General features: G+C 54.7%; 21 protein-coding genes, 2 non-coding genes and 1 pseudogene across 23 annotated transcripts, besides 1 other annotated feature; 12 read left to right on the top strand and 12 right to left on the bottom strand.

Annotated features, from left to right (window-relative positions):
* Positions 1-3999: 3999 nt before the first annotated feature.
* NCLIV_007060 (putative ubiquinone biosynthesis protein COQ4) lies at positions 4000-8489 on the bottom strand (the record flags this gene model as incomplete). The annotated part of the gene is made up of 7 exons (XM_003880217.1): positions 4000-4071; positions 4715-4789; positions 4958-5272; positions 5759-5854; positions 6254-6365; positions 7196-7297; positions 7948-8489. The coding sequence occupies 7 exons, from the start codon at positions 8487-8489 to the stop codon at positions 4000-4002; spliced, it is 1314 nt and encodes a 437-aa protein (XP_003880266.1).
* Positions 8490-14827: 6338 nt separating this feature from the next.
* On the bottom strand, positions 14828-17821 carry NCLIV_007070 (putative tubulin epsilon chain; the record flags this gene model as incomplete). Its single annotated transcript, XM_003880218.1, has 5 exons — positions 14828-15087; positions 15598-15755; positions 15948-16063; positions 16484-16541; positions 17613-17821. 5 exons carry the CDS (start codon positions 17819-17821, stop codon positions 14828-14830), a joined length of 801 nt encoding a protein of 266 aa, XP_003880267.1.
* Positions 17822-21173: 3352 nt separating this feature from the next.
* On the top strand, positions 21174-23325 carry NCLIV_007080 (conserved hypothetical protein; the record flags this gene model as incomplete). The annotated part of the gene is made up of 3 exons (XM_003880219.1): positions 21174-21550; positions 21974-22465; positions 23001-23325. The coding sequence occupies 3 exons, from the start codon at positions 21174-21176 to the stop codon at positions 23323-23325; spliced, it is 1194 nt and encodes a 397-aa protein (XP_003880268.1).
* Positions 23326-25538: 2213 nt separating this feature from the next.
* NCLIV_007090 (conserved hypothetical protein) lies at positions 25539-32415 on the bottom strand (the record flags this gene model as incomplete). The annotated part of the gene is made up of 10 exons (XM_003880220.1): positions 25539-25639; positions 26071-26153; positions 26279-26369; positions 28050-28097; positions 29343-29391; positions 29823-29909; positions 30467-30538; positions 30839-31344; positions 31583-31672; positions 32034-32415. 10 exons carry the CDS (start codon positions 32413-32415, stop codon positions 25539-25541), a joined length of 1509 nt encoding a protein of 502 aa, XP_003880269.1.
* A 3537-nt stretch (positions 32416-35952) lies between these two features.
* On the top strand, positions 35953-41984 carry NCLIV_007100 (hypothetical protein; the record flags this gene model as incomplete). Its single annotated transcript, XM_003880221.1, has 8 exons — positions 35953-36041; positions 36307-36582; positions 36805-37254; positions 37687-38225; positions 38866-40258; positions 40598-40971; positions 41367-41591; positions 41761-41984. 8 exons carry the CDS (start codon positions 35953-35955, stop codon positions 41982-41984), a joined length of 3570 nt encoding a protein of 1189 aa, XP_003880270.1.
* Positions 41985-44693: 2709 nt separating this feature from the next.
* Positions 44694-44765, top strand: NCLIV_t040001. The gene has a single exon. It is a non-coding gene; the product is annotated as a tRNA-Gln (tRNA).
* A 1250-nt stretch (positions 44766-46015) lies between these two features.
* Positions 46016-46531, bottom strand: NCLIV_007105 (uncharacterized protein; the record flags this gene model as incomplete). Its single annotated transcript, XM_003880222.1, has 1 exon — positions 46016-46531. One exon carries the CDS (start codon positions 46529-46531, stop codon positions 46016-46018), a length of 516 nt encoding a protein of 171 aa, XP_003880271.1.
* Positions 46532-49986: 3455 nt separating this feature from the next.
* NCLIV_007110 (hypothetical protein) lies at positions 49987-51955 on the top strand (the record flags this gene model as incomplete). Its single annotated transcript, XM_003880223.1, has 3 exons — positions 49987-50062; positions 50894-51195; positions 51878-51955. The coding sequence occupies 3 exons, from the start codon at positions 49987-49989 to the stop codon at positions 51953-51955; spliced, it is 456 nt and encodes a 151-aa protein (XP_003880272.1).
* Positions 51956-53484: 1529 nt separating this feature from the next.
* NCLIV_t040002 lies at positions 53485-53566 on the top strand. Its single transcript has one exon. It is a non-coding gene; the product is annotated as a tRNA-Ser (tRNA).
* Positions 53567-55090: 1524 nt separating this feature from the next.
* On the bottom strand, positions 55091-62416 carry NCLIV_007120 (hypothetical protein; the record flags this gene model as incomplete). Its single annotated transcript, XM_003880224.1, has 12 exons — positions 55091-55130; positions 55707-55794; positions 56087-56160; positions 56851-57314; positions 57961-58290; positions 58689-58778; positions 59108-59158; positions 59576-60000; positions 60416-60656; positions 61063-61134; positions 61615-61895; positions 62284-62416. The coding sequence occupies 12 exons, from the start codon at positions 62414-62416 to the stop codon at positions 55091-55093; spliced, it is 2289 nt and encodes a 762-aa protein (XP_003880273.1).
* Positions 62417-65322: 2906 nt separating this feature from the next.
* On the bottom strand, positions 65323-66705 carry NCLIV_007130 (fibrillin-like protein, related; the record flags this gene model as incomplete). The annotated part of the gene is made up of 1 exon (XM_003880225.1): positions 65323-66705. The coding sequence occupies one exon, from the start codon at positions 66703-66705 to the stop codon at positions 65323-65325; it is 1383 nt and encodes a 460-aa protein (XP_003880274.1).
* Positions 66706-67378: 673 nt separating this feature from the next.
* NCLIV_007140 (uncharacterized protein) lies at positions 67379-70314 on the top strand (the record flags this gene model as incomplete). Its single annotated transcript, XM_003880226.1, has 2 exons — positions 67379-67806; positions 68457-70314. 2 exons carry the CDS (start codon positions 67379-67381, stop codon positions 70312-70314), a joined length of 2286 nt encoding a protein of 761 aa, XP_003880275.1.
* Positions 70315-71959: 1645 nt separating this feature from the next.
* Positions 71960-73924, bottom strand: NCLIV_007150 (putative F-box domain-containing protein; the record flags this gene model as incomplete). Its single annotated transcript, XM_003880227.1, has 1 exon — positions 71960-73924. One exon carries the CDS (start codon positions 73922-73924, stop codon positions 71960-71962), a length of 1965 nt encoding a protein of 654 aa, XP_003880276.1.
* A 3246-nt stretch (positions 73925-77170) lies between these two features.
* NCLIV_007160 (conserved hypothetical protein) lies at positions 77171-77860 on the top strand (the record flags this gene model as incomplete). Its single annotated transcript, XM_003880228.1, has 1 exon — positions 77171-77860. One exon carries the CDS (start codon positions 77171-77173, stop codon positions 77858-77860), a length of 690 nt encoding a protein of 229 aa, XP_003880277.1.
* A 3677-nt stretch (positions 77861-81537) lies between these two features.
* On the top strand, positions 81538-83098 carry NCLIV_007170 (conserved hypothetical protein; the record flags this gene model as incomplete). The annotated part of the gene is made up of 3 exons (XM_003880229.1): positions 81538-81551; positions 81930-82374; positions 82871-83098. The coding sequence occupies 3 exons, from the start codon at positions 81538-81540 to the stop codon at positions 83096-83098; spliced, it is 687 nt and encodes a 228-aa protein (XP_003880278.1).
* A 1467-nt stretch (positions 83099-84565) lies between these two features.
* Positions 84566-86133, bottom strand: NCLIV_007180 (hypothetical protein; the record flags this gene model as incomplete). Its single annotated transcript, XM_003880230.1, has 3 exons — positions 84566-84694; positions 84978-85067; positions 86077-86133. The coding sequence occupies 3 exons, from the start codon at positions 86131-86133 to the stop codon at positions 84566-84568; spliced, it is 276 nt and encodes a 91-aa protein (XP_003880279.1).
* Positions 86134-88378: 2245 nt separating this feature from the next.
* NCLIV_007190 (conserved hypothetical protein) lies at positions 88379-96335 on the top strand (the record flags this gene model as incomplete). Its single annotated transcript, XM_003880231.1, has 6 exons — positions 88379-90481; positions 91601-92124; positions 92888-93631; positions 94090-94374; positions 94859-95560; positions 96230-96335. 6 exons carry the CDS (start codon positions 88379-88381, stop codon positions 96333-96335), a joined length of 4464 nt encoding a protein of 1487 aa, XP_003880280.1.
* A 1328-nt stretch (positions 96336-97663) lies between these two features.
* On the bottom strand, positions 97664-99315 carry NCLIV_007200 (conserved hypothetical protein; the record flags this gene model as incomplete). Its single annotated transcript, XM_003880232.1, has 2 exons — positions 97664-97837; positions 98128-99315. 2 exons carry the CDS (start codon positions 99313-99315, stop codon positions 97664-97666), a joined length of 1362 nt encoding a protein of 453 aa, XP_003880281.1.
* A 1496-nt stretch (positions 99316-100811) lies between these two features.
* Positions 100812-101448, bottom strand: NCLIV_007210 (conserved hypothetical protein; the record flags this gene model as incomplete). The annotated part of the gene is made up of 5 exons (XM_003880233.1): positions 100812-100886; positions 100951-100982; positions 101040-101054; positions 101110-101177; positions 101231-101448. 5 exons carry the CDS (start codon positions 101446-101448, stop codon positions 100812-100814), a joined length of 408 nt encoding a protein of 135 aa, XP_003880282.1.
* A 1561-nt stretch (positions 101449-103009) lies between these two features.
* Positions 103010-111479, top strand: NCLIV_007220 (annotated as a pseudogene).
* Positions 103010-111479: a sequence feature.
* Positions 111480-116323: 4844 nt separating this feature from the next.
* Positions 116324-118120, top strand: NCLIV_007230 (hypothetical protein; the record flags this gene model as incomplete). The annotated part of the gene is made up of 1 exon (XM_003880234.1): positions 116324-118120. One exon carries the CDS (start codon positions 116324-116326, stop codon positions 118118-118120), a length of 1797 nt encoding a protein of 598 aa, XP_003880283.1.
* A 3003-nt stretch (positions 118121-121123) lies between these two features.
* Positions 121124-125029, bottom strand: NCLIV_007240 (conserved hypothetical protein; the record flags this gene model as incomplete). Its single annotated transcript, XM_003880235.1, has 8 exons — positions 121124-121149; positions 121913-122172; positions 122331-122443; positions 122938-123018; positions 123261-123458; positions 123831-124031; positions 124404-124622; positions 124904-125029. 8 exons carry the CDS (start codon positions 125027-125029, stop codon positions 121124-121126), a joined length of 1224 nt encoding a protein of 407 aa, XP_003880284.1.
* Positions 125030-128435: 3406 nt separating this feature from the next.
* NCLIV_007250 (conserved hypothetical protein) lies at positions 128436-129734 on the bottom strand (the record flags this gene model as incomplete). The annotated part of the gene is made up of 1 exon (XM_003880236.1): positions 128436-129734. One exon carries the CDS (start codon positions 129732-129734, stop codon positions 128436-128438), a length of 1299 nt encoding a protein of 432 aa, XP_003880285.1.
* Positions 129735-132797: 3063 nt separating this feature from the next.
* Positions 132798-135341, top strand: NCLIV_007260 (putative p97 protein; the record flags this gene model as incomplete). The annotated part of the gene is made up of 1 exon (XM_003880237.1): positions 132798-135341. The coding sequence occupies one exon, from the start codon at positions 132798-132800 to the stop codon at positions 135339-135341; it is 2544 nt and encodes an 847-aa protein (XP_003880286.1).
* Between the last annotated feature and the right edge of the window lie 1308 nt (positions 135342-136649).

Here is a 136649-nt window from a genome sequence, read left to right on the forward strand (position 1 = left end):
GTGCTCTTTTATCCCGCGAACGCCTGAGACCTGGAATCCTTTCGTTTTCGTCCCCCGTCTTTTTCTCCGTGTTCCACCTCGGCGCAGGCGTACCGCTTCCTGGGTCGCGCCCGCCGCCTCGGCCGTTTCCGCCAGGCTTCCCGGGCGCTCGGCCGCCTCCGAGCAACTTCCCCGACGGAGACAGCTCCAGTTCTCAGGGCTTCCCCGTCCACACCTTCCCTCACGCGCAGTCCTTTTTCCCGCGGGGGCCTCGCGGGGAAGGCGACGGCGCGGAGGGCGTCGTCCCCGTGTCCCTTTCGGACAACCGCGGAAAGAAAAACGCGCCTTTTTTCGCGTGCGAAAGAAACGAGTCTCCACACGGTCCCCCGGGGCTGCAGCCCCGCGACTTGAGTGAAGAGACTCCGCCGACCGGCGAGGGTCAGCCGGGGCGCGACGCAGGCGCGGGACCCGCGGCCTTTCCTGCAGCCTCGCCGGTGATTGTGAATCTGCAGGGGCCAGAAGGCCCAGACGCGAATCCCCCTCATGCGAATTTACCTCACGCGAATTTACCTCACGCGAATCCACATCATGTGAATCCACATCATGTGAATCCCCCTCACGCCAACCCCCCTCACGCTGCGTTTCCGTCTTCTGAGGCCGCGGGAGAACCTCCGGAGTGCTCCCCTGCGGTCCCGCCGCCACGCGTGATTAACCTCTCTTCTTCCTTTCCTCTGGGCTCTCCGCCGCCTCCGCCCCCGTCTTTTCCCCCGTCGTTCTCGACCTTTGCGCCCTTCGCGTCTTTCCCGCCGCCGCCGGGGACTGGGTCTCCGGGGCCCGCGGGGCCTCCTGCCCCCGGGATGGGGACTGCCCCCGGGATGGGGACTGCCCCCGGGATGGGGACTGCCCCGGGGGGTTCTGGGCCAGCCCCGGGGATGGGGACTGGGCCTGGTCCGTTCGCGCGAGGCGCCTTGCCGCTGCACGGGGCGGAGGGCGCGCATGCGCGGCCGCGTCCGGGCGCGTTTCATGGCCCGCATGCGATGGGCGAGGGCGACGAGGGCGAGAGGGGCCCTGGCTTCTTCGGCTCCGGCGCAGCTTCGGGCTACTCGGGCGCTGTTTTCTCGCGGGGACCCGCGCAGGTTTTGGGCGCGGACGAGCCGCGCTTTGGCCGCGAAAGTGAAGGCCGCGACGCCAGACTCTTGCCGAGGCAGTCCGAGGAGCGCTTCCAGCCGTTCGCAGACGGCGACGGTGCGGCGGGCCCGGGCGCGACTGGAGAAGAAGATCAACTGTTCCTCTGGCTAGAGACGGTAGGAGACACAGGGAAAGCAGAAAACGGCGACTCACAGAGAGAGAGGAGATAAAGGGGAGACAGAAACAAGGGAAGAGGAGAGAGAGGGGCTGAGAGGCGAACGCGTTTCACAGCGAGTCAACGGGGCGTTTCTGGCAAAGTGGCTAAAGGGGGTTCTACGTTTTTTCTGGGTTTCTCATTCACAGGAACTCGCGGCCGTCAACAACGACAAACTTCTCGCGGAAGTGAACGAGATGCTGTGCCTCGACCTCGTGAACGATTCGGCACTCGGTGAGAAAAAACAACCACGTTTTTCATGTCCTCTTCGTTTCGTGCTCTCGTCGTTTCGTGCTCTCGTCGTTTCATGTTCTGTTCTTTCCACGTTCTCTTCTTTTCATGCTCTCTTTTTTTCACTTCCCCTGTTCTCTTCTTGCACGCGCGTTCGGGTTTTCCATCGCTGGCCTCGCTTGCGCGTCTTTTTCTTTGCGTTTCCACTCTTCTCTCTCTCCTTGCCCCCGTCCCCCACTTTTGCGCATTTCGGTCCTCGGGGCACGGGCGGCCGTTCTGCGCTCCGGCTGTTTTCGGTTGCTGCTAGCACGCGCGTTTGTGGTTTCTCTGGGTGTGCGCAGCGGAGACGCTGGCGGAGAAAACGGGCCTTCCTCTCCCTCACGCCTCGCCCTTCCCGTCCCTCTCTTCTGCGGATCTCTCTCTCTCTTCCCCGCCGTCTTCTGCTCTGCCTTTGCTTTTCCAACTCGCCTCGCTCGACGAAACGCCCGACTTCGCTTCTCTTTCTTCTCTTTCTTCTGCGGGCGCGAGAGGCTTCGAAGGACTGCCGTTGCCTGCGGCGCTCGAGGGCAGTCCCCTGCTGTCCACGATTGCTGCGCGCGCCTCGGCAAAGCAGCGAGAACGAGAGAGAGAACAAGACGCGGAAGGCAGGGACGACTTGGCGCACTTTGGTCCGGTGAAGCGTCTCCACGTTGACGCAGGCGAGGCGCGTTTCTCTGGAGGAAAGCCTGCCGCCGAACCCCCTGCGACTTCCCGCTCGTGCCTTCCCCCGCTGGCCTTCTCTTCTCTCTCCCGAGCCGCCGCCGCAGCGGAAGGGAGCGACGAACAGAAGCGAGAGGAGAGAAAGGAGAGGCCGGCGTGTCTGGAGGATCTGGGATGGGAGATGGATTCGCTGGGCGTCTTGAGGAAAGCCGAAGCGAGCGTCTCGGGAGCTGTGGCCGACCCGAAAAGTGCAAAGGTGCGATCTCTGCTGTCTGCAGAGACAGCCGACAGCGCCAGACTCCAAGTCACCGCGTGCTCTGCGTTCCCGCCACTCGCGTTGTGGACTTCGTGAGGGGCGAGAGAGAGAAGGGCGAAAAGGCGCAGATTGAGAGGCGCTCGCCGTGGCGTGCGCGCCACGGCCCCGCATGCAGATGCAGAAAAAAACGCGCAAGAGACAAGAGCCAGGAGAGGAGACGCGAGGCCGGAGAGGGCCTTTCCTTGGCTTCTTTCGTTTATTAAGACTTCGTCCACGCTCGTTTCGTTCGCGTAAACGGCTGCCAGTGGCGCGTCGCCTTTTCTCTCCGCCGTCACAAGAAACAAAGACGAAACAGAGAGACCCAAGCACGGAGGAAAACGGGCCTTCGTCACTGATTTGATTCTAAACTTTTCGAAACAGATTTCACTTTGTGTTCCGACACGGCACTCTCTTCCTTTTTTGGTCTCAGAAACCCCTCTTTTTTCACACACATGCGTATATATCTGAATATGCCTATCCAGCGGTATATAATATATATATATATATAATATATATTATATATATGTGCAGAAAGTTGGTGTCCTGCCGATACTCCGATTTTTCGTGTCGGGTTCCCTTGCATCTCCCTCTGTGTCGGTTTCTTCCCTCTGTCTTCCTAAATGTTTTTTGCCCATTACCTCCGGGTATGCCGCCTTTGAGAGGCGCCTGTTTTAGAGTCGCGTTTTTGGTTCTTTTTGGTTCCGAAAACTTCTCGCTTCTCCAGGCTTTTCTTGGAAGCCCGCTTCCCTGGCCCTCACTCCAAACGCGAAACCAACTGCAACGGGTCTACACCGGTGAATACATATACTTATATATATATATATATCGGCATCTAGCACATGCATATATGTATATCTATATCGGCATCTAGCGCATATATATATATATATATATATGTATTCTACACGCCGGATACGGTAGCCATGTGTGATTTGAGTTTGTTCTCGGTGTGACAGAGAGGAAGAGAGTTTCCATAACTCAGTTTCAGAGACGAAACGTTTTGAAGAGAGAATCGGTTCCGAGTTTCCAAAGCGCGGAGGCTCTGGCGAGTGTCCGGGCCCTGTGCGGCGCGTGCGCTCTGTCGCGTTGGGGGTGTTGGGGGTGACGACTCCTCTTTCGCCTGTGGTGAGAGAAGGAGGCGACGCGCCGGCGAGGCCGTGTTTTTGAGAAGGACCGTCGCGTTTTGGAAATAACCAAAACAGGAAAGAGCGCGCGACGAGGTTCCAGAGAAATAAGTGTCCGCGGCTCATTCGTTTCGGAAAAGAAGAGCGACCGTGAGAGACAGCCAGATTGAGGGAGGAGACAGCTCTTCTCTGCAGTTCTTCGAAAAAGACGCAAGATGCAACGAGGGCCGAACAAGGCGTGAAGGGCCCAAATCGAAGCATTCTTTCCCTTGCAATAAAACACTGAAAACGGACGAAAACTGGAGAAAAAGAAACAGAATCTGGAGAACTTAGAAGCGAGCGACGTAGGGCGCGAGATGTGCAGGGGGGAGGAGGACGCCGCAGTGACTACGTAGGTCGTCCTGAAGAGAAAAGAGAAAAGCAAGAAAAGAAGATTGAGGATCGGTTTTTCGAGAAGGAAAAGAAAGCACAGAAAAGACAGATATACGTACACAGTAGTCTTCGTTTCTTCTTTCTGTCCCGTCAAACCCGGCGCTCGTCGACTGCTCTCTCTTCTTCGGCTCTGTCACGTCTTTGTCGACAAAAGGGAAACGCAAGAGAAAGAAACGAAGGAAACGAAAGAAGGGGGGGACCACACAGTCGGCTGGCACGCATGCATAAAGGCCAGAGCCCGAGCGTTCTCGTCTCCGTATCTCGTTTTTTCAAATTTTTGAAATTTAGGAGTCACAAGACTCGGACTGTTTCGAAGAGCTGTAAACGGTGCATCGCTGGAGAAACAAAGTATTTCTCTAAGTAATGAGACCAGTCAACAAGATAGATCGGAAGGCCGCGACGAGGGTCCATGCACTGCATTTGGGATATCTAACAACAAAGCAGGTGAGAGCGCTTACGCCTCAACTTTTGTAGATTGCAAAATATAGAATTGGACTGAATTTCCTCAGGTTGGAATTGCATCTTAAAGACAAGCGATCCTGAGTTGAAACGTGTATTTATTTGCAGGGTGGAAAACAGAAACTCTGCAAAGGAAGACACGAGACGACTTACCAGGGGCCGCCCCAGCCACTCCTCGACGTACACGCAGTGGAGAGGGACCTGCACGACTCGACTTGCATTCCACGCCTGCCGACAAAAGGAATTTGCCAAAGAAAAATAACGGGAGATTTTTAGAGAAACACAAGGCCCAGAGGAACGAGTGAAGGCGATCAAGAAAGAGATCAAGAAGAGGTCAAGACAGGGCATAGGGCGATTCGCCACCTGGGGAGAAGCCTGAGTGTTCCTCTGTCTCACCCAAGGGAGAAGTTCTTCCAGAAGCGTGCGACGAGGGTAGAGGACTTCTGGTTCGTCTGTGCTTTCCGCTTTTCCGACAACGTTCTTCTCTCGCTCCTCTTCGTCGCCAACCGTCTTTCTCTCTTCGCTCCCGTAGACAATGTGGAGAGGCGAGTTGACGAGGCGGAAGGAGTTGCATTCTTCGCCGCTTTCCTCCCGCCGCAGCTTTCCCGCCAGCGCCGCGCCCACCACGCGGGCGTCTGTTGCTCGAGGGGACATGTGCATGCGAATCAAAGGCGTGGCGAGAGGGCCGACAAGCGACGCGGCGAGAGTCATCTGCAACCGACGCGAAAAAGAGAGGACAAGGAGACAGCGGCGATCACCCCGCGGGAATCCGGAAAGGAGACGCGCCGCGGCCAAAACATACGCGAAGAAGGCGGGGGGCGAGATCTAGAGCGAAGGAGAACAAGAACAAGGCCTGCAGGCTAGCGAGAGATCTCGAAACAGGCGACAGACGAGGAAAGGACATATCATTCCTCACCGAGACGATAAAAGAAAAAGAAACGACACGAAGGAGGAAAGGAAAAGAGAGGAAACACGGACAAGACAGAAAGCAGGGGCAAGAAGGAGAGTTCGAAGAGAAGAAAAAGAAGACGAGAGTGGAAATGAGGGGAGGAGAGAGACACGAAAGCGTAGAAAAAAGAGAAGAAAGTGTAGAAGGAAGAGAAGAAAAAGGAGAAGAAAAAGGAAAAGAAAAAGGAGAAGAAGGAGAAGAGTGAGGAAAGAGAACCGTTCCTATTTGAGAGAAACTGTTGGACTCACGGGGAGGCCTGTTTGGCAAAACTCAATGAGTTTCAAGGCGACCTCGGCTTCGACGGAAACGCCCATTCCGTAGAGTGTGTGCATGAAGTCGTGCAACTGCAAAACGAATTGGAGAGCGCCAGAAAGAAACAAACTTTTCCAAAACGCGCCTGCTTCTTTTCGCTTTGCCGAGCCACACGCGCGGTATATGAGACGAGGCGATCTTTTCGTTAACCCAGATCTGCATGCACAACCCTTGCAAAACGTGGTGACACATGGAGTCGGTAACGATACAAAACACAGCTCCACGTTCAAGAACGAAAAAGTTGAAGGGAAGAGAAGGGATTGAGTTTCTCGTGGGACGCGACGCGGGGGCCGCGCTACGCGCGCGCGGAGTTACGACACTCACAAACAAGAAAAGGCCTTGAGAGAAGACGGTTTTTTCTCCGAATCGCGCAAAATACACAGAGAAGAGCTTCGTTGCTCCCGCAGTCCTGACCTTCAGGTGTCGCGAACCTGTCGATATCTCGTGAGAACGTAGGCGAGCTCTCGGTCCTCGACGAGGCGAACGGGCTGTCGAGCGCCTGCATGCAGTTCGTTTCTGTCCATGAACTGCATGTACGCCCACCTGAGTAAGAGACGAAACACAAATAAATCTGTACATGAATCTATATATGCTTCCGTCTACTTGTATACACACACCTCTCTCTGTATACATGTATATCTGCATATGTACAAATATATATACATCTCTGTACATCTCTATACATCTCTGTACATCTCTATACATAAATATACATCTCTATACATCTCTGTACATCTCTATACATAAATATACATCTCTATACATCTCTGTACATCTCTATACATAAATATACATCTCTATACATCTCTGTACATCTCTATACATAAATATACATCTCTATACATCTCTGTACATCTCTATACATAAATATACATCTCTATACATAAATATATGACTGGTGAGTTGTGTTAATTTCCTTTTTGGACGCGTTCGTGAATGCGTCGTGTGAAGGCGAGGAAAATGCATGCAAACCAAGAGATCGCGTTTGCGGGCGACTCTACACGGCTCCTCAGTTCAAGCAGAACTGCGCTGTTTAGTCGGAAGAAAGCCAGCCTACTCAATTGAAAGGTTCGTTAGTCAGTCCCTGCCTCGACTGCGCTGCCGAGTTCACACGACTGTGGAGGATCCGTTGCGGAAAAGCGGAGAAAAAACGAAACAGACATCGCGAGACGAGCGAGAGCGGATGGAGCTGGAAACAGTGGAACGGTCGTAGAGACGGCAGGCCTGTAGAGGGACTCCGAGCCGCCAGAGACGGCCAAGAATTGAACCCCCGCTGCAGAGACTTGTACGCAACGAGAGAACAAGAGAGCTAGGAAGAGACAAGATACAAAACCCGAGGACGAGAAGGGGGTGTGAAACAGACAAACATTTACCCGAGAGTGTTTTTTGGAAGTTTCCGTAGAGCTTCGTAGTCCACGAAACGGTCATCCAGCAGCGGCTTCTTCTCCAACACCCGCCGGCCATCAGGGTGTTCCCTGCGAAATTCGCAAAAAACGAGAAATTGCGAAAAGAAGTGGGGAAAAGAGAAAATGTTCTTCCTCCACGTGTGCCTGTTTATCTTTCGTTTTCTCATCTCCAGCATTTCTCTCGGAGACTCCCGGGAACTCCTGGGGCACTGCTTCTAACAAATGTGTTTCTTTTGTTCTCCGCAGCTTCCGTTCTTCTCTTCCTTTCCACACTTTCTTCTCTTCCTTTCCACACTTTCTTCTCTTCCTTTCCACACTTTCTTCTCTTCCTTTCCACACTTTCTTCTCTTCCTTTCCACACTTTCTTCTCTTCCTTTCCACACTTTCTTCTCTTCCTTTCCACACTTTCTTCTCTTCCTTTCCACACTTTCTTCTCTTCCTTTCCACACTTTCTTCTCTTCCTTTCCACACTTTCTTCTCTTCCTTTCCACACTTTCTTCTCTTCCTTTCCACACTTTCTTCTCTTCCTTTCCACACTTTCTTCTCTTCCTTTCCACACTTTCTTCTCTTCCTTTCCACACTTTCTTCTCTTCCTTTCCACACTTTCTTCTCTTCCTTTCCACACTTTCTTCTCTTCCTTTCCACACTTTCTTCTCTTCCTTTTCACACTTTCTTCTCTCTTTTCTTGTTCTTCACAGGCCGTTCCCGTTTTTGCGTACCACATTTGTCGGTGCATTGCTTCGAGCGCTCGGTCGCTGGTGATCTCGGAGAGTGTGGCGACATGTTCATCTTCAGTCGGCCGAGCGAGGGCGCCGTGAGCGGCCTTCGCGCCGAACTCGACTTTCCGCAAGAAGCGCAGCGTGCTCGACTTCAAATCGTTCAGCACCATGCGCGCCAGCCGCGCAAAAAGAGGCGCTTCACTGAGCGGCGAGGAAGAGACAGAAGACGGAGAAACAGAGGCAAACCCTCCCCTGTCGCTGCGGTCAATCGCCGAAGTGTAAGTGGGGACAAAGGAGCGCTCGAAATTCCACAAATGCAAAGAAGAAGAGGGAGAGTAAGGAGAAGAGGAGGGAGAGTTAGGAGAAGAAGAGAGAGAAGAAGAGGGAGAAGAAGAGGGAGAAGAAGAGGGAGAAGAAGAGAGAGAAGAAGGAGGTACAAGAGGCGCATGGTGCATAGAGAAATGCACGTCGAATGGAGACATGCGTCTGTGCCGGCAAGGACGCGAGAGGCGCAGGATGCGCCGAAAAGTTTGCAGCCTCATGTTGGTTCTGGGAAAGTTTGAAATTGGGGAGACAGGAAAGAAAAAAAGAGCGGTCTTGCTTTAGCACCTCGAGCCTGCACACTCCCTCTCGTGTCTATCGACATCGCCCCTTTCCGTCTCCCAGCGCGAAAACACGGAGAATTTTCCTCTCCTCGCAGGGCCTTTCGCTGGCGTTTTTCCCAGCTGGACCCTAACGAAAAAGAAGAAAGAAAGCAGAAAAGCGACGAAGCAGCGCACACCTCGAGTGTACGGACAGAGGAGAAAGACAGAAGCGAGCTGTGCCTTCCCTCACCATCCTTCTGCCGCCCCTGTCTCCATAAGAAGAAATACAAAGAAACAGAGCGGACAGAGAGATAGAGAGGAAAGAGAGAAAGAGAGGAAAGAGAGAGAGAGGAAAGAGAGGAAAGATACAAAGAGAGGAAAGATAGAAAGAGAGGAAAGATACAAAGAGAGGAAAGATAGAAAGAGAGGAAAGAGAGGAAAGAGGGAAGGAGAGAGAAGAGGCGAGGAAGAGAGACGGTCGCGTTCCACTTCCTCCTGCTACTCATTCCATGCACATAGGATGCGAAGGTGTTTTCGCTTTTGAAGTTCTTCGGTCGAGACAACAGAGAGATAGAGAACTAAAAACCAGGACAGCGCAGGAAAAAGTTCTTCGCTTGTCGGCGGCAAGTAGTCGCGCGCGAGAAAAGATGCGAACGTTCTCCTCTTGAAAAAGGAGAAAAAAGAAAAACGAGGAGAAAAGGAGGAGAAGAGAGGAAGTGGAAAAGGCCCGGGAGGACGAAGTCGAGTGTCTCTTCGCACGCAGAGAGAGGCACGAGGAACGGCTGTTCAAGACTTACGGTCGGAGATGAAAAAAAGGCAGAGAATGCGAGAGAAGCGTAAGCCTCCTCTCGAGGAGAGAAAACGTGTGTGATTGAGTGCATTGAAGGCTTTTTTCCGGAAATCTTTTAAAAAAGACAAACTCGCAGAATGGAGAGGCACACCCGCTCACCTCGCGCGCTTTTTCGTAAGGCCCTTGCATGCAACGCCTGTTTCTTCTTTATCCCATTCCCCGGGGCTTCAGCTTGTATAAGCAAATCGTTCCCTTCTCTGCGCGCTGAGGGAAATCCTTTCAAGCGTTTCTCGACTTTGGATGTACACCTCGCAGCAAGACAAGAGATTCCCCGAAAGCGCGAAACCTCTGCCGTCTTCACTTGATTCCACACGCACATGCTTGATTCTCACCCGCCAGCAAAAACATACAGAACTGCAGAATCGCACGCATCTACATATTTAGATGTACACTCACATATCTTTCTCCATCTACTCAGGTAGATATATATATTTATATATATTGATGTTTCTTTTCACGTATGCGGATGTAGACGCACCTCGCAGATTGACACACGTACGTGTATAAATGCATATATATATATATATATATATATATATATATATATATAATATACACGATTATCAATCTAAATATAAAATTGAGGAGATATGGATGTGGTTGTAGGTGTTTGTCCCTCGTGTAGATACATGTCTGTTTCTCTCTTTGAAACCTGCTTAATTTCCTTGGAATCTTAAAAGCAGTTGTTTTGGACGCAGAGGCTTTGATCCGGCTGCTGCAAGAGACCTTAGAATGGACCGGTCCCGCGGAACTGAAACTTTCGCGTTCTCGCAAATGCTCCTGAAATTCTCGACGAAGAGTTGATTCCGCTCGAGCGAAGCTGAGAGTTTCAGGAGGTGGTGTGCAGACGAAAAGAAACGTGTTGATTGTCCTTTGAAAACGAATAAGGGAAAAGGGAGACTCTCGATGCGCTCCTGCCTTCACTCCTGATATCTCCACGAAAAAACGCCTTCCAGAAAAAGCTGCACATGCGCAGATATCGAGCCGCTTCTAAATCGTCGCCGTTTCTGCCCATGCATCTGCAGTTGTGTCGACACTTCGGCTTCATTCTTCTCTCCGTACACTGCACATGGGCGTCTCTCTATTCACTTGTGTCTATTTTTGAGACATCTCTCTCTCTCCGTGCACGCACCTCTACGTCGATCCTACATGCATCCTAGTAATTATATTTACATATATACAGATGCATCCTTCTGTCCCTCTCTGTCTCTCCCCACAGATCTCTCTATGTATCTATCTGGATATGTGTATCAGACGCAAACGGTTATGGGGCGACGGAGAGAGAAGAGGTGGAGGAAATGGCCAAGTTTCCGCGTTTCTTTAAACGGAGCGTGGCGCTTCAGAAAACCCTCTAGACGAAAGGGGAAGATCCTCGAGAGACAAAAGAAAACAAGCGGGAGAACGAGAGAGAGGTAGAGGAGGGCGTACGACAGCAACGAGCCGAAAGAAATTCCACGGAAACGCGGGAGAGAAAGGACAGAAAAAAGGAGAGTTGGACTACTGGTTTAGATCTTGAATGTCTACGCAGACATTGAGAAGAAGGGACGAAAAGAGAGAGGAGGGAAAGGACCAGGAGATGTCAAGAGAGAGAGGCCGAGAGAGATGCTCGGTGCGAAACGAGCAGCGGAAACGAGGCAAACGAGAGAAAGCTTCTTCTGCACAATAACCTTCTCGCTGGTAATCTCTCTCTTCTCCCTCTCCCTTTCTGTTCTGCTCATCCTTCCGTTGTGCTCTGCCACCGTCTCCGTCCGTCCTTTCCCTTCTTCTCCCTCTTTCTCTCTTCTTCTCCATCTCCTCTCTCTTCTCCTCTATCTCCTCTCTCTTCTCCTCTATCTCCTCTCTCTTCTCCTCTATCTCCTCTCTCTTCTCCTCTTCATCTCTCTCTCCATTCGCTTCTTCTCCCTCCGCCCTCCTCTCGCTTCTTCTCATGCTTGCGGGCTGCATTCTTTGCGCGACGAACTGATGCTAAGGGCGTGCGTTGCAATCGCCGTGTCTCCGTTTTCCGCGTCTTCTCTGAGCGGGGCGAGGGGCGGGAGACAGAAGGCTAACAGAGGGAGGCCGACAACGCCGGGTGGGGCGAAGCAGAAACACCGACGAGAGAGGCATACGCGGCGTGAACGGGAGGCGAACACGACGACAAGTAAGAAGAAGGCGGGAAATTGTGGCGATCTAAGTAAGCATAATCCCTGGCGAGATCCAGCACACATTCCGAGGCTTCAATAAACGTGTCTGTGTCCATGTACTGCTCGTAGTGATGGAGGTGCGCCTGAGCGAGCACACACGTCGAGAGAGAGAAAAGAGAGGGAAAGGCGAAAGCTAAACGGCGGGACACACGGAACGACAGAAGTGAAAGAGCTTCGACAAACGTAGATTGATACATAATTCTCAAGACATACACAGGCTTATACACCAGCATAGCTACACACATATACATATATATATACATATATATGTTAAACGGGGCACGAGAGATTCACATTTCTAGTGGAGGAAAGCGAACACGAGCGAGGTTTTGGGAGCGCACGCGAATGAGAGAAAAAAGAAAAGACAGGCATCGTGGGAACGACGACGGCTAGGAAGGAGAAACGACCATGGAGCCAGGGCGGAAACAGACAACGCCGGCGGCGAGTCGAAAGAGTCAGCGCAAGCCGAAAAGAGACAAAGGGCGAGGAAAAGAGACAGGAAACAGTCACGCGTGCGTGAGAGGAGAAACAAACCTTCCTTTCGAAGAGTTTGCTGAAGCGAGAGTGAATTGTCGAGAAGAGATACGCCGCCTCGCACGAGTTGGACAAACCTAGAAGGCCGTAGGGCTGATAGAAGCGAAATGGGCAAAGGAAAAAAAGCTAGAAAAAACGAATCAGAACTGGAAACCTTCCCTCACACCTTTTGTTCCGTGCCTTCCTGTTTCCCCGGTGTCTCTGCTTCTGGACGCTTCGGGGCTCGTCCTCTTCCGTGAACCCGAAACCTTTGATCCTCTTTTCTTCTTTCTCGTTTTCTTCGGTTTCTTTCCTTTTCCCGCTTCTTTCGCCGATTCTCTTGTGTGTCTCCTCTCTCCAGGTTTCTTTTCTCTCACTTGGCCGACTGCAGCGACTTCGCAGAGACCGATTTTCGTCGCGTCCTCGTTGCAACTCAGCATCTTCAGGCTCCGACGCAGTCTGCCGGGAAAAAAAACGCTTTCCCTCTAAAGACTCTTCAAGAGGAGACATGTCCCTCCATACAACTACACTACATATATATTTCTAAATGTCGCTGTCTGTCTATATCTATATCTATATATATAGATGTATTGATATGCATATATAGATATATATGCACCTATACATATATGCATAAACATGGGTATGCATATACAAATACGTAGATATAGATTCACGGAAACGCATATGAAGGCATTTGTGCAAATCGCCCATCGCGCTCCATAAAAGGCTGTTCAAGGCTCTCTCACGGCCTATCGACGTAGAAACCCGAAAATGAATATGTGCGCACATGCATGTACCTACGTATATATATGTATATGTATGTATGTATGTATGTATGTATGTATGTATATATATATATATATATATATATGTATGTATGTATGTATGTATGTATGTATGTATGTATGTATATGTATACGGGAATGCATGTCTGATGATGCTGTGCACAAAGAATGTAAATACATAAATTTATACTCATGGTTTTGTCGAGGTACATCCGTGTCGAACGGCGACAACGCCAGAAACCAAGTCAGTGCTTCGGTTTGTCTCACCGCGTCACATTTTGCAGGAGGCCTGAAACGGGGATGTTGGCTCCACGAACGAGGAAGGCTGCGGCGAGGCATCTGCATGCGCGACGGAGCATGCATCGAAATTCCAGCACTTCATTTCTTTTCTTCGCCTTTTTTTAAGGACTCTCGTGCTCGTGAGCCGCATACATATCTTGATAGTTGCAAAAAAGTAACATACGTAAGAATTGCACATGCATCAACGGGTATATGCACACTTACTCATAAACACACCGACACACACATCTGTATACATATACGTACAGATATATGTATATATATATGCATATATATATATATATGTGCATATATATAAACATATACATATATGCATGCCCACCTGTGTGTATGTATATACATATATATATATATATATATACATATACGCGAATATATATGTACATCTCGCTCTCGAGACGCGTGTGCATGTCACTCTTGGAAGCAGGGTCACTTCTGTGTCGATCTCTTTGCGATTCGAGGCACGCATAAGTTTCTGTAGGGCGTTTCTAAATCCCTAGACATTTTCGGGAGAGAGCGGGTCGGGTGCGTTCTTTTTCTTCGCCTACAAACTGCGTGTCGGCTGACACGCGAAGAGCTGGTGAGCCGGCGCGAGGAGATCGTTGAAACTTTGCGAGAACGCGCGAGAGAGCGCGGTTGGATCTTCTCTTGGGAGATTTCCAGAAGGCAGAGAGGCGAGAAGGAAGTGGAGGCCTGGGAAGGGAACTAAGTTCGTGGCAATGTCTTCCAAGTCAACGTTCAGGCGGCCGTCGAAGCGCAGCGAGCTGAAACACCCACGCAGGTTGCGACTCACCTCCAGAAAAAGAGAGAAATCTAGGGACTCTCGTCCGGGGAAGAAACCCTCGGCCCTGCACTGGGAATTTGCGGGGTTTTTCTTCCTGCGGTCCCCCCTTTTTTGCCGCTTCTGTTTCGCCTCCTTGCTTGCCTGGTGAGATGGGAGAGAACTCGAGCGACGATGCCGTTCATCTCCGCGAAGGCGCATCGTCTCGTGCGGCGTCGCGCCGCTCTTTCGCCTTCTCTCGACCGCCTTTCTTCGCTCTCCACAACGCTTCGAGGCGAGCGAAAGGGGCGAGAGAGGCGCGAGAAAGAAGCAGAAACAGAGGACGAACAGCGGCCAGAGATCCTCGCGGCCTTCGTCTGCAGACAGGCACGCCGAGGAACAAGACGGCGGAACGCGAAAGAGAAAGAAATACAGAAAACATGGAACGGATGAAACGAGGAAAGACGCAAGGCCCTCCGGCGTCCCCTCAGAGACAGCGAAAGCCGCTTCAGGACTACACGCGAAACTGCATGCAAACACACGCATATGTATGTATATATATATATATATATATATGTATATATGAAAATATGTATGTACAGATGAATCAACTATGTAGGGAGAAAAATATTTATTTGTTTGTACCTGTGGACATATATATATATATATGTATATGTGTATATATATATATGTATATTTGCATGTAAATGCGTGTATATGTAGGCATGGCGTGAGAAGAAAGGAAAGCGAAAACCGGTTGGCAAGCGCCAGGCCTGCAGAGATCGGTCGAGAGGGAACCCCCGAGATCTGCGGCCCTAACTGTGCATGCATTCGCACACACCTTTGTACGCCCTCGTGCAGCCCTCCGTTTCTATAAGAGTAGCTACAGGTTTTCGCGGGTTTCACGGGAGATATGGAGGCGCGAGTCTGCAAACTGCATAGGTCGTGTGTTTCCCTTGTCGGACCTCGCTTTCGTGCATGCGCGCACACATTGTGCTGAGCGCATCATTGGAGACTGGAAGGACGCAGGACGCGTGGCGGTGAAGATGCAAGAGAGAAAGGAGATTGTTGTACGGCGCGGTGACCACGTCGTCCACGTGAATCGGAGACGGCACGACTGAGCAGCAGAAACGCGGAAGGTCGGGTAGCTCTTCTTCTAGCACTGAAATGCGCAGAAAGAGAAAGAAGACGAAGTCCAGAAAAAAGGGGAAGAGGGAGCGGCGACAAAAAGGTCTCCAGAGAGAAGAGAGAGATCCGAATGGATGTGCACGCTTCGTGGAGCGATCAGAGAGTATCTTGCGAAAATGCGCGAGAGACAGAGGATTCGATGTGCGCTTTCCGCAGAGGCCATACGGATTGGAAAGCTCTGTTTGGAGTCTCTCAGCAGCCATCGCGTAAAGACTTCGCGCAGACCTCGCGACCAGCGGGCACGTCCGCTTCAGATTCTTCGCCGGGTTCCAGCGTGGTCTCCTGTCTTTTCGACTGTGTCTAGACAGTGTTTGTGTCTCTGTGTAGTCAGGAACGCGAGTTTTGTCAAATAGCCTTCAAGGACACACGCGCATCCACCGATTCCAAAGCGCCTCAGCGTCTCTCCGCTCTCGATTTTCTAAACTGTTCCCGGCGCTGTAGAACCCAAACAGAGACCGGTTTTCGAGACGGCGAACGCGCTTACTCTGCACGACAAAGCTGCCTAGACCCGAGCCGGTCCCACCTCCGAGGGAATGGAGAAGGATGAAGCCTTGGGGAGACTCCGTGAGTTCCAGAGAGCGACGCAGGCCGTCGGCGATTCTCTCGCGATGCGCAGGTCCGTAGACGCAGTAGCCGTGCGCCCTGAGGCCGAAAAGGGAGGAACAAAAGAGAAACGGAGAGCGGACGAGACTGAGAGATAGAAAGGACGACCGCAGGGAGACGCCGAGAACGAGGCGAGGAGAAAGCAGCGAGGAAGCTGATTTCGGGGGGGAACAAGAACGTGAAGTAGGCTCGGAACAGCGCACGACGGATTTCGGAATGGCAAGAAGTTACCAGTTATTTCCGGCTCCAGAAACGTCGGAGATGAGAAGTCTTTCGTCGAAGAGGGAACCGAGGGCGCCTCTTCGAAGGTCGTTGAGGACGCCCTCTTCCATGTCAATCAACAGCGCCTGGGAGGACAACACGAGACGCAGAGACTGTCTCTTTTGGGCAAAAACGAGGCAGAACTGCCCCCATAGGTGCTCTATGTATTTAAAACGCCGGAAACGGGGAGACACACAACGCCCCATGTCCCCCGCCCTTTTTACGCATCTCCACATGCACGCGAAAGCAGTTTTCGGAGTGGCTCCAGGTGTGCATCCAAACACGGGAGTCCGATTAAAAAGAAACTGGGTCTCTGGGAGTGTAGGATGCATAGCGCCGCAGCGGCTTTTCGCATGTAAGCATCGGGTTGATTCAAATGCCTAGGACGCACAAAGGTGAACCCGAGGCGGGCGTGTGTGCTGCCGGGTAGTGTCTGCACAAAATGGTGTCCGGTTTTCGTTTTGGAATTGCAGAAAAGAAGAACGAAGTGCAGCCGAGCAGCTTACGCGAGCCTTCAGCGTCTTCAGGGGCTGGTCGCCCTCGAGGTTTTGGCAGTCGTGGTGCCTGCAGCCACAGGACAGAAAGTTTTCTTTGAACAACCGAGCGAGGAACCTTTGCGGACCGCCGTCAGAGAGCGCAGCCCGGCAGTTGGACTTTCCACTGAGTCACGCAACTGCAAAGGAGCAGTGTCTCCACGACACACTTTCAAACCTACCAGCAAGCACGAATCGCACTCTCTCCTTTTGTCTTGCTCGTGAAGGGCGCCAGCAAACAGCGCGGTGCCTGCTCTTATAGGTTCAACTTCACTCGTGTATATAGGGGTGTATCTCCTTGCAGATCCACACGCGTCACACATGCGTCGACACACGTCTCCCCTCTGCACATGTGTAGCTATCTATCGAGAGATGTCCATGGAAATCCGTGTTTCGAGAGCCAAAACGGAACGTGGATGTAGAACGGCACACCTATATAAATATATATATGCGTGTTGAAAGAGTGGAAGTTTCGTAAGAAGAACCACCGACGCGTCTCCGGATATATCGCTGCGTTGGGGTTTCCTCATGTCGACCTGTGTTGAGGGGAATTTTGGTAGGTGTGCGTTTCTGAACTCGACTGGAGACGGTTCACGTGTCCGTCGCGAGTTAACTTCCGTCTCGGCGTCTGGAGCCCCCAAGGCACACAAACGGCGGCTGTACAGACCCCTTGGAAGCGTGTGTATCCTCTCCGCACGCGCGTGTACATCTCCATGCGAAAATCTGCATATATAGTTAAGCCACTGGCGAGGCCGTTGCATGCTTAGATAGACAGCTACAAGCGTCGAGAAGAAGGCAGGGAGTGGAGAAGGCTTCCGCCTTCCGTCTGTATTCCTCAACCGTCACAGACGACAGGATGCGTCCATCCTGCATGTGTAACCCCGCACTCGGATACGTTTGTACATGTTTGCATATGGCAGATGTGCCAGGTTCAGTTGCACGGAGAGCGTCGGATTTCTGATGCTGCAGGGGGAGCTCTTTGCGCGCCAGAGTGGACAGAGATCGGGCAACCCGAGTTGACGCCCTTTGATTCACCAGGAGCCGATGCCACAGCCTTTCGTGTACGAGGGTGCGAGGCACACACCGAGACTTCCATGTTCACCTGGCGTCGACATTGCGGAAGAAAGTCGACATGGAAGCGTCGAACCGCGGAGCCCAAGTGGTGGTGTCGCCGCGTTGGCTGCAGTTCTGTGCGACACCGGCCTGCTTAGCCACTGCAGCCGCATGCTCTTCAAGGACCGTCTCCCAGAACTGCGCGCCGATTTGGTTTCCGCATTGTCCAATCTGGATGACAACAACTTCACGGGGCATCGTCTCCCAGTCAGCTGGTTGTCGCTCGTTTGGTGCACGAGACGCACCGGGGGAAAAGACAATTCCTCTACCCGACCGCGCTAGAAAGCCTCGACTCGGCAACTCGCGAAGGTTCCCCTGCCAGGAAAGAACTTCTCACGACGAGGACGTTCTCTGGCAAGACCCGCGGCCTTCTTTTGTGAAACCGAGCCGAGTGTGGATGCCAGGGAAAAACCCGCGATTTCGACTGTTAACGGAAGAAGTCCACCGAGAGTGCCGCCGCTTCTGTGCCGATCGAGACGCGTAGTGCGTGTGTACGTACACACATTTAAACGTGCCCACGTAGAGGTTTTTCTGCCTGCGTCGAAAAATCTATGGACATTCAGATGCATCTGCACTAGGTAGCCATATCTTTGCGGTGTGTCCTGTTGGCACGGCTCGATGCAGAAACATGCTGGGAAAGGCCTACGTGTAGAAAAATACGCTTTTGTGTTTGCTGAAACCCTGTCTCGCCGTTTCAGCCTTTTTTGAGCTCCGGGGTAACGAATTGAGACTGCGAGACACGAACAGTTGGCCAGAGCAATGTGCGCGGTGGCGGTTCGCGCGTGGAGAGTGCTTTTGGAAGGACAAGGGTAGCGATTTTGGACAAAAGCGTTTCAGATTCTTCGGCAGGCACTTTCTTCCACTAAAGAGCAAGCGATTTGCGTGGACTGTTCCTCGTGGGAGAGTTGGAAAGTCTCGAGCGGAGGGTTGGCAACAACGCCAAGAAGCGCGCCGCTGCCGTGCACCAGATTCTTGGAGACGAAAACCTGAAACCGAAAGGAAAGACCGCATGCGCAGAGTTCACCGAACGCTTGCAACAAGGGCTTCAACTTTAGGGCTTTTGAAAAGGAGCCTGTGTCATCGTGCCCGCCGAGAGAGTCAAGAACGCTGATATGTCCAGCAAACGCCGCCACAAGACACGGAATGTGCTCCCGCAAAGACACAATCGATCCCGCGTGTCGTACGCGGCACCTCGGGAAGAAAACACGAACTAACCATCGCGGGAAGAACCTGAGAGCAGCTGCTAGTTGCCACAGAGGGCGTTGTCCACCGAACGACTGAGAGAGGCCGAAGGTGAGGATTTCGTCTTGAGAACGGCATTTCGATACTCCCCCGTTAGGACGGTTGGTTGACACTGGGGAAGGCGGGAGAGCAAGCAAGGCCGCAAGAGTCTCACAACAGGTAGTTTTGATGCCTTTTCACGCGCATGAACGACATCCTTCAGGCGTAAAGCGTCCTTCGCAGTTGCCCGCGTGCTGGCGATGATCATAGCCACCGAACAGGCTACCCTGCCTGTGAGTGCGAGACGGCGTTCGTCCGATTTTTTGCCTGTTTTCCAAATGGGCTGAGTGATACGTAAAGCGCGCAACGGGGCAGGACCGGGCTTTGGAACAAATCTCTGATGGTTGCCTCCAAATGGTTGCTTGACTGGGGTTCTCTCCACAAGTTCCGGAAAAACACAGCTTCTACAGGCCGCCGCAAAACTCGGCGCCGAGAGAGAGCCGCGCGCAGTCGAGGATCACCCGATTCCATGCGCAGGACTAGCACACATGCATTAAGCAAACGGCGACGGATCCAGATTCGAATCGTCTGCAGAGAGCCTCGAGTATGGCTTTAACGTGGATGCGGACATTGTGGGGGCGACGAGGGGGGAGGGTTCGTGCCTACGGTGGAGGATAGGCTCCATGGAGCAAGCACGGAAAGAGGCGCTCAGCACAGCCAGTGTGGCGTGGGTCTTCAGCAACCAAGAACCACCTCAAGTGTGTCATCTCTTGGTAGGCAGAGAAAGGAAGGACGCAGGTAGACCGCTTTTTCCGCAATTCCCTGTTGCCTGTTCCCCTCGCGGAAGTATCGCGTCTGTTTCTCGACCTGCAGCGGCGGTTCAAAAGGTCGCGGTTGACGGTAGGGTCCTGGGCTCGGAAATCCGCCGTTCACTCAGTTCTGAAGGCGCTCTTCCCACCGAAAAAAAATCCACAGACAGTGCTTGGCTGACGACAAAGGCAAAACGCCAACATCCGGCACCCCCCGGAGGTTTGCGTGTCCGTTCTGTCGTGGCCGTGGCCGAACTGACGCGCGGTGCTCCGACTCTCGGTTTCTTTCGCTGGCGGTAGAAACATAGTTTGTCCACACCCGAAAATAGGCAGTGTGACCAGCTGTGCGGCCGTGACGTTTCGAGAATCGAGTTCCGTGCCAAACACGCGTTGCTTTGGCAAAGCATGGAGGGCTGTATCAGTCTTTATCATAGCATCTTCGCAGCTGAATACACACGGATGTCTGTCGGAACAGCGCCAACAGTGTATTACTGACTCCATCTGTCCAGTGTCTTCATCCTTCCTTGTGCGTATCGGTCTGTGGGCAATATTGGCGCGCCTCCTTTTAACTCGAAAAAAGCTCGAGAAGCAAGGTTGTGTGCGGCAGCGGTGTTCGCAGCCGTGTAGCAAGTCCTTGCCTCAGAAGATGACAGTTCACACGTAGGCGGCAACGCAGCGCCCCGGCGGTCCAGACAGATGAGCCCGCGCCCTGCCAAGGGAGAGAATCGCACCGAGCAAAACTGCATTGCAGAGACGCTGCCTCCGACATAACATGTGTGGATCCGAAGAGCGTTCCTGGCTGATGCGAAGACGCACTCGCTACCCGATTCTTTTGTGCTGACGGCCAAGGAGGGTTTCACACGCCAGTGTTGTACTGATTCCCTGGTACACGTATCCCGCCAGCGTGTGTCTGAGAGGCGTCTACCTCGCATGTTCGCCTCGGCAAGAGAGTTCTGCCGGTGCGAGAAGAGCCAGGCGCTATCGAGGCCGAAGGTTCCTGGCAGTGACGCCTCCTCGGTTGAACCAGTGACGGTGAGAGCCGTCGTCGCGTGTGTGCGGGTTTTCTCCACCGAGTAGCGTGTGCTGCTTTCGAGAGGCTCCCATAAAAACAAGTTCATACTCGCGAATGCCTCGGAAACCGGCATGCGATTTTGGCAGCGCGACACCCCGGGCACTTGCGACGAGACGAGATCGGCCAGCACCCACACCGCATGTTGAGCCGAAATGCAGTCCGCATGGGAGACACCAGGCACCTAATTCAGCGCAGCGACATGTGTACTGCGCTGCTGTGGAAATGAGAAAGCGATTCGCTGTCTGTGGCATGGGTGTGCGATCTTTGCGGCCGCTTTTGGTGCGGATCCCTCGTGTGTAGTCGCTTTGGTTGGAATATCTCTGTCCATGCCCGTCACAGCGGCTGAACGCCTAGTCTTCGCGACCTGTTCACGCGGACGTTCCCTTCGGTTACGGGGGGTAGCTCCCTCTACGATATATCCATGACTGTTTCCTCACCACCCGCGGAGATGGATTATCGCCGTCAGAATCGTGGAGCGGTTCCCCCCTTGCTACATCTCTTCCCCATGATAGTAGCCGAAGGAGTTGCAGCCGGGATTTTTTTGAGTATCATAGTTTCGGCAGAGGTCGGTCTTCGTTATGGAGGCATGTCTACGGAATTTGATGTTGAGTCTCATGGCCACAACTGGATCCTCGACTCAGGGGCTTGCTTCTTGGGCCTGCCGCGCAATCTTGTTGTGGACCCCATCCTTGACAGCGAGTTCATGAAGTCACAAAAGCTGGTCACCGACAATACAGGCCCGAGGCTCTGCAGGTGGTTGGAGGGGATTTATCGGATGCACATGAAGCAGAAGCCGGCGTGGGAAGCCTCGCACCAGAAGTTGCAGTAAGTAGATAGAAACCCGCACCAGAAGTTGCAGCAAGTAGATAAAAACCCGCACCAGAAGTTGCAGCAAGTAGATAAAAACCCGCACCAGAAGTTGCAGCAAGTAGAAAAAAACAGTCAAAGTGAGACTGCCATGCGGTAAACATTGTGAGGTCTGTCGCCTAGACGAGTAAGCGTCACCAGGGTTGGCGTCGTACTGTTGTCACCCGTGTCATCCATGACGTGGTTGATTCGTTTCTCAGGCGCCTCGTTCGGTGGTCGTCCGGGGTCAGGCATAGGTGGTTTTATGGTTCCTTTAGAAGCAGTCACACCTTATCTTTCGAGCCGGTGCTGCTCTAGAGGAAGTAAGTCATTCGCAGCCGGACTCAAGTGCTAAAACATTTGTTCCATGTTGGACTCATCCACCTGTCGCGGTGCGTACAGAGGAGCCTTTCCTCTTCTCCGTCTGATGGGCCTGGTGAAGAAGCCGATCATGGTTTTCCCCGAATTCAGACTAAGGATAACCGTGAAGCACTTCAGTTTGTGGGAAGACGATAGATGGGGGCAGTCGCTGCCTTGGATTTGCGCGACAGTGGCGTACGCTCTCCCCGACGGCAAGGGAGCAGAGTTGTTTGCACATATCGATCGAGTTTTCTCTATCCACCCCGAACGCCAGGAGGCGACTCCTGTTCACCTCCTCTTGAATCCCTCGCCAACCTTCAATCAATATGTGGACTTCCATAAGATAAGTCACATTTCCGCTCAACACGGTGCCAGAAAGATATGCCGGATTTTATTTGAGAGGGAGAGCAATGTCAGCATTTCGAAGGCCGCAGAAGCGAGTGAGATCAGTGACTACTTGCCCAGAGAAAGCCTCACGCTGAGGTTTTCCAAAAACAACTTTTGGACGAAAGACGAGAATTGCTACATCCTCTCGTAAGTGCAAGTTGAAGCAGTTCGAGGGGTGGCGTGCATTGTGTATCGCCATGGTATCGTCCCGAGAGGAAGCGTGCAACCTGTACACCGGCAAATTAGTTACCACTCGTGCCCTTTGCGTCAGAGCTTCGATAAACGTGTGTGATGTGTCCTTTTGCTTTTCTCTGACATGACCGCATCTTGGACATATTCGTGCCAAGTAAGATGAATTCTGACGGCTGAGCGGCATCATGCCTGCCATTTCAGGCTGTGTCGGAGCTTTAACATGTTAACAAGACCTCGATATTTATTGTCCGGCGTCTATTCTTTGGAACTGGTAGCTTGACACCCGGGAATCCTACAACCATGTAATGCTTTTAGGGGATGGTTTCGCTGTGGAGAGCTAACCATGCCGCATTCGCTGCTCGCCGTCGGTCTAAAGTTGCAGTCGATGGGACACAGGGCGGAAGCCCTCTGGTGTGTGCTCTGCCTTACCCGAATTACACCGAAGCTGAAACATTCATCTGAGCGTTGTGGATCCTGCCTTTCTGATCAGGAAGCTAACTATAACTTCTTCGATCAACGATATGTCTCTGTGCAAGGTTGTCGCTGGCAACGGTGCTCGAGGACTGTGGCCATCCTTGTGGAGGCGGAGGATCAAACCGATTGCTCTGACGGTAATTGGTGTCGATTTTTTCAATTTTCGCCGGCCCACTTTCGCAGCAGTTGTAAAGGAAGGAATACAGCTAAAAGGGATCAGTGATACTCCTGTCTTAATGGAGCTCGTCACAGACCCTACATTAGTCCCCGCCTACGTTGCTGTTGCTAGACAAGCATGCGGAAGCAGTTGGGGAAAGAACGTCTTCAGCCCATGTCGGTAGCCAAAGCAGCTGTCGTTCACCGGGAGGAGGTCGAGGACACGGGACCGAAAAGAGTTAGACGGAGCAGAGAGGTCAGCACAGCAGTAGGGCTATTACGTACAGGCCTCGCCCCAATCGGAGGTTGCAAACCGCTTTTATAGGATTCAGGACGTGCATTGATACCGTCAGTCCCTTTTGAGATGGGGAGTCGGTTGTGTGCTGGATCGCCACGTGGCGAAAGAACTTCGCGGACCCGAGCCATGCCGCCCGCACGTATCGTCGCAGGCGCCGGCAATGATGCAGGCTTTCTCTGCACTCTCAGTTCATTCCATGTGACAGCAGCAAACAAAAATATGTGTTAGGGGAATAGGGTACGGAATCGTACTTTCTTCGTAGTGCGTGCTTTGGTGTGATCTGAGTACAGTTCGTGAGAACATGTTATCTACCGGCATCGAAAATTTTTTCACTGCTCTGGCAAAAGACAACACCCCCCTGTGTACGTCTTCTGGCTTTATACATCAGGTTGCCTTGGTTTTTTCGTTCCTTAGTCTCTCAGCGTGGAACGAGCGAATTTGGTGTTCCCCTACAGATTGTACCGCGTTCGGCTTCCGATTCGATTCTCTCCTTTTCACCTTGAAAGAAGGGATTGCTCGCGCGAGTCCGTATCGCCTTCTTACGGACACCCATGGCCGTCCATCAGGCCGTATGGGAAGAGGTGCACTCACTTTTTCAGTCCGCTTAGAAACGATTCGACGCACATGCCTTGGTCGCCCAAAGCGTCGACGACAGCAGTCAGTCGAAAATCAAAGGCAGCTGTCGATGTCGCCGTCCGGGTTACTGTTTGACACATCCTCAGGGACAGCGCCTCGACAGTGGTACCTTTCACGCGATATGCTTCGGCTGGAACCGGCTCGCCGACAGCACCACAACCGAGAAAACATCACGGCAACTTCCCTTTCTAGACTGGCCAACTGCTTCAAATTTCATCACTGGCCTATTTGTTCCACTCTATTCTGCGAAGAAGAACCTCTGGAAAGGATCCACCCAGGCTTCCTCGCACCAAGCCGTCACACCATACACCGTGGATTCATGGCCTCATGCAGTTGCTGCAGAAAAGACCTTCACGGACCGCGAAGCTGTCCTCCCCGCCCACCGGCATGGGGGCCACAGGTGAGTTCCCGTCCCGTTCCGCTGGCCCCACACAACTGTTTGTGCTAATCGCAGTAGCCAGTCCGTGTTGCCTCCTCGCTTTGTGCATTTGGGTGCTCTGAAAGAGAGATTGAACCGCAAAACGGGGTTCTGTGCGGCGGCACTAAGACGCGCGGAAAGACCCCGCGGTTGGTGTGTGTACCGTGACTGAAAGCGACTTCTCTATTGGCCGAGTCAGAAGCCACTACCAGCACGCTCCTCTGCGACTGCGGCGAGAGGCGGCTTGAGGAGCTAGGCAAGGGCACCCTGCAGGTCACGATAGTGCCTGGTTCGTTTCCGCTCCTAGGCGAGCAAAACTGCATGCAAGAAACTTTGGGAGTCGTGTACCAAACCGCGCCGTTCGCCATCTCGTCTCACGAGACGCGCTCACTACAGCTCTTTAGAGGCGGGGTTGCCTCGGCCGTCGAAAGTTATTTTTCTGAGAGATTTCACTTTTATGCAGATTTCCATTCTCTCGGCTTTGCATTGCGGAGAAGCTTGTGAGGGTACGGCTGCTTCTTCGCGTGTGGTCCCAGGAGGTGCTCCACGCGGCAGTTTCCGTCCTCCGTTCGGCGACACAAGTGGACGTTGTAGGGTGCCACGTCGAACAGAGAGGCGAACGCACTGTGCGCGAAGCGCCTGAGGGAAAAAGAGTTTCGCCTGCAGAACTCGAAGCTACCGAAGCGAAAAACGGCCCCTGCGGAGTTCCGACGAATCACGTGACAGTTTTAGACGTGTACATCTGTTTCTAGAGACGTGAGAGTAGGCTTGAAGGTACAGACCACGCGAGAAGAACGCGCGCGGAGGCGGAAACCCGAGAAAGCATTTCTGTCAGTTTTTGCTCTCTCTAACGTGATAAGAGTCTTTGCTTCAACAGCCCTCCGAGGGGAGAGGAAAAAACACGAGCACACGAGAGACAAAAACTCCGAAGCATGTAGGTATGCAGGTGTGTGCATGCTTGTACACTTTGACACACGTTGGCGTCGTGTATCCATATATCTATACATGTGATTACCTATATGTGTAAATATTTGTCGGAGCCACGTTCACTGACTGATTTCGGGTTTTTCATTTTTCATCGGCCGGCACTCGGCCTCTCTCGGGCACGAACCGCTGTAGTCCCGGAGAACGACGCACACGGCGATATCTGCAAGCAGAAAAACGAAGCCGAAGGAGACGCGCGAAAATGCCTCCCGCTTCCATGGGGACGCCAGGCACCCACAAGGCTTCACAGTACTTCGTGGAACCTGTGGGTTCATATACGCTTTACCCTCGCTTCGACTTTTTTGTGCATGCAATGCTCCGTTTATAGATACATCTTTTATGAATTACCTAAACGCGTTTCTACGTCTACAATGTATCGGCATGCATGCTCGTATATATATATATATAGGGAAGTATATACGTATATTTGTGAACCCCTAAAGTTGGTAATCCGCAGCGTGCGACGGGGACCGAGAAATCCATCGAATCTCCGCACCTATGGAAGTGTTTGTGTCGGGGTGCGAAACGCCGTGGAGGCAACAGGTCGGTTCGTGGACTTCCTTTTTTCGGGGTTTCTATAGGCGTCATTCTCACCGCTGTTGAGGAGGCCGAGCCTCTCCACCGAGAGGCTGTCCAGTCTCGCGTCGTCCGACCGCCGGCCGTGCATGTCTTCCAATCTGGAAACAAAAGAAAACACACACCAGCCGTGGGAACACACGCAGAGAAAAAGCTGAAGAAAAGGAGGCGAAAGAGAGAGAAGAAAATATGAAAGAACCGACGAGAGGGGGTCTCTTCCACGCACTGTTTGATCATCTGGAGCTGAGCGTCGAAGTCCCCGAGCGTCGCCTGCCTCGACAGAACCATTTCCTTCACGTTGCCCCAGTGCGGCAGTCCTGCAGAGAAAGCCGGAAAAGAAACACAGAGAACCAGGAACATCAGAGCGAGCGAAGGCGAGAAAACCGACACTGCAGTCCACACAGCAGTCCAAGAACGATCGGAAAACACACGATAGATACGGAAACACAGGAAATGCTAGTGTGCCTTTTCTGTTCCTCCGTTTCTAAACATCGACTTTCGTTCTCACCGGCTGCTTCCATTGCTCGGTGCGAGGGACTGCGTGCCCGAATCAACCTCCTAAAAAAAAGAAAACGAACTTCCCAGCGCGAGAAAATAAGAAAACGCAATCACACAAAATAACGAAGCGCTGTGGAGCCTCAAGCTCGCCCCAGTTCCAGCGCCTTTCCACTTTCCACGGTTGATCTCCCGCAAGCGTGTACCTCTCGATCGCCTTCTGGTGATGCATCTTTATCCTTATATATATATCCTTATATACATTTATATATACGGAAAGAGACAGATATATATGCATATATAGAGACATACATGTATATGTGTCGGTATACACAGATAGATACAGATATGCAGCTACATTTATAGAGATGAGCACAATTAAAGCGAAATACAGACACTGAAATATAAATATATATATATATATATATATATATATCAGACACCAGATATGTAGAAAGCGAGCATGCAGAAACACAGGTATGAAGGCATCGATCTCGCTGTATATTTCGTTAGTGCCGGTCGGGTACGTCTCACCGGATAAAGAACTAGAAATGCAATCTTCACAATAAGTGAAACACGGAATGGTAAATGCGTATATGTATACATGTACATAGATACGTGTGCCTCTCTATGCATGTATATGAGGGAGACAGGTAGACGTGTGTGTGTGTGTGTCTGGGCACACATGCACATGTTCTGAAAGTCTACAGAGAAAACTTTTTTGGTGCGGAGAGAGTTTTCTTTGGAGCGAAGAAGGACGAGAAAGACTTGCTCGCGTTGGCAGGAAAGTTCGACGAGAGCGGCTCGAAGAAGAAAAGTGGCGGCGTCATCGTCCGCCTGAAAAGCGTTCAGGAAGAAGCCGGAATATCGAAGAAAACGTTCAACGACACGTGAATCTGCGGTTGCTGGATGCATGCGGACGTGCATGCTCATGCTCCAGAAAGCCATCGGTACACAAAAAACTGTGCAGACATCTTATCTATCAATGTGTACATGTGTTTACGCATTTGCAGATACAAAGAAAGACAAGAGAACGAGGAGAAATGCTTGCCCGTATCCATATGCTTGCATACAGAAGCGTATGCATGCACTACATGCATGCGTCGCGAGTTTGTGATGCTTCACCCTGGTTGAATTAAACCGGACGGCAAAACCAGTAAAGATCTCTCTCTAAAGATATATATTTTTATGTATGTGCATATAGTTACACTCGTTTGTATATAAGTAGATATATATATATATATATATATAAGACGACATAAGGACGCGCGTATGCATGCGCAAGTATGTTAACTTGTATATGTTTGTATGTCTATAAGACTATATCACATGCATATATATATATATACATATATATAAATAAGTCCGCGTGCACAAAGGCAAGATGAGAAACAGCACAGGAGTTAACGTATGACCAAGGTAAAGAGGGGAGCACAACGTGTCAGGTGGAATTTATTGAGAAAGTAAAAAGGGGGAAAAAGGAGACACACGACGCAGCCTACCGGCCCTAAGGCAGCAGTCGAGGACGTGTCTCCCTTTGCTTTCGCAAACTGCGCAGACAGCGAGGAGACACTCAACAGCCACGAGAAAAAAGTGGAACAAGAGACAGAAGTGGAAGGAGAGAGAAAAGCGCTGGACGGAGAGACGTTTTGGATGAGAGAAGGAAGGCAAACCTAAAGGGGAACAGAGAGAGAGGGAGGAGGTAGCAAAAGGAAAAGGACGAGGAACGGAGGGTGCGGAATCGCCAGAGAGGGAGGGAGCCGACCGAGAAGCATGGAAAGGCCAGAGGAAATTCAGGAAACGGCAACGGTCACCCCTACGCAGAAATCTCGTTGCATGCCACACAGAGACAAAGCGTGAGAACCTGCAGAGAGCAAACACATCTCATTGAAAACCTCGGCGTTCTCCCGATTCGCCATTTTCAAACGACAAACGGACGAGGAACTGCGATACCCCGCTTCGCGCAAGAGTCCACTGTTCGAGACGGGCGCCGGATCTGATTGTGTTTTTCCACTTTTTCAAAGAGTATCCGCGAAGCTTCCTTTGCGTCTCGGAGACGCGAAGACGTTTTTCTTGTCTTACAGCAGTGGTATGCTGACACGTAATGAAAACGTCCAGGAGCGACGCTGCCTCTTCGGGGGAAAGAAGTTTCCAAAACCCTGCGGAGCCTACGGCGAGCGAGAGAGTAAAGGTGAGGCAGACACAAGAGAGAGGCGCATGCTGACGATTTTCAGGGCATGCAGCAAGGCAAAAACGCCTGAAACAAACCGAGACGAACACTGCGAGAGCGAAAGTGGGAAAAGCGTCACGTGGGAACTCAGAACCCGAAAGCGAGAAGCTTCTTTCTTCGTGCAGACATGACTCCGGGAGACGTAGTCCAACCTCAAGACTCCTCAGACACTAGTTCTCCTCAAACGGAGACAATCACGCACCTATTACAAATACACTCTTTTACATATATCTATATTTATTGATAAAGATTGTACGTTTATATCTTCATGTATAGTCGTACATGTGTGTATGTGAGGTTACTTTTTTCTATCGAAAAGGAGACAGAGTCGGCACACATGAGTGCACACCTGTGTCTCAGCGATCGACACTAATCGGCATGCAACGATGAAGCCACGAGAAACCCGTACACATTTCCAGAGCCTTTTGTCTCCGTTGTGGATGAAACGGGGAAGAGGAAAGCACTTTGATTTTCCCGCAACCTGTCGCTGCGTGCGTTGAAACGGGATTGATTTCATAGGCACCTTGCCTTTCTCGCGCATGCGTTTTTTTTCGGGAAAGCTTACCGACGATGAGTCCCTCAACGTCCGGATGGAAAGGCTGCAGGGTGTAATCCTGCGCACGCACCAAAACAAATGCCCAGTCGCGATGGAAAGCAGTCCATTTCGCCCAACCAGGAACCTCATAAATATACATGTACATATGCATATATACATATATATGGGTAACTACCAATCAACAAGAATCTGTAGAAAGGTATGTGTCTATGTATGCATGTGCGGTTTGTACATGCACTCAATCAGGTATTTACATGCGTATACATGCATGTGTATATGCATGTAATTCAACATATGCACACCTATATCCGGACACATCACTGCATGTGCATGTTCATGAACCTATATACATGTATACATGCACATTTACAGAGAGACGCGCACTTGTGCATTTGTATGTGCATGCACGTGTGTGTATGGAGAAATGGCTATCGCTTGCGGCAGGAGAAATGCGTGTGTCTGTGCTCTTCTTCGCGTTTGTTTTCGTACAGGGCGATTAGACAACAAGGGAAGGTCATTGCGCCCGTAGTTGGCCACGCGGAGGCCTGCCGGCAACTCCGCATTCAGCTCGGGATCCTGCGCATGCACACAGGACTTAAAAACCAGAGAGCAGTCGAAAAACAAATAAAAGCATGCATGTATACATCGTGCAAAAGTAGATTTGCAGACACATCCATATAGGCAAGAAGAAGAAAGATACTTGTATTCATATATATGTTTAGATATACATTTATGGAGGTATATGTATGCATATTTATGTCGAGTGGCATATGCAGAGATAGGCGCATGCATCCATCTCCTCATATAACTACGGAACTACATCGAGTCGTGCAAGTAGACGTAAATATAGACATCTATACGTAGAGAGAGGCGCAAACAGATACATACACATGAACAGATGCATACATATACGATGGCATATGTAGATATATGTACATATGCATAGTTAGGTTACAGAAAGACACATATAGAAATAGACAGATATGGACAGATTAAATGTAGATGACACTAGATGGGTATAGATGCATATAGATATAGATGCAGATGGACAGGGAGCTGTGTCTGTAGATGCGTGTTTTAGGGTGAGAGTGAACAGCCTTGACAAAAGATTTTGCCCGTTTCCGTTTTCTTACTTTGAGGTGAAACGCGCCGATTGCCCGTGTGGCTGGAGAGACGCCCTTGATCAACTGTCCTTGGAGGAGGCTCTGAAAACAAAATCCTTTCCTTGTGAGGAGAAGCTATTCCTCACGCGAGACAGTGCGCATCTTTTCTTTCCTGTCCTTTGCTTCTCTCCTTTGTCTTCTCTCCCTTCTGTTTTGCTGCTTTTTCCCTCCCTCTTTTCTGTTTTTCCTCTGGTTTCCTTTTCTCGCTCTTGCTTGGTCCTTTGCTTCTCTCCTTTGTCTTCTCTCCCTTCTGTTTTGCTGCTTTTCCCCTCGCTCTTTTCTGTTTTTCCCCTGGTTTCCTTTTCTCGCTCTTGTTTGTGTCCGCAGCATTTCTCCTCTCACGTGTGATTTTGCGCGGGGATGCGCGTGAAGGCGCGTCATCTCTCCGGGGTTTTCGGCGTTGTGCGGATCTGCCAGCCGCCAGGCGACGAGAGGCAAGCACGTGTCGCTGCTCGAAGTTTGAGAGGAAACGGAGGTTCGAGACGAAGGAGGAGAAAACTCAGAAACAGGAGAGGAAGCGCCCGACACAGAACACGAACAGGAAGAACAGGAGCATGCCTTGGCGGGCGTTTCCTTCTTCCCGTCCGAGGAAGGCTCCTTGCTTGTCGTTGCGTGCGCCGGTGTCCATTCCCTTGGGCTCTTTTCAGGGCGCAGTTTGGCTGCGGAAGTTCCCGTTTCCTCCGGCTGCCTTTTCGCGCTCCCCGGCCCCCGCGCTCGGTCGTCAGAAGTCGCCCCGCCCTGCGGCGCTGCAACGCCTCGCCCCTCTTCGCGCTGCTTGCGCCGCGCGTGCTGTCCGTCTCGGACCACCAACACTGCGCCCACGTCCCCAAGGGTGCACACTAGGGCGCCTGTTGCAGAGTGAGAAACAGCGAAAGAAAGAGACAGAGAGGAAGAGAAGGTCAAAACAAGAAGAATATACCGAGGAGATAGACACAGAGAGAGGAGTCAACGAGGCGCTGTGAGCGAGTGGGGAGAACAGAGGGACGAGATGAACCCTGCCTGTGTGTGCCTTTCTTTGTTTCGCTCGAGTGTTGTCGCGCCTGTTTGTTGAGCCTCTCTTCTCTCTTCGCTCGCGTTTTCGCCTACCTAGAGGAGCCCCGAAGAAAGCTGCGCAGACGCTGGCGCCCTGGGTCATGCGTTGCACGTCACGGTTGCAGTAGTCCAAGTACGCCCGGTCTACGAAAGGTGAGGGAACCGACGACTCCAAACACACGCAAGGGAAGCGAATATCAGTGCGCACGCACAGACACAGATGCATATGCAGAGATGGATGTGTACTTGAAATCTGTGTCTCTAAACATAGTTCTGGACACGTAACTCTAGGTGCACACATCAGTGTATCTGCGTATGTATTTGTGCGTAAATCCACGTCCACACACGTGTCTCTCTCTACGTGTATATATATTTGAGGATGGACGTCGACAGAAGTCGCATCTGTGCAGGTGGATATCTGCACAGGTTGGATGCTGAGGAGGCAAGTTTCTGCATCGAGAGCGAAGCCGCTTTCAGAACCGGAGGCTGCCGGTTGCATGCGCACCGAGAGCCGCGAAGTGGCTGTCGAGGCCGCGAATCAGTGCAGAGTGTCCCTGGGTTCGCAAAAGCCAGTTGAGTGTGGGGAAGTCGCTGGCGAGAGTCTCTTCGCGCCTTGAGAGGCCCTGGCGCGTGCGGGGTTTCTCTCGGTCTCTGAGAGCGCCTCCCTGTCCTTTGTCGCCCTCGCGAAGGGAGGAAGCGGCGCCGTCAGGCGAATCGCGGTGCTCGTCGAGAAGAGAGAAGAAGTGCCGAGACGCAAACGTCGAGGCGCGGGGCCCCCCAAAGCCGTCGCAGAAAGCGAAGCCTTCTGGGCTGAAATCCACAAAGCTCTGGAGAAGAGGGACAGAAGAAAGCAAGAGAGACAGATGGCGGCAAGGGAGACGGAGCATTGCAGAGAGACACACGGAGATCCGAGACAGAGGGAAACAGTGAGATGGGGCTGAGCGCGGAAGAAATCGAGGCAAAAGCGCGGGGGAAAGAGACGGAAAGAGAAGAGGCGATGCGGACAAAGAGAAAGCGACGCAGACGCGGAGAAATGTGGAGGCAGAGTCAGAAGGAGCGAAGGAGAGAAAGAAGGGAAGAAGGGAGGGCCCAAAGAGAGAAGCGGAGAGGAAGAAAGAAGGCGAAAACGCCAGAGAGAAGGGAAGGGACACAGAGAGGGAGACAGAGAGAAAGAGAGACAGAGAGAAAGAGGGACAGAGAGAGAGAGGGAGACAGAGAGGGAGGAAGAGAGGGAGACAGAGAGGGAGGAAGAGAGAAAAAGAGAGAACGAGCGAACGAGAGAAAGAAGGGGATCTTCACTTACATGGCGGGTTTGGGTTGCAGGGAAAACGTTGAACGAAGCATTCCACAGGCCGACTGGCGACGAGATAGTCCCCCTGCGACGAAACTGTTTGAGCGTCAACGCCCCCACGCGCTCTTCACCCTCTGTCTCTTCTGCAGAAAACACGTGAGAGACGCGGCTCCTGTCCTGGTCTCGTTCACCCCCGGAAACAACGGGAGAGGAAGCAGACCAAGAGGAAGAAGAGAAGCCAGGAGGAGCAGAGAGGAGTTTCGTTGAGTCTGAAGGGGGGTACCCGGCGGAGGAATTCGTGAACGCAGGCGCCGCAGCCGCGAGAGTGTGGCAAGAGGCAACAGTCGGAGTTGGAGGCCCGAGGGGAGAGAAAAATCGGCAAAAACGCGGGGGCGGACGCACGGAGAGAGACGGCGCAGAGGGACAAGACGGGCGAGAGAGGAGGGGCGGCGCCCTGGGGGGAAACGCACGAGAACGTTCCGGTCGACTTCTGCACACGCTGCAGCCGCTTTCGGGTCGCGCTTCTCTTTCTCCTGGACCGACGGCGGTTCCCGTGGAGCCACGAGGCCCGGTGAGGCCTGCGTGAATCGCGGAGAGAGTCCGCTGCATTTTCGAATGTTTTTGAAAGTAGCAAAAGGCGACGACAGGAGGCCTCGCGCCGCAGTGGTTCTAGAGAAAAACACTCTGGAAATGCAGCAGCCTTCGACCGGAAGGAAAACGGAAAGAGGGCGCGGCGCGAAATGAGGTAGGCCCCCTCTGAGAGCCGACAGAACCGCGGAACCATACAGACTAGTGTGGAGAGAGACAAGAAAGTGTGTGTCTACGTACATATGTGAATATGCAGATACACACTTATATACACATACACAGATATATATATGTATATGTATATATGTGCATATATGCGTTTTTGGGTGTCTAAGGCGAGAAGAGACCTCGCCGTCGCAGGTTGAGAGGCAGAGCGCCACACAAAAATGTGAGAGGGTTATTTGGCCGGATGTGTGTGAATGTTCTAGAGAGAAGGGGGGTAGGGCGAGAGGACGGAGCGAGAGAGAAAACCAGGGACTCAGAGAAGCGTCAGAGGCTGTCTTCCCACGAAGTCGCCGCTTTCCCAGGGGAACAAGAGCCGCGAATGAGTAGAGCCACAAAGAGACAGGGAGGCCGCATGCTTGGAGGCGCTCGAGGAGAAGACCGACTTTCTTGACGAGTTGTGATTCAGGTGTATGGACACCTCAGCAGGTCAGTCGTCTCAGCTGAGGCGTACCTACAGCCGCTGCAGCAGTCGAAAAGCTGTCGACGCGGACACGCCGAACGGGGACAGAGACAGCCAGGCAACGACAGATGCGGTTTTTGAAAAGGCAGGCGAACGAGGCAGGACCAGAATCCTCGGTGGGCCGCGAGCAATCGTTTTCCTGCCGCAAGATCACCACGGGATTCAAAGAAATCGCGTTTTTCGACATTGCATGAAAACTACGAGGCTCGATGCAGATGCGCTCATGCGCAATTCGCACAGCGTTGCATTTTTTGCCTGCCAGACTCGAGTGGCTCGACGGCGTCAGCTGCGTCGGTTTCTGCCTTGTTTGTCTGACAGGCGTTTTCCCGCACCCCTCGAAAATCGACTCCGAGACTTTCTTGCGGAGAAGTGTCTGCCGCGGGCCTTCTCGACTTTGCGTCGTAGGCAACGCTTCGATTTCTCCTCGACCGCTGTTTCTCAAAATATCAGCCGGCGTGATACATGCATTCAACGGCGATGCATGCGCTGGTCTGATGTGCTGTTTAATTGAGCCGGCCACGTTTTTCTCGTTAGAGCGAGGTAAAGTCGGAGTACCGAAACAGTGTAGGGCATGACCCTGACGGAAAGGCGTGGCTCTTCGGCTCTATCTGCACGGCACTGGGGTGTATGTACACTGCCACCCAGTGCCTGTGCATGTCCGTAGGGCTCCAAATGCACGAAGAGATGAAGAAAGCCCGAAAATGGCGGCTCTACATGACTCCTGTTCTCTCTCTTCACTCCCTTTCGTCTTGGGGAGCTCTCTTTCCGCTCGGTGTTCTTCATCACTCGTAAACGGCTGAGACGGGCGGCTTGCGCAGTCCAGTTCTGGCCCTCGCAACTCCGCTGTACAGACAACCCCGCTCGCGGTAATGAGTTCGATTCACATGACCTATACGGTTGGAGAAACACGCAGCTCCCACTCACCAGAAGAGTTCGATGTCCTCAGAGAGATGTGAGCCGTAACCATGGAAGCATGGATGCTGTTCATACATATACAACTGTATACATATATATATATATATATATATAACATTGCATGCATAGAACGCTATATGTATAAGGAACTAGATAGCTGAGAAAAGTGTTTCACTGATAAATACGTGCGTATTTATACTTTGCGTATTGAAATGCGTCCACGTTTTTTCCTGAAGTTCATTGTGCATGTACATCCATCGAGCGTTTTTTTGCCTACAGTCCGTCGGCCGTGGTTTCGCAGCAATGAGGCCGTCGTCCTCTTTCTCGCCGTCCTCTCCGGCCTCTCCTTCTTTCTCCTCTTATCTTCCGCACGCGTCTCCTCTTTTTTCTACTCGCTTCACCTTCCCTTCTCCAGGTCAAACGTCGCCCCTTTTTCGTTTTCTGCCTTGTCTCTCCCAGTCTATTCTTTCGCGTTCGCGCGCGCCTCTCTCCTCGTGTCCTCGTCTCGCGACTTCTTCGACTTCACCTCCTCTGTTGGTTTCTCTCGCCTCCTTTTCCGCGCCTCTTTCCTCTTCTTCCTGGTTCTCGTCCTTCTCGTCCCTGCTGTCTCCGGTTTCCACACGTCTCCGCTTGAACGCCTCCTTGCCTGGACCTTCTCCAGTTGCATGCGCCCCGGGATGCGCCTCCCTCTCTGCGCCGTTCCGGCTCTTCGGCACTGCTTTCCTTCCTCCTGCAGTCTCTCCAGCTGCAGTCGCCGCTGAGGCTCGTGTCTCTTCCTCTCTTCTTCCCCCGGTCCCATCACCGCGAACACTCCCTTCTCACGTTCCATCGTCTTTCGCTTCTCCTTCTCCACAGGGCGTCGAGGTGACGGGATCTTTTCCTCTTCTTCCGCAGGCAGGGGTGGTCCCAGAAAATGCGCTGAGTTCCTCTTTTCTTCCGGCGGACATGTTGCCTGACTGTCGGGGTCTGGTGTATCCAATCCATCACGGCGAGCCGCTGCCACTGCTCGCGGTGCGCCTGTGCCGAGAACAAAAGTGAGTTTCTAGAAAACGAGACAGCTGGAAAGGAGAGCGAAGAAGACCCACCTCGACTCTGCTGACTCCACTTTTTGCCTCTCCGCGCTCCCCGCCGATGCGTCTGTTCGTTCTTCCCCTTCTCTATGTCTGTTCTGTGTCTGTTTTTCTCTCTCTTTCCCCCGCGTCTCCCTGTCCGCTCTTTCGACGCTTTCCCTGGCCCCGTTGCTTGTCCTTTTCTTCATCTCCGTTGCCTTCCTGCTCTTTCTGTTTCGGGTCCGCTCAGGGTTCAGGAGTTGGCCGCGAACATCGCGCAGCGTCTTTTGGATGCGCTGAAGGAAGCCGAAGAGAAGCGAAAAGGCGAAACTTGGGAAGAGGAGAGACGCGCCTTGCGCGCCGCGAACCGCCGCAGCGAGGAAGGGAACCTCAAAGCTCTCCTAGACTGCACAACGTTCAGAAAGGGAGAGAAACGAAGGAAGGGCGGCCTCGAGAAGGGAGACGCAGAACAGCGACACTCGCGCATTCGATGCTACTGGCCAACGATAGAAGACGACGCCTCAAAGTACGGAAAAGGGGGAATCTGCAAACATCCTGCTTGAGTTCGAATCGCGTTCGATATCCACATGCGAAACTGCGGGGGATGCTTCCTGCGGGTTTGCGCTGCCGTCTCTTTCTCAGGAATTCTTGTCTGGGCCTCTTCTCGCCGCAAGGGTGTCGCGTGAAACGTGGTTCGGTTTCTGCAGACTCCACTTTGCACCATGTTCTCTCTGTTTTGTGCTGTCAGGATGAGTGTCTTCTTTCGAGAGTTCCACGCCACTCTCTACCTCCTCTTCGAACCAAGGCTTTTCTCGTCTCCCCCCCTTTCTCCCTTCCTCGCTCCGTCCTCTTCTTCTCTTTCTCCTTCCTCTTGTTCCTCTTCCTCTTCTTCCTCTTCCTCTTCTTTTCTTTCTACTTCCTCTTCCTCCCCTTCCTCTTCTTCTCTTTCTCCTTCGTTTTCTCTTCCGGTTTCTGCTGTTTCTTCGTCGCTCGCGTCTGTTCAGGCGTCGACTGGCGGGGACTGGGACTCTGTGGAGGGCCGGGCGGCTCAAGGCGAAGCGCTCGCCATCGACGCTCGCTCAAACGGCGAGTTTGTCTTCGCGCTTCTGCATCCACACGTCTTGGAGATGGTCGTCCCTTCTCTCAAGCAAGGGAAGCGTCTCCACTTGCTGCTCGCCTTTCTCCACTGCGTCGAAAGGTAAGGCTTCTTCTTCGCTGTCGAATTCCTGGATATGGGGAGTCTCCAGAAAAAAGACAAACGGCGGAGGGTGGCGACAGAGCGAGGGATCGAGAAGGCGCAAAACGCAGGGAGGTGGACGCAGCGGTTGGGGCGGCTCTTCTTCCCCCCCTTTCACGGCAGAGAGGAAAAACCCCTGCACACGACACTGAAAGAAAACGTGCAACGCATGGGACGTCGGGCTCTCTCCCCCTGTATCTCCTCTCCACTGCCAAACACAGACTCACCACTTCCCTTCCCTCCCCTTTCTCTCTTCTCTCTTCCTCTGTCTTCCCTCCCGGGCTTCGACTTTCACCTCTGTGTGTGTGTGTGTCCCGCGGTGTCTGTGTTCTCTGGTTTTCTTGTCGCCGCACGCGCCTTCACGTGTGTCTCCTCTCTTCCTGCGTTTCCCAGCTACTTTGCGCTGCATCCGTGCAGCAAGGAGACCGTCGATCCGAATCGTCTCTTGTTTGCCGTGGGACCGGCTCGTGCACTTCTTCTTCTTTCGCGTCTCGGCTTTTTCCTCGCTGAGCCTTCGCAGTGCGCGGCGCTCCCGCAGCTTCTCTTTGCCAAGCTCGGTCCTTCCTCAGTCGACGCGATCCTCCTCGAGCTCCTGAAGGATCCTGGCGGGAACGTCTTTGAGGCGATAAAGTTCGTTTCTTTCCTCCGAGCTTTGGAGAAAACGAAGAGCCTCGACGCGCCTTTGAAAGGCTCGCGGTGGACGCTCCGAGATGTCACCGACAGCGTCAGCAGCCGCAGATCCGAGCACCTCCTCCTCGCCTTCCTTCGCTCCCTCGCTCCACCCGAAACGCAGGGAGACAGCGCCGAACGCGAGAGCGGCGAGAAGGCAGTGGTTGGAGAAGAAATAATCCGGAAGGAAGAAGAAAGAGAACGCGGGGAGACACTCGCAACGGAAGCCTGTGCGTGGCTGGCGAGGAAGACACCCGACACAGGTACAGAGAGACAGAAAATGAGAAAGAACGTGAATGAAATGGAAAGCGAATGAGAAAGAAAGAACAGCACATTTCACGTTTGCTGATCATGCGTGTCATGTGCAATCAAGAGAACCGGGTGTCTTGAGTGACGCTTCTTGGGAGAGAAGACTGGCTTGACTTTCTTCGCTTCCGACGCCTCTCCATGAAAACCCTTCGACATCTTCTCGGCCTGTTTTCGTCTCACACGGGTCGCTGAGACGTTTCACTCTTCTCGCGTGTGGAGCATCGAGCAGGACAAACGCCTAAAACCATGCGCATGCAGATATGTAGGTTTTTGCCAGGAGGTAGCTCTGCATGTGCTCACGCACTCTCATGCCATCCCAACATACACCTACACGTCTACATGTCTTTCTGTAGGCCACGTATATATATATATATATATATATATCTGTATATGTATGTATGTATGTATGTATGTATGTATGTATGCCTGCATGTATTGACGAGTAACTGCTGCAAGTGCGTGTGTTTGTACACGCGAAAAGTTCGTGTTTTTGAGGGCCCGTCTGGCGAGAAACTTTGAAGGAAAGCTGGAAAGCTGTCTTTCTGCTCCGGCTGTTTGAGAGACCGTCCCTGCGCGTGTCTCCATTTTGCGCAGGCGAGATCGCCGACTCTTGGGGATACTTGGTGAGTCGGGCATTCTTGCTCAGCCGCCTCCGTCGCCAGCAGGCAGCCCCTGCCGCTCCCGAGCTGGCGTCTCGGGCGGAGAACGAAAGCGACTCTCAGGAAGGGCGGAAAGGAACCTGCCGAGAGAGCGAAGAAGTGGAAGAAGACGGCGGGTGTGAGGAAGGAACGAAGCGTTTGGGAGGAAGGCCTCGCGGAAGCGAAGCTGCCGTCGAGACGGCGGTGAAGCCTCGCGGTGTACGGACACTCGACGGAGACTATGTCCCTCAATTGCACGCGTCGGATACCCAAGAAGAAACAGCCAAAGGAGACGAAACAGATTCAGAAGAAGAGGAACTCTTGAGTCTCCCTTGTGTGGCCGATAGCGCTGGTTCTCCCGGATGCCCATCTGCTTCCTTTTCCCCGTCCTGGACGCTGCCGCCAGAGGCCAGTCCTCAACGAGAAGAACACCCGACTGATGCCAGAAATTCCCCACTTCTGTCTCCTTCTTCTTCTCCGTCTTCTCCCTCTTCTTCTTCTCCTCCTTCTTCTCCTCCTCTTCCTCCTCTGTCTCTGCCTTTTGGCGTAGATCGCGTCGTTTTCTTAGACACGGTGGAGGGTCTGACTCGCCTGTTCGCGTTTCTTCGCGCGTCGCAGGAAGCCGCGTGTCGGGTGTTGACTCCTGCAGAGGCCGCGGGCGCCTCTCTCGCGCCGCCGAGGGTGCGGTGGAGAGACAGCCGGGGAGCGCCTCCCGCGGAAGGAGGTCCCTCCGCCCGTTCCTCGCCTTCTCCCTCTCTTTCTACAGGGGGAGACGCCGACCGTGCACAGGTCGGGGCGGCGGGAAGGGATGCCGTGCTCCACGCGAACAAAGACAGGAAAGAAGCCATCGAAAAGAAAGACAAGCGAGGAGAGAACGAAGAGGAAGGAATGAGAGGCGACGCAGCAGGCAAACACGGACAGAAAGCCATCAGACGCCCTGAAGCGTGTGAGGCGGTGTCGGGCTGCTGGGCTGAGGGTCAGTCTTCGCTTGTGCTCTCCCGCGAAGAGTCCGTTTCCGCGACGGCGCGAGAGACTGCCGTTTCGTTGCTGCCGCCTCTTCCCTCCGTCGTTCCTTTTCTGCCTTTCGTGGTGGCGTTGGACCTCGAATGGACCTTGCCGCATGCAGCCAGTGTGCTGTCTCTCGCGACCGAGAGCCGCGTGTTCCTGATTGATTTGGTCAACCAGAATCCGGTGTACAAGGCGACGCTTCTCCAGCTGCTGCGCTGGGTTTTTGCAAATCCCTTTATCGCCAAGTTGATGTACCAAGCCAGTGGAGACATCACCAAGTTGTTCTTCGCGCTTGGAGCCGTCGGCAGACCTGGGGTGCTCACGCACTGCATCGACCTCAGGTAACACAGCCGAGTCGGGCACAGATGCCACCGCGTTGACTCTCCACAAGGAAAGGGAAAGCAACAAACCGTTCCTTCCCGCTCCCTGTTCTGAAGACACATACGTATAGATGTGCGTATATGTGCACACACAAATGTGTATATCTATCTATCTATCTATCTATATATATATATATATATATGTACATAACTAGGGATGTACAGATACTGTTATAGGTATAGATAGGTGTAGGTGGTTTGTGAAGTGTGCCGTTTGGTTTCTGCCTCGATCAATGTCTCTGTCCGAGCGAGTGCGTGTTCGCAGTTTTCTGTTCTCGCTTCCTTTCTGTCTGTATGTAGACACCCGCGAGTTCGGCTTTCGCCAGGATCGACAGATCGAGTGGCGAGAAGAGTGCATGAGGCGCCAGCGGGTTTCCTGCCGCCTGCCGAAGTAGCGACTGCCGGCCGTGCTTCCGCTTTGGGCTGGAAGGCTGCAAGGACTCTGCCTGCGACAAACGGAGGGGAGAGAGAGACGGGGCGGAGACAGCCGGAAGAAGGCGGGTGCGACGCGACCGACGCAGAAGGGAAAGATGCCGGCGAGCAGACGGGGCCGGGGGCGAGGCGCGTTCGCTTGGGGGAAGACCGCTCGGCCGCCGCACAGAGAGAGGAGTGGGAAGACGCTGGCGGAAACGAAGACGAGACGCCTGGGAAGCGCGCGCGCCCCGTCAAACGACGTAAGGGCTGCGGCCGAAAAGGCGCGTGTCGCGGGAGAGAGAGCCCCGAAGCAGATCGCAGAAAACGAGGGTAGCTCAAAACATGGAAACGGAAAACGGGGGCGATCGCCCCCAGTGCATGCATGGGAATGGTCTGCGTGTCTCTGGTCTCGATATCGTCGCAGGAGAGATGCGTCGCGAGCAGTGTCGACGTTTTTCGTCCCTCTCTGTTTCGGCTGTCGGCCGATCTGCAGCTGGAGGTGTATCTGTTTCTCCGCGTCGGTCACATGCTGCGTCGTCGAGCCGATCGACTTCTGTGAGTGTTTCCCTCTGGCACGCGAGCGATGAGTCTGTACACCCGCCGTGTGGGGCGACCCGTCCCTCCGTCGCCGCTCCTCTTTCCTTTCTCTGTGCAGGCTTCCCGAGTCTCCAGGAGATGTGTCGACAGGTGCTGCATGCGGACTTGGATAAAGCCGAGCAGCGATCGAACTGGAACATGCGCCCTCTGACGGTCTCTCAGACCCGCTACGCAGCCTTGGACGCGTATGTCCTCATTCTGCTCGAGGCCGCTCTGAGGCGCCACGGATGGGTACCCGAGAACATCCTCGGCGGCCTCGGGGAATTCAGCGCGCTCGCCTTCCGTAAGTCAACCGTCTCATACGTGAAGAACGTGTTGTGCCGCACGTCGTCATTGTTAGATCCACGCAGGATACCTCCACATCTCTCCAAATACACATGTGCATGCACGTCTATATCCGGAACTTCTCGTAGGTGCCTCCCGCCCTTTTTCCCTGTTTTTTCTCTCCCAAGAGGGCGTCGGAATGCGCGGTGTGGGACGGAGCGGCTCTCCCGAGTATTTGGGTTCTCTGTCTCTTCCCTTCTCTAAGTGCAGGTGGACGGCCGGCGGATTTTCAGATCCACTACCAGAAGAACGCGAGTATGCAGGCGTCCAAGGTCGAGGCAGCCGAAAGACGGGAGTTCAGATGGCGGTGACGGTGGCCACGTCGCCCTCGCGCGGCCGGGCGGCGATTTGATGGGGCTCTGCGAAATCGGTTCGCCGATGGAGATTGACAAATCGAGAGGCGTATGGCAGTGTGTGTGTGTGTGTGTCAGCGACTGCGTCACTGAGGACTGTGGATAACTATTGTGGAAATAGAACCAACTGAACACGCTGTATATTAACATAGCAGGGACAATCGTGGTAATCGTTCGCTTGCAGGCACCCTCCGATCGGGAAACCGTCGAGTCACGAACCCAGGGAACACATGCTGACGTCCCGGCACAAAACGGATTTAGCCCAATACACGTAGCCGCTCAGTATCGCGTGCTGGCGCTGAGCGGGATCCGTCCGCCGCGTGGACTCCGGGGCCGGTATCTCAGGGCCTTGTCAGCCGAGTAGGCACAAGGTTAAACAGAGCTCCTTCCGTGCGGGGCGCCTAGAACAGATGTCTTCTTTTCGCATCGAGTTCGAGGCGCCACAGAAGGAAACAACTCAGTTTAGGCGGAAGAACTCTGACGGAAATCCACCTTCGAGCGCACCGGCGACGCGCCGGTGCGCTCTACGAACGCTGTGCCTCGCAATCGCCGTGAGTCCGAGGTCAGAGACCGCAGGTGATATTCAACCTAAAGGGGCGAACAGACGGAAGAATGCTTGAGTCTTCTGGAACGCCGCGAAAGTGCTGGCTGATGGGTTCTAACCGGTCCTCTGTGAAGATATTCCTTCGCGTCGTGCATGCATCGCCTCCAGTTGTGTTTGGTTCGCTGGTGATCTAGGAGTCACGTTATCTGAGAGCAGACACTGCTGTCTCACGGAATACTTCCCAAGGGTGCTCGCATGAGGCCGGTGTTTGTGCCGTGCAGAAAAATGCCTGCAAACAAAGCTGAGCGAACCCGCCGTTTCCGCCTCAGCGGCTGCTTCTGACCTGTAGACGGACCCCTGGTCGCATGCCGCCAGTCCCCGCAAACCGAATTTGGGAGTAACACGACAGCGTTGGAAAACCTCACGGTCGCTCTAAGGCACCAAACGCGATGGAAACGGGAACTGGCTTGCGCGTCTGCAATGTCTGAGGAACAGGAATAAGAGACGCAGTTTCTCGGGGAAGAATCGTGCAGCACTGTAGTGCCCTGGATCCTGGTCGACTACGCCAGGTGCGGTGTGCAAAAAAGTAATTTCTGAAACAGAAGTCTCGGCGTACAGAGACCGGGCGATGTGGGGGCTACGCAGCTCGGTCCAATCACTGCCCCGGTGGTACTACAAATGGTGTCTGACAGCATCCTTTTGTGCAATGAGTGGCCGAACGCTGCGCATCAGTCCGCCAGTCCATCCTATCTTTGCCGACACTCCCCCCTTTTCCACGGGCATCTTTAGCTTTTGAGCTGGAAATCCACACATCCCTGTACATCCGAAGCGTCAACAATGCCGTTCACCTTCCTGTGATGTTCACGCCAACAACGAATCAACCGAGTACACGCCCCGTTCCACGAAGATATTCCACATTACAACGTACAAAAACGTATTCGCATCTCCATTTCTACAGGAACTATGCGTAGCTGTCCATTAAACAGGCAAGCGGGTAAATACCTGTTGGCGGTCGTATTCGTATTTAAATGCTCGCACTCAGGGATATGAGGTCCTCGCTTCAAGCAGTTTTGTCGTGTCGGCTTACAGGTTTCCCTGGCAGTGGCTGCTTTGCTCTCGGGAGCACTCTCAGCCGTCAATAGCTGTCCAAACCTCAACAAGGCAGTTCAAACCTATCAAAGGGCTGCATCTGTGTGCATAAAAGTTTTTTTTTTTTCATCGGGAGTCAGGCTCTTCCGGAAGGCCGATTATCGAGACTCGCTACACCCGGGGCATTCCACGAATTATAGAGCGCGAGAGAGGCAGGTGCGTCGTGCGCGGTCAATTTCATGCCTCTTTTTGTTTCCGTCCCGCTCACAAAAATCGGCGTGCACCGCTGGCGTCCACTTTTGTGTCCATTCATGCCACTGGTTTGTAATGCGCAAGGCACCGCGCCTCCACTGGTGCATGGGCTCGGTTGAAGAGTGCGAAAGCTGTAGCTACTCTACCAACTGACCTCCGAGTCCACACGGAAATGGCGCCTCATTCCTATTCGAAGATCATGAAGAAAAACACAGGAGGGAATGGATGTGTGTGGTTAACATTTCCCAGCCGAGCCGGTGGCCAGCGCGATGACGGTAGCAGACCAGAAGGCCGGGAGGGGTGACCTTGGCAGGGGAACCCAGCAACTAACCGATGTCTCACCTTTTGACTGAACAGAAATAGGCTTGGCAGAATAGTTCCAGTTTCGCTGGTTTACCGCGCGACGGCCAGGGGACTATCCACGTGCCGTGTCTAGTGCGCCGCCAGAGCCCGACTACAATCTGCAGCGGCGGCAGGTCCATCGATTTCGCCCGCGGCAGCGAGACACACGACTCTGAAACATCCATTCAAAAAGGAAGCAGGTATTTCGAAATGTACCAAGCGCCAATGGCAGTTTCACATGAGGAGTGCCGTAGAAGCCGGTTATATCATCGTCGGCCGTTCAAACCGCTCCGGAAGATTCCGGGCCCCTAGGTCTCATTCACACTTTCCGCGTCCTTTCTCCACAACCCCGACCTTGGCATACCTACACGCTTTCTTCACTCAGTTCAGGTAAATTCAGGTGAGCAGTAAGCACGTTCTTCGTTTTTTGCTGGTGACAAGCTCTTGCAAGGGGAAGGCAACATGACGGAGCTGTACTATCGGTTCCATAGTGTAGTGGTTAGCACCCTGGACTTTGAATCCAGTAACCCGGGTTCGAGTCCCGGTGGGACCTGTTGGATTTTTGCTGAGCACGAAACTAGTGTTGTTGCGCTTATGCCCACGGCGTTCCATGCAGTTTTCTCACCCTAAAGCGACAGAGTCCACTGCGACTGCAATTTGAGATCCTAATAAAATCGTGTGGACAGGTACGTGCTGTGCTCACTTGCTAGTTTCATTACATTACCACTCAAACAGGGACGAGCAAGGCTCGTGTAGCACAGCGTCCGTGTTTCTCTGCACTTGGCACACACATCAAGCAAGATTGTGACGCAGCTGCTCACGGGTTTCGGAGATCCTCGTCTTCGACCCCGGGAGCGGTCTGTCGGCCTCGTCTGCACTGTGCACTTGCGGTTAGGTTTGTCCCAGTGGTACGTCGTTCTTTCGTCCTCCCTATTCCCGGCTGGACGACACTGGTGATTTATGCAGAACTAGGAATACGACTTCTCGTTTAATTCAGTGGGGGGAATGTGTAACGTGGTTGGTTTGGACTTGCTTTCTTCCACGCGTTTCCAGCTAACCATCTTCACGTGCCCACCGTAGAAGGGTGTGTATCTTGGCAGCTCACAGCCGTGGGAATCTAATTGCAACTGATTTGGACTGACACGCGATTCCGAATCGTATGGATCTCGATCCGGACCTAGGTGTGTGATGGATGTACTCCTCGACATCGACAAAGCTTATACGGAAAACAGAGAGTCGAAGGTTCTTTGTACGAGCAGCGGCAGAGTATCCTTGCCAATACGGGGCTTACAAACCACAAAACCTGCCGCCCGCTCACAAGACACTATCGGAGAGTCGCGATGTTGAGGCAACAGTCCGTGATGCCCCTGTCATTGAACCCCTGCATTTCGTCCACGCTCTCTACTCTTCTTTTTCCCTTCCAACCCCAGACCGCCTCCATCTTTGGTCGACTCCCTCCAGCTCCACCGCACACTTGCCGAATCCTGCTGCGTTCGTAGCTCCTGTGCAAATGATATGCTCAGTTTGCGGCGAGATCTGCTCACGTCTTGTTCAGCACCTGGGCTTTTACGCCGCCTCCCTCTCCCTCGCCCCCCTTTTTGGCTGGGGAAACGAGTGCTTTGTAAACCACTGACGGGGATCTCGGACCTCGGCGGCCTGTAGTCGAGTTCCTGTCCGAATGAATCCGAAGCAACCACCCCCAAAAGACCATTCAAATCACAAAGATCAACTTGTGTCTCCACCTCCACAGGGGGTAGGAGAACGCACCTGGGTATGTGTATGTGCATCTGAATGGCCGCAAATTCACGGGGACGCCCCTCTGCCGGATGGCCCCCTCTGCAATACCTCTTCCGCACGCGAAACGGTATCCTTCAGTGGCGTCAGATGGTCTGATGTTGCACCTTGCGTAGAGGCTGGGTCGGAATCTTGAAGCTCCGCGATCAGCCTTTTTAGGTCGACGAGGAGGCTCAAAAGCTTATCGAAGAGACTTCGTCGCTGCTCGTTTGCCTTTTTAATGTCCTCCCCGTGCTTCCAGAGTTCTTTCCTGGAACTCCCTCCGAGATTTATAAAGTATATGCGCGTTTCATTCTCTTCGTCTATGGTGCTGATTTGTTGAATTAAGGTCTCCATGTCTGCGGCTGTATGTTGCGCCACGCCGATCTTGTCTTCTTTCGGCGGCGCCCCGCCAGCCCCACCCACCTTTCGTGAGAGTCCTGTGGAGACTGCCAAGCGGACGGCAGTAACATGCCTCTGTGGGACAACAACGACAGTTGTCACCAGGACATAAAAGAAAAACGAACGTATCGGGACTGAAGGCATCGCTGATGACAAGTTGACAGACCACGGAGATGCCAGTGAGACACAACAGGCAGAAAGCTGCCGAATTTGGTTTCTTCACGTTCCTTGACCGAGGATTAAAGCTCACGGAATGCTCGAAAACGACGAAGAGTGCGAATAAGCTCGTGACTGTGCACGCTGCGACTGAATAGAGGTATTATTGCCAAAAAAAATGTACACGAAATCTTGACGGACCCCAGTGAAGACACGGGAGCTCACCGCACATGTGGTGGGCACCGTTCACACATGACAGACAGCGAGAGCGAGCGCGCCAGTCCGGCGTTGCTGCAACGAGACGCCAACCTCCCGATCTTTTTTTGACCAGTCCTGGCTGTTATAACTAGATCAAACGTGTGTGTGATAGCCGTTAGACGTGTGTGGTCGGCAATGGGGCCCCTCCACTCTGTTTGGAAGTTCATGAGTCTGTTCATTTGCAGCGCGTGTCCGCTAGCTCCTCTCAATGGCAGCAAAGAGTCTGGCTAGGCAGGTCGACGGGGCCCGTACAAATTTATTTTTCTTGCAGTCACTGCCGTGTTAATTGCAAACCGGGCGCAAAGCTGGCCACATGACAGCAATAGACCCCATTATCGTTCAGCAGTACTTGTAAATGTTGCCGATGTCCTTCACTCCTTGTCGTCTGGTTCCTGGTGGTTTGCGACACGTGCCTGCTGAGCCGTTTTGTGTTTGTGTGGTGCGAGTCGAGAGCTGGCTGTAGGATACTGAAATCCAACACGCTAAATGCAGCTGTCTGGCACTCCAATGGGCCGGTAATGTGCAGGACTCAAAAAGAACTTGTTGTTTGTATCTCATTACTGGAGCCATATTCAGTATCTTACGGGGCATTAGACCGAACTTGCGGAACATAAATATATCTTGGATGAGTGTATATTAGCGGCTAAACGTTAATCAAACATGCGACTTTTGGGTCTGCTGTGAAATCTATTGGGAAGAAGAGGGTTGGCAGTACTACCGGAAGTCCCGTACTTATACAGGCCCGACAGCAGCGGCTAAACCATGGGAAACTCGAGTTCAACTCGTGGTATATACTCCACAGAAAAAGCTTGTAAATAACTGTGTCTCGGATATTACCAGTCCCAGTACGAACAATTCTAGCATCTGAGTATTACTTTCGCTCGCTTAGAAGAGATTTCAAGAAGTATTCAGCCTGCGTCACTACCACAGACCGCAGGCGGGAGCCTTCCCCTACGAAACAAAACGCGGTCAAGGAAAAGCAATTAGATAACAATTCGTGTACTAACACTCCACAGTAAATGTTAAGAGAGCTGGAGTGTGACTGGGGGGGGGTGAGGCTACAAGACGACTCTCCCGTTAAACAGACAACACCTGGCGGCGCACCTATGCGGAAAGCCAGAGGTATCGTCACAATTTTGAAAAGACGGAACGTGTTCGGGTGGTAGCAGTGCAACGAGAGGATCCTGGCCTTTCAAGAACGGACCACGACTTGGCGCGTTTGCTCGTGCTACGACTTCGGTTTTGTCCTGCCTCGTGGAGGGAACAGTCCGCGATTGGGGTTGGTTTTTGCAGATAAAACCGCACATCTCATTAGCCTTCTGTTGGTGTGCTGGGGTTGTCTGTGAGGCTGCTGGCGAGTCTCGTGTGTCAGGCTGTGTTGCGAACTGATGTCAATTCACAGAACGGAGGGTTAACCCAGACGACGGCCACAGGAGACAACCCGTTGTAGTCACTCGAGCCCAGAGTACTGGAAACCATATCTGACGACGGGACAGCAGGACAGGAAGCTCTTTTGCAACACAAAACCGATTCCATTACCAAAGCTCGTCCGCGGGGTTGCTTTCGCGGTGCTGAGCATCGGGTATGTGGCCTCGCGCACTGCTTGTGACACAGGTAAACGCCTTCGAGACAGATGCGATCGTTGTGGACTCTTTTGCGGTCTTGCCATTACTATAACTAAATCCCCGTTGCGCGATACGTGGAATCACTTTCTGCGCGGAACGCAAACCCACAAGGGGCGCCGCGAGTGCTGAGGGGAGATCGTTTCTACTCACACAGCCTGCCTCTAAAGAAGGGACTTCAAGTGCCATCACCTGTCTGTGCACCGGATTTTTGGCACCGAAAAGGACCTCTTTTCTTCTTGAGATGTGAAGGTCTTTGTGCCGGTGTGCACTGTCCCTGACCGAAGAGGGAAAGTGTGCCCGCGAGGCGTGCTCACCGTCGCTGACCCGAAGAGAGGCCCATCAACGGGCCGTACGATGGAGCGTGGACTATCTCGAATGAAACAATGCGCTCTACCGCTAGTCTATGTCTCTGGCGTACCTTTTACCTACAGGTGTGTGCACGTAACAAACCTCCAGGGAAAGAACTTGATAATCCGTTCGAGTTCTCCGTGGTAAACTCAGTCACCGAATGGTGGAAAGAGCATTTATACGTTATGCAGTGTCATCGGGGATAATCCCTCCATTTAGCATGCATTCACAGATACGACCAGTCAGCGAGTGATGCCTATTGCAACGGGGACAGGAAGGAGGCGAGCCTCCCCCATGGGAGTTGATTACAAGAGTACATTCCGAGCGTGGGAGCAAGCTTTGTATCCCAGTCCTTCTTCACTCTCATTCCCGCCGTCCGCGCCCTTCCTTTCTGTGTGTTTTGACCCTCACAGCCTTTTGCCAGCGGCGCACCGTGTCTTGAGAAGAACCGACAGTTCGCTCGACGCGAGTCTCCCCTGGCTTCCTTCAGACAGCAGTGTGGTCCAGTAATGATGATACTATACACCTGACACCTAGTCGGGACTTGGTCTTTGTTTGGAAGCGCGTTCTCCGGTTCCACAGTCGGTGGAAGTCACGGTGAAGAGAAGAGGCACGAGTTGGTTTCGAGTACAGAGTGGGCGCCTCCTCATACGGGTCCACTCCCAGCACGACTCACGAGTTTGCAGTCCGTTCACCAGCACTTCGCCTTTTCCCCACAAGAAAAAACGGAGCAAGCGCATGTGTAGCGCTTGTACGCATGTACACATAAATAGATATCCCAGATGTACCATTCTTGTGATCTCGCGCACTCTCCGCGACCGTGAGTAACCGTGAAACACCTAAACCGCAGACTTGGGATTCGGTAGAGCAGGCACGGTTGAGTCTCGCCTTCTTCCGGCGTTCTGGGGGTGAGATTGAGGGGGGTGATTCGCATGCGAGAGAGTGGGGCTGTTCCACTAGTGCTCGACGCGCGTTTTTTCTCCGCAGCGTGCCGGAGATATCCCCGCGGCTTTTCTTCGAACCGCGGGGGTCTCTCTGACGTTGGGTTTCTTCCTGGCCTCTGTCTGGCGTTTACTTGCGAAAATGGCAGTTTCTTTGGTGTGAGAACTTGCTCATTCCCCTCGACTCGTATTTTCTGCCGGTGCTGCTTCTCTCTGGAGGGAATCTGAGCAGGAGAGTCCATCGCTGATTTCTTTCCCCCCGCCCGACAAGATGACGGTCCCTGGAATGAAATTCTCACTCATTCCCAAAGCCAACCGGAAGGCGATCTACGAATACCTCTTCAAAGGTACGCCTCTTTCCAACTTTTTTTTCTTGAAACGCCTGGAAAAATTGATCTGCGCTTCTCTCTGGCGCGAGGCAGGGACCACGCCCTGCCGTTTTGCGGCAACCGCCCCACGTCGGTCTGCTAAGCAAGGTCGAGCGCGTCCTACATGCTGCTCCGTTTTGCGGGGTTTGGAAAAAAGAGATGGCGAATAAAAAAAAACGGGCCTTGGTTTCTTCGCGTCTTGTTCTTTGCCGCGGAGGTTGGCGCCGGCATCTCGCCCGGCGGATGACACTCATGTGGCGTTCGACGGAGAAAAAGCAAGCACCCCAGGGTTTACTGAATGCAACTGTTTCTCCGTTTGTGCCTTCACCCGCATAATCGTCGAAACCGATTTCGCTGAAGTGTTTGTTACGTGTAACTTTGGTCACACTTGTTGGTGCGCGTCCGCACTGCGCTGTGTGCCGAACGGCGTTGTTCATGGCCAGGCACCGTCGTGCATGTTTTGTATTCTGAGGATATGCCAAGATATGCAGAACCGCGTGAGGGGACTGAGCACTCTTTCCGTGGCAGAACGGTTTCTCGACTTGCTCAGGCGTATGCGCTGTTCTACTTCGCCGGTGTGTGGGTTTTTATGTGGCGGCTTTTCTCTCTGTGTGCCACACGGCGCGGCGTTACCGCTGCGTGCTCTGCAACTGGGCGTTATTTGCCGTCGGCGACAACACCTTTTTCAGTCCATTTGGATGGTTCTCTCTTTTTTCGCATGGACTCCACGCTTTGGCCTCCAGATTTCGCGCAGTATCCGGCGCACGTTACCCACCTGTCCGGCCCATTTGTCTCTCCTTTCCTGCGCAGAGGGCGTGATCGTCGTCCAGAAGAATGGCAAGATTGAGCGACACCCCGAGGTCCCTGTTCCCAACCTCCACGTCATGATGACTCTCCGTTCTCTGCAGACCAAGAAATTCGTCGAAGAGAAGTTCAACTGGCAGCACAACTACTACTTCTTGACCAACGAGGGAATCGAGTATCTCCGAACCTACTTGCATCTCCCGCCCACAGTCTTCCCCTCCACCCTCACCAAGAAGGGTACAGGCAGACCCTCTCGCGGCGCTGAGGCCATGGGCGAAGGCGCCGACATGAACGGCGACTGGCGTCCGGTAAGCTTTTCAAACACATGAAAGCATTTGTGCCGTAGTTTTCCGCGGCGACAGACTGCCGAATATTTCCCCTCGTGACGCGTGCGACGCCTTCCGGTGTTGACGACAATGCGCAAACTTGTGCCTGCCGCTGACGCCACTTGTTCGGCAAAGTGCAGGTTGGAGTCCCAGTGGACTCGGAAACCAATCGCGTCCCCGCACTCACCGTGCCGCCTCAGACGTTTGCAAAGCGTACCATGTGGAGCTGTGTGCGCGAGTAGACCCAGCGTTTTGGTCGGGAAATTAAAATGTATACGGTGTGTGGAGAGAAGTCTTCGAGTTCGCGGGCCAAGGTGTTTCCCGGTTCTCGGAGTCAGAGAGTGGGAAGGGAACCGTGGAGAAATCCGCTGATTTAGAGGTACACGGCGATGTATGCAGTGAAATTCACTGCGGCAAAAGGTAACAGGCGTTCGCTGGCGCAATTCAGTGCGCGCACTCTAGGAAGTTCCGGACCTGAGCGGGAGTACGTGGCCCCTGGCTGTATACATAGACGGCGGCACTTCATGCTTGCGACTGAAATGGCGCGGCGTCTGACATCCTAACAGAAAGAGGGAAATGAGAGGAGCCGCCGCGATTTTCTTTCGAGCTTCTTTTTGGACGCAAAACGGAGTTTCTGTTTCTTTCGCTGTGTACTCTGTTGCAGCGCGGAGGCTTCGGACGTGGTCGTGGCCGGATGGGTGACCGCCCTGACAGGGCTGAAAGAGCGCCGCGCTACGCCTAAACAGCTTCTGTCGTTTCCTTCCCTTGTCTCGTTTCGTTTCCGAATACAGGGCGGGTGTACTCCTGTTTGACAGTCTGTTCGGGAGGTCAGACACATTTCTGTTTTGATGAGACACGTGTTGTGCCGTCCGGCAGCTCTTCATGGTCTCATGCGGAAGCAGATAAGAGAGCAGGTTGTCGCTTTTCTGCAACTCAAACGAGAACCTGCATGCAGTGAATTCTCTCGTCCGAAAAGGCACGAACTGTTGAGGCAAGTCGCAAGCGACGAAGCGCCTCGTGAATGGATCCCGGAAAAGGCGCGCGGGGTCCTCTCCGGGATTCGCGACGGAGTTCTTTCGTGGCAGCGAAAACGAAGTCGTCGCGCCATACCAATAGTCTATCGGTGGCTTTATGGTTGCGTGGGAGACAGGCACAACTGGCTGTCTTCTTGAGCTGGTGCCTACTCTTATCATGCCTGGCTATATAGGTTTCACGGCCCCTGACAAGCGCTGCTTTGCAAAGCACCACGACGCGTATACCCGGCTGACAAGTGTACGGCACACAGTTTAGGAAGCGTGTGTCGACGTCATTGAGCCCCCGAGTTAGGGAATTGTTAATCCCGTAGAACACTGCTCCGAGCCGAACACGTGTGGCGTAGCGTACCTTATTATGCAGTCCTGGATTGCTAGATAAAGGACAGCTGCTCAGATTTTGCCAGCGCACTCCGGCGAAGCAAAGTTGCGCCTGTATTCGAAGGCGAACAGAGATGTACTGGCTCTTCGCGGACACAGATGGCCGACAGAGGACGCATAACGGCTGGAATTCAACGGTCCCTCAGTTTCAGACAAGCAAACGCACTCTCCGCGTTCGGGGGGGAATGGTGAGCTTCTTCAGGGAATCTGTCAAAACCATCTCCGTTGCATAGACAGCGCGTTGGCGAGGCCTCCGCGACGGGCCTTTGATCGAAAAACGTGTTTGCTGTCCTTGCATTTCGGTGAAACGGAGAACTCAGCAGGTCTTTGACCCCGCGAGAATCTCGTCTGCTACAACGGCGATCGCAAACCTCCGAAAAAGCCATGTGGCAGGCGCCCCCGCATCGCAGGCTTGTTTCGAGGCGCTGGGGGAGAAGCCCCGTGGACGCGGAGGGGCAGTTCCTCGTTCGAACCTGTATTTACATGGAATAGATTTACAGTATCTCTCCGAACATATCTTTACTATAGAAGATAAATCCACATATAGTTGCTAAGACAGCCAAAAGCTCCCTTTGTTCCTGCACAGTCCAAGGAACCAAGACGGTCTACTGGCTGTGAGGCAGGCCGTGAAGAACGAACCGGCGAAACGCAGGCGGCAAGTGAGAGAAGCACGACTCACAAGCAGACCTCATTCAGGGAACAGCCTGGTTGGAGGAGAAGACCACCGATTCGAACCTTCGAGCCGCAAGTCGAGAAAGAGAAACACTGATTTCGTAAGGCCAAGCGTGCGTGGTTTTTGCTTTCAGAAATCTCACTTTTTCGACAGGCGACTGGGTGTCGGACAGCTCGGCCCCCGTCAGGCGGTTTGTCCGAGTGGTTAAGGAGTTGGACTTGAAATCCAATAGGCTCTGCCTGCGCAGGTTCGAACCCTGCAGCCGTCGGAAGTCTGAACTTCCATGCATGTGGGCTATCAAAGTGTTCCAGCTCCGCAAGAATGTGTCATTTGAAAAACCCCGCCAGTAGACTTCTTGCCAAAGGTCGTCGGTCCACACGTGCTAAATAGCATACATGCACGTACACCCGGATATATACCCAGATAGGTATAGAGTTTCGGCGGTCTACGTAGATAGACGGAATAGTCTGTCAGCGACCATTTCAACCCTCAACAGGATCCTGTTTTTTCATCATTGCTCTGGCCTTCCACAGACGGTGAAAAGAAACCTTCTGTCGGCCACCTGTGTCGCTCTCAGGTTTTCGCCAGGTAAAAGGCACGACTGTCTTGTGAGTCTGGTCTCGTGACACGGGGTTCGTTTTCCCCCCTTCACTCTGAGGAGCGTCTTGCGTCGTCTTCCGTCTCTCCTTTGGAAAAGGACGTGGCAGACTTGCTCGGTGACCGTTATCGCAGACGCCTTGTGTTCCGTACGAGACGGAAAAGGAATCGTGGAAGATCTGCCTCGTATGGAAAGTGAGTCCAGAGTCTTTCGCGTTTCCTTCCGCCTTTCTTCCCGGTCGTCTTATGCTTCATGTGTCTTCAGAGGCGGCGCAAACACGCCAGCAACGTTCCCCCGTGGCGGTTTTCGGTTCCTAAAAACGGAGAGAAGCCGGGGTCTGTCCACGAAAGCGAGGCAGTGCTTGCCGCTTGACTTCGTCGGGAGACACCCAGTGACGTTCCTTTCCGTGGGTAAGAAAAACCTCGCCAAATCAAAGAAGCCCGACACCGTGAACACGACAGGAAATCAAAGGCACAGATCTCGCAAAAAGGCGGCCCGTACAGTGCCGGAAAAGCGCAGATACACACCGCCACGGAAACCCCCGCACGTGCTTTGTCGCGGGTCATCGGCGAAACTGCCGAGATCTTCCATCTCAGTCACCTCTACATCGTAGACCGTGCATGCCGTAGTTCATTCATGAAAAGTGTAAATAGTAGGAATGCACGCCCACGAGTCACACCGAGAAAACCTTCACCCACATACCGTTACACACTTTCCCATGCCTCTATATATACGTGCGCTTGTGCATGTATAATGCTTATACATACATATACAAGTGTCCTCACATCAATACCCAAATATATATATATATATATATATATATATATATATCGATATCCGCGTATCTCAGGACACTTTGTGACTGCATGCAGCAACGTGAGAGGCCTTCGAGTGTCCTTTGGTTTTCTGCTTTTTCTTGAGTTGCCAGGCCGGAGGCGAGTTCGTGGGCGCCCCTCATTTTCCTTCCTTTCTCCGACGCTTCACAAAGAATGTCAGCGCCTTGCAGAGGCTTCCTTGTTCCCTCGGTTTCCCTGTTTCGTGTTCGTCCCACGAAAGCCGAGAAAAAAGACGGCGATGCGCTGCCAGGCCGACGGCGCCCTGCCAGCCTGTCTACTTCCTCGTTCCGCGTTTCTTTCGAGACCTATTGAAACACAAAAAACAGGCATTTTCCCAGCTCAATGCGTACGCGCCAAGCTACGACACGTCCTTTCCGCTGCCTGGAACCACTCGCGAACTGCCAGAAAAACGTTTTCTTAAAAGAAGACTCAAACTGCGCCACACACGATCCCAGGCACACCGAAGAGCAAAAGAGCCTGAGAAAAGCTCTAAAATAATTCGCCTCATTGGCCACTTGTGATCAAATTCACTTCAGTAAATGTCGCGATTAAAAACGGACCCGACACACGGTCGCCTGTTGAAAGGCAGCACTCAAGCTGTCAGCGAGGTAGGTACCCCGTCTGACGCACCGACAGACCATCCATATACAATTTACAACGAATATATATATATATATATAAACAGATATAAATATATGCACGGCGAGAGATATATACATAACGGTATGCATTTGTAAGGCTTGGAGACTGCGCATGAAAATTCATGCAATCTCTGTATGTATGTCTTCCGAGATGTAGAGACGTGCATACCCGTCCACGGCGACAAGGCCCCGACACTGTCGCGCCTCGTGAAAACTGGAGTCTCTCTCCCCACGTCGACACACTTCGAGAGAAGAAAACATTCAAGGAAAACGTTTCTCAAATCCCCGAAGTTTCTTCAAGAGCTTCTCTCTTTTCCTAATGAGAAAACCTACCCCACGTTGCGGCCAGAGTCCTTCGCAGCTTCCGTCTTCGCCGTGCTCGGCCCCACATTGCGGAAACCCGTGGTCGCCTCCGCTGTTCCTGTGGAAACAAAACGCATCACGAATCAGCACACCTTTACTTTGAAAGGACACAAAGACACATGCACATAACAACATGGAGCATATGCATGCATTCATACACGTACACATCTGCACATTTATACACATTTACTCACACCTAAAAACATATATATATATATATATATATATATATATATAGCTGTGGGTGAATATGTATCTGGACTATATATATATATATATATATATAAATGGATACAGGTCTCTGCTCTCTGGAGCGCCTCAGGGTGACGCTTTGGGCCTTGGAGACGCACCTGGTACCAGGGACCCCTGAGCGCCTCCTCGTCCAGCCTCCTTGCGGCGGCGCAGCATCTTCTTGTACCCCGTCCTGCGCCGGAAACAGCAAAGAGGCAGCACGCGACATTCTCCAGCACGGGAAAAAGAAGAGACACGAAGCAAGAAAGACAACAGAGACACGGGAAAGAAGAGAGAGGGGAGAGCAGGGACACCAGAGAGGAGGGAGAAAGAGCGAGGAGGGAGAAAGAGCGAGGAGAGGGAAAGAGTGAGGAGAGGGAAAGAGCGAGGAGAGGGAAAGAGCGAGGAGAGGGAAAGAGCGAGGAGAGGGAAAGAGCGAGGAGAGGGAAAGAGCGAGGAGAGGGAAAGAGCGAGGAGAGGGAAAGAGCGAGGAGGGAGAAAGAGCGAGGAGAGGGAAAGAGCGGGGAGAGGGAAAGAGCGAGGAGGAAGAAAGAGCGAGGAGAGGGAAAGAGCGAGGAGGAAGAAAGAGCGAGGGGGGAGAAAGCACGGGGAGTTGTCGTGGAGGCTGCATTCCGCGAACAACCGATCCCCAGACGTCTCGCCCCCTCTAGAAAGGTTCCCCGGACATACACTCGAAAGGCCACTCCCTCTTCTAGCGTTCTCCTTGTCTCTTCGCTTGTGTTTCTCTCTGTTTATCTGTGCTTGCCCTCTTTTCTCTCCCGTCCCCCTCCATCTCCTGTTTTCCTCTTTATTTCCTCTCTTCTTCGGCCCTTCTTTCTCTTCTTTCTCTCGGGTTCTTTTGCGATTTCGTGCGCGCCTGTACCTCTCGCATTTCGGCAACCACCTCTCGGGGTCGGGAGGCAAGTGAGGCTCGTTGGGGTTGAATCCCTTGGGCCATCTCGGCGCGCGTTTCTTCTTTTTCCCGGTCTCTGCTCCCGTTGCGAGGCCGTCGCCTCGGCGCTCTTCTTCCTTCGGGGGTTTGCGCCCAACGAACGAAGATGGATCTTGCCGCTCGACTTCGTCGCTGTCCAGCAGGAGGATTTTCTGCGGCAGCCGCTGCTTCAGCTCTGCCAGGAACTTCCCTGCATCTTGCTTGCGAGGCTCGGATGCATGCGAGGCCGCATGCACAGCCCCGACCAGCGCCCGGAGGTACTCGGGCGAACTCGGCTGCGCCTGCTGCAGAGCCTCCCGGCACTTGTTCGCGGCCGCATCCCACTGCCCCAACGCCGCGCATGCAGTCGCCGAAGTGAGCAAGACCGAGACCGCGAATCGCGTCGCCGCTTCGCCCTGAACACAAGAAGGGCGGCGAAGAGACGCAGAGACCGCAGATGACACATACAGGGGCCCGGGAAAGGGAGACAGAGAGACGGTGGAGAACGAGAAAAAGAGAAAGAGAAAAAGGATGAAAGTATGAGAGGAAGAGAGCGGAAGAGAGCGGAAGAGAGCGGAAGAGAGCGGAAGAGAGCGGAAGAGAGTGAGAGGAAGAGAGACGACACGGGCGAGAACGAGGAGGCGCCTGGAAGAGAGAGGAAGAGACACTGAGAGAAAGGAAAGAGAGACAGAGGACATGAGGGAAGGGGTGGGGAAGGAGAGAGACACGAAAGGCACGAACCCAAAGGGAGAAGCTTGGACGGCGAATTGCACACCGAGGCTCGCTAGCGCGCCGGAGCGTCCCGCCCCCCGCCCCCGAAAACGCCCAAGAACTGTGAAAAACTCAAAACGAAAACACAGAGACACTCCCGTTGGGGTGGTGCCCAGCCGTCATGAAGCCAAGTCGTCGCCTGCCAAGCGCGAGAGGCCAACGCAGAAAGGAAACTGGGGAAACCACTTTTAGGCGTCACGACGCCCGACGACAGCCACGAGGAGGCGCGGCGCGCAAGCCGAGGTGCGAGTGAAGGCCGAATCGAGAACGCGTGCGCGCAAGGCGTCTCACCGTGCTCCCGTCCCTCCAGGCTTTCTGCTGGGCCTCGAGGGACTGAATCGCACCCGCCGCGTCCCCAGCCCGCTGCTGCATCGCCACGATGTCGCGCAGAAGAGCGAGTTGGAGATCCGAGCCAGGCGACGCGTCTCGAGAACTGCCGCGCACGCGCTGGAGCACCTCGCGAGCCTCGGCGAGGACTGTCGAAGCTCCTGCGTTGTCGCCTTGCTCCAGACGCAGCGCCGCCAAAGCCAGGTGCGTCCGAACAGCCTCCGCCGGCGGCAGCGAAGAAGCTAGAAGCTGCCGAAGTTGTTCCTCCGCCTTGGCAGGGTGGCCAGAGGCCAGCTGAGAGACGCGAGAGACGGGGAAGGCACCAAGGCGCCGGGGCACAAACAAAGAAAAAGAGTGGAGACTGCAAGGCCCGAGCAACGCAGCCATCCGCTTCAAAAGCACAGTGCACAGATATAAGTGCGTGCATACATACATACATACATACATACATACATATAGATGTATGTATATATGTATATATGTATATTTAGGTATGAGTGCGTGTATTACATGTATTGCACATGAATGCAGGGAGGCACAGAGATGTGTACGTAGAGGTATATAGGGGCGATGATGTAGTCTGTGGCAGGGGGGTGGCCAGTGGGAGCACCAAGAAAGACTCCCATGCCTCGTGCGTTAAGCCGCGTAGACGGAGCGGCTTTTGCGAAGTGAGAACGGGGAAACAAACCTACTTGGAGCGCCGCTCGCAGGAGGAGCAACTTTGGCTGCTTTGTCCCGAATTTCGTGCTCGACGTCGCCAAGAGTCGTCGCGCCTCTTCCAGCTGTGAAGAAAAAACCGACAAATGGATGAGGCATTTGTCTCTCCTGCGTGCTTTCGTGCTTGCTCCGCTCTTTTTGGCATTCTGACCTGCTCGGGTGGAGAACCTCCCTCGCTACCGCTTTTTGCTTCCTGTTTCCCACGTCCCTGGATTTCTTCAAAACTTCGAAGGCAGAAGAAAATCGTTTTTTGTCAGGACGCCGCCGAAACAGCCTCCCTGAAGACTTGCTGAGAGGCCACGGACGCATGCAAAGGCTCCGCATGCAATTCGCGCGGCCCCTCATCCCACGAGAAACGAAGCGAGCGGTCTCTCTCGTTTGTAAAGATCCTTACTCTTCCGGCGAGAATGAAAGCCACGCAGCGATTCACAGCCAACGTCAGGGCCTACAAAGCGCCAAATACACACCACAGCTCCACATTTCTACATGCACTCAACATATATATATATATATATATACATATGCATATACATATATGTATATGCATATGTATATGCGAACCAATCTATATGCGGATGTACCCCGACATACAATGTGGCGACACCGGGAGGTCCGAGAGAGACTGAAGAAGAGAAACAACCACTGAAACCACCTCCACATACCCTCACGTACATATGTATATGTAATATACTTACATACGTACACCTATGTATACCTATGTATACCTATGTATACCTATGTATATATATATATATATATATGGATCAAGCACGCGTCCACGTGTGGGAAGGCCCGCGAACCTCATTTCGGCTTGTCTTTTCCGACACTCTGCCTGTCGGTTGTGTCTGGCGCGTTCTCTGACCTGCGTCTTGGTGAGTTTCTGGTCTAGCGCCTGTCCACTGCCGTGCGCAATGCGTTTGATTGCGTCGTCGAGCGTCGCTCCAGCTGGGAGGGCCAGCCTGCTAGGGTCTTCGCTTCCGCGCTCTCTCGCAGCTTCTGTCGAGCGCTTTCGCGCCTCCTTCACGAAGGCGTTGGTCTGAGCAACAGCGAGAACGGCCACGTCGATTTCCTCGGCGAGGCGCTCTGCCGCCGCGGCCTGGTGCCCATCCAGAGCCCCGCGGTGGTCCGCTCTTTGCAGCAAACGGGTGTACAGAGCGCTCGCTTCTTCGCTGTGACCCTGTAGCTCGAGCAGGTACGCCTGCTGGACCAAGATGCCGGCCAGATCGCCGTGGCTGAAAGCCTCGTCTTCGTCGTCTTCTGCGACTCCACAGTCTTCTGCACAGAGCGCTGAAGACACGAGGAGCGGACGGAACGAAAACGCGTACAGACGAAGGGCTCTCGGGGAAATCGGTAGCTTCGTCTGGGACAGGGAGACGCAAAACGCGTCGGAGCCTCTCCTGGGCGAGAGGGTCATCCAACCGCGCTCGCGGCGCCTCTCCCACCAGCTGTACACACAAACCCGGCGGGACTGCATCTCTGGCCCTTCTCGGAAGAAAGCGACGTTTCGAGAAGCATCCCCCGCGCGCGCAGTCTCCCCTCTCGTTTCCGCGCGAACCGCGCTCCTTTTCTTTTGCACGGTCTAGGCGCTTCTCTGTGTCGCAACTCGGAAGACGCGGTGCGTCGGTACACCCGCGCTGCAAACGCCCCAGTGGGGCGTGGAACTCCGGCAGCGGCGAAGCGCACCGTGTGTGTGCTGTCTCACTTCGCGCCTGTTGAAGCAGGGAATCTGCGTCGTCGAGACGGCCCTCGTGGAGCGCGACGCAGGCGGCGTTGAACGGCAGCTCGTATGTACTGTTCAAGTTCGCCTCAACGCGCCTCCAGAGGTGCGCAGGAACCACCGGCTTTCCTTCCGCCTGCAGTTCTCCCGAGCAAACGGCCGAGGAGAGGTAGTTCACCAGTAGAGCCTCCTGGAAACGCGGGCCAGACAGGGGGAGAGGCGACGGCTTAGAAGACGCGCACGAAACGGGGGGACAGAGACGAACAGACAGGCGGGACGAGCGCGGCAGACGGAAGCGGCGAAGGGGAAGGAAGTTTGCCAGTGGCGGTGGAGGGACACAAAAGCGGCGTCGGGGCGGAGACACCGCGGGAGAGGCGCGATATCGCCGGAGATAACAAAGAGAGGAAGCATGCCACGGGGAAGTGCAGAGAGACTTCCTGGTGTCGCGTGTGCATTGGCAGGGGCCGCGGCACATCCACCGAAAACCAGGAATAGACAGTCGGAATCCCGCGGTTCTCCACACCCTGGCGGGATCCTCATGAACGGGACTGCGCTGTGCAGCAGAGGGAGGACGAAACTCTCGAAACAGATTTGGCGATTCAAAGACGTTGCGCACGCCAAACTCGTCTCACGTTGTCGAGGTCGTGTTGCAGCAAGTCCTCGTAGATGGCCCGGCAGGCGTCGTAGCTCCCCAACCTGTGCAGCTGCACATACACCCCACACAGCGCGCGCCGCTTGGAAAACCCTTTCGCCGTTCTCCGACACAGAGGGGAAACAGCCGGGACAGCTGCTGCAACGAGATTTTGCGTCAGCGCGGCCGTGTGAACCCCTTCCATGTTCGTCGCGCGGTTGAGCCATTCCTTTTCCCTCGGCGTTTCACATCGAGCACAGTCAAACGCCCCGCAAACGACGGCCTTTCAAACCCGGGGCGACGTGGCGGCACCGGCGCTTCCGTTGCCTCTTTTCGCCGCGGAGCGAGCGACTTGGAACGACACAGAAGGCCTGCGCTGATTCACCCGCATGCGGCGGAAGTTCGCGGAAAAAAGAGACACTCAAGGCGCGAGAGGAAACGCGCGGGGACGCCACGCTGCACGTGCAGGGACGTTTCTGGGCGTCAGCGCGCACGTGTGCCCGTCCCCCGCTCGTCTTCTCTGCACAAGTCTCTCCTCCCAGTCAGAACCCACCGTTTGCGCCTTTAAGTGTGTGACGCGGAGACGCTCTTCACGTGGAAGCGCATCGACAACTCGACCGTGTTTCTCGAGAAGGTCCAGAGCCTTCTGGGGCCGATTCAGCCTGTACAGACAGTAGGCCTCCTCGAAGAGGTACGCGCGAACCGCCGCTTCTTGGCCGTCTTCCTCGGCCTTCATTTTCATTAACGTTTTCACCAGATCAGTCGCGGCTGACCAGCGGCCGAGTTGCAACAAGCAAAAGAGGCGGCAGCGGCCGCTGTCTTCGTCGAGAGGAACTGCAAAACAGGAAACAAAATATCGTCTCAACGGCAGTCACTCACCGAACCTCCCGTGAAGGCCAGCTCCCCTAGAGAAGAGAAGGGTACGGCGCATCTCGGTTTTGGGCAAGGAAATGCAAAGAAAAGCTGCTTGGAGCGGAGAGGAAACATGCAAAGGACCAGAGAGGAAACATGCAAAGGACCCGAGAGAAAAGGCGTGAAAAAAAGCGACGAAAAGCGGCCACGGCCTGCAGGTCGAGCAGAGCCGTTCGGTCGGGCACGCGCGAGCGGCACTCGTGGCTCGGCGACGTTTTGTCTCGGGAAAACGAGAGAAAACGTCGAACGGAAAGCAACGCGGAAAGGCTGTCTTTTTGGAAGAGAGGGAACGAGGACAGGGTTCGCTTACTTTTGCCACAGACCTTGAGCGCCTGTTCGTAGCTCTCCTGCTGGAGGAGATCGTCGACGCTGCGAAACAAGTTGCTCACTTCCTCCGGAGAAGGAGGATCTCCTGTTTTCTTCTTTCCTGCATCGCCCGCCATTCCTTCTGGGGATGAGAAGAGCCGCGGAGCCGGCGGCGACAACCGTCGGAAAAACGCGCGCGGAGACGCTCTGACAACGGCGCCGTTTACGCTTAGGATTCGAAGCGCATCAGAGAAACGCGCAGAAAGTCTCCTTCGAACTCCCCGCGAAAAAACGCAATTCTCGGATGTGTGGCAAGGAAAAGAAAAGAACTCTCTGGACAGAAATGCGCAGACGAGAAGAGAGTCGGGCGCAAAAACCACGGCCGACGCGTCTACGGAGTAGGCACTGGCGGGAAGAGAAAAGGGGGAAAGACTGCGAGGTCCGTGAAAAGCGTGGGTTGGCGAAGACCACAGAAGATGAAGCGAAGTTTGCCGTACATGCTAACACGGCGTAAGGAGAGACACAGGCGGGAGGAATTCGCGCATTGCATGCACACCACAGCGACGGACCGTGGACGTCGCCGGTACTCTCGCGACACCGGCAGGCAACGAAACGCGAAATCGAGGCAAAAGACACGTGACATCGAGTTCGTGCGTTCGAGCCGAAGCCTGTCACCGCATCCCACCTTCACCAAGTGAAGCGGTTCTCAAGAAATCCCCGATTTCTTCGTGAAGAAGCCTGTCTCACGCCCTGCATGCGCGACGGAACGGAGTGACTGGGACGGACCTGGCGGGAGAGAAGGTGTCGTGACGGTTAACTCCGAGGAGAGGCAGGATGTGTCGCCGTGAAACTCACGAAAAGCTTGTATGCGTAGACTCTGAGAGTTCTCCAGAAAACTGAGATAGGCGCCGTAGGATCTCGTGGAGCCCGAGGCGGGTTGCTGCAGCAGGAAATCGAGAGCCGGCACACCGAGTCGCTCGTAGCAAAAAGAAAAAAACATGTGTACGCGTCACAGAAATTTGGCGTAAGAAACCGAACCAAGTACTTTATTGGCCACTGCCTACAAAATAACCAAGGAGAGCGCAGTTGTGCCCAAGTAATAACCCACCCACTGTCTGCATTTCGAGGCATACACGCTTGAATCACCACCGGACGCTCTCCATCCGTCCCACTGACGTGCGCCGCTGGAAAGGTGCCTTTTCGCATACGCCTTTTTTCTCGAGAAATTCCGGCCTGGCATATCGGCGCTGGCTGAGTCGTTTTGAGAAACTGAGGATTGTCGCCCCTGGGCCGACGCAGATGCACGAACCGGGGGAGGGGGGGTGCCGAGACAGTACCCTTGAAGTGAGAATCCACTTCCGAAACGGCTGACTGGATAGACCACAGAAAACAGTCTGTAAAGCGCGCGCCTGGCAGGTGGAGGTGAACGCCGTCGACGTGGAGGAGCGCAAGTCCGCCGCACGCGACAACGCACAGACCGAAACAGAAAGGGGACTCGCCGTCAACTGGAAACGCTCTGTGACGTCTCTAGACTCCGACCCCAGAGACGAAACGGAATCGCGTATGCCGTCCTCACGGGATCAAGCGCGCAGTCTCTGCTAACCGCATCCAGGCAGAGGAGCCCCCAGAAATCCAGCGGAATTCTCCTAATCTGTAACGAGACTCAGCGGAAGTGACGGAACGCCCTCGCGCGCGAAAGCAGGATTCCAGATTTCCCGGATTTTCTTGCGTTCACGTGCGCGCCTGAGCGCGTCGAGAAGGATGAGTAGCCACTCCGAACACTGACCGCTCATCCCATAATTCCACCCTCCCACTGAGGCGAGATGCGTCAAACTCGCGCGTGTCCGAGGTTTTCGCTCTTGTTCGTCACGCGACTGCGGTCACTCGTCCGTTGCTATGTGCGTAGAGTGAGAACCCTCAGTCGCACGTTGCACGAGAGTTTTTGAGTCGCATTTTGTGCGTCGGGCCGGAGTTCGTGGGGCAGCGACACGCGTAATCAGAGATGGAAGTCAACAACAGCTGTGCTTGAGGCAACAAGGATGCCATGCCCGAACTGACACAGTGTTTGGAGACGTACAGCGGATCTGGAAGTGGAAGGCCGCGATTACCGCGTTACGCGACTAGTGCCGCATAGGTGGAATAAGATCCGCGAGACAGTGGGTTTGCTTCTACTCCTTTTTGGGACACACTCACGACACACTGTGTTAAGGCCGAACCCACGGTTGGCGTGCCGTGCGAGTACCGCGGAGTTCCGGACCGTTTTTTCCAGCGGCGCAAAAGGTACGGTATGCGTTGAGTCTGCGAAAGCAGTGACGGAGGAGACAGCGAATCCACAGGAGAGCACACGACCGTTTCTCCTCCTACGGTTCCACTTGTGTAATTCCCTGTCGGCTCTGCTTTCAACAGCCGGAGCACCTCAGCCGGCTGTCTTTGACACGACCTTGTGCCAAAAGTGAGGCGCCTAAATCTGAGAGAGACCGTGTGTCCGCTTCAGTCTACCACGGTTTTTTCCGCGGAAACTGCGCTGCTGTTTTCCGAAAGCGCCACTGCCCCGCGCGAGGGCCACGCGGATTTTATGCGACTTTCCTGGCGCGGAAACACACGCGACAGAACCCAGTGAAACTGGATTGCACATGAGCACACGAGTTCGTAGGTCGGGTGCCTTCGTCCCTCACAAAATGGTGGCGGCGCTGCCGAGTCCCCGCATTGGGCCTTTGAGCGCCTCGCAGAAGGCATGAAACGAAATCCCTTCTCCCTTCCTCGACGCGCTTCACAGGGTGGCCATCTCCCCCCCCCGAGCGGATTCTTTTCCTTCACTGCAAACCGTTCGCCATCCCTCCTCCCGACCGCAACCAAAAAATAAAAGCCGTGCGGGTTTGTAGCCACACCGTTCCTTCTGGACACGTGAGTCCCCGCACAATCGGCGTCTTTTTTTTCGGGCCACCGGGCGCCCAGTCGAGCATTTCGCGTTGCCGTCTTTCTCGCCTCCGTCCCTCGGCAAGAAGGCGGACTGTGCGCGTCTTCCGCAGACTCGGGTCTCTCTCTACGCCCCGGACTCCGACTTTCTCTTGAAAAAGTACGCTCCCGCGCCGCACAGCCCGAGGAAAGCGACTCCGCCAATGACACCACCGGCAATCGCGCCCCCACTTGTCCCTTCACTTTCAGATTTGTCGCCGGTTTTGGAAGTAGAAGAAGTCGAAGTCGTCGTGGAGGTCGTCGAGACGGCGGGCGGGTCCACGGAGCATGTGGGCGAGGAGCACGGTTTCCCTTCCTCGAGACACACTTGAGTGCCGTTCACGTACCGCACGACGTGGCCTGCCGCGCAGGTACATTTGTACTCGAGGCCGTTTTCTTCGGTTTCGCACTTCGCCACCGCTGCCGAGGAGCCGCAGGGGTTGATCGTGCACGGGTCATTCTTCACGCACTGCTGTCGCGAGGCGTCTTCGGTCAAGCGGTAGCCCTCTTTGCAGACGCACATGTGTGCGTCGACGCCTCCGATGCACGCTTCGACGCCCGCGGAGTCGCCGCATCCCTTCTGCTTGCAGATGTCCATGCAGGTCGAGTACGCAGTTCCCGCAGGCACTTCGGTGTATCCTGGATTGCACTCACACTCGAAATTCTTCTGTGCGTCCGTGGTGGGGATGCAGACCCCCTGTCCACACGGATTCCGTCCTTTGCACGCCTCGACGACGCACGACGCTCCCGTCCCGACGAACGGCGACTTGCAGGTACAGTACACCCCGCCTCGGACAGTCGTCGTGCTGGCTATGTAGCCACACGTTGCGTTTGGGCCGCACCGTGCACACTGCGTCGAGTTGCATTTGCCCCAGCTGTACTGAAGCTGCAGGAAGCTGTCGGTGGCGCACAAACCCGGAGTGCGCGTGCACTTCCCCGTGGATATCAGACAGCAGTCCTCCTCCTGACAGTATGCTTCCTTAGCTCCCAGTTGAGTGTTTGTCCCCGTACCACATCCTTCGCCGTTGTACGCTTCCCGACATATCCACTCGGACCCCGCAGGCAAGGTCGGCTCGGCCTGTGTCAACTGCGAGTGCGCCTGGATGAGTGCACTTTCTGTCTCCGGAGAATGAACTTTGAAGGCAGTCGCCCCGAGCGCAGCCGGCTGGGTCTCGGCGAGGTCGCCAGTGTAGGACGGGAAGGTCGCGGAAAGCGCGGCCAAAACAACGACGATCGAAGCGACGGCCTGCCTCGGACTCCTCCAACGAAGAGCGCAACTCGTGCAGCGCTGCACGCCCGCGACCGAGGATCTCTTCCCCTCGGGCCGTTGCGGTGTACATACACAGGCGTCGACACAACCGGAGGTTGTCGCTGCAGGTTGGTCACCCCCGAACGAGCGGAAAAGCGACGAAGTGTGGCAAGGCGGAGAGGCGCGCGTCAGCCGCCGGTGGTGGGCGTTTGCGTGACGCATGGTGTGAATCGGTAGTGGGGACGAGACGGAGACGGCTGGGACGCCGACGGACGTGTGAAACGGGCTGAACGCGGCTGCCACGGGTGATTCGAATGCCAAAGCGCCAAGGAAGCTTGCTCTTTGGAAAACGTAAACTCGCCACGTCAAAGCTACATGCGGAAGGCCAACTGACACCGGAAGAAACTGCAGAGAACGGCAGCCATGGCGCAGCCGCGGAAGACACCGGACACACTCAGTGGCTGGGCCGAGGGAAGAGCGGCCAAAAAGCAGGGGACCGGTCCCCACGGTGGAGACAGTAAGGGGAGATTTCGAGAGCGGAAACGGTCCCAGCATCTGGGTCGGGCGAACGCCGCCCGTCAACGGGGCAGAGTTTCCTTTGGTGCCTCTTGCCCGTGTGCCGGGTGTACGTGTACGAGCCTCGGCCGATGGGAACTGCGTTCCGTCGCCGCCGATTTCCGACTCCACACACGGACCTTTCGAAGAGCACTCTGGTCCACTCGCTTTTTGGAAACTAAGCACGAAACGGAACACTTGTGGCCGGGCGGGCAAATGCGCGGGCCGTGCCACGTCCCCGCTCCCTCGTGTTCGTCCGGGAGAGCCTCAGCTAGCCGAGGCGTTGCGGTTGCTTGGGGCGAGAGAACTCCAGCAGGACTTTCCCGAAAAAGTGCGCAGAATGTGTTGTGCTCCTGGCGCGGCAAAAACGCCCAGGAAGGAAGAGAAGGTCGAGAGTCGACAGTCCGCGTTGTGTGCCAAAGTGCTCGGCACCCTTGCACGCGGCGGCCTTGCTGCCGACTGGCTGGGGAGTTCGTCCCTCTCTGGGGCGCGCCGGCAGATTCCGCACTCTCGGAGCGCGGATGGGGGCACGGCCCTAGGCCGCTCCGAGAAAACGGGGCGCGGCCTCGGGCTTCTTTTCACTGTCCACAACATGCTACACCTCAGCAAAGCTGCGCGAGAGAACGCGAAGGAACGCGTCTGTTTCGCGAAAGAGTTTGCTTCTTCGCCCGAACACCGAGCGCACGCCGTCAAGTCCTCTCGTCGTACCCCGTGTGACTGGCCTCCGCCGCGGTCGCCGGCAGTCCGGTCACACAGCCGTGTGTTTCCGTGAGGGAACATCGTCGTGGTGAAAAAAAGGAGGGACACACACTGAGTGAAGCGTTTTTCGGGCAGAACACGCCAGTGTAAGAGTATGCTGTTTGCGGCGCAAAAACTGGAGTTCGCCACCCTTTGCCCCGTCGCGCCTGTTGCCCCGAGTGCTGATGCCACTGTTTTACTAGCCTTGCGCCCGCATGCCACACGCGAATGAATCGGTTGAACCGCGACAAGGAAGGCAGCGACCGAGCCTCTTTTTCCGGCAAACGACTCTCACGCCTCGGACGTGTGCGTTCGGACCTTCCTTCTCTGCCGCTGAGTTCCTCTCGCACGCCCAGCGCGTCCACGTGACAGGCACGCAAGCTGTGTACGCATAACCTGCGGCAGCGGACTGCTTGACTGTGTGCGGGAAATCCCCGCAACGGGTTTTCCGCCTCCACTCGACAACTTCCTCGGCTGCCACGCCGACACCTGTACCATCGTCCAGTCGTGTGAGGCGTCGACTGCGCCTTCGCTCGCGACCCAGCGTTTTGAACCCCTTCGCCGCCATGGCTCCGCTGGATGGTTGAGCGAGAAAGATAAACCAGCAGCCTGTTCGAAGTCTCTCTCGCTCCAAGGGGCGTCTGGAACTGTTCAAGGGCTTTCCGGTCCTCTTTTCGTAGCGTTCGCCGGCTGCGACGTCTTCTCCGTTCTCTCGACCTTCTGACGCGGCCGCCATCTCTCGTGGAACTTCAGGGATTCGGCCTCAAGACACACTTCGTGGTGCGAGAGCGGAGCTTTGCGCCTCGGTCCATTTTCGCCATGTCAGCCCGTCCAGGCCCCGTCCCAGGAGTCCGGTCTTCCGGACCGGAGTCGCGGCCACGGCCCAACTCCACGAGTGGCGATCGACCGTCTTGCACAAAGAACGCGTCTGCACTTTTCCCGCGAAGTCGCCGGACACGTTCTCGACGGTCGACTCGCGGAATTCCTCCGCGGAGACGCCGTCCCGGCCTCTGTCTCGCCTTCGTGCTGTGCGCCTGCGCACTCCTCGTCGCGCCGCGGGACCTCGTTCCGGCGGCGGCCGCGCACGCCGCACCCGCCTCGATCGGTTCGAAAGCTTCTTCAAACGCCTCCTCCGCAACCACGACCACTACCACAGGCACGACCGCGTCGATCGCGGGGTCCACCAGCGGCGCATCGACTGAGAAGCCGAACTCGAGTACGGTTGGGCCGGCCTTGCCGGAGACCGCCGACTGGGTCTGTCGCAACGCGGACTCCGGCGGGGGCTGTGGCCCGTACTTTAACGCGCAACTCAACTCCGTCGGCGCGTACTGCCCCGCGGACGAGTGCTGCAGCAAAAACCGGAACGGATGCACCAAGTTGCCGCTCCACTGCGAGTTCGCCAATACCCAGTACTTGCCTGACTACTCGTACGGGAAGTGCACGGCCGCTGCGCAATGCTGGCAGTGCGGCCCGAACGCGACTTGCCACACGGTGTCGGGCAAGAACGGCGGCGTCTACTGCGACTGTCCGCCGCCGTACGCCGGGAAGGGTGGAAACTGCACGTTGAAGGCGTGCGAGAACGCGAATCCGTGCGGAGCGGGAACCTGCGTGCCGTCCGAGGAGGCGGACAAGTACACCTGCAAGTGCAACCCGGGATTCACCCTCGTGGAAGCCTCGAGTGGGTCCGTGCCGCCGGTGTGCGTCGACGTCTGTTTGCTGAACAGCTGCGGCGAGGACGCAGCCGTGAAGAAGTGTGTCGCCGGCAGCGACGACTACATGTGTCTCTGCAATCCGGGCTACCGGCTGACGACGCTCGCGAACGGCATCCAAAAGTGTTTGCCTTTTGACCCCTGCGACGTCATGCCGTGCGGCCCATCCGCGGCCGTGGAAAGCTGCACAGCCGACGGTTTGTCCTACAAGTGCACGTGCAAATCCGGCTTCGTCCTGCGCTACACGGACCGCCAGGCCATATGCGTTGAAGAGCAGCGGTGCGTCGCCCCGTACTGCAGAGAAACGCCGCCGCCCGCGATCAAGATCCCGACGACAAGCACCACTACCACGTCGACGACGAAAACGAGTTCGTCGACGACGACGCGGACGACCACCGCTGCGGAGGCGGAAACCGACGTGGGCGTCATCGTCGGCGCGACGGTCGGTTCGGTCTGCGGCTTCCTCGCGCTGGCGTGCCTCGTGTACTGCTTCGTGAGCTCGCGGAAAGCGAAACAAACCGAGGACCGCGACGAGACAGAACACCTCCTCCCCCGGACGCGAGAAGGCGCCTTCAACCAACTGATCGACGACGAGGGTAACCCCGTCGAGGACTCCCTCGACGCAGAGTGGGATAATCGGAGGCGGAACCGCGAGATCAGCAACGCAAGCAGCGCGAGTAGCGCAAGTAGCTCAAGTAGCGCGAGCAGCTCAAGTAGCGCCAGCAGCTCAAGTAGCGCCAGCAGGTTCTCGAGCCGTGATTCGAAACGAGACAGCGTGAGCACGCGTCGAAGCAGCAGCAGTTCGTCGATGCAGAGCTCGCTTCCATGACGGGACGGGATCCGGGGACGTGGCGCGGATCCAGCGAGACGTTGGGCTGGAACGCGGATACGCGCAGCGCGTGATGACCGTTAAGGGACACACTGTGGACGACTGAGGGATAGGGGGAAACGCGTAGCCTCGGCTGGTCCCGCCGGAAGGCAGATTGCTTTTCAAGTGCGCAGCCAACAAGGATGGGTCTGGGGCCGTGCGCGGCACAGAGATGGAACTCTCCGTAGCCGCGTTCGCCGACAGGAGCTGTTTTAGGGACAGAGTCTCGGGAACAACTTTTCAAACTCTGCGAAGCTCGTGCCGTGTGCATGTGGCATGCGTTCACAGAACACGTTTGATGCCGTGTGTGAACCCATGCTTCGAAACTGAAACTACTCGGGAGAGAGCGTTCTTGCGTGTCTTCTCAAATCTGATGTTTTACTGACGCCGTGTGCCCGTCACTGACTCTGAAAGGACGCGGAAACCCCACTGGCAGCAACCTGGCCGTTTCGAATTCGTGCCGAGCTTCACGCCTGCCTGTCGAGGCACTCACAGGACATCGCACAGCATCTGCGCCTCAGAGCGCAGAACACCGGCTGCGACCAGTGGTGTGTTCTCTGCACAGCTGCGGGGGCCGGCGTGGCCTTTTCCCTCTCGTTTCGCTGCTCGAATAGGTTTTCCTTGTACACAGGCAGTTTCAGACATGGCGACAGCCACAGAACAACAGAACAAGCAACTCCGTGGAGAGTCAAGGTGCCTCGGCCGAGCGGCGCGTGGGTGGCGCACTATGGGCAGGAAATGAGGTTCTGCACGACCAAGAAAGATGCCCGAGAAACCTTTCAAGAGAATCCTTGATTTATGGCAGACTTCGCCGGCGTGTGGAGCAGAACAAATGCTGGGAACTCGTGCAGCGACGGCATATTTAGTCTGTGCAGAGAGAGCCAAGGTGGACGGTAGGAAACGAGGGCGTTTGTCGCAGTTCCGTGTGGCTTAACCACTCACGTCTTTGGGGGTCCGATTCTTTTCGATCGTCTACCCAATGGGTTGATGTCTGAGTGGCCAATCGAAAAAGACGCCTTAATTCCAGAAACGCGGCTGCGGCTCGAGCGGTTACGCCGCAGCCTTTGGACTGCGAAGCTGCGCACTGATTTGGGTTCGCCTGTTGCTGCGCAAGAAACTGTGCAAGGAAAAGTGTCGGTGTTCCCACAGGTTGCCCACGCAGGTGCGTTCGATGTCCAACCGTGTGCGTGTCGAGCCCCGTGTGCAACTCGCACATTTTCGCGAAACTGCAGTGGATCCGTGCAAGAGCGCCAGAAATCCGAGCAACGGCCTGATGCCTCGACGTAGTCGCAAACCGGAACCGCTGACCCTTCGGTCAGCGGTTCCGGCTTCTCGCAAAGCTCGCGGGTCCCCCGAGGGGAGAAACGGGTGCCGCGGTCGGGGTAGCGAGGCATGGACTCCGTTTCCCACGCGGCTTCTCCGCTCGCGAAAAACTCGAGCGCCACTCGCGAACCGTTCACAAAAAAGTCTGGTGTCGCTGCCTCCTCTGGGCCTTCCAGGCACTTTCTCTCAAACCTCTTCGGTGCCTTCCGGCGCCGAATTCCCGCTTTCGCTCCGTCCCCTCGCTTTCGCGTTCTCGCCCCTCCCACAGTCCTACGCTGCCGCGTCAGGTGTACTTACACCGCTTCTTGGGTCTCAAGAGCTCGCCTTCGTTCTCAGCCAAATATCCCGCCGTCCAGAACCGGCCAAACATACCGCCGATCCCCGCCATCTCGTCGTCGTCTTCTGCACCAGCCTGCTGCTCGCTCACGTACGTCGCTACCACCAGTTCGTTCATCAGTTCGGCCGATCGGAGCCGGAGCGCGTCGCTCTCCTTGGAGCGGCTACCGGCGAAGTCCAAAAGCGCCGCGACGTCCGCCGGCGCCCAGCGGGAGTCGCCGTTTGTGGGCGCGAGAGCTGCGCGGGAACTCTGTCGCTCGCGCGCCGTCCACGCGTTGATGAGCGCGGGGTCTACCATCAGCCCGGAGACGGGGCAGACGAGGAACCCGACGTCGCAGTCTGAGGCCACCATGCGGTCGCAGCGAATCCCGCAGCAGTGGAACGCCCCAGAGTCTCGACACAGGTACAACTCGAACTGCGGAATGCTCCAGATGTCGCACGAGCGGCCGTGGCACACGTGCGCGGCCGCCCCGCGGTTCGCCTCGCTGAGGCGGACCGACTCCTTTTCTTCTGCATGCGCGGCCATGCGGGCGCCCGCCGAGCGACGCTTTGCGGCCGGGGCCTCGCCCGCAGGCTGCCGCGCAGCAAACGCCGCGGAGTCCCGCCAGGCAGTCTGCCACAGACGCAGAGCCTCGCTCAGCGAGGCCGGCGGAGTCGCCGCAAAGCGCTGCGCGGCGAGCTGAGCAGGCCGCGACAGGAGCGCATCGTCCTCGGCGCCTGCGGGTCCGCCGCAACCTTCCGCCGCGGGCGAACTGCTTCGGCTAACGGACTGCGTGCGCGAAGCAGCCGACGGAGACAGAGGCGTGGACCGACGCGCGGACGAAGCGCCCTCCTGGTCGTGCCGAGGCGACGAAGACGTGGAACACGACGACGTCCCCGGCCCAAAGAGAAAATCGAGGAATTGGTCTTCGTCCATCTCGGGTTCCTCGCCTCCCTTCGTCGCCACTTGTGCAGTTCCGCGTTCCACCTCCGACGCGCCCGCCTCCATTGCCAACTTTTCACGCCCGCGTGGCGCTTCCGCTCCGCGCTCTCCGCTCGCTGCGCCCTCCTCGGCACTCTCCGGCTTCTCCGGTCTGTCGCCGGCAGGCGCCAGGTTGCGCTTTCCATCGCGCACCGGTTCAGCCGCGCCGCTGTCTCCGCCCGCTGGCCGACTTAACGGCACCGTCCCAGTTGCCGGAATCGAAGAAACGGACGCCTGTCCGTCTCGGCAGACGCCCGATTCCCCTCGGTCTCCGGTGTCTTCCCTTGCGACCGTCTCCCGTGCTTCCGCTGGGACGCCTTGCGCCGCCAACGTCTTGCATTCCGCCCGTGTCGGTCCCTCCGCTTCCTTCGTCCCGCTCGGCTCGTCGCCATCTTCTGCGAAGAACAGGTAGTCGCTCAAGGAGAAACCGGACGCGGTTGCGTTTCCCACCTGTCCCCCCCGCGCTGCCTCTCCGGCACAGCCTCTCCCCGGTCTCCGCACGGCTGCACTTCCCCGCACCTGACGCTGCAGCGAAGAGGACCACGCGAGCTGCACGCGCGGATGGCCCCTCTCGCCAAATGCATGCAGCTTTTCGCCCCACTGTCTCCCCTCTCGCTGTCTCTCCAAGAGGGACTGTTGATCCCGCAGCGCGTGGAGGCGTTGAAGGCGCTGCACGTGGTAGTGGGTGAGCAGAGCCGCGACGGCCCGCGGCGGCGGCGAGGCGGCAAGAGAGAAGAGCGAATTGCGTGCGTCACCTCGTGGCTGCGGAAGGCGCGCTTCAGCCTCCGGCGTCTTCTGCGCAGGCTCCCGTCGCCCCGGGCACTCCTGGCGCTGCAGGCTCAGCGCTGCGCGGTCTCGTCCGAGGCGCATGGCCGCCTCCATTTCCACGAAACAAATCTCCTCGGCGGCAGCCCGCGCAGCTGCTGCCTCAGAAGCTTCTCTCTCGCGCATCCTCGCAAGCTCGCTTCGGGTTGGTCGCCCTCCCTCCACGGAAGAAGAGGATGAAGAGGAAGAAGAAGAGGAAGGAGAGGAAGGAGAGGGTTGATGGGTAGTGGGGCGGAGAGAAGAGTTGGGAGGAGGGGCGTGCGTGTGAAGTGCGCCCAAGTGTGTGCGTGTGTGGAAGGGCGAAGAGACAGTTGACGTCTGGGGTTTCGAAGAGGATTTTGAAGAGACAGAAGGGGAGAAAGCACTCGCGTAGAAGAAAGTCCACACGTAGGGGAGTAGCGCGAGACGGCAAAAGGTTCGCGAGACGAGAGGAATTGTCCCTCCCACTTCGGTGAAAGGCAGAAAGAGAAGAATCTCGCACACAAGATCATCCGGCAACACGTCAGTCAGGGAAGGCCCGCAACCGCTCTGCGCCCGCCGAAGCTTGCGTCGCCCTCTCTCTGAAGGACACAAAACGAACGCGGAAGGCGTGGCCGCAGCCGAGACGGCTGAAGAAGAGACAGAAGGAGAGGCAGAAGACGTGGAAGAAGAGGAAGACGAAGGAGAGGACGAAGCAGCATAGTTTCCTTGACTGCAGCATCGTTTGCGCCCGACTTTTTCGGAGCGCGTCCGTGTCATTTCTGATTTCGTTCCGTGTCTCTCGCTTCCCGTCGCTCCAAAACAGACAGAGAAGTCCTGAGAGTCTCGCCGAGCACGAGAACGTCTTGCCTGCTCGCGTGCACAGGGCGAGGGCGACTCTTTTTCTTTCCCTGCAGCTACGACGGGGGCGACGCCCTCAGTTGGATTCCCGCCCTCGAGGCATATCTTTCTTCGGACTGTCCGCGCGGAACCAAGCGCCATCACGCGCTCGCTTCCACGCGTCACCGAACTTTCTGCGAAAAGCAAATTCTCTCTGCAGTGTCTCCATACCTCCGGGTGCCCAGGCTCTGCCTTCTCTCTGTCATCGTCCTCCGAGTTCCGCCGTCTTTCTTCTGGAAGTTCCATCGTGGAGAAACGCTCTGTTGTCTTCCCGTCCTCTCCTTCCCTGTCTCTCTCCTCGATGACGGCCTACGTCCCCATATCTCTGCGGCTCTCGGTATCGAGCCCTCTCCCGCTCCCTGCAGGGATAACAAGGAGCGCAGATTGCCCAGGTGCGGCAGAAAAGGGGACTGCGCGAAAATAAAGAGAGAGGCCGGAGAAGAGACAAGAGACAGACGAGACAGACGAGGCGACGGCAGAAAGACACGCGTCCACGACGAAGAGTGGAGAGTCCAGCTGAAACGAGAGGGTAGGTAGGCGTTGAAGGCGAGGGAGGACTCAGGATCTGTGAAAAGACGGGAAACGCGCGCAAGTTGCGTCGCGCGGAAAACGGTCTTGAAGTCGGAGTCTGCCTCCACGCAGCGCAAAGCGGAAATCCAAAAAGGCACCCTTTCCCTCAAACGTCGCACCGGCTGTGCTCCGGAAAAGCTCGCCTTCGATACCACCACGAACAAGAGAAAATTTGAAATGGGGAAACCGTCGACATCAATCCATATCACCTAGAATTAGCGAGAGTGTCGATACACTCGGGATTGCAGTTCGCTGCGGCCTCCCGATCTATCTCGATTCCTGGCCATTACAAATAAAAATCGGCAGGACTCGATGGCTGCCAAAGAGTTAGAAGCGTCGGGTGAAGAGTTCGCCGACGAGAAATTTCGATCTTAGGGGGCTGAGGTCTCTCCTTTCTCAAGTCGCTTTTCGTCGGGCGTTTTCACAAGCGGAACACCGGCTATCCGTGCACGCTGCTTTCACAGTCAACACTGCATGCGCCTGTCACCACAGCTGCACACGTCGGTTTCGACAAATTCTACGGCTCAGTGTAGAGCAACTAGTTCCTTTTTCATTCAAACGGAGACGGCTAAAGCTTCCGCGGCAAAAACCTGCCTCCACACTGAAGAAAAGTGCACTCGTCCCCCTGACTGTTGTTTGTCACCCGAGAGTGTGCGCGCCTACACGCATCCTCCCGCCGTTGGCCTGGTCCACGAGCGTTTTGTTCAGTCTGGGTTTTTTCGACGTGCCTTCCGAAAGTCCTCTGGAGGGCCTTGACCTTCGATGTAAGAAGAAGCAGAAGTCGCACGAAAAGAGCGACACACACGGCGTTTCCCCTCCAAGTGCCGGCGCGGAACTCTCCAAAAGCGAATGCGGTTTCTTCAGCGACAGCCGCTACGAGAAGGCGCTCGCTGCTGGCTGATCTCTCGCCGCTTGTCGCTTTTTCCATGCTGTGCCGTGGGGCGACGCGAGGAAATTTCGCTGCTTTTAGCAAACAAAACGTCCCGTTGAGGTTCAGAGAAGTGTGTTGTTTGAGCGGCTATCAAACGAGAAAAAGGCAAAACAGTTTTGCACCACGCGACCGTCGGTGTATGTACAGCGGAGGCATGCCTCGCCTGAACGAGACACGCTCGCTGGGGCCACACGATTTTTCATGCTTTCTGTCGAGCGAGAACGCACAACTTTCTCTTCGATTTGGACAGTTTCCAACGTCCATCCCGTGGATTTCTTCTCCTTTTTCTCTTCCAAAGTCGCGGTGGATTTCTCTCCTCGCTCTAAGAAAACCGTTGCGCACGTGTTCTGCGGGCCTCCACGGTTTTGCGGCGAGGCTCCAGGTCATTTTCTTCAAATGAAGCGAACGGTGTTGTCCTGCACGACACAAGGCGTCCTTTCCTCTTCTTCTGTTTGGCCGCTTCGCAAAAACGACGGTGCTGTCCCCTCGGCTTTCGACCTTCACGCGTGCCTGCCGCCCGAACAGAACTGAGGACGTTTACCCGCGGAGCTGGCCGCCGAGGGAAGTTGAACCCGGTCTCTTCTTATGGGTGCTCTGTTCTGTTCACGTTCCCTTCTCTGAAAGAGGGTGTCAGGTGCGCCGCTGTTTGGACGCGTCAACGTCCTGGAGAACTTCTCTTTCACGTCCTGTGGCGGCGCTCCTTCTTCTGAGGGCTGCGAGTCCAAGAGACCAACCTTTTCTGTTTGCGCCACGCGTGCGCCAATAAAAACGCGGCCTTCCACAGGCGTGCGAAAAAACACGACGCCCGCGTCTTCCGACCTTGTCTTCGACTTCTCCCATCTTCCCCAGGCTTCTCCCTCTTGAGTCTCTCCCCCCAAAATCTCGACGCCCACTCCCATGCATATCTCTCCACCTAAACACTCTAACATAGGGATATATCCCTTCACACCTGTACAACCCAATACATAACTACCTTTGTGTCACTGCCCCGTGAACTCACTTCTTTTTCTGCGATGAAGGAAATTGCCTTCTTTCTGTTGCCGCTGGGGGGTCTCCTGGCGTTTCTCTTGTGCCTGCCGATCCAGTGGCTACAGCGCGCCTGCATTTCCTTCTCCTCTCTGCAGCTGTCCCTCGGCCGGCGGGTTTCGCTCCGTCTCTCAGCCATCTTCTTCCTCTACTCGCTCCTGCGCTTCGTCCACACCTGCATGCGCGTCGCGCGCGACGCAGCTCCCCAAGCCCTGGGGTCTCCAGGCCTCCCGCCCCTCGGGGCCGCGCACTCCCCTGCGACAGGCTTTTCGCTGGATGTGCGGCGGCAGGCGCAAGTGTTGAGGCACCAGCGAAACTTCTGGATCACACTCTCGGCGGTGTTCGTCTGGCTCTTCGTTTGGTGGCTAGCCAAACTGCTAGGGTGGTACTGGTGCTCACTGGAGGCGAAGCAAAAGGAAGTCGACACGCTCAAAGAAGAAGTCAGGCGCGCGACGGAGGCACCGCGGCCCGCACGGCCGAGAAGCGACGAGCCGCCGGCAGGCGAGGCTCTCGAGCAAACGAAAAGCGGTCCTGAAGAGGTGGAGCTGACCACGGTCGAGAGACGGAAGGCAGACTCCAACGCAGAGAAGGAAACGGACGCCCACACAGAGAGCGGCGAAACGCGACAGCGACTGTGCAAAAAAGCAGATGCTCGAACTCTGGGCCTACTCGACTAAAAGACACACCGCTCGAGAGAACGGAACAGGCAGACGCAGGAGAAAGGGAACAGGAGAGCCAGACACCACATCTAAATACATATATACATATATATATATATATATTACAAATTTTCGAATGGAGGGACGGCCTACATGCATATATACATACATAATTTTTACGTATACATGTACACAGGTGTATGTTGGGGTCTGGAACGGTTGCAAGGGGACAGGAGCATGTGGGGGGTCTGGCGGCTGCTTGACTGTGTCCAGGAGGGAGACAGGAGAAGAGCAGTGGCATGCGAATAGGGGAACGCGTTTTCTCTGTTTCGGAGGAGCCAGCCAGAGACCCCGGTCGACGAAGCAAATGCGTCCACCGAGAAAACGAAACGCCGCAGGAGATGTTTCTGAAGATGCTGGTGACGAACGTCGAGAGAGAGGCGTCGAGACACCCGAGGCGCGAAGCAGCTGTCTAAAAACCTGAAACTGCATGAAACGAACGACCAGAAACCGGAGCAGCAAGGCAACGAACCTCTACAAATACATATATACTTGCATCTACTTTACAAAATACATATATATACATATATATGCATATATTTATATACATACATATTTATGTGTGTGTGAACGGATGCATGGATGTGTACGTGTATATAAGCATGGAGGCATAGACCCAGTCCGTATAGGGATGCACATAGACACACACATGGAAATGCAAATATAGGCGTAAAGAAATCGAGGGAGCCATTGCGAATAAATACATTTCTACATGTTTATTAGATGTACAAGGGTGTGAATGAAGCTGTTGATGGATGTGCACACGCATGTGCCTAGAGATTTCCACACGCACGCATGTGAACAGACCCATCTCTGCATGTCCGTATATAAGCCGTCAAACTGCTAAGGATCTGGGCCTCAGCGTCCTGTGCTGCCTGTGATCTGTGGCGATCTCGATCTTTCTTCACAGCCCACTCAACAAGGGGAGGGTTTCAGAGACGCTTTAAAGAAACGGCCGGCGTCGGTCCCGGAAAGAACAGGAAGAATGGAGGAGCGACAAGCCGCGTCACAGCCAAGAGGAAGCAAAGAGTCCTTGAGCACTTTGTACACATCTAAATCTGCATCGTCACACGCAGAAATGCGGATGTATTCACACAGATACGCATGTATCCATGTCAAAATGCGTAGAGACACGTACATGCACAAGTAGAAGCCAACGAACCGAGAAATAATGTATGTGCATGTGCATTTATACACGGAAATACACTCGTTTTGCATGTATCTACGTACATGTGTATATCTGTTTTTTTGCTGGACTGGATTTTCTTGCTGCATTAAAAACATGGGGTTTGGATTGACACAGCCAGAGAGAGATGGGCCCTAGACATATCAACTGACGAGCGTGTGATGGTTTCGAGGCAGCATGCATAGAAGTCCGCAGGATTTGTGCACCAAAGGCGTTCCCATTCCCGTACCAGAAGACGCTTTTCTTCAGTTGAGGAACTTCTCTGTCGCGCCCCTGGAACCAAAGAACGCGTCGAAAAGGAGACGCCAACTGACGTCTACGCCCATCCACCATTTTCCCTCAAACTCGCAGAACAGGTTGTTTATGCATGACACAGAGAAACCGCAACGCTTGCAGGGCGTACACAACACTCCAGAATGGAGATACTTGTGCAAATATAAATACACGTGCATGCCATCGTTGATGCAGCGCAGCAGGTCGACTTTAGCACAAATACAGCCATATATATATATATATATATATATATATATATATATATATATACGGAAGTGTATATACGTACCTTAGTGTATGCGGATGTGTATATGTGTATGAATACATTCGTTTTCTGTAGACAACTATTGTTGAGTACAAATATGTGCGTCTCTCTGCGTATATATGTATTTACTTGTGTATACATCGCCATATATATATATATATGTATTTCTGTGCATGTATTTATGTCGGGTGTTCGGGTCCGGCTGCCCTTTGTGTTTTCATTTCGGGTTGGTGTGGCGAAGCCTACGAGAGTACGCGGCCGAGATGAGAAGACTCTCTTGGGCGCATCTTTCTTCGTTGGTTTTATCAGCGTTTTTCTGGTGACATCTCGCCTGGACTCCGACACCCGTCGCGTCGAACGGGCAAATGTGTCGGCGTTCTGTTTCCCTCCTCAGTTCCTCCTTTCCCGTTTGACCACGATCACAGGTTCGACACCTCTGCTGTGTGTTCTCTCTCCGCCGGTGAAGGAAAGCTGAGGAGACATGATTTTTCCAGTCTTGGAGCTTTTCTTCATCGACGTAGAACAGAGAACAGTGTAGCATACACGGCCTTACCCTGTAGACGCGCAAGGCGAGATCGCACGCTTTTAAAACGTCAACTACAGAGAACTTAAATTTGCCCTTTTCGACTGGTTTCTTCCCCCCCTCTGCGGAGCACAAAAGGTGTAGTTCCTCCTTCCTTGGCATCCGCGATTTCACACACGCTGTCACAGTCATGCTTTCTTTTTCCCAGAATCGCCGACACAAAAACGCGGTCCGGGGCTAGCATGTTTCGTGCATATACCGAGCGTTTCCGAGTTTGTCTAGTTCCGTATCGTTTTGTGTTTTTCCGCGACGTTGTCTAGCGACTTTTTCCAGGAGCGTGTGTAGCGGTTTCCTGGCGTTTCGCGCTCTAACGCCCCTGTCACGTGTTGTTTGCGTCGATCTAACTCGGATGTGCACATGCCCTATCAGCAGTTCACCCCCATGTTCGTCTTTTTGGCTGTTCTTTGTCTCCTTGTCACAGCTGCTTGACCCTTGGGCGTTGTGTGCAGGACGGAGAAGCGACTTCTGTCGTTCCTTTCGCGTTTCGTCCGGTTTCCCTTTTCTCTCGTGGTGTCCTGTGAGGAGCGATGGCTCGCCGAGAAGCTCTCGAAGAGCCGTTCTTGCCCCCTGGGTATTCCCTGTAACGGATTTTCATCTTTTCTCTCGGAGATTGCTCCTTCAAGGAAAAGTGCTGCTCGATGCTTTGGTTCCGCTGGCTTTCTGCCTCTAACGTTCATTTTCGCTCGTCTTCCACGCGTTTCTCCTGCCGGGGGGTGGGCAGCTTTCCTCCGGCGCTTCGCGTCATTCAGATTCAAGAAACAAGTGGCGGGGAATCTCTATCCACGAACCGAGACACGTTTCGGCGCGTTCAGAGATCGCGCGGCTTTGCTCTTTGCGGTTGCTTCCTTTTTCTTTTACGGCAAAACGGTTTGCGTCGCAACACCGGCCTTGCTCTTTACTTAATCATAATCTATTGTTCCCGATAGTAAGGGATGCACGCGACGTAGAATACACAACTGAAGGGGGCAAGAAGTCGTCTCACCAAGTTCGGTTTCGGCGCTCCACGCATGGGACGCCTTCTCTCGCATTCGATCTCGTCCTTCATTGTGCGGGAAGAATGCTTTAGATCTCCCTCCTCTGGTATCTGACTCCGCCTTTCTCCGTAGCGGCTTCTGGCTTTTGTCTTGCCGATTTCGCACTTCTCTCTAATCGCCTGGGAGGATCCAAAAGAAACGCCTGCGAGGCGCCGACCTCCTTCGCTGATAAGAGAGCCACGTCTAGATTCTTCCATCTCTTTTCTCCGCAATACTTAAGAGGCATGCGTAGACAAACAGAAACACAGAACCGGTGCACGATATAGATACACACATGGAAGTATTCGTAAATCCATGCATCCATGGAGGTATGAACAAGTAGACTTTTGGCACGTTGCAGAGGCGTACCTATTCGACCGACATCGACAGTTGCACGCATCCACGGCTCTCGTTTGTCACAGATCTTTCTCGGGAACGAACGCTCGATGCATCAACGCTTTTTCCACAATGTTTTCCAGTTCAAAGTCGAGAGGAATTCTGCGTTTCTCACAGCGTCGACCGATCCCTTGTCCGGGAAGACGCGGTCTCCTGACATTGCGTCTGCCTGGCCTTTCTGTGGCGCTGGTTCTTCTTCCGTTCCTCCCCTTTTTTTCTCGCGTTTCCGTCCCCAATCTCCCCCGAGACGATCCGCCGAGATCGGGTACAGCTGCCCTTTTCCCTGGCGTTTCGTTCGGCCTGTTTTCCAGCATTGGCGGAGTCTCGGCTGAACCTAAGGGGCAGGGCGTGCCTGCCGCTCGCACCTCCCGCGGAACTTCCCCGAACGCGAGTGCACAACCGAGCACTGATCCGTGGATGCCTTCCCTCGATCTGGCCATTCCCGAGAGTCACGACACACGCAAGACGGTGTACGACGTCTTGGCAGACGTCGAAAACACTCCGAGTGACAACCTCTTCTTCGCAATCGCCCGAGACGTGGTCAACACCTACCAACTCACAAAACCCTTCCTGGACGAGTTTCTCCGGCTGCAGCAGCAACAGCGGGCGAAGCAAAAAGCGAAAAACAGCGTGACTGATGCTTTAGAGGACGCAGGCGCCGGCGCGATTGCTGCAAACGCCATTGCAAACCCCAATCCGCCCTTCTCCTTTCCCTCGCCATGGGGGAACGAAACTGACAATGAGGATACGTTGAAAGTACGTCCACAGAGCTCCACATAATTTTCCATACATCTAAATGTGCATATATATAGTTGTACCTGTATATAGAAAAAGACATAGTTTATACTTACCCATATATTTTATGTATGTGTCATTCTAGACATCTGTACAAATATTCGGGTCTCTATATATTTCCCTGCATGCATACCGGTATCTGTATTCACTTACATCTTTGTATATCTAGAAGCCGATCTGTCGGTATGTGGGGCTGTGTAGGTCTGGGTATTACGTCTGTCCCTATTTCGTTTCCATGCAGCGGGATGCGTCGTTCGACAGCACTCTTCCCAGGAAGCGGCTGTGGTGAAAAAACTGATTTTTGCGGACTGTGCCGTCTGATGTCTCTTAATCCCTGCCGCGTGGGCGTCCTGTGCTGGGCGACAAAATTGCATGCTCAGCCCACCGGAGGTCACCGTTGGTTCGGCAGAGGAGAGCCGCAGGAAGCATTTGTTTTGTACTCTTTTTGTGTGAACAGGTGAAGAAGAAGCGACGCGAGGAGAGAGAAACCAAAAAGCACCAAGAGCGACGAAAAAGTGTAAAAGAAAGAAGTGATGATGCTTCGGTCGGCGACGGCAGCGAGAGGCCTTCGAACAAACTGAAACTTTTTGGCCACGCCGGATCTTCCAGGCTGCTGACGGCGACAGCCGAAGACACTGCGAGCTCTATTGCGAAACGCGGAAACAAGGAACAAACATCCAAGTGACGGATTCCCTCCCAGCAGTTCATATTCTCGCTGCACCCGTTACAACAGAGAACTACTCTTTTCGCCTTCTGATAAGATACACCCAAGTACCTACACAGTTACAGATATATATACATATATGGGTGTATGCAAATGCAGGTAGGTTTATGTAGATATGTATGTCAGTATGCGTATGTACATGTGTGTATGTGAGTTGAAGAGCGACTGTGCGTGCAGCTCTTTGTGTTTTCCTTGGCTTCACGAGAAATGCAAAGTTCCTTCGCAAGTGCTTTTGCCGGGGTGTCAAAGCAGAACCTTCGGAACCCTTGTCTAATCGGCGAACAACCGGTTCTCTGCTTGGTGTTTTCACGCAAAAACGTGGCCGCCTCAGCAAAACCCTCGCGCTGATCCCCCACTCTTGGTGTGGTGAAAGAAACAGCCCTGGAGACCCTCTCTCCGTCTACGCCTCTCTAAATGCATTCTTTTTGCAAACAGAGACCTATGGATGCGACGGTACACTTCGACAGGCACCTCTATACGCATATTAGTATTTATGCGCGTAGGTGCGTCGGTCGGGAAAAAGCGAAAAAGCGTTTTCGCTGGTTGCTGTGTCAAGAGGCAAGAATGTGCCCGCAGCGTTTGTGGCCGTGAAAACGGCACGGTTGCCATTCCTTTTGCGAAGAACTCAAGAGCCACATGGCAGTTGAGGCTTCGTGGTCCACACCGTTCTCGTTTCCTCTGTCGAACCTAAACTTGTCTATTTCTCAAACCGACAACGCTCTGTCTTTGCTTGGTGTGGAGCCTTCCCCCGGTTTTCTGTAGACTGTGCGCTCGAGCCTCCCGTGGCCTGCGACCAAAAAACGCGCCTTTCTCTTGAAAGCGTTGTCGGCAGAAACGGGGGACTCTCTGAGCGAAAACGCGTGTGCAGGCGAGACACATGCCAGGAAACCATTTGCAGTTTTCAGCAGCCCCCGCCCTGCAGTGTGCGCCTCAAAACGGAGATCAGCGTTTCCAGGCGGTGCAGCCGCGCGTTCTTTGCGCCTCCAGCTCCACGTGGCTCGACTGCGAGAAGGAAAAGACCGCTCGCGCGAGAGCCGCTGACAACTGAGCGTTTTCAGAGTTCGCCGTTCCCGAGGAGTCGAGGTGTACGTACACCGCCCCGCGAGGGAAAAGTCGAGAGAACGTCCCCACAAAACACAAACCACGCGCCGCAAATCTATTCCCTTTTCCTTCCACTTTGCGTAGCTCCCGCGAACACTCTCCTACTCACGCCTCTGCCAACGAAGCGTGAGGCGCATGTCAGAAACAAACCCACGCCCGCGCACGACTCTTTTCTTTGCCATCACAGCAATCTTTCCCTTTTCTACTCTCGTCTTATCTTTTTCTCCCTCTCCGTTTTTGTTCTGTCGCGTGTTTGCGTTCTCTGCGCTCTCTGGACAAAGAGCCAAAGCTTGTTCGCGCCGATTTCACATGCAGAGGTCGGCCTTTTTATGTGGCCATGATGAGCGTCACGTTCTCGCCCTTGAGCAGAATGCGGCCCACGGGAATGCGCGTTCTTTTCTTCAAGTAAACTTCCTCGGCGTCATCAAGAACCATGTTCATGTACTCGTCGAAACCCTAAACAGGAAAAAACAGACACATGCAACGAGGTTTGAACCTTTGGTTCTGGAAACCCTTTCCTTCCCCTCCGCGAAGCTCCACGGTTTCACGATGGGCGCAGCACACATGCACGTCACAGAAAGAAGGAGAGAAATCCACGAAAACCGAGAACAGACAATACACACGTTATGGCAACGACAGCCCCCCGCGCAACGAGCGATCATATGCTAAGCGCCCTCTTCAAATGTAACAAATGCGGCAGCATGTGTGTCGCCTTTGCTTTCTTCCGTGAGGCGCCTACCATGATACGGCCTTCGATCCGCATATCCGGCTGTTCGTACAGCCAAATCTGGACCCGCATGCGTTGTGTGAAAAACCTGAAAATCAGGTTCTGTAAAAAACCACCACACACATTTGCGTCTTTGCATCTGCGGTCTCCGCTTCCCTTCCGAGTTTGCACGCTCGCCATCGCGGTGAAGACACATCAGCAAGAGCAGTCGCGTCCCGCCCGCTTTCCACGAGAGAAAGATCTGTTTTCGGCCTCTCCAATGCACGCAAAAAGGCAGTTGTACAGCGTGAGGCACACGCGAGAAACTCGATACAGATGAAGAAGAAAACTAGTGAGCATGCATCTGACGTGGAGGCGGCACTTCTCACGTGGGACGAGCATCCCGCGAGGGAGGGAAGAGACAGAGAGGGAAAAGAGGAACATAGAGAGAGGGAAAGAAAAGATGAAGAACAGAGAAAGGGAGAAACAGTACACGAGCGACTGAAACAGAGATGAAGAGAGTCTCTTTCCGAAGCAGGCCGAGCTCTCTGCGGGCGGCAACGAGAGCTCGTTAGGCTTCACGCAGGCTCGGCAGCTTTTTGAAGACTCAACGTTTTGCTCCTGTCTCTTCAAAAGAAATGCATGCTCTGTGTCGTGGATAAATCGGCCCACCGAACACCCTCGCCATCCGTTGGCTGTACTGGATTTGAAAAAAAACGGAAACTGACCACTCGGTCACACGCCCTGTTCTTCGACAGATTCCACGACGCACTTCCTTCCACACGTTAACCGATTCACGATTCATCTCACATATATACAAAGGCATATATATACATACATGCATGCATATGATATATATGTATATATATGTATATATGTGAATATGCATACATGCATGTGTAGGGATACTTCTACGTAAATGGCTGCGGCACATGCACATCTACCGGTACCTTTATCCATGTACAAGTATAGATATAGAGAAATATACGTTTTCACACGTCTGTATGCGCACGTTTCTACGAAAAACTGGATATACATTGAGGCGCGTTCCATCTGAGCAGAAGCGTGGAGAGGAACCTGGGCGAGCGTATGCATCACTTTGCGGGGACGAGGCGCCTCCACCGGGACTTACAATCGGTTGGGTCATAATCTTTTGGAGTTTCTTGTTCGACATCACGGCCCCCGACATTTTGGCGACAAGAAAAAGTACGAGATTCTGAGAGGGTTCGAGAGGCAAAAGCTTCCTTGACTTTCTGTTATCCTACACCCGTTTTCGGAGATTTCTGCGGTTCGCGTCAGCGACAACCACCCGCAACGAAACGAGGGAAGAGAGTGAAGCACAGAGTGCATACAGACCGGATGCAGAGAGGAGGCGAAGAGGACGCGCGCAAGGGAGAAGAAGCGAGAGTCTCACAGCGGGGAGGACGGCGAGGCGGGAGACTGAGAGGCCAGAGAGTACGAGGCTGCTGCGAGAGAAAAAAGGAAAGTTCCACGGTGCGATCTGAGAAAGACGGCGATGCATGCACGGCGGCAGTGCGCGAGGAGACACGAAGGGAAGGAAAAGGAGAAAGAAAACGGAGAGAGAAGAAAGAGAACGGAGCATACGTTTTTCGGGGACGAAGAGAGAGACCGCATAAAACCGGATAGGAAGGGGAGGCGAGAGCCACGGGAGAGAGTGGAGAAAAACGCGGAGGAAGGGAGAGAGAAAAACGGACAGAAGCGTGAAGGAAAAGACGTTAAAAATGCGGAGAAAAGGCAAAGCTGGTCAGACTTTCAGAAAAGAACCACTTTGGAAAAGCGTCTGGGCACTGCGTGCTTTGCCTCACGTATCATCTCCCCCCGTTTGCGGTCGCTTTGTCGTCTTCGCACAGCGCCTTTTCACCCCCCCCCCCGCCCGAGTTTTTGAAACTTTTCGCAAATTTCCAGCGGCCGCAGATTATTTTCTAGCGCTCCTCGCGCACGCTGACGCGCGATTGACTCGAAACTACCAGCCCTCTCTAGCGGTTTTTGGTCAACCTGAAAAAAACAGCGTGGAAAAGAGACACAGAGCAGCATTATTATACGCAGTACAAATATTCATATATATACATAGGCACCAATGTATATGCGCACCTACATATCTACATGGATTTACATGGGTAAATTGTACGTAGATGTATATGCAGATGCAATTGTAAATGTCGAGTTAGCTGGATTTTTGTCGATGCAGATGCTTGCCTGCCTTTCCCGCAGGGTTTGCCTCTCCCGCTCTGTAGAAATTCTCATCCATGAGAGTATCTTTCTGTACATATATATATATATATATATATATATATATAGGGAAATGCATGCGCCAGCTGCGTTTGTGAACGCGCACGGCTGTTTTTTTAGATATAGGCGCTGATGGAAATATTGGCGGGATGTTCGTCAGAATCATGGGTTTGAAAGGAATAGGAAAAGAGTAAAAGTTCAAGTGTCTTTTTGCAGCGGTCGAGCATGCCTCCCTTCGTAGGGCTTTTTGTTTGGAAAGAAGTGAACGCCGTTTCCAACTTGTGAATCGCTCAATTTTGCCGCGTAGAGAAGGGTATACGGCCTTGAGAGGCGCCTCGAGGCTTCTCTCTGCCTCTCCGCCTTTTGCGTCTTGCGACAACACCCTCATGCTCGCTTCCCGTTCTTCCGCGAATCGTGAGACGCCAGCAAGTTGGCCGTTCCGCTCGCTGTCTGCTTTCTCATCTTCTCGCTGTCTGCTTTCTCATCTTGTCGCTGCCTCCTTTCTCATCTTGTCGCTGCCTCCTTTCTCATCTTGTCGCTGCCTCCTTTCTCATCTTGTCGCTGCCTCCTTTCTCATCTTGTCGCTGCCTCCTTTCTCATCTTGTCGCTGCCTCCTTTCTCATCTTCTCGCTGTCTGCTTTCGCATCTTCTCGCTGTCTGCTTTTTCGCTTGGCGCCAGGAGAGGCGTTTTCCTTTCTGTCTCCGCGCATACGCCTGCTTGGGTCAGATGCGTGTGTTTTCCGGCCTCTGCTCACAAGACGTGTTCTCTCTACGGCGCGGAGCAGAGAGCGGCGTGCGACAGCCCGGAAGGCGAGAAGAATTCCACCTGAAGAAGAAATGACGAAGGAAGAGGAGCGACTGCAAAGGGAGAGGAAGTGAAACGCATGAAAGGGGGGAATCACCGATTTCGACTTGAAGGTGCCCGGTGGTGTCGTGGAGCGTCTGGGCTCCAGGTTTCTCTGAGACTTTCTGTGTTTTTTCTCCGCGTTGGGTCCCTCCGCCATTTCCTGCCTGTCTGGGAACGGCAGAGACTTCCTCGCTGGGAGGCGTGTCCGTGCAGAAGAAACCGAGTGAAAAGGAGGCGTTCGAGGCAACTCTCCGCGAGGCCACGCGGCTTCTTGTGTGGGTCTCGAAAAGACACCTGCGCTGAGGAATGAGAAGGCGGGAAGGCGGGCCAAGCAAAGATGAGAGACGAGGCCGAGGCGCCAGGAGAAGACATCTTGCTGCTTCGCGCAGGCGACGCAGCCGCGACAAATTCCGCTGGGAGAAGACGCGCGTGCTCGAGCGGAGAGGCGACCAGTGGCGAGAAAAAGACGCTCCGGACGCCGCTGCTCCAAGCCCTCGAGCCTCTCCGGCAGCTCCCCGATTTCCTCGACCCGAGCCTCTTTGCTGCTCGAATCTTCTGTCGAAACCCCCCGAGGGACACAGGAGAGGACGGAGACAGTGACGAGAACGGAGACAGTGGAGAGAACGGAGACAGGGGAGACACGAGCAGGCGCGGGTCGCTCTCGGGGAGGATTGCGAAGCGACGGAAAGTCTCGCGGCCAGGCGCGTCAGCCCCGCAGCGTGCAGAGGCTGAAGCAGACGCGAGCAAGGGTTGGTGTGAAGGCGAGTCGCGTCGAGGAAAAAGGGAAAGAGGAGAAGAGGGAGAAGAAAAAGAAGAGCGAGACGGAGAGGAAGGTGGGGAAGAACAAGAAGAGGGAGAAGGAAAAGAAGAGAGAGAACAAAAAGGAGAGCAAGAAGGAGAGGACGACGACGGAGGGCGATTATGTGGGGTGGCAGGCGCCCGCAAGGTTTCGGTCTCTGTTCGAAGCAAAGCTATTGAAGCTCTGCATGCGCTGCTCTCCGCGGAAACCGCGTCACTTCTTTGCAGCTTCTGCGCCTCCGCGGCTGCGTCTTCTTCCTCTTCTCCAGCGTTTTCGTCTTTAGAACAGAGAGACAGAGAGGAGAGAGAGGGAGACGAGGGAGAAAGAGTAGAGGGAGAGAGAGAAGGAGAGAGGGAAGAGGTAGAGAAGAGAGACAGTCGTCGAGGAGTGTCCAGTGAGAGATTTGAGGGCGACTTCCTGGATGAGGAGCAGTGGCGTTTGGTGCTCGAGTCGGAGACAGGCGAAGGCAAGGCCCTCGGCGCGGCGGAAAGACACTGCGAGCACGAATGTCGGCAGCAGCTGCTTCGCGGCCTTCTTCGAACCGAAGCAATCCCAGTGGTGTTGAGGCGGCATCGGAGCACGTCCCTCGCTGCGTCTGGCGATGCGTGGCGAGGGTCGCGCGGCAAATCGCGAGGAGAAAAGCTTGGCCCGAAGAGAAATTCGAGTCAAAGAAGCCACGAAGTAGATCCCGAAGACGAGGCGACATCGTACTTTCTCTGCTCCGTTGAACCTCTTGAAAGCGCCGTTCCGGCTTCTCTTCCTCCTCACCCTCCCGCTCATTCTTCTTCCTCCTTCGGTTCGCGGCAGGTGATTCCTCCTCGCTGTGGCGGCGAAGAGAGACGCTTTTGCTCGCGAGGCCAAGCGCAGCCGTGGAGGGACTGCTTCCTCAACGCGGGCAGCAGTGTATGGACACTCGCCGTCTCGGAGGAGCTTCCGGGATCTTGGAAGCCCCAAAGACGTGAGGGTGCGCCTGAGGAGAGAGGACAAGGCGGAGAACAAGAGAGAGACCAAGAGAGAGACCAAGAGGGAGAACAAGGCGGAGAACAAGAGAGAGACCAAGAGGGAGAACAAGGCGGAGAACAAGAGAGAGAACAAGGGGGAGAACAAGAGGGAGAACAAGAGAGAGACCAAGAGGGAGAACAAGGCGGAGAACAAGAGGGAGAACAAGAGGGAGAACAAGGCGGAGGACAAGAGAGAGAACAAGGGGGAGAGCAAGAAGAGGGAGAAGGGTTTGTGGTGTTGGCAGTGGGGGTGCATGGCCGCCAGGCATTGTTGTCGTGTTTGAAAGGTTTACGCGTGGACGAGGGGGGAACAGAAAGACAGCTTTCTTCGAAGGATGTCTCTGCCTGTGGGAAGGTGAATCGAGACTCGCCGGCGCGGTGCGTCGAGCGGGACACCCTGGGCAGTCCTGAGGGACAATCGGCAGGTTTTGTTCCTCCTGGGCACGGCTTTTTGACAGACCGAGGCCTTTCCGAGAGCGTTCGACGGCACACAGCCGAGCAGAAGGCAAACTGCATGCAGGCGCATCCAGAAGAGAGATCGTGTTCTGAAGTCGACAAGAATCTCGGCCTGATTCAGTTGTGGCGCATCTCAAGCGCCCCCGGCAGACGCCCGCGATTTGTCATGGGCATTCTGCACTCGGTAAGATGTGCGCGCACGCCTGGCCACGCCGAGAAGAGAACGCGGCGACGCTTTGAGCTTTCGAGACACGAGTCAGAGCCTAAACCCTTCTGCGTGCCTTTGACTCGGGAGGAAAGCTGCGAAGATAGCGGCAACGTCCTCCCGGAAAGGCAGAGTTTTCCAACCGCGTTTTCCTGTGTAGAAAGAGACGGCGTTTTCGGGGTTGGCCCAGGTTTTGTTCTTCTCCTCTCCGCTCGTTCTCCCTCGACGGGAAGACAGAGGGAACGCCTTACGGCTTCGCTGCTGCTGCCGTCGGGGAATCTGTGCAAGGTAGTGAGACGCCGAGAGAGCAAAGGAGAGAACAAAAGAGATAAAAAGAGAGAACAAAAGAGACAGATAGAAGAGCGAGAAAGAGCGAGAGGGAAGCGAGTGTATGTTGCGTATGAGTTTCGGGCCTTTTGAGTCGAGGCAGAAAACCCAAAAGGGAAGAGGCCTGATTTGACGCCCGTCTCTGTGGGGTCTTGACGCGTCTGAGAGCTGCGTCGCGCGCCTGATAAAGTCCCTATGCCAGAAATCGAGGCGATGAAGAGGCCGAAGCCGCGTTGGAGGCGTTACAGACACCTGGAAAGGAAAGGCCGGTGATGTCTACGGCTGCATGCACGAGAGCCGTGTGTCTGAGACACTTTCGCACGTGCGGGCTCGACGTAGACCGCCACCGGACGATGAGTCGCCTTTTCCATCAACATGCAAAACCCTCGGAAAATCCGTAGAGACGACTGCCGAGCGGTTTACCATCCCCCACAAAGCCTACCTATTTATCTAAATCGTATAGATATATCTGTATGTACCAATCCTCTATAAGTAGATATGCACGCGTTTGTGTGCGTGTGTCGTTTTTGGTGAATAAGCCTGTACAGAAGTGTCGCCTGCGCGTTTCTTCCGTTGCATCTTCGCCTCATTTCATTTCGTTTTCTGCGGGCCGAGTGGCGCGGCCGATCGCGCCCGTAGTCCTGCGATATCCCCGAACGGACCCTCGCGGTGAGTGCATGCACGTGCATGCATTTGATGTCTGCATGCGCATGCGTTATCGCCCGAAGTCTCCGTAGGTCAAGGCCCTTGTCTGTTTTCGTTTGTCCTCAGGGCGGTTCCTGTCGGTCACTGGAGTGGATTTCTGCGTCGTCTCTCGATCGGCGCCCAACTGTCTCTGCCGCGCGAGTTGCGTCTTCGCTTGCCGATGAGAGCGAAGCGAAACGCGCGCAGGCGGGTGCGGCGCGCCAGGATCCGAAACGAGGCCAGGGTGGAGGGGAACGAAAAGAGAAAGAAAGAGAGACGAGAGTTTTCTGTGGGCGAAACCCGCGCAGGCAGAACGCCCTCTTCGCCTCCCGCGCGGGCCTCCTCGCAGCCACCTTCGCCGACGATTCACTCCGAATCTGGTCCGTTCCACTTGCTCCGTTTCTCGAGGATTCAGAAGAAGAAGAAGGCGAAGAAGAAAGAGAAGAAGTGGAAGAAGGAGAAGGCGAAGAAGAACCAAGCAGCGAAAGCGATGACATAGATCAAATGCGACCGCAGCGCGATGGCCGGAAGCCTCGCCGTTTCCCTTTGCGGGGGACCAGGGACCGCTGTAGCGGATGCCTGGAGACTCCTTTTTCCCGAGGCGCCGCAAGGTACGTTTTCGGTTTTGTTCTTGGCTGGCAACTTTGTGTCCCCCCCTTTGGAGAGATTTTCTTATCTTTTGGACGCTCCATCCTCGAGACGTGCAGTCGGGCTACTCGCAGACCGGGGAGACTTTTTGCCCCCGTCCTTCGGCGCCTGCCCTCTCTTCCTCGTTTTCTTTTATCTCTCCTTCTTCTCTCTCTTTCTTTTCTCTCTTTTCTTCCTTCTCTTTCTTTTCTCTCTCGTTCTTTTCTCTCTCTTTCTCTTCTCTCTCCTTCTTTTCTCTCTTTCTTTTCTCTCTCTTTCTCTTCTCTCTCTTTCTCTTCTTGCTCGCGTCCTCTCGCTTCACCAGCTCCGCGGCCGTTTTCCTTGGGGGGCGATGCTGGAAAATGAAGGCAAAAGCACGAGCAGACTCGCCGCTTCACAGGGAGGCACTGCGCATGCAGCGCCACGGACGCGCCTCGTGTTTGACGATCTCGCCTTTCGTAGCAAAAGGGCAATTTGGAGCTCTGGAAGACTCCCGAGGTGTCTGTGCACCTTCCACAGTTCCACCGGAGACTCGATCCGTTTTCGGCAACTCGCGAGGGCGCTGTCCATACACCTCGCAGGATTCCCAGGTGGACGGTCGTCTGTCACCTGTTGTCGGAGAGAGGCGTCTGCGGGGTTTTGTGTTTTTTCCATGCATTTTTCAGACGGGGTCGAGCTTATTCCCCGTTTCCTTTTCGTGTGCACGTTCTGCGCGGGTCGGAGTCTGCTCGTTTCTCTGTTTCTCAGATGCATCTTTCTGCCGCCCGTTTGGACCTTCCGTCACGCGGCCTCCCCGCGACCTCTCTCTTCTCCTTTCTTTTGCGTTGCGGCGGCTCCTCCGCCTCTGCCTTCCGACGTTTCGTCTCCGTCTCTCTCAGGTCCATCTTTCGGGCTGCCTTACGATGCAGCACCTCTCCAGCTTGCAGTCGGAAGCGACGGCGGCCGTCTCTTTCTCTTCTCGTTCTTCCCCTCAGAGGACGCGCTGCTGCCAGGGGGATCCTCCAGCACATCAAGCATCGTCTCAGCCCCCTCTTCTTCCTCGTCTTCGTCTCCCCATTCTTCGTCTTCCTCTTCGTCTTTTTCTTCTCCCTCTTCTTCCACAGCCTCTTTTTCTTCTCGAGTTTGTCCTTCGTCCCGTCGGCGTGGGCGTTCACATGTGTCTCTGTCTCGCCACGTGGCCCCGCGCTGCGTGTGGTCGGCTGTCTCGGCAGCTGGGGCCTCTGCACATCTGCGCTGTTGCGCGTTTCTGCCTTCCGCCGACTCGAGTCTGCTCGCGGTCTCGGCGGCTTCCGGCGGAGACGACAGCAGCAGCAACAACAGCGTCTTGTTCCTGGACCTGCGGTTCGTCGCTCCGGGCGTCGCCCTCGGCGGCGCAGAGGCGGCGCCTGCGCTCCTCCCGCCAATTGAAGGGAAGAGCGGGTGCGTCAGCAGTCGAGAGATTTTCGACGTCGCCTGGGGTCCGCTTGGAAGATACGCGACCGCCGCCGCCACGTAAGAAAACGGAGAGACGCGGAAAACGGAGTCCCCCTCTGAACGAGGAAGAGAAGGCAAAGAGAAAGAAGAGCAAGAGGCACTCGAAGAGAAACGGAGGGCGAGGACGGAGAGAACGGGTTGGCCGTCTTCTCTTTGCTGTTTCTCGCCCCACACAGCCTTTGGCGTGTCGCCCTGTACCTTGCGTGGTTTCGTCTTCGTAGCGTCTCCATGCTCTGTTGGTGCGCGTGTGCATGTTTCTCTACCTCGTGGACGGTTTCCTTCGTCTCGCGTCTTCGCATCCGACTCCTCTCTGAAGGAAGCCTCTGAGTCTAGACGTCTGCATGGCCGCATCAAATCTGTCAGCGACGCCTGCGTGGGTGCCCGTTCACTGGGTGGTTTTTCATGTCGACGTTCTCTGCAAGTCGACATGCGCAAGGTGGGATTTGCAGTTTCTCTCGGTGCTTTGCGGTGTCCAGGAACGCGGTTATCATCAATCTGCGCCGCCCGCAGGTGACGCAGCTTGCTCTGAAACAAGTTCTTTCTCTCGTGCCGGCGTCTTGCCGAGCGTCGGCTCGGGCGCCGCGCAACAGCCAGGCGGGCGCGAAGGCCAGTGGAGTCGCGGGGGGCCGCCAGGCTCCGAAAAACCCCAAAGAAAGCTCGCCGCGAGAGATCGCGCAGACTGCGCAGGAGACAGGCGATCGCTGCTGCTGGAGCACGAGCATGTGCGGCCATTTAGGCCTCTTCGTATTTGACGACGGCAGGTGAGACGCGGCAAGGCGAGCCTCGCCGGCTCTGGCCTCTCCGGAAGTGGGCAAAGGCCCTTCACAGCGCGCCAACTGGAGAGAGACTCGGTGGCAAATCAACGTCTGCGGCGAACCGGAATCTAGGCGCACGGAACTCGTGGAAACACGCATGTATATGTGTGTATGTACAGGGCGAGCGAGTTAGGGTTGGAAAGATATCTGTCGACAGGTCGATTTTTGAGAGGTGCACGTGGATGACTAAACCGGGCGACATAGGACTGGGTCTACATGCATGTAAAGATGTGTAGATTTTGTTGGAGGCAGGGGGAGGAAGGCGAATGTGAAGGGTGGCGTCGTTTTTTCGAGGGACGAACGCGGCTCGTCTGCCGTGGCCATTTGCCCGGCACGCGAGCGTCCGTGGACCCTGTGGGAAGGCACTGCGTTTTTCCGGGAAATCGCTCCTCTGGTGTCTGTGGTGTCTGTCGCACTTTTCTGTCCACAGTTTTGTTTCCGGAAGCTTGAGTTTGCTGGAGCAACGCGTGTTCGAGTCGGCCGAACTCGTGCGGTGGACGTTCCCTGGCCTGCACGAGCGGCGTCTGGTGTCTGTACACCGCAGCTGGCCGTCTCGTCAGCTGGATGCTCTGCCCTCCCCTGTTTCTTCTCCGGTCTCTAGGGACGTTTCCCAGCCGGAAAGCTCGCCAACGAGAGACGAAAGGGAAGTGCTTTCTCCCTGCGGTGGCCACTGGCAAGCAGACGAAAGCGGGCCTCGCTCCTCTTCGGGTTTTTGCGCCCTTCTACCCGCGCAAACCGAGGGACCGCATGATGCGGACGCGCCGTCTCCTCTCGCGGAGCCCTTCGACGGCACTTCCCTCCGCAGCCTGCATCGGCAAGTCGCTGCGAGATTTGCGCAGCAGCAAGACAGGCAGATGCGGCAGTTGGCCCGCCACGGCGTGTTCGTGCAGGTTTTTGGGGCAGACGAACAGGAAGAGACACCGAGAATTCAGCAGGCGCCTTGCAACGGGAAGGGAATTAGACAAGAAGAAAAGGCGGAAGCGCAGCGGTCACGAGAGGCGGAGATGAACCGCGGCCCCTCGGGGCGTGGCCGCATGCAGGCCCTTGTGGAGGGAAGAAAAAAAACCTGGGACGGCGAAGAGGGACAGAGTCTGTGGCGACCCGACGACGAACGGGTTCTGTCGCTCCACCGGTGAGTGAAACAGAAGTTATGTGGAAATATATCAAGCGAGGGCCAAAAGTTTGAACTACGGCGGAGAGTGCACGGTGTATCCTGCGCCCGGTACACATCCCGAAGGATTCAATGTGCACTGGAAGCGCGTCAGTTCTTCCGCCCACTTTTTTCTTGTCGTGTCTTCTCTGTACCCCACTAAAGTGCAGGCGTATCCCTATAAATATGCATATGTCTAACGTCGATTTACCTATATATCTTTCTATCGCTCTCTCTCTCTCTCTCTCTCTATATATATATATATATATCAAGTATGTGGATACCCGTGTGCATCTGTAGTTATGTGTGAGTGTAGGGCTGTTCATTGTCGGCGATGTAAATGAATCTGTGGGTGACAAGAGCAGGCGTGTGTCTGTGTAGCCTCTGCGTGATGTTGGTTTTGGCCTTTGCAGCCGCTGATGTGGTTCTCTGTTTGTTGGTGTGGAATGCAAGCTTGACAAAGCGTCTTTTCAGTCAACAGTTGTCTTGCCAGTCGTTAGAGCAGAGGCGGAGCCGAGGAAGAACTCGAACGTGTTTCGCTTATTCATTGATTTGTCTCCCGCGGGGAAGTGGTGAGGCCTCTCCATTTTCTCTTTCTTTCTGTTTATCAACTCCGCCGTTCGGGCGTCTCTCCTTGGCCTTGGTTATCAGGATCGTCAGCGTCTGTCCGTTTCGGAATCGCGCGTACTTTGGACGCCGCCCGTTGGCGATCTACGGCGGCGCAGCAGGCCTTCTTCATTTACGCGTTCTTCATTAAACAAGCGACTTCAGGGGAAGTCCAGAAGCTCGCGAACTCCTCTCCTCGCAAGCGTGGCCAGGATCCGGCAGGGCGTGGCAGGCTACAAGCGCGCGACTTGTGTTATCGCAAGATGCTTGCATCTGGTCTCTCGCAGTTTCTTCTCTCTCCTTCATCGCCACGGTCGTGTTTCCGTAGGCGTGAAGCGTGAGCTCTTGGCGGTTCCCCCCATCTCTCATAACAAAAAGACAGCGCCGGTCCATGCATGTCGCTGGGGTAGCCCTATAGTCAGTGAATCTGTGGTGTGAACGCGTCACTTTCTGAAGGGAAAAGGGTCTTTGCTGGTGTTCACTTTGGCAGTTCGTGTGGCAAGCGTCAACCGAGACAGCCCTGGCGGACTCTGGGAGACGAGCAATGCCTTCCTGTCTTGTTTCGGGCCGTCCTAGCCTCTGCTCTCAAAGCTGCTGTCCAATCCTCGTCCCCGTTTTCCCGCCTTCCCTTTTGATCGTCCACTTTATTCTTGCCACGTAAAAGCAAGGCCAATGCAGCCTGACCTGGTAGGTTGTAGTGGGTCCGCAAATTCGTTTGTGTCCCGCGATCGGCGATTCTACTGGATTCCGTCTTTTCTCGCTGTGTGGTTCTATCTGGTGAACACCCAAGCGGAGTTCCGAAGAGGACCTCAGCCATTCGGTTTCTGTGTCAAGAAGAAAGACGTTTCTCACATGCGAGCATCCGGTGTGTCCACCGAGGTGCTTGACAGCGCCTCTCGTACTGCCCGTTTTTCCCGCTCACAGACAGAATGCTGAATTTACTGGTAGTCGGTGTCTACAGAAGGCGAACCGCACGGAGACACCACAAGGGAAGACATTTGCTTGTAATGCACAGAGGCAAAGGATGGTGCAGTGACATGGAGACTCGAAACCTGTTAACGACGATGGAAGGGAAGCAGCCACCGCCCTGGCTTTAGTGTGCTGAATCACTTGGCCATAAGAAGTTGTTTTTTCCACGCTAGGTCTATCACGTAGGCAAGATTCATAATGTTCGCAACCTGTATTGTTCACAGATTCGACGCCATATCAGGCCTGTCGTGTGGAAAGAAAGCTCAATTGGTTTTTCCGATGCATATCTCCCTTTTGAATAGACAAAAGCATGATGACATAAGGAACCATCCATGCACATATTTCATTCAGCGGTATCTGCGTCCCTTTGGTACTCCTGTCCTTGGTTCTCCTCACTGACAAGCATCCTGGATTGCGGAAACACGGGCTGGACGGTATTTTCATGGTAGCGTGGACAACGTTTCCGAAAAGGGGAATATCTTTAGCGCGAAAATGCGGTCGCTGAAACTCTCAAAGAAGGCCTAGCTCCCGCTGACGAGGTGGAAGCGCCATGAGCCCGGCGCCATCTTGCCTCTCTTCCCGCGTGGAGAGTGTGTTTGTTTCTCCTGTTGGACTAGTTAAACTAATTCTCGTCGCGTTCGTAGGCTTCTCCGTTCGTGCCTTATACATCCGCTCCTGCTGTTCCTGCAAACTCTCACCAAAAAAGCTAGAAACGCCATACACGGCCCGCTGCTGAACTCACCGTTCAGTGGCACTCATGGCTCAGATACCGAAAGAGATTCCAACAGAAGAGTTTTGACTCTCGGCGCAAGCCTCTACAGAATGTCAGATGTGTAAAGCTCACGCCAGCGAGTGCATTCGGGCGAGAGTACGAATTGCCAGACACCCCTACGGCGCCTGTCTGGGGTCGGAAGTTTGTAGTGAACGAGTCAGAGAGCAGTCAAAGAAAACTGTTTACTTTCCATGTCGCTTACGTGATCCAGTAGCTTGATGGGTTTATCCAGCAAGTATTGCTCGGTAAAGAAGCTATCAGGCTCCATTTCCTCCAAGGGCGGTGCATTCTCGAGCTGCGTGCGTCGGCCGTCCTCTTCAACGAAGAAATAGATGAACTCGCCATCCCGTTCCTCCACAATGACGTCTCCCGGCATCTCCCTTGCCCCTTCGAAACTCGAGCTGTCGGTGTTAGCTGAACCCTGGCTGCCGGCAGGAGCAGTCGGTGCCGCCGTAGTTGTCGTTGTCCCCCCGGATGGTCTGCTGACTGATCCATTCGAGGATCCCGTGGTCGGTGATCCAGGAGCCGCCATCTGCGATGCGGCCGAAGAGCCATGTCTTGACGCACCTCCTGTAGTTCGAGCCGCAGTCTCATCCCCAGCAGGAACTGGCCGCACCTCTAAGCCGGTGAACGATTCAGACACTCCCATCCCGCTGTTGAACGAGTTGGGGGCATAGGTGGAAACAAATGCGCCCGTGTCGTCCACGTGGTGGAACGTCGACGCGAACGAAGAGCTGGACATGGCACTTGGTGACATCACGGTGGGACTGCTACGGCGAGGGGCATAAGAAGATCCAAAATCATTGCTACCAACGGAGAAGGAACCGCTGAAAGGAGCGAACGCGTCAGTGCTGCTGACGATAGACGACGGACGGTCGTTGGACAATACAAATGAACTCCCATTTCTTCCCCTTCGCCCACTGCCGCTGACAGCGTAGCTATCTGAGGCGGCGATGCTGGATCCCGTGAAGCTTCTTGGAACATACGTGCTGCCAGATGAAGAACTGAAAGCAGAGACGGAGCCCACATCGGACTCGCTTACAGGCATGGAAGACGACCCAAAACTGCTGGGTGTAGACGTGAAACGGCTTCCGAATGTGTGCGGCTCGTACGTTGAGTCCCCGTAGGCGAAGACGGAGGTGCCATCGGCACTGACAGGAGAATAGCTGGTCCCACTGCTCGAGCCAAAACTTGTGTAAGCGGTGGATGGTGAAAGAGCTGAACCCCTTCGAAAAGGCGTGTAGCTGTTGCCGCTGGTGATAAAAGATGACGAAGTGACCGACGGTCCTCGGTTTCGAAAGCTCCGCTGAGCCCACGCACCATTGTGCAATTGCTGACCCGACAAAAGAGCCAAGGCGAAGAAAATAATGCAAGATGTGTGCTTCTCCATGATATGCACACGCAGATAAGGCCTCCGAGATGAGACGGGTGCCGCTGTAGGCAACCAATCAACCGCAGTCCGGCAGGGAAATCGGTATCTGGAACTGGTGGCTTACGATCGAAAAACGGCGATGCGATTCCAGATCATGGTGCAGTCGCACCGTTTCTCAACAATCCGATAACACAATGAGTCACAGTTTTGGCTGTCTTTCGGTCACGCATAACTAGAAACAGCATTCCCGGACACTTGTCAGCCAGTGTGTTCAGAGCGGGTTCCTCCTCCATTTACGGCTGACATCGAACACAAGAAAGCAGAGCACCCCAGCAACACGGTGTCGCTGGAGTCATGAACGCGTTGTTCCTCCAGCAGCTGCAAACGGTGAGTCTGTTTTTGGCGTGTCAGTCGGCAGTCCGCCGCACCGTTTTCTCCGCACACGCCGCGTCAGGGCCGAAAAGAAAGCTGCCCCAGAGTCTGCCGCCACTTACCTGGTAGAAAAGCAACTACTGAGGTGGTTCCAGGTCCGAAGGCTTCTTGTGACTTCCGTGCGTGTGCTCACCCCTCTAGTGAAGATTTCGACCGTCGCTTGCCAGTCAATCAGGCGACGTTCGTACCTTGCCGAGGAAAGATTGCCTCGAGTGAGAATTAGGTTACGAGGCTGCTTCTTGTATAATAGAGCGCTGCGTGTGAGAGGTGTTGGGACCAAAACGGAGTAATGTGCAGAGTAGCATGCGTGAACAAATTATTCTGGTTGTGAATCAGGCTGCCGGTTGCCGGTACGTTCTCAATGCACAAGCAGTAGTGTTCCAGGGTAGTTTTGTGAGAGTTGTTTGTCGTATTCCCATCCGTGCATCAGACGAGCCAAATGGCCCTGGAACAGCTCTCGAGGGAAGGGACGGAAGCAGCTCAGCGAACCACGGTTTGATGGAGGGAAAATTAGCTGCCACAGAGCGCGCGGCAAAGAAACGAGTCTGGATGAACGTAACGTCACTGTAGTCCCTTAGCAGAGATACAGCATAGACGACACGACCGGTAATTGCAGTCGTTGGTTTGTTTTAAATCCCTTAGGGCTCTGGCACCTCCCCCAGAGCGACAAGGTCTCCTGGCGTTGCATAGTCGCCGCGCTCCTGGTAAGCGGTATCTGCCAATAACCCACTCGTCTGCAAGTATGTCGGAAGATAATCGCTTACCAGCATTAACGCCGAGTTTTCCAAGTCGGCACGGAGTCTGGATGCTTCGGTGGGTTCGTTTTTGAGGAGCATGGTTATGGGGGACACTTCATCTGTGTCTATTCCCCTGTCTGTGAAGTGTTCCGGATTAGCCACATTCGTCTTGTATGTGGGCCCGTAACGAGTTAAGAAAGGTGGGCTGCACAGAATGCTGCTAGAGGCCAGTTAACAGGCCACACGAAACCTTCTATCTTACTTCCGGAGATAGTCCCGTAGTTTCCCCCTTTCTTCCGGAATTGTGGGAATCTAAGCAAACGTTTTCTTTTGTTAGTCCACATACTAACGATCGTGCTTAGGGTCATACCTCGTACGCGTATAAGGTATCCAGCTTTTTAGCAAGTTTACGCCTGTCATCTCTAATCTGTGGCAGCGGTTCCCCACGGGTAGCTGACATAAATACCGTGTTCATATTTCTCACATGTGCCAGTTCTCCCTCATATTTGTCTATGTCTGCAACACCTAATAGTTGTAGAAAAAGGAATACCTAATTGTGGCTGCGTTCCGTACTTTCCTGCGCTTTGTCTGGACAACCGGAAGAGTTTGCGCCGACCCAAGGTCGTTCGTGTGACTATCTTACCAATGAATGGCGTCGCTGCACTTTGTGATATAGAGTCATCAAACCTCGCTTTTGACAGGTGTATCGCCCTACGGATTCGTAAGTCATAGGTGTAAGTATATTTTCGGTTCGTTGCGCGTACAGTTGCGGCGCTTGCGTAACTCGAGCAACCTGACCGGCGGATGTGTTATATGGCGATCGATTAACAAGCGACATCAGCAGACTATTCAGAGCCTGTCCCGTCGGTCCCTGTGATTCCCGCCCTCTCACAGCTAGAGCAGTCACACTTTCGGCGACGGCGCCGCCAGCACAGATCAGCCTCACTAGCTTAAGTAGCTTCATCTTGCCACACGATCTCATACTCTCCAGAAAACCAGAGAGCCCCGGTATCACTAGGATGATCGGGTAAGTGACACGGTTGCGTGTCTCTGCAGGGCTGTACATACAGCTGGTGTGCATCCTTCTGTGGTCCGTGCCTGTTCAAGGAGGATCAGTTCCGAAGTAATATTGGGCAAAATTAACGCAGCAGCCTCTGCGAGTGTAACGATGCGATAAAAAACATTGTGGATTGACAGCGCCATCTACAGCAACGAAGCTCTACTATAGTGCACGGTTTACGACGGTCTGTCGGCAGGCAACAGCCGAGCGCGAGCACACGCCTACTCTGCCAAACGGATCATTATGCATCTCGTCGCGCTAGGCTCCCGACGCGCTCTGCAATGAAAAATTGTGGCCGTTACCACACGCGCTGCTGTAGCCTTCCGAGAGGCCTCTGCCGCGCCTGCGACCATCATAATATAGGCATCGTTTTGTCAGCACACCTTTGTGGTCTTCGAGGGTTCTAGCTGGGCCAGAATCGGTGTAGCGCCAGGCTCGGGACTGGGCGGAACACAAAACGTGACGGTCCACGTGGTTGCCCTTACCAGGGCGCGCCGTTCAGAAACACGATGATGGGTCAAATTGCTACGGCACTATGAACACGTTGCATTGAGTCTCTGTGAAGGATAGGTGCCTTCATGAACACCAGAAACAATTTTGCCGCACCCGGTTTCTCCTGTGTAAACAACTGGTAGCTCCTGGCTGTACTGTCATCGTACGGTGGAGGACGGTCAGTCGGCAGGCAAGAGTCCAGCGCGAGCACACGCCCACTCTGCCAAACAGATGATTGTGCATCTGTTTGTGCGTGGCCTATGTGTGTTCGGAGAATTCATTCCAACGATTTCCCTCCTGTTTACCGACACCCGGTGCGCCTCAGTTGACCTGAAGGCCCGCGGGACATCCCGTGAAGTGGAGGCAAAAAAAAAGACGTTACCCACCTTGTGCAAGTCAATGAGGAAAGAACGACACTGCTATCGCTTCCCTTGCTCGTTTCCTGCGAAACTGCTGCCAACTATAAACCCAGTCTGCGTTCTTGCTGGCAATGATTCCTTCGACGGCATCCCAAACAGGTGATACCGGGTGGTCGATTCCCCTTCGAACACGGTGCTGTCCGTGTGTGTCTTCTTCCGGAGACGCGGTCCCCGCTCGCGACTGCGTGGGTCCCTCAAGTTTGCGGACTGCGACTGTGCGCAACACGAAAATCGACAGTGTGCGCATGCACTGTGAACAGGGCGTGTCTCCTCAAGGAATTGGACGCGTCGTTCTAAATCTTCCAGCGCTACACCTTCGTGTTTCATTGTTCCCTCTACGCACATGTTCCTGTAAGATCCGTGTGGTACGGATGAGGCGGCGTTTCCCACAGTGCGAAATAAGTCTAAAACGCCTCGTGCGCTGTCTCCGACAAGACCTGCTTGCCTTGCCCGTCACAACTTGCGCCCAGTTCTTGACTTCGTCCAGCAATATCTTTCTGATGTGAACCCCGTCTCTGATGCAGCATATTTGTGCTCTCACGTTTCTTGAACGTTCTGCGCCTTCCTCGCCAATGGCGTGGCCACGGGGCCGCAACGGCCCTCCCCCAGGCGGAAGTCCGCGCTCAACTGCGCGTGTCCGTCTGCTCGTTCTATGGGGAGCCATCCTCGTCAACTTAGTCCAGCAGACAGTGGGCCATACCATCCAACTCTCCACGTCTGCAGCCTCGATCTTGGGTTTCCTTCCGTCGGGCATTCCAGGTGAGCTTGCAGTGCTTCGCAATTCCAACAATGGCAGCTGTTCGGTCCCGCCGTCGCGCGCGCGCCTGCGGCGCGGCCTCACCTCTTTCGCCGTGAGTTGCCGCTCAGCTGCGCTTCCTCTCGTGCATCCGGAGGGATCTCCTTTGTCTCGAGAACTGTCAACACCGTTGTTCAGTTTGGGAGGCAACCGGGAACCAAGCGTCTGCGTCTCCGCACGTCATATGTCCGAGTCTCCTCTGGTCGCGCTTGTCGAATCCTGTGCAGCTGGCCACCGGTCGTCCACCAGGGCTCGGTTCTGCTCCTCTGCTGGCCGCACTTCCCCGCTCCGCACCGCCACCTGCTCCAGGCCGCAAACTGCGTCTTGGTACAACAATCTTCTCTACCGCTTCAACCTGCCTCAGATGGGCGACGGACCCACGTGCAGATCCACCGAGCTGCGCATGGCGGAGGACGGACTCGTTCTGAATTCAGAAGACTACACCGAGAAAGCGTGGGAAGCGATGGGGGCCCTAGGCGAATTGGCGGACAAACTTGAGTCTGGATACGTGGAAGCGGAAATGCTGCTCAAAGGTGAGAAGACTTGCTCGTGGGAGGCCGAGCCGGCAGCGCCACGGTCTCCCGATTGGATGTCAGGTCAAACGGGTGGTCACCCGACCAAACACTGTGTTTGACATCGTTTTCAGTTGCAGCGGCGAGCGTGGGAGGAACGCGCCGGAAGTGTTGTGAGGTCTTCCGGGATCGGGGGCGGGGACCAATCGTCGCCAGCAATCGAATCTATGCTCAAGATGGCCCCTATCGGTCCAACCGCAAGCGACGCCGCTATGCCGGTTTGCGGGACGTACTCGTTCGTGCATCTCTACATGTGTGCACGTGCGGAAGAATATACGCATGCGTCGATCCGTGCGAGGAACGACCGCGTCGGCTTGGTTGACATCTACTTGATCCTCTTCGCAGCTCTGTTAGACGACGGACCGGATGGCTTGGCGACACAGATCTTCTCCAAAGCTGGCGTGGACGTGCCAAAGATGCAAGAGGAGCTGAATCGCCACCTGAAGACGCAGCCGCGTATGACGATGGGATTCTCGGATCAGAAGGTTCTCGGGCGCGGACTCCAAAACGTCCTCAGTGCCGCTCAGCGCTACAAGCGCGAGTTCAAGGTTCGCTTGCCTACGAACAACAGGGAGGCTCCGGCGCTTGGTCGGAAGGGAGAGTCTGGACCACGTGCGACGCCTGAGGAGCGGACGGTTCCTGCAGACAGCGCCCTGGGGGTTAGACGCGAGGTTCTGTCTGGAGTTGTAACTCTGTTGTGTACGATGAGGCAGTCGTTGGCCGACTGGAATTGGTGTCGTGGATATCGACAGGGTGCCCGTCTGTGCGTTCGGCAACTGTTTTGCGGACTTTGTCTCGATTCGTGGACCTTCTCTTGCTCTTGCGGCCGTGTACAGGATCAATACATGAGCGTGGAGCATCTCGTGTTGGCTCTCGCGGCGGAGGACACAAAGTTCACCAGGCCGTTTCTCACCCGGGGAAACGTGTCCTTCAACAAGCTTCGGACTGCCGTCGAAGACATTCGCGGCAAGAAAAAGGTCACGTCGAAGAACCCCGAGCTCGTGAGGCAACGCGTGTGTGTGTGCTGTGTGTGCCTGTGTGTCTCGAACCCCCGCAAAAAAAGCGCAGCTCACGACAAAGCATCGGTTCAGAGAGGCTGCTCGTGCGGCGTCGGCCGGCCGCACGCGCCTCCTGTGCAGCGCAGGCACTTCGATGCGGGCACGACGCATTCGTAACAGCCAGTATAGCGGCAAAGACAGCAGGCGAGGTTCTTGCATCCTGTGGTGTTCTGTTTAGGCGTACCAGGCCCTGGATCGTTACTCCCGGGACTTGACTGCAGCCGCACGGGCCGGGAAGCTGGATCCCGTCATTGGACGCGACGACGAGATTCGCCGGACCATTCAGATTCTTTCGCGGCGCACGAAGAACAACCCAGTTCTGCTCGGAGATCCGGGCGTCGGCAAGACAGCGATTGTCGAGGGTCTCGCCCAGCGAATTATTTCTGGAGACGTCCCGGACTCGCTCAAGGGCCGCCGGGTGATTTCGCTGGACATGGCTCAGCTTATTGCAGGTAAACGGCTCGACGGTTGTCTCGCCTCCAGGCACGCGTCGCAGCGAGCGAAGGCGACCGAAGCATTCTGCCTTGCGAGCGCCGATCATGGCGAAAGAAGCTGAGATTTCGCGGATCCGGTCCGGTGTGTTCGCAGGTGCCAAGTACCGCGGTGAGTTCGAAGAGCGCCTGAAAGCGGTGCTCAAGGAGGTTCAGGACGCGGAAGGAGACGTCGTGATGTTCATCGACGAGATCCACACGGTCGTCGGGGCTGGTGCCGGAGGCGAAGGCGGAGCCATGGACGCTGGCAACATGCTGAAGGTGAGAACTGGGGCTGTGTTTGGAAGGTTTACCCTGCAGCTCGTCCAAACCACCCACAGAACGAGGGAGAAACCAAAGGCGAACGGGTTTGCAGGTGGTGTCCGATTAAGCATTTCTTTAGGAGCGTCACAAGCGTCACAACGTGCAAGCAGGAAAAGACTTGGTTCTCGCATGTCGCCTGCGAAAGGCGCGCTGAGTCGGGCTTCCTGAAGCGATGTATAGGGCGCTCTCTCTTCGAGAGGACCGCGCGAAAGGGGGGACTCGAAAGCGACGCCGTTCTACAGCGTGGAGAGAGGCATGCAGCACGCAGGAAGAACACAGGAAGACCGGAGGGGACACTCCCGTTTTTTCGATACGCCTTCCGGTGTGGGTCTTCTGGATTGTCGCAGCCCATGCTCGCCCGAGGCGAATTCCGCTGTATCGGAGCGACGACAACGAACGAGTACCGCCAGTATATTGAGAAGGACAAGGCTCTGGAACGGCGATTTCAGAAAGTTCTGGTAGGGCCCTGCTCGAAAGATTTGTTGACAGCGAGGCGAGCCGAAGAGAAGCCAGACGTCCTTGTCGGGCTTCACAGCAGCCGCTGCGGGCGCCTCCAGCTGTTTTTTCGGCGCAGCTGGGCTCAAGTGTCGCGTTTTCAGATCGCTCGTCGGGGCTGACCACCGCCCCCCGATTAGGGGTCCGGGATGTGTCTGTGGTGTGACGCACGAAAAGTGGAGGCCCTCAACTTTTCGTCGATTTCAGCCGCACGGTTCGCCAAAATTGCTGATCCTTGGTGTCTCCACGCAGTCGGAGCCGTGTGCATCTGGCCTCTCCTTTCCTCCAGGTCGACGAGCCGCAAGTCGGCGAGACGATCAGTATCCTCCGAGGGTTGAAAGATCGGTACGAAGTGCACCACGGCGTCCGAATTCTCGACTCGGCCCTAGTTGAAGCAGCGAACCTCGCCCATCGATACATCAGGTGAGACTCGCACGCGTCATCGGGCGATTGGCCAGGCGCATGCAGAGAGACGGCGAGGATACACGATTTCGCCTGTGGCGCAAATCGTGTGAAAAGGTCGGTTTTCTTCGTTTCTGAGGGGTGCCTGGACGACTGGCTGCCACGCAGCACGAAAATCCTGCGGAGACCGTACATCTGTAATACGCGTGGTGGAAACTCGTGGTTTGGATTGTGGAAGTTCTGTTTACCAGATCCAGTTTTCTCTTTTGTGTGATTCATGACCGTGTAGTCCCTTTAAAAATGCAGAGACCCTACGTTGTTACCCACCTGCACTTTTTTATGATCTCCTGGATCGCACCTTACACACGCAGACGCGATTTCCGCACCGTGATTTTGCCGCTTGCACTCTCTGCATTCTGTATCCTTTCCAGCGACCGCTTCCTGCCTGACAAGGCGATCGATCTCGTCGACGAAGCGGCAGCCCAGCTGAAGATCCAAGTCTCCAGCAAACCGATCCAGTTGGACGAAATCGACCGGCGCCTGCTGCAGCTGGAGATGGAGAAAATTTCCATTCAAGGGGACGGCCGAGAACGCATGCTGGACGAGCAGGAGAAGTGGCGACTCCGCAGTGTCGAGAGTCAGATCGAGCGTCTGAAGGCTGATCAGGTACTCCCTCGGTCCCCGCAAGTCGCCGGCGCGGCGTTGTCCCCCTGCAAAGAGGTGCACAGGGTGCCTGGCCAGCGTGTGCTTTCACGTAAACGAATAGGCGTATGTGAGCGTAGATGCAGAAAATCGTGATGTGCGAACAAGCTCGGGTGGATGCCGATGAAGCGACGTAGAGGAAAGGCGCGGAATGTGACAAGTCATGTAGTGTGTGTGAACTGAAAGACCCGATTCTTCTGCGTTTTCGGGTCTGCCTTCTGCCTGCAGGGGAAGTTGACTGAAGAATGGACGAAGGAAAAGTCTCAAGTGGACGCGATCCGCGCCTTCAAAGAGCGCATCGACGTCGTCAAGGTGGAAGTCGAGAAGGCGGAACGCGACTTCGATCTCAACCGGGCGGCTGAACTTCGATTCGAGACTCTGCCTGATCTGGAAGTACGTCTGCCGACCTCGCGCCGAGCCGCGATTCCTCGCAAGGCGTGCCGAGCCTCTGCAGAAAGTTTGATTCCCCCTCGCCACTCTTTGTCCTGGGCCGTTGGCGTTCTTCAGCTGCGCTGTTTAAGCTCTCTGCCCGAGACTGCTTCGCGCCGCTGTGGCTGCCTCCGTGGCGTTGTCGGTGTGAAAGGTTTCTTGCCGCCGTGTGGCGGGGAATTCCTCTTGCGGGGACAAAGGGGATTTCTTGGAATTCCAGGGGTGTCGGCGGCCGAGGCCGCAGCAGAGGCGATCCCTAGTGGAGTCGCCGTTTGCCGCGGTGCGTGCTTTGGAGACGCAGCAGCTAGCGTAGATGTTTCTAGAGAATCGAGGTGCTCTACAACCGGGTAACTGAAATAAGGAAATTTAGGTACCTCGCGTAGGTAACCTTTCCCGTGTCCTTCGTTCTGTTGCCAGTCAAAAACAAATATACACGTTCGTTTTCTGTGCTGCGGTGTTCAGTCGCTCGCAGTGTCACGAGGCCGCAGGCTCTTTTACCTAGTTCATCCTCGTCAACTTTTTACGTGGCTTCTCGGTGCGAAGCTCCGCTGTGTCACGCACCCCGTCCCCCCAGTGGGACAGTGACCGGTCGTTTGCATGGGCGCGTGCTTTCTTCCGAGAGAGCGTCGTGTCAGCCGCTCGGTGCTTCGATGCTCTCGCCCTGTGTTTTTAGCGACAACTGAAAGAGGCGGAGGCGCAGTACAAGGCCGCGACTGCGGGAGGCAAGCGGCTGCTGCGGGACGAAGTCACCGTCGACGACATTGCAAGCGTCGTCGCGATGTGGACAGGCATCCCCGTGACGCGTCTGAAGCAGAGCGAAAAGGAGAAACTCCTCAACCTCGAGAAGGATCTCCACCGGCGCGTCGTCGGGCAGGACCACGCGGTAAGTGCGCCGACTCTGTGCTCGGCTCGCGCCGAGGTGTTACAATGGGGATCCGTTGCGCGACTGGGGCGCGGCTGATCCCACGGCGAACGAAAAAAACAGGTGTTCGGGCGCGACGCGTTTTCTCCGGGTATTTTCAAACGTGGGAGGCTGCGCCGGCGATGCGTTCGCAGTCTCGCAAGACTCGCCCTGAATGTCTCGCTTTTGTCTCGGCCGCTGCGCCGCGGGTGTGCTTTCCAGGCCCAGGTCGTGGCCGAGGCCATCCAGCGCTCGCGTGCGGGACTCAACGACCCGAACCGCCCCATCGCCAGTCTGTTTTTCCTCGGACCCACAGGCGTTGGGAAGACCGAGCTCTGCCGGAGCTTGGCGGAACTCATGTTCGACTCCGGTGAGAATGCATGCACGATGAGCCTGTCCAGAGGGAGGTCCGTGCACGGGCACGTCCTTTTCAGAGGCGCGCCGAACACCAGCTGGGGGGCCAAGAAGACCCCACGCGTCCCGTGTCGATATTTTTCTTGCGGCAAAAGGCGGCAAAGTCATCCACTAACAGAGGGCGGCGCTTTGGGAGTGCGCAAAGAGCGTCGCAGGCTGGCAGTTTGCAAACAAAACGTGTGCGACTGCTCTCTAAGAACGAGCGATACATATATGTATATATAAGTGTATATATATACATATTTATGTATATAAATAGACGTATGTATGTATATAAATATAGGTATATATATATATATATATATATATATCTATGTATATAAATATAGGTATATATATATGTATGCATATATATATATGTATATATAGGGCCGTGCCTCGTGTCGAAAGCGGTGCAGCTGTGCATGGTGTGGCTGGGAAGCGTGTTCGCGTTGTCATTCTCCGCTCTCAGAGGACGCCATGGTGAAAATCGACATGAGCGAGTACATGGAAAAGCACACAATTTCGCGGCTTCTTGGTGCTCCTCCCGGTTACGTCGGCTATGAGCAGGGAGGCCAGCTGACGGACGAAGTGCGCAAGAAGCCGTACTCGGTCATTCTGTTCGACGAAATGTGAGTCCTTGTGCAGTTGCGCGGGGGGAGCAAACGCGCGGTCGAACTGCGGCGGCATATCTGGAGTCCGACTTGCAGTGTCTCTCCTTTGTTCCACTCGCGGTTGTGCGCCCAAGGATCGCGACGACTGACCTGCAGAAGAAGCCAAGCGCTTTGGGCTCGTGCCGCATGCAGGAAAAAAGCGAAAGCACTTCCAACTAGGGACCAGAAGACTGCGGTTTTTTCGCCTTAACGGAGATTGGCCACGCACGCGCGCACGCGATGCGACGGGGGCGTGTGCGGCGCTGACGCAGGGGGGCTGGAAGAACGCACAGACAAGTCTTCGCATGAGCAACATCTGAAGACGTCTGTGAACGTGAGGCGGAGGATCTTTTACTTTTTCCGTTCGCTGTGTGTTTGCTGCCGGTGTGCATCCAGGGAGAAGGCGCACCCGGATGTCTTTAACATCTTACTGCAGGTTCTCGACGACGGGCGAGTGACAGACGGCAAGGGAAATGTCGTAAATTTCCGGAACTGCATCGTTATCTTCACCTCGAATCTTGGGTCTCAGCACATTCTTGAAATGGCCCGGGATCCTGCGCGCAAGCAAGAAATGAAGACGTAAGCTTTTCACGGCGCGGAGAAGGTAGACGACAGACCTTTTCTTTTTTGTTTTATGGGCAGTCCGGAGCCCAGCGGGTCCTGGCAGCTGTTGTAGACGGCCGGACTGCTGCGTTGCACTGCATGCAGTGGGATTGCAGAGTGCGGATTCGCATCGAATCGCGGTGTACACAGAGTTCCTTTTTGCAACGGGCTCGGCGATGTGCTCCTTCACTACAGAAGACTTCGTTCGCTGTCCTCGTGGCGACTCTTCATGTCTGTTGCTACCCACCCGACTTCTGTCATGCAGCAAGGTGATGCAGACTGTCCGAGAAACCTTGAGGCCCGAGTTCTTCAACCGCGTCGACGAATTCGTCATCTTCGATTCTCTTAGCAAAAAAGGTATGGACGCGGGACTCGTCAGAGACACAGGCAGCACGATCTCTGTTGTGCACTCTGCGCCGGACATGAGCCACCCGAGGCCGGGGGCCCGCGCAGCAGACACAGCGGGTTTTCCCTAGCACTCACTGCTCTCGATTAATCCATTTAAGTATGATAGACTTTTGGCATCGGCCACTAACACATGAGCATAAAGGAACGAAAGAGAGTGTGCCGGCGTCCCCCTGGCTCCTTACAAAGTGTGCAAGAAGGCTTTTCGTGCGAGGTTTGGAGAGGCGCAGACCCAGACACCCCAGGAGCTTCCCGGTTTCCGCCGGGAGGGCGCTGGGAATCCGAGAGCGAAAACAGCGCACTTGGCCGCGCCTCCCGATTTCGGCTGCTAGCATTTGGCAAGGCAATCTGTGGCATGTCTTGTTTTCCTCAGAACTGAAGAGCATCGTCGGACTGGAGATGGCAAAAGTTGCCGATCGGTTGCTGGAGAAGAAAGTGAAGTTGAAGGTGGAGGACTCTGCCTTGGCGTACCTAGCTGACATCGGGTGAGAGTGCAAGCTGGCGAGTTCGAGAATCTCCGTGCAGGCGCGAGGCCCCCGCTTTGGTGTCCTCGATTCTCCTTTGAACCGAGAGTCTGCGAGAGAAAAATCCGTTTGGGTTCTGGCTCTTCTGTCTGGGCGGTTTCGATTCAGGTACGATCCAGCGTATGGAGCGCGGCCGTTGAAGCGTTTGATCCAACGTGAGGTTGAGACACCCATCGCCCAGAACATGCTCAAGGGCATGGTGAACGAAAGCGATGTCGTGGCGGTCGCAGCAGAGGGCGGCAAGCTGAAATTTTCTTTTCCTTCGTCACACAAGTCCTCTTCACCCGTCAGGGCCGCTGCCTGAGGGCTCTGTAAATCTGCGCGTGACAGGTTGTGTGGAAAGCTCGTGCATCGCCGCTGTAGAAACGTGAGCGGGGCGTCAGAGGGAAGGTGCTTTCTAGCGCCGTTTTGAATATGAATCACTTCTGCCGTGTGCATGGGATGGGGAGCGTGGTGCGGAGAGTGAGCCACTCCACTTCCCTCAAAGTGCGAAGGCACAAATCCAGTTCCTCTGCAATGGCTCGAGGAGACGAGAGCGAGGGGTGGGCGGGTTGTTTCCATGACTGCTGGTGGAAGCCGCTAGCTTCCGGAACACATTTTTTCGAAAGAGGTTTGCAGTCGGAAAGCTCTTGCACTTCAGGAGACTGCGCGCGCTTGCTGCTTCATCCCGCTGTCGGGCAGATCCTTAGGGGCCCCTCTGAGGCTATGACACACCCGTCCGAAACCGGAGTGTGTATGGCGAGCATCTTCCACGAATTGCGGCATGCCATACGCCGATGGACGAGCTCTACGTGCCGGTTTTCTTGTTTGACTTGTCCATACGTTGAGTTCAAGCTGCTCCCTGTTGACTTGTCTACCAGTTCTAGCTACGTTCGTTTCTTCGCTTATTTTTTGGTTATCGCTTCTGTATTTGCCACTTGCGCGTATTGGCCCGTGCCACGACTTGCTCAACCAAGTCCAGCTCAAAACAGCCTCTGTGAATCGCCGATGTTAATGGATACAGAGTCTGTGAACCAGCAAACAGCCACAACAGTGGTTTCCTCTTTATCTGGTGTGGAGCTCTTGGGGTTTTGCTCAGAGAGTTCGACCAGAGATAGAAAAATGCGGGTGGTCCTCAAGTAGCTAGCAGCAATACCGATGCTGCCGCCCGGGAGGTGGTGCGACGCGTCTGCGTGCTATCCGACAAACGACGTAAACGGAATGGATACAGCCTGTCTGTGTGGGAAAAGAGGATTTTCCTCCTGTCAGCGTCTGTTGACACTGGTGTGTCAGAAGCGGAAAAGCCGAACACATCCGCTGATAAAGCGAGCGAAGCAAAAGTCCCTACGGAATTCGTGCAGTACAACGCCCGTTGAATGTGCTCACTTGTTGCTTAAAATTAGATACTCCGTCTGTTTGGAGAGCTGCCGATTTCCGTGATAAGAGCAGTCGCTACTGCCCATTACTTTTGTGTGGACGTCTACAAAAATGTTCACTTACCGTTGTACACCAGCCGCTATGTGGCGCACTTTCTCGCCAGCTGCTGGACGAAAACACCGAGCAGTCGGCGGGGCGTAGAGATTTCTGCGCGCCCCAGTGCGGCGTCGGCCGTTCTATTCTCGCAAGCGTCATCGAGCACGTGACAGTCACTCACCGGGAAGCAAAGCGAACACTGAAAGTAACTGGTTGGAAAGTGTATTTCGCAAAATCAAAGAGGCCACTTTTTCTTTTGCCTCGGAGGTTGTGTGGATTCTTGATTCTCCGATACGACGAAAATGCATTCCTAGGTAGAAATGAACTTCATTATAGTCCGTAGTTGAACCCTCCGCTCACTTTTTATTAGATTGGTTAAGCGGAGCACAAAAGGAGGTAGACCGAGCCTCTCAGAACAGGGCTTCTTGCACCCTGTACGACAGAGAAATTCCCTTGAGTGAAGACTAGACGGCGTTGTGTGTTGGCGCAGGGCACGAAGCACGGGACGCGGAAAACTCATCCGTGTGACGTGTAGAGGCAATTCTATGTGAGAAGCGAGACAACGGGGTCGTCTCTACAAACTGTGGGTGCTCAATAGAACGTACAGCGATTTGCGCTCCGCACTGAACGCTACATCTTGCTTCACCAACAGCTCGATCACTTTGCCCAATCCAGGTGCTTTTAGCGGGGCGACGGACTGCCCGCTATAACCTCATTTTAAGCTGTTCTGTGGAATACGAACGGCCCCGCAGGACGTATCTGCGGTTCGTTTTCGCACACCTGTGTCCTGGCCTATCTGCACTTCGTAGTCACTACAGACAGACCGCCTACCTTCCCTTTCCCCGTGCGCGAAAAACTCGACGTGCGCGTCCTCATCAGCTTGCGTTACCTTGAGTTGCTCCGTGCTCTCTTGCAAGCTTTAGCGCATCCCTAGTCGAACGCTCCCCGTGTCCCGTACCTCTTAAAGGTGACGGAATACCTTCTACACAGGTTCTGGTGCAAAAGCAGTGGTGGTATTCATGCATTAGTGTCTTGCATCAAAAAAGAACGGAACTGGTTCTTGGCTTCAACCGCCTCAGTGCGGGTGCCAGTGCGGGCGGCTGAGCGAATATGCCGTGCTCCACCTTGGGCACTTCGAGGCGGCCTGTCTAACACACGACGCAAGTGAGAGCAGCCTTTGCACAAGCGAAAGCGTGAATGAACACATTGCAAGGATGCACATATTGGCAACAGCAGAGGCTCTGCGCGTAGGCTTGTTAGCATATATCTCTCTACGGCATGGATCAAGCTCAGCAGTCGCGCGACACGAGCTGGGCGAGAGTGTGTCTACTGGGAAGATAGTGGACGCTGTGTTCTCTCGGACCGAAATAATCTTTCGCAACTTTTGCAAACAGCAACTGCGAAAATACTTCCGCAAGGCTGTGTCCACGTGGCTTTTCGGGAAACGGACTTTATGGTAAGACTGCACACTGTCTGTGTCGCTGGTACATTCCATAAATTGCCTAGGGCGACGACGTGGTCTGGGCTGTCCGTTGCCCAAGCTGTCATCATCGTTGTCGTTTGCGTGGGATTTGCGACGTGAAGTCCACTCCACTGAATGAAACACGCCAAGACGAAAGGGAAACTGCAGTTGACTCACGTGAAGTTCCCGAGGCACCTGAGGTAACTTACCAGTTTCGCGTGCCAGCGGATCGCTCTTCCTGCCATTTGCGGTCGCCCCCCCCCCCCCCCCCCTGAGGTAGTCCGGTTTCGAGCCGATGCCCTAACGGGGTGGGTTCGCGTGCGCGTGCGCGCAGGAACATGCGAAAAAAAAGGCGATGAGAGAAGACGCTCCGGGACTCAACGGGCATATACAGAAATAACGTACACAAGCAAACCGCCAAGCACACGAGTCAGGGTTTCCGCTCTATGCCGCCCTGCTGCTTGGAAGCTGCTCGGATGTATTTCAGAGTCGAAAAGGGACGTTTCTGTGTTTTTTTGGAGTCTTCAAGACGTTATTTCCACTTTCCAAGCAGTTCTTCCTGTTCGACTCGGTTTCCTCTCTGCACTTTTCGCTCGTCCCTTAGGTCGTCCGTCGCCTGTGTCCCCCTCTGTGCTGGGCTGTGTCGCACGCGCCGCCCGCCTCTTGGGCGGCTCCTCACCCCTCTCTCCTCGTCCAGCTTTTGCCAACCGTCGTCTCTTCCCTCTTTTTTTCCTCCAAGTTCGGTTCCTTTCTCGCAGGGAGGGTGTTTTGGTTCCCGAGCGGTTCGGGCGGACAGGGTGACAGCAACTCGCAACCCTAGGCCTCTCGGGTGTCGCCGTGTTCGTTGCGTGTTTTCCTCATCTCAGGCCTTGCCACGCTCCTCACCCTCGCGAACCGAATTTGACGGTGTAGGAACTCGACTGTTTGGGTGCACGGAAAACCACTCCTAGCCGTGTGCCGACGGGGAGCCAGTCCCTTTCGTGTTTTTCTCGGGGAAGGGACCGCAGTGGCCCATGTCAAATCGTTCAAAGACCGCCGAAAGTCGAGGGGGGGGGGTCTTCGCCGCGTGTGCCTGTTCCCGCCTACCACTCCTTTCCGCAAAAAGCGGAGGCTCGTTCGATTGGCTTCGTCAACACTTTTTCCAGAAAGGCTGCAAGTCAGCGGGTAAAGAGTGCTAGCTTCCCTCCGTGCCTGTGTGCCTTTCTTACCGTGGATGTCTGTCAACGAGCGAAAGGTTGTGCGCACGGAGCACTCAGTAGTAAAGTCTCTCCCTCTGGGCGAAACCCTCTTTCTGTTAATATGTCTCTGCCGAATGTGCGGCATGACTTGGCCTGTCAACACTCTGTTGAATAATTGAGGCGGCAGAAAGACGAAAAAGTGCCGCCCTCGTCAATCCTGGGGAAAACCCCCCGTGGCCAGTTCCAAAGAGGACCCTCGTAATCGTCCGTGTTTCCACGGTATATACACCTCGTCAGACTCCTACTTCAGTGAGGGCCGCGACAGTGTGTCCGGTCCTCGCCCTCCACGTTGTATAGGCAAGCTTCATCGCTAACTTCTTCCAGAAACTACGTTTTTTTGAGTGCAGTTTGGGCGCAACGCGCGTTGTCTTGCTCCTCCAATGTTGCATCCCTGCGGCAAAGACCTTGTGTCGATCCGGAGTCTCTTGGCTGATTGACAAACAGAGTCGCACTCTTCTGGGAAACGCGGTTCTCGCTTCGTGCATTGCGAGTGAACGGCGTTATGGACTCTGATCGGCAGAAAAGCCCCAGTGCTCGACCGTGTTACTTCAGTCCGCGTTACTTCATTCCGCGTTTTCAGAACGTGCAGCTCAGGCCTTCGTGGGAGTTTGCGGAGTCCCCTGCGATCGAGTGTCCCGTCGACAAAGTGGTGACATTGCGGCTGTCGAAACGGGCGAGTCAGGCAGAAAGACGCTATGTGGGGGTGCTCCGTTTTCGTGCTGAATAGCGGCTTCTACGACCTTTGACGTCTCCTCGGTGTGTGTTTCGCCTTCCGTGGCATGACATCTAACGGCGGCTAAGCGCACAGGAGGCGCCTGCCGTCTGCCGCGATGACTCACTTGGTTTCTGCGGTCTCACGTCCAGTCTCTCTCCGTTGCTTGCGTCTCCCGCTGCGTCCGCGCACAGTCCCACAGCAGTTTCTTCCTGTCCGCCTGGTGCACCACCGGTGCTAAAACCCGTCGCGGGAGCTCCCTGGATCTTCCCTCGTTCGCCTCTCCGTCGGTCCCATGCGTTCCGCTCCCTCTCTCTCCCCCTCTGCTAGCTCGGACGTCGCGTTTTGCCGAGCTGACGTCGGTCCCCCGTGGCCGGATCCCGGCGCGGATGCGCGGCAGGAAACCGAGACTGCGTCTGTTTCTGGGGCGGCTTCCGCGGACTCCCAGGCCGCCTGTTGGAGGGCGATGCCAGCAAAAAGTGAATGGCCCAGCGGTGACGCCCCGGGTCACCGCGCGCCTGCTGGAGCCGATCCACCGCCGCCATGCAGCGGGCGCGGAGACACGAGTCTGCCTCCATCTGCAGACAACGCGGAACACCCGGCGGGCGTCAAGGCTGAAGCCTCTGAGGCCACCGTCGGGCAGTGCGGAGCCCAGCGACCTGGCGGTGAACGCGTCGCGGGATCAGACGAGATGGGGGAAGGAACGCCGTCTCGGGACGAAGGGTTGTGCACAGAGAGGCGCTCGAGCCTCCCGGGTTCTGCAGAAGGGAGGAACTGTAGAACTGTCGCCCCCGCCAGAGGTCCAGGCGGCGGGGGCAAGAAGGAGGAGGCAACGGGGTGCGAACCGAGGTTCGAAGCAGCCGGGAGGCAGGCGAAAGACGGGGACGACCGCCCGAACGGCGTGTCTGGAGCGGCAAAACGATGCAGAGGTGACAGGGACGACTCGGGAAGGGGCGACCGGGAGGCGACAACTGTCGGAGACTGCTGCAGTCTCTGCGGACTGCCTCGAACAGCTGAAGGTGGGCAAGCGCCTTCCAAGGACGCGTCGGGTACCAATGGGGACAAGCAGCGGGGCCAGGCAGCGAGTGCGGCCGATGGCGAAGACGACGAGACGTGGGTTTGTGGCGCCTGTCTTCGATGCGCAGAAGAAGACGCCAAGACAGAAGAGGCTCTGTGGCAAACAGAGCAGGACCGAAGCGGAGAACCGCATCCACAGCGGCCGGTCGCCAGTGTAGAGACGCCCAAGGAGGAAGCAGCGAAAGGGACCGCGGGGGCGGGGTCTGCGGCTCAGGATGTGCCCGCCGTTGGAACGGTGCGAACGGGGCCGGGGCATGCGCCTGGCCGATCGGCAGGAAGTGGGGAGACAGGCGCGCGAGGATGTTCCGACGCGGAGCCTGCCGTGTCGGCCGCGAGCGGGACTGGCCCGAAGCGCCGAGACGCTGTGCCGACAGGCAGCGGGGGCAACGCGGCGTGTGGCGGGCGAGACAGGGCGGGGGCCGCTCTGCCTGCAGTGCCGGTTCCGGTGTCTAACCCAGCCAAGTGTTTCGACGAAGGGACGACTCGAAGCACAACGGTTCACATCGGGCCGAACCACCAAGTTCCGGCTCTGCCCGCGTTTTTCCTCGACAGCAGCTGCTGGCCGCGGCCGCCCATGGACACAGGCCTGGACCCGAGCCTAACTGCGCGCCTGGTGTATTCGCCGTCTGCGCTGGAGCGAATCAAGTTGAGGCGCGAACAAGAAGGGAGACAGGATCGGGCCATCAGCTCCGACGCCGACATGACGGCCTTCGTGAAGGCCTGCTCGCAGAACTGGAAGACGCGGCCGGGGTGGCAGCCCTTCAGCCCGGAGTTCGCGTACAAGATTCTCCACTACGCGGGGTACGATCCAGTGCGTGCGTTGCAGGTCATGAACGATCCTCAGTTCAGCTTCCGAGACGTGTGTGATCCCCCGCTGCGCAAATACGACAACAAGTGGAAACCGAAAGACCGGCGAGGCCTGATCGCAGCAACGCCGTATCCGCCTCCCATATCCGCCAGAGGCTCGTTGGCCCGGAGGCACCACCGGGAGGTTTCCGGGTACTCGCTACGCTAACTTCTTCGCGCGAAAGCCACGCAAGGGTTTCGTGTGTCTGAGAGTTTGCGCTCGGCCATGTTGCCTAAAGAGTTCCGCGATACCTGCCGAGGCACACGTCTCCGTCCCAGGCCGAGTGGTGAAGAGGGCAGCGTATACGAAAAAAGCAGGCACTAAAGAGAGGCGAAGCGAGAGGGCGTGGCGCTCCGGATGCATCCGGAGATCGTGTCTTTTTGTGTGTTCATGCTCTCAAGGAAGAATGCTGGAAACGCCGGGTGTCTATACACTCTTTCGTTCGTTCGCACTCGCAGTTGTGTATGAAGAGGGGTGTGCGTGTGCACGGCTGGTCACGGTGTTTTTTCGCGCTTTGGGAAGCGGGCGAAGGTCGTCCGCAAGTCGGAGAACGAACTGGCTTTCGAACACGGGGAAAGCACAGAGAAGCCTTTTGCCGTCAGTGCTGCTCGGGTTTGATTGACTCCATCCCACAGACGCCGCAGGCGGCCAGACAGAGTTCGTGCACGATGCATGCAGTGTTCCTTGCAGCGGGGTCTTGTGAGCAGACTTCCTCAGAGAGTTAGGAGATTGCATTTCGCAGCCTGAAGGAGGTGAGCTTGCGAGACGGCAGGCTCGGCAAACCGGACCGCGGGTGGCTGACAGAGCAGGAACTGGTGTCCGGCTAAGCGAGGGGCGTGGAGCTGACAGCGTCTTTGTCACGACGCGAACAGCAGAACGCTAGAAAAGGTGATTTTCTAAAGTCCGTGCCTGGACATTGACGCCGGCGCCGTGATTTCCCATAGTTTCTTTGGTCTGTCACATGGAGCCCCAATACCGCTGGTCTAAAGACCAACACGCGTGGTCGTGTGGGTCTAGGAGGCTCACGGGTTTGCGGCCGCGTCTTCTGGAAAGGAATATTATAGGGCATGCCCACGGTATCTGTTCGGCTGACGCATTTTTGTCCATTCCACGTATCCGCAGATATGTATATGCATGCATATGTATTCATACGAGGGATAAATGTGTTAAACTCAGCTGAATGCTCCAAAGGGTGTGAGAGGAGAGCATCGACTACACTCACGTGGTGGGGGGGAGATTTCGGAGTTTTATTTTCATTGTCCACGTTACAGTCGTTTACTGGAGCAGCGGACGCATCTGGGCTCCGGTCTCCATGTGCGATGCGCCCGACACGGAAATGGGAAGGGGACAGAAAAGATCTTTTGGCTGCCACTTTCAGTTTCCTTTTGTATTATTTCTGACGGCGTTCTTGTGATACCGGAAGAAATATATGGTGGGTGGCTGGACAGTTGATGTCGAGTTTGGTGTATACCGATCGCATCTGGTTGATTGGAGTGTACGGCGGTTGTGTGTTCTGCGGAGTTTGGGAAACTCGTTATCTCCTTGTTGTCATTGCCTCTTTTTTCCGTTCTCTTCCTCTTTTTCTGCTCCCTTTTCTCCTTGTATTTCGTTCCTTCTTTCATCTTCCAAAGTAGTGGGGCAGGGATGTCAAAGACAGTGGAAACGTCTGCCCCGTGCCTGGTGCCTGTCTTCTGAAACAACTCGCATGATGCAAAAGACGAAATGCAGATAGTCTGCCGAAAAACAGAGCTCTAGCATCGTAACAGGGTTCACTGGTGGAGGCAGAGCTATTTTGGGACTCCTCTTACCATTTTGGACGGTGTTTTAGTCCCCCCGAAAAAAGCCGCCCTTCCCCTTCGAGTCGACAAACTGGGTGTTTCTTTCTGAATGACGGCCTTTACTTCCAGCACACCCACCATCGGATGTGTACCTGTACTTTTAGCCCATTTTTCTTGAGTTCGAGTTCTCGAAAGGCAAGGGGGTGGATTTTTTACGTTTTCCCCAAGGAAGAATTGTGCACACGATGTAGGTAGTGAAGGAGCACGCTGATCACGCAGCAGCTTTACCTGAACTGTCACGTGTACACGGGTCGACCAAGATAAGTGACGAAATGTAACCTGCCACTGTCAGTGTCGATGCTATCTGTTTCCTTCGTTCACCAAAATTGCTTCACGACGCGGCCGCGCAGATACAAAGCGCCGCAAACTCGACACCGAATGGCGCTGCCCCGAATTCGAGGGGTTCCTTTACCGCCGCACGACGTGTCCGGTCTCGAAGGTACGCGCGGCCCATTCTTAAAACGCCTGTGAAAACTTAACGAACACACTACCCTGACACTTTTCCTACAGGTTAACCAGTTTTCGTGGCTACGCACTGGAAAGGCAGTTCGTATTTCGAAGTCCAGTCGTCTAAAACTCGAATCGGTGTGTGTCGAAGCCTCTTCCTTGAGAAGAATTGACGCGGCTGACAATGCCACCATGTGAACCTCAGCTCTCTGGTCTACAGTCTACAGCGCCTGCGTCTTTATCGGCTAGCGGGGCGCTTGGAGAGTCACGGTGCATTTTGAACAACTTTGCCGTACCTTCAAGCAGGACCACTAGAAGCACGAGTTGTGCCTTTCTGTTTAGTTTTGTCCACGCTCCTTGTGTAAACTCCCGCTGGTCGGCACACACGCTTCACGGTGTTTGTCTCTCTGCCTGGAATAGAATGTGCCTTTGACACCAGGCGAATGGCGTTTCTTGCCCGAATAGCAGCAGGAGATCGCAACTGCAAATACACGTACGTCTGCTCGAGTTCAGTGGTTACCGCTTTTGTGTGAGGCGATGGATCGTGTTCTGACCCGGAACGATGGTGACGACGCTTGCCGGTATTGTTGACACGTCTTGATGCGTTCACACGGCAGGGACACTGCCACCAATTCAAATCAATCACAGCATGGGCTCGATATCTCCCAAAAACTCTGCTTGCATGACCAACGCCCTTTTACGTCTCCAGCAGCGGGAGATCTGATTTTTCAGAAAGTGTACCCATTGCGTTTCCTCTCTATACATGTTACTATCCATGCGTGCTTGCGTGAGCAAACACATTAACTGTTCGAAACGAAAAAACCACGATTTCGGAGAGGCGCCGCTCTCCGGTCACCGCGCTCAGAAGCGGTAATTCTTGATACCTTCATGTTCCTCTGAGCGTTGGCGCCGCTGTGACCGGAGAAGGGAGAAGACATTCCATATTTAGAATTTCTAGCAGCAAAAACAAGCTACAAAAACGTGGAGGGCATTTGCCCATTCAGCAGGTGTTTATCAGCGTTTCCTCGCATATTCAAAAAACTGGTCGGGGTAGCCTCAATTTGGATAAGGGAACGCGCGTGGTTGTTGCTCCGGTGTAGTACACGGCAACTGGCTACCATGTGCGGCGACGAAACTCGGCGTCGGGCAGCAGGAAGGCCGGCGAGGCATACCGGCAAAGAACTTGCGTTGGCGGGGCGGGGGAATCTGTACAGGAGGACGCGCGCATAGATCAGCCGCCCTCCCTTTCTCCCAAAAGAGGTGGTCTCGAACGTGGTGACGACTCGCCATCGTTTGCTGAGCAAGGTATTCTGCAGAGCAAGACATCGGAAAGACTGCATCTCGTTTCTGAGTGAACATGTGTGTTCGGCGGAAGTAACTGCAGAGAACTAGGAAGAAAGCCCCTTCGGCATCACTGCCGTGTACCAGCGCTCGAGCGGATTAGGTGAGCGCTCAAGCACACGGTGTGCGACAAGGCTGCTGGTAAACCTGTGTGAAAGGAAAACCGTGCGTCTGGCATGGCACAGAAGCCACCTCTTGTCGAAGTTACAACGTTACCGACTGAGACTCCCAGGATTTAGCTTTTGAGGTTTTAGGAAGACGGGAAGGGAGATTGAACCTTCCGACCTTATGGGAAAGCGTATCCTTTTTTCTATCGGTGCATCCTCTGGCTTACCCTCTTGCTCGGGCGTTAACCGTTCTCTATCCATGTGACGAACACCGCGAAGAACTGCTTGTCCCGGAACGAGCTCTGGAATCGGCGGTCTTGTCTCGAAACGGTCGTGTATGACCACATAGGGTTTCTCCACAGGGACGTCAACGACTTGTGTATGGTCTCCTGGGAGCAAGACCGGCTTTACAGACTGAGAAACTGGGACAGGGTACTCATGGTCCCGGTAAGTCGTTACGAAGAAAGGCTCGTCGACAACTGTAACCCTGTTTATCGAGACAAAGGACACAACAAAGTGCAAAGCGGTGTTTCCTTCGGACACAGAGACACACAAATCCAAAGAGGATTATATATGAACGTGAAAATTTTGGCTACGGAGACTCCTACGCCAACGACAGTGAAAACGAGCTCTGTGCAAGCCTACTTTGGGACTTCGTAGGGAACCTCAATGTCATGGTATTCCGGTATGTGGTTCACGATCGTGTCGTGAACGATTTTTGGTTCGTAGCGCGTCTTGTACCGTGGTACTTCCTTGTACTGCAGTGAAGAAACACCTCAAACACACAGGCCTTTCATATCAATTTGCTTTTGGAAACTGCCTTGCTCTTGAGCCTACACTCCCTCTAGCGTGTAAATGCCAGAATTCTGAGACGCCGGAGCCTTGCTTAGAGCGCGGCACGTGCCCAAACATAACTCCCGGTGTAGCGTTCGTTCACTATGGTGCAAGTAACGGCTGACAATACATGGCGCTGTGTTCTGTCGTGAGGAACGCGCTACTCGATCACGGCGAGTTGACGATGAGAAGTCGTCCCGCAACTGCAAATCGACACCACCGGTCCAGGCGGCCGTTTGACGGGACTTACTCGTCGAGGTTTAAGTTGACTGTATAACCTAGAGTGACTATTTAGATGCACGTAGGCGTGTATAAATGTAAACAGATTTCGATGAGAATCCTGTCTCCGCTTTTCTAGTAGGTGACGAAGTCAATAATGAACAGCTCACTGCGTGTCTGTATTCTCGTCTCCCCTTACATGGATTTCCGGCACAGAAACTTCGCTTTTTGTCTTGTGAATGTGGTATTTCGGGACGATGCGAGTGAATTCCCTGGGGACCTGAAAATAGGAAACGGCAGTCTCTGCTGTCAGGTAACCGTCGAGTAATCGCTAGACAGACCAGCGAGAAACAAACGAGAGCTGCCAAGGCTTTCAGCTGCATCCACGGAACGCCCCTTTCTACAGAAAAGAGGACAGAACGCATTCACTGACGCGCCTCTGTCTTTGAAATTTTGGAACGGTGAGCCATTTATTTCGACTTGGGAACAGAGAGTAAGAAGCTGCCAGCGTCCCGGACTTACGTCAACGACTTTGACCTTGGCTACGGGCTTCAGGACCTCCTGAATTTGGTGAACCTCCTCGTACCGGTCGACGATCTTAATTATTGGAACATCGACATACTTGGGAATAATTTTCGTCTCGAACCGCGGAACGTATGTAATATTCTCCCTGATCTCCTCCTTAGGCACGTGCTTGATCACTTCGATAATCTCGGGAACCTGAATCGGAAAAAAAGCTTCGTCGCATCACGTAACCTCCACTCAGAGTACGCTTACTGGGTCGTCTCATCGTGCTGATTGCTTTACGAGTATTCTCGGCAACATGCCATGCACGCCTGAAGGTTACTCGCAGATAAACTGGTGTTTGCAAAGCCGGTCTCAGTTGAGCAGGTTCGTAAGCACAAATACCGTCGACACTGTACTCGGCGAATGCGTGAACCTGGACGCACTGTTCCCGTACTTGAGAAGCGAAACGGGAGTTTCAGATCTTTAGCCATCATTCATTGTTTTAAGAAGCCGTTCAATGGTGGCCCTTGATAAAAAAACGGATGTCTCACCACCTGCTTTCCGGGTCCAAGAGCGTTCTCTCACCTCAACAATGACATCAGAATAGATTACTTCCGGGACCTCGACAAACTTCTCGACCTCTTGAATGATGGGCTTGTCGACAAAGCGAATCCGCTCTTCGATTTGCTGTTTGTGGACGATCGTATCGACTACCTTTACCACGGGCACCTCGATGCGATTTTCGACGACGCTCACCGGGCGTAACCGGGGGACCACGCACTCAACCTGATGACCACAAGTCGCGGAAATCGCATCTTCATGACCCCCTTCTTCGCGGTGAGGCATCGGCATTTTTGATCCCGGACAGAAGCCACGCCACCGCGCCCAATACCAGACCTGATTCATCAGACGGTTCCTTAAAGGACTTCCGCCTTTGCAAGGTTTGTTCACCTCGTGGGGAAAAATACTGCTCGTGTCATTGACGCTGAGCCGCCGCGCAGTCCCCCCGCGACAACCGAGAGGAGCCACGCCACTGTCAGTTTGCTGTTGCACGAAGTTACCCCGTTGACTTGTCAGAGCGTTGCAGTAAATGAGCATGGCGTTGGCGGCTCGCCCCACAATGGGAAATCTGTGTTTTCTGGCTCTCCTGCGACTTACCCTGTCGTAACCTTCCGTGACCATCTTCTGTTCAACAACTGCCTGACTCCTCTTGGCTTTAGAGTAGTTGGGCCGAGAACTGTCCGTAGCCGATGCCGCTGCATCCGGAGGGTCGACTTGAGCGGATGTGCACGCACGTTCACCCGCAGGCGTCGGAGAAGTTTGGTGCCAGGTTGCCGGTCCGTTTCCTGAGGGTGGATGGGTCGGCCCGCATGAGCGCTGGAAGGCGGAGGGATTTGACGAAGACGACAGCGTAGGTGTCGGGTGGCCGGGGCCTGCGGGCGTTCCAAGCAACGAACGCGGCTTAGGAGAAACGGAAATGGCGGGTTTTGCTGGGAAGCTAACAGGTTTCGGGGTTCACGCCACGGAATCCTCTACGGCCACACGAGACAACGAAAATTTTTTAGAAAGGAGGCAGTCTGTCAACACGATTCCTTGTGGGGAAGAGCTCCGCGTCACAGTTCGCCCCAGTTTTTCTCCATCTCGTCCTCTCAACTTACCGAGGATAGAGCCGATTCCACCGCAGACTCGTAATTGAGATATCTGCTCAGTCGGAGTGGCGTATATCCCAACTCCGTGTGAAGATTCTTTCGAGGAAGCCGCGGAGACCGCTGGCGGTGGTGCATTTTGCCAGGGGGAAAGTGGACGCGAGCTCTGTCTGACAGGCCTGATGTAAACCTGCGGCTTTCCTTCTGGGAAGGGTGCAAGAGGCTGCCGCGCTGCGCCATAGAAGGACCGACATGAGGCACTTCGGTCGTCAGCGGATGAGCTTGGAGTTGTGCACATTCGAGTAGTTGTTTCAGCACAGGAAAGACGCGGAGACAGCGTCTGGCACCGAGTGACTGGGGGAGGTAGATCTGCAAATGAATTTTGCACCTCCCTCGGTTGCGGAGTCCGCCGTGGCGGGCGCGTTGGGCAGAAACAGAAAGCTGCGGCGGATTCTGCGACGCTTGCTTGACGCCCCTGCCTTTGCATGGAGCGGCCAGTCGGCGTTCGCTGACGAGGGTCGGTCCCACTTGGAGTCGGCTCAATCAGAATCGTGCCCAAGCATCGCGGAGTCTGTGGCCGTGGAAGACCCGGCGACAGGCGTTCGAGTTCGCGTTGGTGGAAACGCTCAGAGAAGGGCTGATGAGGTACGTTGTCATTCTCGTCCTGTTTTGTGCAACGCCGGACACACATACAAAAACAGTGGCGCCTTCGTTTCAGCGGCATAGGCGCTCGTAGACCACACCAAATCTAGCGCGCGCTACCCCCCACGGGGTTTTTCGGGGCAGAAGCACTTCAAACCCTGTCCCTCCGAGCGCGTTCATGGCAGGATCACGCACACGTGATCGTCCTACCGCGCCGGCGTCCTGATCTGAACAAGAAATTCCTGCGTTTGAAGCTGAAGCTAGTCTCCAGATGTCCCCCAACCCGCCCTGTCACAAAGTGGCATGGAATGTCTTCCTATCCGCATCACAGAGTCGTACGGTTGGTGGCCTCTGTGGACCGGGACGGCGAGAGCACAAAGTGTCCGACGGAAGCTGCTTACCGGGAGCGACACTCTCCCCTGAGGCACTGGTGGCAAGCAGATCGGCATTTTTTAAGACTGGCTCCTTTTCCGCTGCGAGGGCCGTGTGCAAAGCTTGTCACGCGTTTGTTTCACGCGACGAGACCTGTGCGTTGGTTTTCGGGATTCCGGTAAATCGGCGGTGTGGCTTCGCGCAATACCGATATGGATCCGGCAGGTCGTATGGTCAGGGAAAACGCATATTTTGGCGGGACAGCCTACGAAGGAAGACTTACCCCTTTTCCACACATTTTCAGGCCATACGGGGATACCAATCGCGCACGACGGAACAATGCCGCCACAGGCACGATGCACGGGGGAAGTTGCCTCAGATTCCAACCTACAGATGCACTTTCTGTCTTATTGCGTTGGGAGCACGACGGATATTGTCATGGATGGACCTAGTCTTCTTATTTTAATGAGGAAGCTTGCGTAGAGGCCAGAGAAGAACGCGGGAAATCGCTGGCGTTTTCCAGCGAGCGACTGCAACTGCCACAGGCGAGATTTGACTGGCGGTCGTTAACCAGCAGTCCACGAGCGTTTCTCGTCCGGTCCACAAAAAGGAACACAAGCAACGTCACGTGTTACTGGCATACAGCTTCTGGTGTATGGTTATTTTTCAACATGCTTTTGTGTCCTGAAAAAGATGAGAGACCGTATTGCTACGATGGAGGCACGCTGCAGTCAGATACCGCGGGTTCCTTGCCAGCCGCTGTGTCTGGGTTTCTCAGGCCGTGCGGGTTGTTGACGCTTGTCGCGAGCGGACGAGAAAACAGATAAATTAACATTCCAAGGAACTTATTTTCGTTCGGTGAGGAAAAGAAAAAGAGAGAGGGGGGGCTCATGCGTCCACACGGGAAAGAAAGGAGAAAGGGGAGCTTTTAAATGTGCGCTCCACGTCGCTGGATTAGCCATTCAAGACAAATGAGGGAGATGGCGAGTCTTCGTCGAGTGACCTCGGAGGCCCGCGTTGCAGTGTGACGAGACACGCATCTGGCCTCCAATAGAATGTCTGATACTAAAGAGAAGCAGCAGATATGTGTTCTTACTGTCGCACCAGAGAAGTAGAGAGCCTCCGTCCGGTCCAGAAGGAAAAAACACCGGTTTTTCCTGCTGAGGTACCCGTCCCAATGGAGACCTTCGATCACTCAAGTGCGAAAGAGAACTCGCAAGCGGTGGAACTGCACGGCATCCTATCCTTGAGGGAGGGGGGCAGAAGCGGTGCGACATGCCATCTGTGACCGCAAGGTAAAAGAACTTGATCTTGCGTTGCGTCTATCTACTGCAAAAACCAGCCAGTGAAAATGCACTGGGTCAATCCTTGAAACACGATACACGAGAGATCTACGCTCATTGATGTGTTAAATTGACGCTGCGTTTCCGCCTGATACGATCTGTTGAGCCAGTGAAAACCCCAGTTTCGGAAAAAGAGTTTGAATATGCAGCGCCTCCGTTCCTTTGAAGTATCGTTCGAGCCGATATTTTTTTTTCTGGCTTTCACCTGTCGACAGTGAATTTCCCTGCAGTTGTGGAGGGTAGCGTATTCGCCGGGCAGCACGCTTCGATTGTTGTTTTCGTATGCCGTTAATGGCGGGCAAGCTACCTTGCTCCACACATCGCTGCCCTCTCTCGCTGGCGTCCACAATCATCACTCTACGACAATCCGTGACAAGAGGTCACACAGGTCGGACCAAAGGGTGTGCCGCTGTTTTCGTAAATGCCTTTCGAGGGAGCGAACGGGCCGTACAATCCACCGTATCACAGCCTATCGTGTTTGCCGTACTTACCCTGTCACATTCACCTTCGACGCTGCATTTGAGCCGAATTTGAAGACGAATTTTACAAGGTCGCAAGACGTAGCCAGCCATCTACAGTGCTAGGAGGACCGAAGTTAACGTGACACTGACAGCAAATAAGTCCTACGACTCCGAACAAAAAGCTGAGAAGCACACGTGGCTCTTTGGTGGTGGTGACCGTTTGTGCGGAACGATCCCAGCAGTTGCCACGCATCTATAAGCACGCCTGGGTATCACAATCAAGATCTGGTTCTTCGTGAGAGGCACAGGCCTTGAGGCGGTCAAACCACCCTCTAACAACGCAATTGCACTGCCAGGTTCTCCTGGCACATACCGTCAGGGAGTGTACCGAAAGAGGTTTCAGTTCTAACGGCAGACCAGTCGTTGCTGTACAGGTAGACCCTCGCGCCCATGCTCTTGGATAAAAAGGGAGCTTAAGTTAACGGCACCACAACGCCGCCCGTTCAGACAGGAAGCTCGACGCAAGTACATCTTTCCTGGGAAGTGTGTCCACCCTGTACACCGTTCATGCTTACTAAAAATTTCCTACCACAAGGACCACGGAGACCAACAGCAACTGCCGCACACAATCGCACCCCCAGTGATCACTGGGCGTTTTCTCGCATCTGGTCGAGCGCTCTCTGCAACTGCATTCCGTCAGTAAGCGGGCTACTATTCAACTCGATTTCAGTCTCTTTTTAGTTGCATAAGAGATATGCACATGGGCAGCTCGCTGACAGATTCAAAAATGCGGCTGTAGCGGTGGTCAGCGAGGCCTGCTCTGGCAGCGGCGCCATTCGTCCTGCAAACTTCTTTCCAGCCGGAAGCATCTGCCCACTTCGCCACGTCGGCTGGCAAGAAACTCCACTTCTCTGGTGCATGTGTTATCAGATGACGCATTCGCTTCAGGGGCCCCCGCCGCCACTGCGCGCCTCCCCATCGTGCCCCTGCTTCTCGCCTTTCGTCCTGGGACTTCTTCTCGCTGGTGCCTGTCTCTTCTTCGTCGTCATCGCTCGAAACATCGTCGATCAGGTAATCCAGAAGAAGGTGCACCTCGGCCCCTGCTTTCCCCTTGTTCCCTTCTCCGGAACCACTAAGAAAAAATTCACGTATATCGTCCAGCATATGGCTCAACTCTTCTATTGGTACATACGGACTAACCCCTTCCAAAATTACTGCCGTATTGACATCATGTCGAATTCCCCGTCGCAGTTTCTCTTCAAAACGGTCGTGCTGTAAGTCGCATGGAATGAATCGGAGCGTTCTGTAGCCGTTGAGCAGGTCTTCCCCCGTGAGAGAACTTAGAAGGTGTCTACACTTTTGCTGCTGGACATGATGCAGATCCATTTCAATAACGCAAACATCTTTGTGTTTTATGAGTTCGGCGAACCGATATGCACGAGTATCGAAGCCGGCTCCGATTATAAGAACTTGTCGCACGCCTTTCTTTTCCACAGCCCACTTGAAAAATGATTCAAAGTGGGCAGTCCTTATTGCGACGTATCCCCAAAGTTGGAGAAACACGCGAGACAATTCCGAAACAAAGGAAAGTTCGTGACATAATCTCGAGCACAGGTAAACAACTTCTGCATGCCAACTAGGGAAAAAGGACATGAACCTCAAGACGCATCTTACTAACAACACAGGACCGAGGCCTATCAAAAATCGCCTCTCCGAAGAATCGTGGGCCAGGGGGAAGTGATCAGGAAGGTAAGGACATACAGATGCTTCTCGTGACTTGTTTTTCTTACGACCTTGCTCTTCCTTTCCAGCCGCGGAAATCGGCGATATAAATGTTGACAAGAAGCGCATACGCGCCACATGGCCAGCATTCCATGTTTTGTCTTCAAGCAGGGACGCGAAGAAAGTTATTACATCCTCAGCAATGCGCACGATACCAAGAAGGATAGTCATGCCTACGAGAGCCAAGCCACCTTGTAGGCGGCGGGCGATGTGTTGCAACGAGTTTGAAGAAACACCCTTCATTTGAACACGACAAAAAGCCACCGCGAAAAGACTGCTCTGTGACAAAAAGTAAGAGAGCCAAGTCGAAAAGAGGCGCCTCACACATACAGTCAAAAACCGAGTCCGCTCTCAAACCGGCTCCTGCACCGGGTTCCGAACGTAAATTGACGGCTCTGAGAGCCTGCTGAAATCTTACCAATGTTCCTGGCAAAAGATCTGACACGATATTTGCGTGTCCACGACGTCACGGACAAAATGAAGGTGGGAGGGTGGTGGTGCTGCTCGTCCTCGTCGGCAACATGTCCCAGTTAACGCGAAGAATACGCAGGTGCCCTGTTACTGCCTAACACGTGTAGCAGAAAAACCCGCTGTGTTCTAGAGCGGCTAGCCAGAGTATCACCGGTGCGTGAACAACATTGGCGCTTGTCGCAAAATCCACTTAAGGTCATTCTGTAGTAAAGCTCCGTGTTGAAATACTGTGTGCAGTGCCGTGGTTGATATTCACTAGTTTTTGACTGGGAAGGCAATGTACCAAAAAGTGTCTCGGGTCTATTGTGAATCAACTTGGACAGATATATAATGAAGTCGGCTACGGAATCTACCGATTTGGGGAGGCGATATCCACGGCAAAATGCAACAAATGTCGCGATTGTTCGATGTCATTTCCTTCAATTAGTGTGCATATGCACTCCGGCCGCCATCCAGAGGGACACCTGACACAGTGCATAACATGGACTGCAAGGCGGACAGGCTACATTCCTCATAATATGGGACCGTATGCTCTTTTTGCTTTCGCTGCCTCACGGAAGGCCTCTGTGTCAGCCTCCGTGTGTCTGCTTCATTGGACCAGGCGTATGTTGTCCAACTTTCCGCCTCCAGTCAGGAGCAATCTGCGTGGCGGTAGCTTCCTCTGTATGGAGAAACGGAGAGTCGGGGCCAGCTAAATGATTTGTCGATCAAACAATGCGGCACCCTGGCCGTTCACCGTGGCGAACAACAAACCAGGCTATATCCGCTAACAGAAGAAGTACACCGGGGCTGCCCTGAAGAGATGAATTGACACCGGTGCTCAGTCTATGACTTGTGCCGTGTCGATGTGAAATCAGCCGGGCGCCGCACCCCCGGGCACAGCCAAGAATCGCTGCAATCTTTAGAGGCTCAGAGAATTCCAACGCTATAGACACATCCAAAGATTACACCAGATGATATGTAGACGTCCAGCTGAAGCATTTGTGTTCAAACTTCCCCAGGCAGCGGCGGGACAATAAACCTACGTGTGTATTCTGATAGATCCGCGGCACGTGTCGACTCGTATAGTCAGTAAAGCCAGTGTACACATATCACTTCCTTGGGTAGGCAGCACTGTTCACTTCTAGTTTGTGAGTATCGCCAGGTACATTTCACCTGACGGAAGAACCGCAGCGCTTGCAACCCGCCCCGCAGCAGCTTATCGCGTATCAGCAAGATCTGAAGTGACTCGGCCATGACGCTGCATGGGGGAAATGCGTCGCACGTCACTGGTACGGGCCCGATTACTGTGGAAAAAAAGCTCCTGAGAAGCGCACGTTCTTCTCAAACTGGCAAGACACAGTGGAAGTTGCGTCCACTTGGGAAGGCACTTTCCCGCGACAAGATGGAAAAGACCAACAATCCATTCCAAAGACGGCCCACTGCGCTAGCCATTCAATATGGTGCACAGCAGGAAAACTATCAGTCTGATGTGTACCGGCTTCGACGCAAAGTCAACGGAACGAGACTACTAGTGTTCAGGCCAATGTGTGGGCGTCGGCCCTCGTGGGACCTCCAAACCGCACCATCACGAGGACTGGTAGCGATTTACCCGAAGCAATTACGCCAGGAAACTCGCTCTGCTGTGCGCGAGACACATGTCTCACCCCAGAGATAGTCGTCGCACGTTTCCTCGTGGGGAGTGAAGTATGTTCGTGGTCTGCAGTCGTGATGTCTTTTGCTAGAGGCAAGCGTCGGCGTCTCGTTTTGTCCACTAAGAACCAACCTCCGGCCTCTAGGAAAGTTGTCGAGACAGGACAGATCAAGTGCCTGCGAACGTTTTCCCAAATGCTTTATAGCCACGTGAGGGCCCGTTCGCGCAACGACTGACCAGTGTTTGAGGGCACTTGTCTCTCTGTTCACCCACGGTGACCATCAAGACCAAACACGACTGTCGGTTAGATGTGGTTGGGTTACAATGCGGGCTTTCGTGGCGCCCGTAAAAAGTGATTCCGTGACCCCTCTTACACTTTCAGTAGCACGCGCCACACGGGAGACGGCTGCTGAAACGATCAAAATTTGGGGGGAGGGTGGGGGGGTACGTGTCCTCCTCTTTTCTCCCACATCGCTATTCACCAGCGTGAGAATCTTCTGGTGTGACGGCGCGCAAACGCGAAGTGTCCCACCACGCGGCCACGTCCTGGTCCGTACCTCTCTCTCAGGGTCGTTTGGAAAAATGTCAGTTTCCGCCTATGTGCGTTTTAGTTATGTGGTTTCTGGTCCGTGCAGTTCACTGCGGCAGGCGACGTATTCCGATTTCTCTGCTGCTTGTCAGTCGACAGCATTGCGATCCGGTTCCCGTGTTTCCCCTCGCCTTCGGCTCAGTCCGTCTGTTAAGATTGCGGCAATTCTCTAGCTACTTCTTGGAGCGCAGGCGAGGATTCCGTGCGAGAAGGCTATTTTGCTTCGTCTCTCGTGACATTGTTGTCCAGGCGAAGTCCCTCAGTAAAAAAATCCAGTTTCCATCCTCAATCGATAGCCTGCGTTCAGCTGATCCCGTGGGCGTCCCCCACACCGTTCCTTCGCGACAGCACAGCAGCCGACTCGTGCTTTAGGCGCAGCCGTTCAAAAACGGACGGCTTTTTGGCGCTCACCTGACTCGCTTTAACGCACGCAAAAATACATATATAGTGTGCGTGTCATTCGTCGCGTTTATGTCCAGATCTGGTTTTCGAAAGTGGCCTATTCGTCCGTCTTCGCGAACACCTCCAGCTGGTTTCTGGAGGTCCTCTTGTTCCCGTTTCCGTCATGAATCCCTCGAGCGATTCTTCTGTCTGTGAACCGACGAGTCAAAAGATGGTGTCAGAGGCACCAGGCGTACCGTCTTCGCCCTCCACAGAAGTGAGGACTGCGGCGTTGAAGGCGTGGCGAGCATGGCGGAAGGACAACAAAGGCCCGCTGGAAGAGGTATTGCAGAACCCTGCGGGGTATAGTCTCTACAAGGCGATGAAGGCCTCATCTGGAGGCCCCGTCCCAAACACTTTCCAGCAGTGGCTGCAACAAAATGAACACGCGAAAAGATGGCTGACATGGCGCCAGGGGTGTCCGGGTCAGCTGCGGGACGTTTTGGCAGATCCAGAGGGCTGGCGGCTCTTTTCAACCATGAAACGTGAAAAGGGCCAACCGGTTCCCGAAACGTACGAGGAGTGGCGCGACTTGCCTGAGCACAAGATCGTCGCGAGCAGGCGGACGTGGTCAGCCTGGCGCCGCGCACATCCTGGTCCGTTGGCTGCTACCCTGGCGGATCCTGAAGGCTGGGCTCTCTACCGTCAAATCAAAGTGTGGGACGGGAAAGATGTTCCAGAAAGGTATGAGGACTGGGTGTCTCACCCAACTGTCCGGAAGCAGGCAGCCATGGAGGCCTGGACCCAGTGGCGGCACGAGCATGCCGGCCAACTGTCGAAAGTTCTCGCCGATCCGCAGGGATGGGCTCTATACAAAGCGATGGTCGAGTGTGGCGACAAACGCATCGAGGCTACATATGACGAATGGATGGCGAAACGGGACGCCTCCCCGACGTCCTGGGCTGTGTGGCGCAAATCACACCGCGGCCCTCTAAACGAGGTCTTGAAGGATCCGGCTGGATGGGCGGCTTTCACAGCGTACAACACCAAGAAAGGCGTGTCTCTGCCGGCGACTTACGAAGAGTGGGTACAATTGCCCGAGCAGCAGAAGGGGGCTGCGTCTTTCAAGTGGTCGTCCTGGCGGAAGGCGCACAAGGGTCCCCTTGCGGAAGTTCTCGCGGATCCGGAAGGCTGGGCTCTCTACGTGAACATGCTGGAGAAAGGCTCACACGCCCGTGTACGCTCGTCGTACTCTGAGTGGCTCGAAGCCTACCGAGCTGCGAAGAGCCCCGGGAGCAGCTCGGCGCAGTGGCGCCAGTGGCGAAAGGCCCACGAAGGACCGCTGGAGGAAGTTCTCGCGGACCCCGAAGGGTGGAAGCTGTACGCTGCGCACATGCAGCGCGGAGGCCGTCGGGCGTTTCCGTCCGACTTCACCACGTGGCTCGAGGCGCACCAAGCAGAAGCCAAGTGGACGGAATGGCGCCGCGCGCATGCGGGCCCTCTGAATCGGGAGTTGGCCGATCCCGAGGGCTGGGAACTGTTTCGAATGCGCAGCTCTGCGCGAGGGAACGCGGCTGTGCCTGCGACGTACGCGGAATGGATGAAGCTTCCCGAACAGCAGGCCTTCGTCGCGGTCGAGGCGTGGGGGGCGTGGCGCCAGGCTCACCCTGGCCAGCTGAAAGACGTTCTTCAGGCAGACGGGAACGGATGGATTCTGTACCGCACCATGCTTCGCGCAGCGGGGATCGAAGTCCCAGACGACTTGGCCGCGTGGCTCCAAGACTCGGGCAAATACGTCAAGCTCGCCTGGCAGTCCTGGCGCGACAAGCACAGGGGCCCGCTGCGGCGTGTGCTGGCAGATCCGCTAGGCTGGCTGCTGTACAAGAGCGTGGTGGAGAGTTCTGGGGCGTCGATCGAAGAGACCTTTGAGGCCTGGGCGCAAAGCAAGGGGCCGTCCGGGAACGAGTGGATCAACTGGCGTCGCCTCCACAAGGGCCCTCTGCACGAAGTGCTTCGGGACCCGGAAGGTTGGAAGCTGTATCGCGAGAACCTGCTTCGCAAGAACGTCTCGGACGTGCCTCAAACCTTTGAGGCGTTTCTGCAGCAGCCAGACCAGCAGAAAGCGGCGGCGACGTCCAAGTGGTCCTCTTGGCGACGGGTCCATCGAGGGCCCCTCGTCTCGGTTCTCGCGGACAAAGAGGGCTGGGAGTTGTATGTGAACATGATGGAAAAATTAGGGCATAAAATCTGCTCTTCATTCGATGAGTGGTGCTCCTCCGCGCAGATGCACAAAGGTCGCGCGGCACGCGAATGGCGTGCCTGGCGACGCCTGCACAAAGGCCCGCTGGTTAACGTTCTCGCCGACCCGGAAGGCTGGGCTCTGTACAAAGCCTGGACGGCCGGTTCGTCCAACCGCGTTGCGCACGAGTCCTACGAAGAGTGGTGTCTGCAGAAGGAAAAGGGTCGCGAGTGGCGGGAGTGGCGCGCGAAGCATCCGGGGCAGTTGAAGACGGTGCTTGCTGAAGGCGAGGGATGGGAACTTTTCAAAAAGTACAACGAGGCACGAAATCGCCCAGTCCCCGCGAGTTTCGCAGACTGGCTCGAACAACAGCAACAGGAGCACCAGGTGGAGAAAGACGCGTGGATTGCTTGGCGCAAAAACCACACAGGCAAGCTAGCAGACGTCCTGGCGGATCCCGAGGGATGGCAGCTCTATCGTAGAATGAAGGAGACAGCTCGCGAGCCGGTGCCGGCCTCGTATGCGGAGTGGCTGTAGGCGGGAACGTCGCCCGGCCCCAAAAAGACGTGTCAGGCGTAGACGGCGGTTTTTTCCGGCGCACAATGCGTGCGCAAATTCAGTTCTGAGGGTATTAAAACCGTGAAGAAAGACGGGGGGAGTTTTTTTGTCATCGGGACGCACGGGGAATTCCGCTTTTCCGTTTTCAGTGGAGAAACGCGGAGTGGCATGGAGCTGGGAATGTGCGAAACGATGGGGCAATAGCAACAGTTGTGTGTTGTGTTTCTCTGGCCGTGCCGCGGTGAGCGTTTTCCTCCGTCCTCTTTTTGCTCACATGCCTCTAGAATCAGGTAGGCTTTTTGCCAGGGATCTTTGTGAGCGGTGTTTCCTGTGCAGCTCTTTGGTCTATAAGAACGCTCCGTGAACAATTCAATGTGAATTGTATAGACTAGCTCCTCTGTGTTGTAAAGCGGAAACGTCGCTTGTATCTTGCTGTTTTAGGTAATCGTCACTGTTTTTCACCGGTGCGAAATCCAGGTTACAGATCATGGGAAAGGGTAGACGGGCATGTCCTGTCAAAAGTTTGCAAACAATCTTCCGCGTGTCGCCGACATCCAAACGCGCTTCAGTGAGCGTGACCGGCTCAAAAGAGCCCAAACATGCGGTGATACTGCGTGAAGTGGACCGGTCGTATATAATGCTGATACGCCAGCAGCCTGGGACGTCGAGCGTTAAGCGAATCAGTACACTGACAATGCTTTCTATAGATATATCCGAGTTACTACACTGAAGTCATATATATATATATATATATGGTGTATATATATATATATATATGGTGCTGCTTGCGGCAAGCGGCGCATGCGAGGGTCGGCGGATGCATGCACCACTGTAGACGGCTCGATAGCATCGTTGGCGCCGCTTCGGCAGGACATACCCCCAGCCGCTGCTGTGTCTCGTGGGCCGTAGAGTCACTTTAACAGAATTGGGGCAATTTTTTGCCATGCCACCCTTGCGACAGTGTTGCAATTCATTCCCCTCGCGGCACTTGTAGCCTTCACGAGGAGCCCACTACCGGGTATCATTTCTTTCAAAAAGATGTGCTCTGTACGGTGCCGAAAAGAACACCGAATGGACTGACCATCGTTTCCATGGGGAATACACAAAAAATAGCTGTAACTGGACTCGCAGCTACACGAATAAAAAAGAGCAGCATACACCCTAGCCTGTGCACCACCTTTACACCCCTAGAATAGAATCAAGACCAAATCTTCCTTGAGCGGCTCGACAGGCACTATAGATAGCGTAGGTTTGCATACCCAATCATATGCGTGTCCGCTCTCTGAA

This window comes from Neospora caninum, chromosome III (genome assembly GCF_000208865.1).
Source record: "Neospora caninum Liverpool complete genome, chromosome III".
Classification (NCBI taxonomy): domain Eukaryota; phylum Apicomplexa; class Conoidasida; order Eucoccidiorida; family Sarcocystidae; genus Neospora; species Neospora caninum.